At 42.3% G+C, this 144,179-nt stretch overlaps 5 protein-coding genes across 8 annotated transcripts in view; 1 reads left to right on the forward strand and 4 right to left on the reverse strand.

Moving 5' to 3' along the window:
- The window catches only part of LOC118782812 (rho guanine nucleotide exchange factor 17-like), an 85,509-nt gene extending 79,234 nt beyond the window's left edge, over window positions 1-6,275 (reverse strand). The window contains exon 1 of the mRNA XM_036536388.1: window positions 1,417-6,275. Coding sequence (XP_036392281.1) covers window positions 1,417-5,787 — 4,371 coding nt within the window. The 5' untranslated portion in view covers window positions 5,788-6,275. The remainder of the gene's footprint in view (window positions 1-1,416) is intronic.
- A 3,811-nt stretch (window positions 6,276-10,086) lies between these two features.
- Window positions 10,087-21,106, reverse strand: LOC118783413 (P2Y purinoceptor 3). 2 transcript variants are annotated; one of them, XM_036537279.1, is made up of 2 exons: window positions 21,041-21,106; window positions 10,087-11,143 (listed from the first exon to the last, which is right to left on the reverse strand). In XM_036537279.1, exon 2 carries the CDS (start codon window positions 11,118-11,120, stop codon window positions 10,107-10,109), a length of 1,014 nt encoding a protein of 337 aa, XP_036393172.1. In that variant the 5' UTR covers window positions 11,121-11,143; window positions 21,041-21,106; the 3' UTR covers window positions 10,087-10,106. The 2 variants fall into 2 exon arrangements, with proteins under 2 accessions (XP_036393172.1, XP_036393171.1); XM_036537278.1 differs by lacking the exon at window positions 21,041-21,106 and adding an exon at window positions 19,859-20,139.
- Window positions 21,107-29,810: 8,704 nt separating this feature from the next.
- fam168a (family with sequence similarity 168 member A) lies at window positions 29,811-81,484 on the reverse strand. 3 transcript variants are annotated; one of them, XM_036537073.1, is made up of 9 exons: window positions 81,299-81,484; window positions 65,786-65,894; window positions 60,184-60,275; window positions 41,694-41,774; window positions 38,554-38,676; window positions 34,323-34,465; window positions 33,276-33,450; window positions 32,940-33,069; window positions 29,811-32,610 (listed from the first exon to the last, which is right to left on the reverse strand). In XM_036537073.1, exons 2-8 carry the CDS (start codon window positions 65,854-65,856, stop codon window positions 32,957-32,959), a joined length of 798 nt encoding a protein of 265 aa, XP_036392966.1. In that variant the 5' UTR covers window positions 65,857-65,894; window positions 81,299-81,484; the 3' UTR covers window positions 29,811-32,610; window positions 32,940-32,956. The 3 variants fall into 3 exon arrangements, with proteins under 3 accessions (XP_036392966.1, XP_036392968.1, XP_036392967.1); XM_036537075.1 differs by lacking the exon at window positions 38,554-38,676; XM_036537074.1 differs by lacking the exon at window positions 65,786-65,894 and having other exon boundaries at window positions 29,812-32,610.
- A 6,317-nt stretch (window positions 81,485-87,801) lies between these two features.
- LOC118783650 (coiled-coil domain-containing protein 173-like) lies at window positions 87,802-88,905 on the reverse strand. Its single transcript, XM_036537602.1, has one exon. The coding sequence runs from the start codon at window positions 88,903-88,905 to the stop codon at window positions 87,802-87,804; it is 1,104 nt and encodes a 367-aa protein (XP_036393495.1).
- Window positions 88,906-95,764: 6,859 nt separating this feature from the next.
- Window positions 95,765-97,099, forward strand: LOC118783651 (coiled-coil domain-containing protein 173-like). The gene has a single exon (XM_036537603.1). It carries the CDS (start codon window positions 95,765-95,767, stop codon window positions 97,097-97,099), a length of 1,335 nt encoding a protein of 444 aa, XP_036393496.1.
- The last annotated feature ends 47,080 nt before the right edge of the window (window positions 97,100-144,179 follow it).

The raw sequence follows: 144,179 nt of genomic DNA on the forward strand, positions 1-144,179 counted from the left end.
TCAGACCCTTTGTTTTTTTTACCATGGTTCATTCCCTCTCGTTCATTGCATTAAAGTTTGATAACCTTGCTGTTCCACTGACATCCGCATTTAATCCACACATAGTACATAATGCAGAACAGGCCAGGCCGCTCACTGCTGGGCATTCATGCTCTGAATCACAGCACTAATGGTGACACAATACAGTATGAGGGGAATACACCCAGTGCTTTGCTTGGGAGAGCAGCAAGGCAAATATTAAACACGAATAAACAAATATTACAGGGACTATTAGTTACTGGAGTCAAGCCTGCAGCTAATAGCCAGAGAGCCTTTTCTTCTGACGACACTTTGACCTGGCAGAATACAGTTAAGACTGAATAGCCAGAGCTGAAACTTCAGGCAGGATGAGTGTTCTCCCCGAAGTCTTTTCAGAATGACATAAAAAGAAGAAAAAAATTCAATAACTGCCCCCTCACCGCCAACAAGCTGTCAATCGGAGCCGACCATCTCCATGGTGTGTTTACAGAACCCTCAGCAAGACGGCTCTGAAATGTAAGAGGGAGAAGGGAGTCTGGCCCGGCCTCCATATCCTCCCAGTCGCTGACACGACTGCGCCGTCAGTGCAGACAAAATTTCACTGCCCTTTTTTCCCCCTCAGTCCGCTTTAGGCTAAACTAAACTGTAGCCCTTGCAGCTGGGCCAAAAACGGCCCTTTCATGTGGTCACAAGAGATCCGCTTCCTCTCTGAACTCTGAACTTCAGACAAGAGAGCCGGTTTCTCACACGCTTTTCCTTGAGCGCTGGCATCACGAAAATCAACAAAACGTCAATTTATTACACTGCACAGAAAAAATACTACTACTAAAAACAGGTCTCTGAAAGTAGTTGGCACAGCCAGGTAACAGACAGACCGTCAGACAGAAAGATAGCACAACACAGCGTGAATGAATGAATAACAGCTGCCGCGCAAATTACAGTCCCTCGTTTTTCTGAGAAGCCATGAAAAACAGCTTGTTCTCCATCCTGCCACCATGTGAAGTTAAGACAAAAACAAAATATCACGATAATAAATTCTCCTCTCAGGAATCCGAGGCTGGGCGCCTCTCAGTTCATAGATGGACCTGAAAACCATCCTGTCCTGGGTTTGCTCTTTAAACACTATTTATATCCCATAATTTAACAAAATCTCTTTCAGTATAAATCTGCTCAACAAATAACAAAAATGAGACACATCTGCCTCAATACATTACATGCTTCTTTTTTCAGTTTTCTGACTTCAAGGCTTAAAATAGAAACCTCAAATAGACATAAATGGCTGGTTCCATTCAAACCACTCCCAAGAAGTCTTTTTTTCTTCTTCCCTCACAGCCCTGAAAGACTGAAACATGCAAACTTTGCAAACACACACACACACACAGACACTGTCTCACTCACCACGACAGGCTTGGTCCGGGTTGGCGCCGGAGCCAGGATTTTGGGCTCCCCCGTGGTCGGGGTGGCGGGCGTGGACCTGGGGGGCTCGGAGACGACGGAGGCAGGTGTGTCGGCGGTGTTCAAAGCCAGTATGTACTGCTTGGTGACGTCCTCCAGCGAGGGGGCCTGGTCGGCCTGGTAGGGCTTGTGCGTGGCGGGTCGGGAGGGCTCGGGGGCGCTGATGCCGGCCGGCTGGCTCTCGGACAGCTGGCCCTCAGGCTGCGCGATGGGCACGAACGTGGCCGGCTCGCTGGCGTGGCGCACGTGCTTGGGCCGGGGCCGGAGCAGGTGCGCAGGGGGCTGCGACTGCTGCGGCGGCGCAGGCGGTTCAGCCGGCTGCTCCGGGTCCGACAGCTGCTGCTGCTGCTGCTGCGTGGCCCGGTTGGTGCGCTTCTTGGAGCTCCGGCGGGCCATGCGGGGCGACAGGACCTCGGCCAGCTTGGGGTCGAAGGGGAAGCAGGGCGCGCCCTCGGCGGCGTCCAGCTCCAGCTGCGAGGGCAGCGCCCGCTCCGATTGCGAGCGCGGCTTCCCGCCGGGCCGCCGCCGTCGTTCCTCCAGCTCGCCCAGCTCGTCCCGCTGCTCCGACAGGATGGGCTCGCTGCTGGACGGCGGGATGGGCTGCTCCAGCTCGCTGATGGGCTCGCCCGGGCCCGCGAAGACCGGCCCGTCCGAGGACTCGCCACGCCGGCTGGGGTCGCTGAAGGACTTCTTCTTCACCGCCTTGCCGTTGGCCTTCTCGTCGATCAGCTTGTCCATGGCGCCGGGCTCCCGCACGATGCTCTGGATGACGGTGCTGTAGTCCCGCAGCCCATCGCTGCACACGGACAGGTCACTGGCCGCGCTGCCTGTGCACTCCGACAGCTCGGCCCCGGAAGGTTCCGGGATGCCGCCCTTGGAGCCAAGGGAGAGGGAGCCCAGGAGGTTGCTGTCCACGGAGAAGCTCTTGCTGTCCTCTGTGACGGAGCGCTGCCGGTGCGGCATGGGGTCGCTGAGGGACCTGTAGGTCTCCCCGTTGGACTCCCCATTGCTGCCATTGCTGGAGTCTGAGCCGTTGTTTCCAGCAGAGGAGAATTTTCTCCTTCGGCGAATGGCGCTGGGTGTGGAAGGGGCTTCCAGGGGACCCTGGTTTACACTTTTACCGTTACTTGTCTCTCCCCCTATGGCAACGCCCTCGTACTCTGTCCTCACAGCTGGGACAGAGGGAAGGGAACCTTTCTCATCCCGCTTCATGTCTGCTCCCCCCTCCTCATACAGACCTGACTGCTTCCACACAGTCAGAGTTTGACCCAAAATATCTTTGTTCAGCGAACCCCCGCAAGACCCGCTCTCTGGCTCTGTAACTATTCCTTCATCAGTCAAACTCGACTCATGTCCAGACAGTTCGTCCACCGATTTATCGTAAGACACATTCTCGTCAGATTCACCTTTCCTTAAACACCTCTCACTTTCTCTCACTTCCCCCAGAGAGGGGGCATCAATTTCCTTCCGAGGCAGCCTGCCAGTCCTCTTGTTCTCTTCTTTTTCCTCTTCCTCACCTGCTGCTTTCCCCTCATCCTCTTTCCTTCTGAAGCATTCGTCTTCCTCATAATCCATCCCGAAGGAGTCATCGTCCTGGGCGCCCATCTGGCAAATGTCCCTGATCACCTGCCTGGCCTCCTGCACGTAACGGTCCTGCAGTGGCGTGGGCATCAGCTCCTCATAGTCGTAGCCCCTCTGACAGTCGTCGCTCTCCACCTCTCTGTCAGACACTGCCGCCTCCCCTTCCCCGGGCTGGTCGAGACGCAGCTCAGAGGAGCTCCTCTTCGCCACGCTGCTGGATGAGTGTCGCTGCCCTTGCGGTTTCTCTGAGTAAGTGAAGGACTTGGCGCGTCTCAGAGTGGCTGTGAGGTCCTTGAGAGACAGGCGTCCGTGGGGGGAGCCCTGGGACCTGGAGCCCATCCTGTACACGGAGGGGGTGCCCGCAGCGCCATGGTAGCCGGAATTCAAGCCGCAGCCGTCCTCGTTCTGATCCGCCCCGGCGGCCCCTTTCTTCCGAACCCTGAGCTCGGACAGGTCCGTCTTGAGGAAGCTGAGCAGCGTGAGCGTCTCCGAGGCAATGTCCGGGTTGGACATGGACATCCTGTGCTTGTCCTTCTCGCTGCTGAGCGAGCGGCGGTACCCCCTGCCTTCGAGAGCAGCGCCCTCCCCAGGCCCCGCACCAAACGGCAGCCTGGGACGGACGCGGACTGGGGCCCTCGAAAAGTTGTCCCCGTGGCCGAAACTGGGCGAGCGGTACATGGTGAAGTTGCCGTGGTAGGTTTTGCTCATCACAGAGGAGGTGGCGGCAGACGACCCGGCCCCAGGGGAGGGCTGGTCCTCCTCTTTTAGTGTCTCTGTACTCGAGTACCTGCTGCTGCTCCTTGACCCGCACGGGCTGGAAATGAACGAGGATATGTTGACCTTTGACACCCTCGACACCACGGGGACAGGTGTGGAGCCAGCAGGTGCGGGGCCGTCTGACACCCCTCTGTAATGCCGCCTGTACCCCTCCTGTCCCGCGGGGCCCTGTGAGGAGTAACCACGCTCCCAGGGCTGACCTCCGAAAGACTGCCTGGACCTTTGCCCCTCGGACCTACGGCCGGGCTGCTCGGCGTCACCGGCCTGCTGGTGTCGCTCGAGGTGCTCCATCACGCTGTCGCTGTCATCCGAATCGCCGTCATCTCTCCCCACTGCAGCGGTGCTCTTCTTCTTCTTCCTCAGGGACCTGCGCCTCACGTTGTCACGGCTGTGGACTAGTGGCACGGGGCTGTCTTCCTCGCTTCCAGACGACCTCCCAGGGGGTTTGGCCCAGGACCCATTCTTGCTGTTTCGGGAGAAAGAGGCGCCGCTGCCGGTGCGCCCGAAAGGGAGGCCACTCCTTGCTCCCCTGCTGCGCCTTCCCAAGTCGTCCTCCTCCTCACCGGAGCTGAATCTCACACTGGCTGGTGCAGCGGAGGGGGCAGCCTGCGGTTTGGAACAGCTATGCCAGGAATGTAAACTATCTGATGGCTGTCTTGCCTCTTGTTTGTGCTGCTGCCGACCAGAGGCAAAGGAGTGCGCCCTCAGAGGCAGGGCGACCGAGCTGCTGCGGGGCGGGGGTACCGGGGGAGGGGGCTTGGGGTCGCTGTTTAACTTCGCCGTCCACTTTTCAACACTCTCACTGCCGACGGGGCTCCGCGCTCTGCAAACACCAGGCAGCTGCTCTCTGTGCAGATGGCTGCTGCCGCTGGTCAATGTATCTTCATCTGGCTGCTGCTCAGCGCTAAAAGCAATGTCCATATCCTGGTCTCTACTCTCTCTGCCGCTCAGAATAGCCCCTTGTCTCTCCACAGAGAGCACATTGATATCATGGTCAGTGCTGTTGACGTCCTGCCAAGCAGCTCTTGGCTGCAGAGGCGAGTGTCTTTCCCTTGTATCTGAGTGAGCAGTCTCTTTCACGGCGGCAATTTGATGACATGCAGATTTCAAATCGTCAGCGTCAGAAGTTGACCTGTGCTGTTTTCTATTACCGTCCCCGAATAATTCTCTAATTTTTGTGACACTTGGCCAGTGCGTTAAGTCAACATGAAGGGAGTCTCCATGGGACGTAAAATAGCCACGCTGTGACTTGCAAACCGGAGCACAAGTAACAAATACGTCATCCTCTGCGGTTCCAACCTTATTGCAATCGGAATGAGGTGAAGTGATTTGTGAATAATCTCTCTTACCTGCACTAGTGGCAGCTGAACCCAGAGTTGTGCGAGTTATCCGTCCTTGACTTTTCTCCGTGTCCGAGCCTGAAACTGACTCACACGCTGAAAACCTCTGTTCCTCAACTTTATCTGTGGAAGGCTCTAATAAATCTTTGTCAGGTGCTGGCAAATAACCGCTGTCTTCCTGCAGCAGCTTCTGTGAAGGTAGCCCTTCATCTTCAAATTTACTCCGCGCCTGAGTTATGCTTTTAAAGACCCCAGTATTGACAGAAGTTGAGGCGTGCGTCCGCCCCGAGTTAGTGCTAAACTTTTCTGAGAGCTGGCGTATGGAGGGTGAAATAGCATGAGGAGTGCCTTTCTTTAGCTCTGCGGTCGGCAGGCTGGCTGCCGAAATTTTGGAAACTTTTCTTGAGACACGAACATAACGCGTAGCCGAGGGCTGCACTTTCTCTGCTGCTGCCTCTGTTACCGGAGGGGGAAGGGCGCTGCTCTCCAAATCTTTTGATTTGTGTTGTTGATCCTCGGCTCCCGAACGAGTTTTATTTGCACTCCAGCTTTCAAGCTTTTTGAAAGAAACGCTTCTGTACACCGCTGCCTTCTTCTCCGTCCCCTTCTCTGCCATTGTGCATGTCCGTCTTTTGTTTCTCCCTACCTTTTATTTAATTGATAAAGTGGCAGTTTTTCTTCCGTGGTAATCTAGAAAACTGCCTCAGCCCCCCATTTACCCACAACTTGCTGGCAGGACTTCCAAAAAGAAAGACAGAGGCGACACTGTTTACACGAAAACAGATGAATTAAAGGCTAATCCATGCGAGAAAACGCTGCATTCTGACCTTTCAGCACTTTTTTCCCTCTTCGATTCCGCTTGAGTCTCATCCATGCACAGAGAAGGGCTCAGAGTTTGGCCAAACTTGTCCCTCAGCTTGTTCAACTCTGCAGCCCCACCATCGACTTTCAAAAAATGCCCATTTTCCACACGAAATCCCATTTCCAATCCTGCGCGGCGTGTCCAAAATGCATCACCTCTCTCATACTGTAATCCTGACTAGTTATTGTATTTTTATTTTGACATAATTAAGTTTTCCGTGACTTATGTCTTTTTACATGCAAATACTGGCTTCCAATGTGGGCGGGATTAACATGGTAAGGGTAGTCTTAGCCCCTCATGTATGGGAAAAAAGCTTTTCCTTTTTGATGTGAGAGCTGATATTGCGGACCAGATAGTTATAGCTAGCTCGTGAATAACCTCTTCAGTGCCGACATGCATTCATTTTTAAACCATTTTAAACCTTATTTTAATGTATTTGTTCATTTTTAATGTTTTTATACGGCTTAGTCATATAATCATAATTTATGTACATTACGTGTTATTTCAGTCATTGAATACTTAAAACTTCTGAATGATCTAACATTTTTTTTTTTAAAAAATTGTGCAAACAATGACTCTTTTGTGGGCTTCCTTTAACAGTCTGGTTTTTAAGTAGCTCTTTGTTCTCAGGATATTGCACTGTCCTCCGCATTGTGGAACGCTAGCTCGAGTTCCCCTTGTGGACAAATGGTAGAAGTGCCGCGTCCCCTCTGCAAGTTGTGTATCATTTTTTTTTCTCATAATTAATATGTTGCAAGGACATCAGTGCACTATGATTCAGAGTTCTGTTTTTGTATTCATTCGGTTTACAACACAGGTTTAAAAATTCAGATCTGAGAAGTAGAAAATTGGCTTTTTACCCAGATGGATAATTAATGTATTTATTAAGTACTTTGATTACAAACATTTGCAAATTCGTTACAGACAACAAAACAACAGTTTACAACCGCTTGTAACCGAAAGACCAGTAAAACAAATAAAAACATGAAAAATATCTACAACGTAAGGCATAATAAATATCAGAACGTAAACCTAGGATAGTCTAATTTATTACCTCTATAAAACAAAAATAGCTCTGTTCTTTAATGTAGTCTCAACATGACATTAGAGAAAAAAACATAACTTTCCGAAAAACCTTCCAGAAGAAAATAATACTGGTACGCATATACAGTACATTCATGTTTCGAAGCTGACATCCTTATGGAGCTATGGTTAATTGTTTTGTATAATGAAAAAGTATTTTAACCTGTTAACCAACTCACATGTTACAAACGGTTACATAAGATGATGTAACCGTTTGAGATAACCTGCAGAGCAGACAGTCACCGAGTTTGCGTATAAGCGTCACGTTCCAACGTGGCTGGCGAAGAAGTCATCTAGCAGGCGTGCGACAAGAACAGACAAGAGCCTTGAACAATTAAGGTGTCGTCACTGCTATAATCTCTTAAATTACATGCAAAATTTATCTTAGGCAGAGCGCAGACAATATACTAATTTACTATTTGCAGTTCATGTTTTCCAGCGTATACTATGGTATAATTCGGTAAAATAGTGAAACTGACTGGAATAACAGCAGATCAAAACTGACGACTTCCGTTAGGAATGGAACGTTTCAGTTACTTGACTCCCTTTTCACAAGCCTTTTAAAGTTCCAAAGGTTATACAGTGTACATATATTAGGGATATTTTTAATATATGTACTATTTGTAACCTATTACAAAATCATTACATAAATAACATCAAAAATCATTATTACCTTCCCATCTAGGCTGTTTCATGCATTGAATTGACATTATACGTATTCCTGCAATACATGCTACTATATGTATGCAGTCTGACATATCAATTGCAATGACACAGTAACTAATTATACATGCTTATTTAAGACATTGTTTAAATAATTACATTATTTCTATGTAATATTCTATCATGTGTGACTTGTATCCATTTATAAAGTTGGGCATTTATTCAGTGGGGTATATGGCTGTAGGACTCAACAACAATGCCACATCCTGGATTAGAATTTGCAGTCTGCTGGACCTGCAATCTGTTGGAAATGTAGTTTGCTGGTTGCAGCTTTCAGTCCCTTACATCTGTATCACACAACTTACCATCTGATGTTTTCAAAGGTTTTATAAAGGTTTTAATGGAATTTAAAATGTTTTGATTTACTCACTTGTTGACAAGAACATCTAAAACACACATGATTGGTTTTATTAGTCTCTGACTAAAATAACATTTTCTCTTAATAAGGACTTAATAAAATCTCAGATGTTTTCGTTTCACGGAAGTGTGTTCTGTGGACCTTCTGGCTCTACCACTAAAGACTCCACGCTTGACAGGACTGGAAGGCAACTGCTTCAAATTATTATTTACTAATCATTTAAAGTGACTTTTTTGTCATCAAAATGTTGCCCTCAGACATCTCAGCCTTGTATTTCAGTTGCAAGGGCATAAATAGCATTAAAGGAGTGTACAGTTTCTATTAAAATGCATGCCTTTCAAAACACCAAGACCAGATAGTTTACAATGCAGGCCACCTGTTGGTGAAGGTGCAGAATTACAAGTGCTCTCCATCATTGCAGAATACATGTATACATGTGATGCATTCAAATGATGACATTGTGAAACACAGATATGGGGAAAACATTGAACACAATTATATACATGACATCTATTCATATACACAAATAAAACACATTTTTTTGTCAATTTCATAATCTTCCCCAAATGGTGTTTCCATTACATTACATTAACATGCATTTAGGAGACGCTCTTATCCAGAGCGACTTCCAGCACAATAGAACATAAGTATATCCACTAAATTTAACGAGCAACAGTGTCAGACCAGGCTAACAACACTCCCAGGTCAGTGAGTGTGAGCATAACACTATTCGAGCCCTACCACAAGTTAACTTGTGCAATCTAACAGGAGCCAAGTATACTACAGTACAACAGTCCCTAGAACACAGAATCCAAAATACGATACTACACTTAAAATAAGCATCACATACTAGAGGTATCAGGTGTTAGGGGCTGGGATTGAAGCGGAACCGAGATGCAGCCGGAAGAGGTGGGTCTTCAGTCTGCGTCAGAAGATGGCCAGCGATTCTGCTGTCCTAACCCCCATGGGGAGTTCATTCCACCACTGAGGGGCCAGTACAGACAGGAAGCCAATGAAGTGACATGGGGAGGGGAGAGGAGGGGAGTAACTTGACTACATTTAGGGAGACCACCACAAAACAGTACAGTAGGGCCTCTAGCCAACATACATCTCTCTACTGCAGAAGGATGTGTGTGATTGGAGTTGTTGTTTTAATTACATTGGGTGCCAAATAAGATTGTATCAGCCTACTATTTTCTTTTTTGAAACCCTTGCCATTCCCTCAGCTGAATCACTGTGGAAGATTCAGATCATGATTATACCAATTTAATGGAAAAATGTATATAGTTCATCATCGAGTGCTACGTCATGCTGAAGACAACACAGCTTCACCTCAACAGTATTTTGAACTAATCTGTGGTGAACAACACACATATACTCATAATCACCTGCACAAATAACATTCACTAATGCAAATAAAGTGTGCATGTATTTGGTAACTGAAATCTTCATTATTTATCATGGTGTGTATTAATGAATACACATTATTATATGTACTTTACATATATGAAACCTTCTCCATTCATCATTCTGCTGACAGTGATGTGAGTAATCTCACTTTTACCACTACCTTGATCACAAGACCAAGAGGCACCCAATCCGTGTCCTGGACAGAGTCTGACACTCTCACATTCTCCATACACTCTCAGAAATGAAAGTAATAATCATTTGATTCAAACGAGGTGCTGAATTTAGTGAATAATGCAATGTGAACAAGCGGCATAAAGACATCCCTGGGAAGGGCCCTGTAAAGTCTATGCAATTATTTTAAACAGTAACCAGATACAGAACCCTACACCGCTTACAATGATATTTTTGTCTCCAGAAATCTCCACCAGAGCCTAACAGCTCCTCAGCAGGACCCCCCCCCCCCCGACAATCTCCCCTGCTGGTCCTCAGAGAGGCTCTGTCACACTCTTGAACCCTTGTCTCGGAGGGTGGTGATCCTGAGCACCAGTGTCCTAGTGCTCTTGCGAAACTTGGTCTGGGTGAAGTAGAAGAGGATGGGGTCGAGGACACTGTTCATGCTGGCAAAGGGCCTGGTGCTCTTGTAGATGACGGAGTATGCGTTGCGCACCTCACACGGTGCCCCCGGCAACGTGCGCACCAGCAGGTACGCGGTCTTAGTCAGGTGGAAGGGGAGGAAGCTGAGGGCGAACACCGTCACCACGATGAAGATCATGCGCACTGCTTTGTCCTTCTTGTCCTGCGCCGCCGCTCCGACCCCCGCCCCCGCCCCGGCCGCGCCCCTGCCCCGGCACAGAACCCACGCCATGCGGCAGTAGCAGGCCACGATGGCCAGGAAGGGCACCAGGAAGCCCAGGCAGGTGAGCGCCATGCCGTAGGGGAAGTACTGCTTGGAGCGCTTCGGCTCGCTCAGGTCGTAGCACACCGTCCGGTTCCGCTGCGTCCCCGTGGCGGCGAACATGAAGGTGGGGCCGCAGAGGACGAGGACGACCGCCCACACCGCCGCGCACACCGCCCAGGCGAACTTCCTGCCGCCGGTCTTGTGCCAGGTGGCCAGCGGGTGGCAGATGCCCAGGTAGCGCTGGAGGCTGATGCAGGTGAGGAACATGATGCTGCCGTGCAGGTTGCTGTAGAACTGGAAGCGCACCAACTTGCAGGCAAGCTCGCCGAAGGGCCAGTAGTCATGGCTGGCGTAGTTGTAGATGAGCAGGGGCAGCGAGCAGACGTACAGGAAGTCGGCCAGGGCCAGGTTCAGCATGTAGACGGTGTTGCGGGTCAGCGCCTTGCGGGACCTCCAGATGCGGAGGATCACGGTGAAGTTGAGGGGCAGGCCAAAGAGGAAGACCACGCTGTACACTGTCGGGAGCAGGTAGCGCTTGAAGTCCTCACTGTAGGTGCAGGAGGGGAGTGGGCTTGATGTGGCATTGACCACAAAGGGCTCTTCTAGAAAGGCCATCTGTATCCTTACAACATCATGATCTGAAAGACACAGACAACATTTATTTTCATCACGTGCCATAATGCAATTCCACCAAATGCTGTGTCAACCACTTACAACAATATGCATCTAATAAAACCTGAAACCTTTATTTAAAATTTATGCAGGTCCCAACAGGCACAAAGTGTACAGGCACCATAATGAATGTACATAAATAAATGCAGTCAATTCAAAAGTTGCATATATTTTGTTAAAACCCTGCAGCTAATTGCTATAAGTGCTTCTTGAACTTCAGTTAGACTTGTATTTCAGGTTTATTTTCCCAGTGCCACCTTGCATCTTTGCAAAAATAAATCCTGGAGCAGCAGTACCATCTATGGCATTGAAGAAAAGTATCGGAACATGCAAGAGGAAACTCGATAAGCCTCAAAAACTCATATAAGGAAACTGCGAAGGGTGTCAGGAAGTGTAAAAACTCTATTGCTTCCCGTAAAGATTCCAAGAGCAAAAAGCAGGAAATAATCCTGGCGGAGAGCCAGCAGTGTTTCTAAATGGCTGAGCGAGGCATGGGAAAAGGCAGCTGGCTCCGAAGCACCCAACGCAGATGAAAAGCAACATCTTAAACCCTCCACAACACCCCCTTTTCAAACTTCTCACAACCACCAGGGGGCAGTATGGGCACACAAAGAGTTTCCGGAGATAAGGTGAAGCAGTGGAAAACTGCCCGGTTTTTTACTGAGGTGCTGGTGGGAGGTGAAGTTCAAGGGTAGATTTCCATTAACTTCGTACGCTCCAGCTATGGATGTCAACTCTCATCAGCAGCTTTGTGAACCATGCAATGCTGAGCATCATGATGCCAACTGAACTCACCCCTGGCATCTGGCACTGATCTTCTCCGACTCTACTCTGAAAGTGTCTATTATTTCAGATAATCCTTTCTACAAACAAATGATTCATTGTTTTTTTTCCAAAGCAGTCATTTCCTGAAAATAACGGTCAAACCTGTTATGCATAACCATTTGAAAAAAAAAATTGCCAAACAAAACATAATTAAACCACCTTGAGACCAACATTTGTTAAAACCTGGAATGAAAGGACATTATCTCCCCAAGACAATGCCCCATCCTTAGGGAGACAGACATCTAACTGAGCCCCATCTCAAGCCAGAACGACAGAAATGCACATGGAGAATTTATTTACGCTCTCCTTGACCCTGACATGTCTGTCTGCTGAGCTGCTCATCCCGCTTCCCGAATGTCAGACCCGTTGTCCGATGACGCAGAACTATGTAATTCAAAGGCCTTCCTGCTATGTTGCCTCATTCACAGGACCCGTCATCGCCCATCACTCGTCTTGCACACAGCATGTTTTCTCATTCGACATGTGGGAAGAAGTCCTATTGCTTCAGCTCCTATTATTTTTCCGTGACACACAAACATCTCTCCTCCGCGTGGACACACCTCCATTCATATCATTCGTGAAAAAAGCGTCAGCCCGTGTGCGTTTCGTTTTCAGACCAAAGGGGGAACTTTCCAAACGACATGCTTCTCTTGTCCAGGCACATTCCACAAACGGAGGGGGTGAACAAACAGACAAGCCTCAGCTAGACCGGGATAGGATAAAGTAAGCCTGTTGATGTATGGACACACATGCGGTAAAATGAAGCACCCTGCAAAGGAGAAGCCTTACACACCACTCTATATTCTGCTTATCCCATTGTCTAATATTAGAAAACAGGGAAGAACTATGATGACAGTCTTAAATGAGTGTTCTTTACAGAGCAGACATAGCCAGTGAGAACACTGTTAAGGGAAATATGATGCTCAGATAAAAACGTCCCTCCTGCCAGTGAATTCATAGTTACTTGTTAGACATAATACTTGGGTATAGAACAAATACTGTCAAACAGCAACTCCTGGAGGGCTATGTATATGCGTACGGTTTGCTCCAGCTATGGCGAGGCTGAAGACGACCCTGTCACTGCCCTCCACACCATAACTGTGTCATCAGAGTCTACATTGGAGAATGCATATCAGCATTGAGGCCAGGTGAACTTACCTTCATTCGATAATTACACTGGATAGGCCTATTCTTTATTTTTTATTTTTTGTTTTGCTGGATTAGCAAGCATGTCAGTTTATAAAAGCCTTAACCACTACCAAGTCAGGAAATAAAATATTGATCTTGTTTGAAGTATCCATGAAGATAAAACCCTCATCTGGAAAATTGCTAGACCTACCACACTTTAAAGAATATTAAAATATTATTTGATATCCGGAAGAACCTGAGATGCTTGCACAGCTATTTGCAATGATTGACAGTGGGTAGGTTTGATCTCAAAAGGTCTGGGATGTGAGACAGAAATGTATTAATTCACCAGACTGCTTCAGCATGCCATCCCCTGCAAAATCATACAGAGGCATTATATGGAATAGATTATTAAACTACTGTTATGGTAGTATTGAGAAAGATGTGCAATGCAAAACTGGCATACCAGACAACGACAGACTTAAATGTATCGCCACATGCAATTGGTGATAAAATAATCCAATTCTTATGTATTACCATGTAATATAATAGCATTAGATCGTTCAACTTACTTCCCAGAATTTTGACCTGTCATTTGGCTAATACCCTCCCTGGAGAGAATTATGATATACTGTACTCACTGTAACCCTTTCAGTTCATTATTAGCCACTATGTGTATAATGGTATGATCCAAGTTAATGTTTGCTTTTGGGGATCATTGTCTGGTACCATAATATACTATGATTCATCATATGGATCATCATTAGGCTTGATGTTCACTTAAGTATGATGTCAGTGTGTTGCTCTTAAGGGTAACTGCTAGGCACTGTGTGCTAACAGTTGTTTTCAGCACTGTTTTTCATCTTGATGCCTATTTACCGTATCTGTTCAATAATTATTATGCTGCCTGTATAACTGCTGTGGCATTTTTACTCCTGTCATTCTAATTTACTGTTAGCCTTGCAAGTCATTCTGAATAAGAGTGTCTTTTCAAATAAATAAATCATGCCAATATGTGCCTACATTTACTTTTTACACCTCCACATTGTATCACTTTAGCTGTAATGAAGAAACAACTTGTTTTAATGTTTAACCAAAATTGATCTCTGATATCTTAGTTCCAAACTACGTGTCTTCGTGATAATTATTAAATTAAATAATTGCATGCCTCAGTGTGAAGCACACTGGTTACTGTAATACTACATTTGACACAACTGAATATTGCAGAATCAGCTGCTGATGGACTTACTTAAATTGGCTTTCTAATGACAAAAAAGAGTCAAAACTTGACATTTGTCCCTTCAAAGGTCAGTTCTCTGCCTCTCCTCCTGCTCACAGGTCATCAGTGCAAATAGGTACCTGTAAATGGCTAATTAACCAATTGGACCACAGAGTCTAGGGTAAAGAACAAAAAATAACAAACATGCAACCCTCTGAGTGTTCATTTTGAAACGACATGGAACACACTGAAGGAGGGAGCAACATCAAAAGCAACACATTCCTGCTGTGTATATTAGCTGCACTGAGCTGACATGGTCATCAGCCTCTAAACAGTACTCAGTAGCTGCAAGCCACAGACATTTAAGCAATCACTTGTACTCATCAACACAAATGATTCACAACATGCATCATACCATTTTGGCTACATTTAGTGTTGAGTCAGGTCATGTCCTTAATGATAAGAACAATATCAGCATATTCAAAACAAAACAACAAAACAAAAAATAACTTTAATTTGTGACAGACTTGCTTCCTCCTTGGAGAAAGGCAGACAAAGTATAAAAGACAGTAAAATAACAGAAAAGAACTACAAATAATATATTTAAAAACACCTCAAAGGCACAAAGACATGACATGACTAGAATGCAGATCAGTCATGTGTGTGTCAACCTTGCCACAAATGGGGTGTACCAAGTGCTCGTCCAGTAGCGCATGCCCAGTTCTCTTGAAACATGAACTATGTCCACAGGGATGTATTATCACAGTTGCTCTATAATCTGAATCAACATGAGTTTGGTGTTCAAATATTCTATGGTTTCTGAAATTAAACATTCAAATAATCAGGCCTTGGTTTTTTCTGGTTATTTCACTGTAAATACTGACTCACTGCAAGAAACTGCGTTCGCTCACACTTTCAGCCAGGAAAATGAATACAGTTAATGAAATTTTTACTTCATGCAGGGCTTTCTAGCTTCTTGACCATTGATGAGAAATATTCCTTGTTGTTAATTAACATACATTGGATAATGTTCCAGTTAATTGATTAGAGATTTCATGGTTGAATGTTTAATATCAGCCCTATTAGGTATACCAATAACTGCTGAAGCATGCACCCAAGAAGACATCTGATCAAATTTACAGGTGGTGGGGAGGGGAGAACCAGTCCAGGAAATGAGTTAGCAGTCCTTCCTGGCTTTGAATTAATCAAAAATAAAAAGGTAATGACTGACATCAGGTGCAATCCATGCTCACCCCACCGACAAATAAACTATTCTATTCTGCTGTACCTGACAGAACATACCTGGGAGCACCATGGAAAAACACAGACAAAACAAAGCTTACCATAACCATATCTGCAGGGTTTTTGTCATGGTCTTTGTGTAAAGGGCCTGCATCACTGTTCCTGGCTTCGGAAAAACAGCCCAACCGTCACCATATTATAACAGCCCACCTGAGGGGCGGGGCCAGCTGGGATACAATGAAAGAGCATTCGTTTGTAGACCAGTGCATCTACAGATGGGAGAGAGTGAATAGAAAGTATAATGTTCACAAAAGAGGAAGAAGAACTGAGTGTACAGATGCAATATCAGACCTAGGCTTCCCCTTCTTGCACACTGTGTCATTTCCTTCCTCTGAAAACTACTTTAGGACTGAGCATCAAGCGTAAAACTCCCTCCATTGTGAAACTCAGCTTTCTTCTTTCACCATGTCCACGAATGCACAGATATCAAGCTCCTCAAAAAAAAAAATGATGTACAATTTTATTCCACGATCCAAATTCTGCTAAATTAAACAAAATTAATGCTCCGTCTAGCTTTGCCTCTGAATGGTTATTTGCTGACGGCAGGGAAAAACCTCATACATCACACTGATTAAATTAAAGAGCTCTTAATTCATCTTCCTTCTGACTCTGAGACTGGACTCATTTAGACATGTGCCAAGTCAAGCATGGGGCAGGTTTCTGCACTACAAAGCAGTGGATAAAAAATCAATAGTCCCCCCCCCCCCGGGTAGCTCAGTAGTTAAAGTGCTTGCCTCGAGAGCAAGCTGAGGTGTTGGTTAGATCCCAGCCGTGCCATCATCAAACAACGACGGGGAGCCCACAGCAGTAAAATACACTCGCTTCATTGCACCAGGGAAAGAGGTGGATCAATCGGCCAGAGTCCCCTCACCTCACTGCTCTTGGTCACCTTGCAATTTGTCAGGGACCTGTACGTTGCTTGGATGACATCAGCGGAGCAGCGCCTGTCCTCCAATGAACACCTACTCCTCTGTAGTGCGCTGTGTGACATGCAGCGTGAAAAATAGCCAGTGGTTGCGTTTTTGAACATACTGGATGGATTGCGTTCATCTCGCCTCAGTGCTCAAGCATGAGAGCAGAGGTTGTCGTGGTGGTGCGATCCTATCAGGGTTACATAAAGCGGGAAAGGCATTAAAGAAAATAGTCCGTGCCTTTCCTTCCCCTGATATATTGCAGGGCTGTATTTTATATCCTATCATTTCTTTTGTTCAGTGGTCAGGGAAAACGAGAGATTACTGCTTTAAACACCAAATAATTCATTTAATCAAGGGGTGACTGCATGTCCTCAGGGGGAGAGAAAATCAGACACCATCTGCCCCTCATGCAACTCGTGATACATAAATAAATGCCGAGCCAGAGCTAGGCGTCAACCCAAGGTAGCGGTGACGTTGCAGTAACACGATGACCCTCCAACAACATTACAGAAGCATTCTGACGATGTTAACTGTTAGCTGAGTGTCTATTTATAACTTAATGCTTCAGTGTCAGATTAGCAGTAGCAAGTGTGAATAGAGGAGATATGAAAGGAGCTAACCGCTTTAGTCACTGCCATTTGTAAAATGAATATGCAGTGAATCAAAAATCATATTTAAAGCTCATTGAAGAGCTTAGAGGGTGTCTAAGCTAAGAATTAAGTATACTTAGGTGTTGGCAAAGCAAATAACTGCTCTAAGGAGTTCTTTAAATAATCACACTTAGGACCATATTGAGTATCATTCATGTGCTTTGGAGAGACCTTCACCCCAGTGTGTCCACTGGGAAGCAAATATGCAACATTCTAGGATTGAACCCTGGCTAACACCAAGAATGTTTAAAAATATTGTGACTGAATCTACAGCACGATTTGTGCATGGTGACCACTTTGTTGAGCAAATACTGAGCAAAAAGCTTAAATAGTAAAACAAACTATCATGAGACTACTGCAGATACACCACTCTACATCCAAATAATTTGGTCATAAGCATTGACCACACATTGACCACACTGACCAGACGTTTCGTACATGAGTCTTGCCATCTGTCGGCGATTAAATCTGCATGAGCAGCCTCCCACTCGGCTGGCCTCATTTCTTCTAGACCTCTCTGTGGCCTGCAATACAGCATACCCTTACATTCATCAAACTATCCCACTAACATATGGCCATCCCAAGTACTGTTGTTTTGGCTGGATCTCACCCTGCCTCTCTAGACATTCCCTCCAGGGGGCCATGGGAGGGGCCGTACAATCCGTTGTAAACTGCAACAACAGGAGTCCCACAAGGCTCTGTGCCTGGCCCCTTCATTCCTCACTGTACACACAATCACATGGCTCTTTAATTTCTTCTCAAGGTCTCTCAATATCAATCAATCGATCGATGTTACACTGATAACACTCAGCTATTTCTCTGTTCCCCCCCTCTCTCAATCAGGTCTCAACATGCTATAAACATCTCAGCTTGCCTGGCGTGGATGCCTGAGGCTAAATTTTAATAAGTTTCTCCACATCCCATCTAAGGTTCTTCCTATGCAACATCAAAGGAATCTGCTCCTTCCTCACCACCTATTTAACCCAGCCCCTGGTCCAGGACCTGGTTCACCACCACCTGGACACTCCCCTCGTGTTGGCATCCCTGCATATATGATCAGATCCCTGCAGCTCATCCAGAATGCTGCTGCTTGGCTTGTCCAAAATGTCACCAGAGTCATCCATGTCCCGCGCTACTCACTCTTTGTAAGTCAATCTCGATAAGAGCATCTCCTCAAAGACAAAATTCATGTAAATCAGAGAGCTATCCACAGGAACACCAGCTTTACTTCAATAGAGTTTTGTAATTCTACATTTACTTTAAAGAAAAGCTCTGGCTGGAAGTAAAACCATTTTGGATCATCCACTGCAACATGAGGGTCTGATTCTAGGCTTACAGCATGCAGTTCAGAGCGCTGATTTGTATGTGAATTGAAGTACTTGAATATACCACGTACCACAACAAATTTAAATTTTCTGTTCTTGAGGTCCTGGACCACTACTCCACACTACTGTAATACAATTCTCTCCAGACTGTCTCCTGGTTGGCCTACATTTACATTTGGTTTGATTTAACTGAAGACGTGAAACTGAAATTATCTGGAACTGAAATAAGTTATGATCAAAATTTATGGGAAACATTACCTTTTTCTACACAGGCTTTTCCATCTGCTTCGTCTGTTTTGACCACTTAGTCACCTCATACTTTGTGCCACTTTTCACCTCAAGCTTCATATTGGTTTTGGATTTTTCTGTCTTTATTATAATCTGAAAACTATTTCAGTCACCATGGTAAAAATCACCATGGTTTTACAAAGCAAATACTAACTGAATTACACCACAGGAAAAGTACATCATACAGAGGGGCAATTTTGATATTGTATTACTCCACTAAAGATGCGCTGAAAGTACCTGACTTTTACATTAGGAAGAGTTAAGAGTTATGTCATGTTATTTTCTTACCATACCCTGTTTATTTTGCCCTCCATAACAATCCCAAATTCACCGCAACCACAGAAAGGATGTGTAGAGGCGTTACTAATCCAATGGAATCCTTAATGAAAACACTAAAGCTTTTGCCAGTGTTCTCGGAAGTCTGTAATTCGATGAAACTCATCCCTGCACAAAGCTAAATACTTTTCATTCCACAGATGGTGATTATGATAGTCTATTTCATGCGAGAAAGCCAAAAGAACAAGAGACAGGGATATCTGACACAGGTGGCCATGCCTCAAGGTAACATTTGTGAAAGTCTGTTCAAATGTTTGTTACACTTTGCAGTGCGCATACTGAGTCATCTCCAGCAGGCAACATAACACGTCTGATTGTACAAGTTCGAGGAAATTGTACTTAACCTGGCAGTATGCAAACTAGAAAGTTTAACAAACTAAATCATTCAATGCGCCATCTATCACCCTCAGCATCTTTAGATAGACATCTTTCGAATAAAACTGATATCTACGGGCTGCAGTCGCACTTCATTGCGATAACTGAAACACTAAACTGCGCCAAGTTAGACTGGTAGTTTTCGTTGGTATGAGGGAGTATTTCATAATTACTTCACAATAATACAAATGAACAAACAAGTTGTTTTTACAAATAAAATCCCAGTGCACGTTATATGACACTCAATTCAGCGTAAACTATTATAAAACGTCCGTGCCATATGATAAACTCAAGCGAATAATAAAATCTGTCCACTTACCTCTAAAGTCGATAGAAAAATAACGATGGTTTAACCCTTAACACTCTACTCTCAATAACTTATTGTCCTACTCAAAACAGGTGCCACGCTTGTAGAACTACAACAATACAAACCAACCATGTGTGTTCAAAAATGGCCGAAACCGATTTGGAATATCCAGTTATATGAATCTGATGAGGTCTTGCACAGGTTGAAGACACATAACGTATCGGAGTCTACTCGTATCGTTGTATGTGCCCCATTGCTGAAATGCGGACGACTGCTGATCGTAAACGCTGGTGTTTTGCACTCCAGACTGGCGCGCCTGCGGAATAACAAGGCGACAATTGGAGGAGAGAATTGTACAGCCGTCGCCGTCATAAACCACCTTCTCCTGACAGGCTGACAGGAGCATAGAACAAGTTTTATGTGACCGGGTCGAGCTCCTGGGAACTGAATGGAGGAGGAGGTGGCGCAGATCATTTGACAAATACCTGACTGTCCTTGGCTTAAACCATTAATTTCAGCTGTCAATATCTTCCCTCTAAAATAGCTGGATCGAAGGAGTGGTATAGTTTTTCAGGCTGTGCTGTGCTCTGCTTACTGTGGAAAGTGCAAAGAGTAGCCTATGGTTCCTACTTTAGCCACATTTACCACGCACGAATTGATTATATAAGATACAACCTGTCTTTGAAGTCAAGGTGGATTACAATATGTCTTCTGTTTATGTTGTTTAGTGCATTTACTGAGGAAGCATGCCCGCTCTCCGTGCAAAATAAGTTTTTACTTATTTTGACCATAAATTGGTGCGCTGGGTGGGGGTTGTCTTGACCCATTTTTGTTTCTCACAATAATCTATGGACCTCTTGAAAACTAATCTCTCAGGCATAACTAAAAGGACAAACACATAAATTCTCGTTTCCCCCTTTTTCTTTTACCATCAATGTCAAATGTTTAGAGTAATTAAACGGAATAACACCTTTTAATGAATGGCGCAAATACACAAAGAAATTTTCATATAAGATGTGACGCGTCGCCTAGGATGTTAGCGCCTACGATTCTAGAATTTTGGGGAAATGTTGGCGCGCTCACGAGTCAAAATTTGGACTGCAATTTTGTACAAGCCAAACAAACAACAGCCATAGTCTGTACATGTGTCAAAATAGTTATTTATCAACTAGGAGTAACAGCAGGCGTACTGACCTCTTTTTGCTGGCGACTGCTGACAGCAACACTCGCAATTCAATGCAGTTATATACCCAAGTACTCTATGGTGTACGTCCTGTCATATGTAATACTAACGAAAACCCAAGACTTTACCAAGAAATTGTCGCATAAACCAGTTCCCCCTGACTCAGCAGGGTCACATGTTCTGTCACAATTGAGAAACGTGTTACTATATGACGAATTTGTAAAAGTGCCCTGTAGTAAAAAATGAATATGCATAACTGATGTAGGTACCAAAATGATCTAAAATTGTTTTGGAGGAAAATTAGATTTTAATTAAAAATATATTTCAATCCTTGTAGTTTATGGGGATGTAAAAATATTTTACGAACACTGGGCAAATTTGTTTTCACATTTCTAGACATTTTCATGAAACGTAAAGTCAGTTCCCCTTAGCAAACGCTGACGACACAATCAGCCGGTTCAACAAGCTAGCTGGACAGATTGCCAGCTTGCTGTCTGACGTTTTGATTGCGAGAGAGGTCGTGCATCGGCAGACGACAGGTTGCAGACAGAATGATTTTCTGAAACACAGACGCTTCAACTGCATTGAGCTAATACTTTTGAACAGCCAAGCTTTTACTGCAGATAAATATGAGCCCAGCAATGTGCCAGTCCTTAATTATGCATTGGCATTTTGCCTGGTATGTGCAGTCATTGTAAATAAACAAGTCCATTAAATGGATGGCTTTTATCCAGCAGATTTCAATGGATCGTTGTTCCACTGAATTCTGAGAATCTGGAACCTTTGGCACGATGACCTCACAATGTTTGGTCTTCCTCTCGCCCGTCTTCCCCTGCAATTGATGTAATGGATTGAAAAAGGGAAAGTTGAATTTCTTCAGATTGTTGAAAATGGCGGCTGTTCCTGATGAAAGCTGGAAAAAGTAGGCATGACACTCATTGCCTGCAGTTGTTATAATTTGTAATTTGTCAGAAATGTTGTGCAGAAGGAATATGATTTAACCTCCAAGTATTATAAGGTGGCAATGGGTAATTTACTTTTAGGTATAGCAGAGTAGAGAGTTTGTAAGCCAACTGGAAAACCTTTGATAGTTAGATGGCTAGCTTTCCTGCCTATAAGTAAACCACTATAGAATACTTCGGTAGCTAACCACTCTATATGTGACCTACCTTTAATTGCAGAGTATCATGGTAGCCAAATTGTATTCTGTAGCTTGTATTTTTGTATAAGTGAGAGAGTGAGAGAGAGATGTTGGACATGCATGACATCAATATCAGTTTTATCACAGCTTCACAGAACTGACAGGATTCATGTACCGCATGCTGTCAACTCCTCTAATTATTCATAAATTCCAGTTCTGTGTGAGGCATGCCATGCAACATTACTGGTCTGTCTAGATGATGTGTCAAACATCCATTCCAAAAGCACTGGAGCGAAATGGAACCATAACTGATCAAACAACTGACTTCTGTGTAAACATGCTCCTATTTGAACATTGGAGTCAGCGTGAAACGACACATGAAGTTGTGTCATGTTTTCTTAGACTTTCCCTCAGTGTCTAATATAAAGGAACCCGTTTTACCAAGATAAAATGACAAGTAACCCTTTGACGTACAACCAACCAGTAGTTAAAAAAAATATGAAAAATGTGTTTTGATAACATTATTAGCAAATGGTCAAACTGTTTAAAGGAGTCACTGTATTGCTAGCTATTAGCTAATAAAAACGTCTTTTATCAGCTAATGCTGTCTATATATCACTCCCTCTTTCTGTTCCTCTTTCTGTCATTGTGCAGGCCACACCAGGATGTAAAAAGCCAGCATACACAGGAAATTTCTGTCTAGAGAAGCTGCGGTCATTGCTAGTTTCATTAGGATGTTTAATTTTCGGTCATGGTTCAGTTTCGCTGTTTGCACTGAAGCACCATCTGGACATGAAATACATCATATATCTTTTATACTGGATTAACACAAAAGAACCGTGCAGCAATTGAAATATGACATTGAGAGCTCATTGGGGATGACCTTCTGAACTTGCGCAAAGACTAGAATGAAATGAATGCTAGGTGTTCTCCCAAAAATGATAAAAGTATTGCACACACTGCCCAATCCCTTGACATGATTCTCAGGCTCATGCATGACACCAAGGACAGAAACTTTCATGCCGTTTCCCATCCACTCTATTGTCTGTACATGGCAAATATGCAGTCCACTGTGCCAAAAGACCCAAGACCACAGAGGCTTCTGGCAGTCCCCAGGAGGGACACCAGTGCAAACTGCTCTAATGTACAAGAGATGTGCTGCACACGTTCATTCATCCTGTTGCCAACCAGCATAATTAGATTTCGGGGCCATGTGGCCAGTGGAATTGCACAGATCCTGAGGTGAATTTTAGGAAGTGGTAAATGGAAGAGTGACAGGCTATTGCTGAGGCCAGCAGATGAGGACGCTGATCATTTTCCCAGAAAGGCCTGATTCTTGTTGTATGTCACTCAGCCTTCGGCAATTTTGAACGTGAATGCATCTCAGAAAGTAATTTGTGTCCTCCTGATAATGGGCTGAAACTTCAGTGAGTATCACCTAGAGAGGATATGTTTCCATGTAAAGCAAGAGCTGTGCTTTTATAACAACAATTGAATATTAATTTGTCTAAATATATGTAAAATTAGTTAAAATGTTCCTATTTCCATATATACAATATATTTGTATGCCACACAGCTTTTTATCTTTCAAGTAAGGTTAATTTAAACTCTTGATAAAAATAGGGCAGTGTTTCAGTTTCCCCCACTGTCATGTCTTTGCAGTGACCACAGCAAATAGAGAACTGAGGAGATGTCATGGGTGCTCCAATTGTGTTGCGCTGTTGACTGCTCTTGACGAATATAGTGGCCTGTCTGTCTATACAAAATCGTCTTGACAGACAGGCCACTATGTCACGTATAGGGTCATGCATACTTCCTGCATGATACAGTACATGACCAGTGCACAGTGAAGACCCTCCTCAACTAGAGCCTAGAGTCTTCAACTCTAGAGGATATAGCTCTGTAGTGTCATACAAAAACCAATTCATTTGAAATCATTTTCAAAATTATCATGTAGAACTTTTTCCATGTAAAAAAAAAAAAAAGCAGTGGTTGAGTTTGTGAGAGCAGACAATGTCCCTGTGACCATGGACTCTTCAGAGCACCCCATCACCTTCCTATGGCTTTGTGATGTCATGAGCTGGAGGTTTCTTGGCATGTTCATGTAGTACCAGCTTTTCTTCTCAATCCAAACGGGACTCAGGAGCAGTGAGTGAGCAGATTGAATTATGACAGCCATCTGGAGGCATACATGTTATAACTATTGATGGACGGAGGTTGCTCGGGGACTGAATGGATGTCTGCATTTTCATCTCAGGAAGGTTAGAGAAGGAAGTGAAAACTGCTGCTATTTGTGAACCTAAATTTCATCAACTCAAGGACTTTACAGGAAATCTTGTGTTTCTGAATGCCCATTTCCTAAAGTGCCAGTTGTGGAATTGAAACCAGCACAAAACCATTTAAACAGTCTAAATCATATGCAAAAATTGACGGTATTGCTATTAAAAGGTCTTTTCCCACAGGAATGCTACTGCAAAAATGCTGTGAGCAGGAGCAGTGAACTTCCGGCTGCTGTTTATTTCTCGTTCCCACAAGCTTATCTGCACACCCTGGCCAAGACAACCTTTTATTACTAAATTAGGGAAAAAGACTGTATGGGAATAATTGCTGCCAATTTGTAAGTGATCACACATTTCAGTCTCCTTCTCTTCTTCCAAAGGAATGAAGCAGTTCTTAGTATTTGTTACATCTTAGATTAAATGTGTGTGATAAAATAATGTTCTGTTATGGAGAAAAGGCAAGTGCTATGTTTAGGGTAAGGTATGGGCTTACCCTACTCCTTGCTGCTGTTGGCGCACTCCCATCGTCAGCAGTTGAGCAGCTGGGTTGGTTTCACATCTGTTGGTGAGACAGTTAGAGCAGGTGCATTTTGGGGGGAGGTTCCCCTCAGTACTCATTCTCTTAGTTGAGTGACAACACAACTAAGAGACTAGGAGTCATACAACATCTCTCATATATTTAAGTTGTATATAGAATTCCTGAGCCTAATGGTCTGAAAATAAAATGCACTGCCGGAAAGGAAATGATAATGGGGGGGCTGCTGACCATTTTGTCATTAAACTTTCCAAACCAGCGCCGTCCCCATCACTTGCTTCTGGTCATTTTAATTTTGAGACCCTGATGCTAGTTGGCCCTTATTTCTGAAAAAACCTACCTTACTACCAAATACTTGGTCTACATAAAATTTGACAATGTTTGGTATGTTTTGATATTGTTGATAATGTTTGAAATCATCTTCACCAGTATTATAAAATCCTCCAATGTGCAATTTCAGTATTATACATTCTCTAGAAAATGGCAAAGCTTTTCAGAGCAATGTCTTCATATGCAGCAGAAAATCGTTTTAGTCCTACTTTGCATCTTTCTACTCAGTAGCACTTAAATTGGATGTGCATATGTACCATTGCCCTATACATTGAAATGTAAATTTAATACAATGATAAAAAAAATCCCAAGTGTTTACTCATACCTCATCAAAGTACCAGTCAAAAGTTTGGACACACCTACTCAAAGAAGGGTTTTTTCTTTATTTTTACTATTTTCCACAGTTTAGAATAATAACACAAATGAATTATGCAGTGACCAAAAAGTGTTAAACAAATCCAAACTATCTTCTTTAAAGTATCCAAAAAATATTTTTAAATGCCTAATTTAAAATTTTTGATGCTTACGAACCAAATTTCAAGCATTTAAGTGTAAGTCTTTAGATCAAAATGTCTCTGAAGGCATGTTTCTGATTATCTTAATAAGGTATGTCCAAACCTTTGACTGATACTGCATATCATGTATTTATATATAACATAAATCATTTCTCATTCAACACTTGACACCTTGCGACAAGTGATAGCACTGGTATTTCTTAATGTGTGTACTCCTTGATGATGGTGCTCTTCAGTGTGAGACAGCTCACTGGTGTCACCCTGACCGAAATAACTTCACCCTCTCTGCTATGCTTTACCAAAGCTCTGCTCTTTCACCAAGGGGAGATCTGATGAGGTCAAAACAGAACCACAAAGCATGCTGCCAGAGTCACGATTGTGCGCGTGTAAGCGGGAGACAATACAGATGCTACTTTTAATATGCCAGTAGATGACTGCAGTCAGAACAGTTTTCGCCATCATGAAACGGCAAGCCAACCTGTATCCAAACTCTTAACGTCGCTGCTTCAAACTGTACCCACCTATAAAAATTTATCCACAACATTCACACAACATAGACTTCAGGTGCTACTGCCATAAAGGAGTAGTGTACAGCAGATTAAATAAGAAAGGGGGAGGGAGGAGTAATGGAAAAATCACTTTTTTTGGGAAAGATTTTAATAGTTATTGAATGTTCTACATCTTACAGTAAATATTATACAATTACAAACTTGGCTTAATTCTGTCACTGAGATCACTAACTGATATTCAAAAAACAACAAAAACAAAATAATAATAATAAAAAAACAGATTTACACTTCATATCCACAAGCCTGACGTGGGTCTCTCTGCTTCACCAGACGCCAAGCTAACCCATAGCAAAACGTTGCTGCACCGCAGCTGTAACCTCATGACAAGTCAGCCTGTTGCTGCAACGTTAACGAAATGCTGCAAGCCTGCCATGTGTCAGCTTGGTACTGGACCTCCAGGTGCTATTCCTGCACACTCTCTGGAAAATGCATTTGGAAGACATGGAATTTCTACTTTTTGCGTTAAAATTCATGTTCAAATCATAGTTTACATTTTTTAAAATGAAACTTCAAGCTGCATTTCATTAAAAAAAAATTCGCCATTCCTTAAAAAAATAGGAGTTTGACACTTTGGGGGTGTATTTTCAATCCTGAACATTGGAACATCTGAAGCAACAGAACCTTCAAGCTGTGTGCAGGGGCCTGCATGTTTAGGTATCACACTCATCACTTATCTCAGTAGCTACACGGACAGCAAAACAGATGGACACATGACAGGGGGAAAAGACCTTATGTGTGTCATGTTTTGCACTCCCTTAAATCTTATTGCAAGTTTCACATTTTTCTCTTATGTCTGATGTGATTTGGGGGGGGGGGGGGGGGGGGGGTGGTATGGCTACTGAAGGAAAATGACATACTGATACCACATTAAAATAATTCATAAAATAATTTTGCAAAACAAATATGTGAGTAATAGCACTCAACTTTGTGCATGGGGTCCTTTTCTACAATGTCTAACCTTTGATCTATGAAATGACATGACATAAGATGAACTGTCTACTGCTGTTCAATGTGAACACTGGCAATAAAATATGAGAGATGGAAAAGGTATGTTGCTCGGAATGTGGTTTCAATAACCAAGGTCAATTAAGAAAGGGGGGGGGGGGCAAAGCAGAGTCAATTAGAATGCATCAAGTAGAATTAGAACTACTGAATGGACACTTGGAATCCTGAGCTTTTCACCCCCATTTGGTTTGATTCCCATAAGCTGTGACAAGGTTATGCTCCTGCGACATTTCAGAAACGTTTATAGAGGGATGAACTGATTTTGGGACAGTGCCACGCACTGCTAAGTTTGTCCTGATAGAACATTACTGAAGCAGTGCAACCTTCTGAATGGATGAAAACAATTTGGTTGAAGTGCCAAAGCAGTCTTAAGGAGAAAGTGCTAAATGCTTCAACCACTGTGACCAGTCCATCTAAACCCCCAGCACTTTTGTCCACTGCAGTTTCTGTCAATCCTTTTGAAATGTCTAATAACATACCACTTCCTGCTCCCCATCTGAATGCAAAAAATACAGTTCTTCCTTCTTACTAGTTCAGCGTCTACAGATGGATATAGTGTTTACTGTACGCTGCTGAAGTTTTGGTGATCCAGCTTGACTGGACCATGTACAAAGAATGGACAGATTTAACATCCTGTTTGTGCACCTTCAGCAAGCCTCTTTGGGTTAACATTTCCAGAAAGCTGGTTGAAGTGTGCTTCCCCCATCCCAATCAAAAGTCTCGGACCCAAAGGAAATCAATATTGACATGATGACAGTCTGCTATCAGCAAGAAGCCATTATCCGAGAATATGCCTGTCAAGGGGGTGGAGTGACAAAGTGTTGATGAACTGATCTGAGGATGAATGAACTGGAGCCTGTTAAGAGCTGGAGCTGGAACTCAGAAGTGCAGTATCCATCAACAACAATTACAGAATGAAGGCCTACTACTTCTCTCCTGTCAGCCAATGCCAGTACAGTGCCATGTCCCAGGTCCACCTCCTACGAAATTCCAGTTCGTTTATCCTTAGGCAAACTGATTCACCCCAGTGTCCATGAGGTGCTAGTACTTCTTTGCCCCTCCCCGAGGGAACAGAAACATTTGAACGCTCTTATAAAACCACTTCCCACAGACTTGTGTTCTGAAATGCTCCCTGACAATTACAGAGGCACCCCACTTCAATTCAACCATAAAGTTCCTCTATTTAAGAATAATAAACATCAATCATCAATAAAACTTAAATAACACTTATGGTAAAAAGCGCTTAAATTACATAATCAGAACTGAATTTTTTTAAAACCTAGGTTATTTTCTTTTTTATTATTATTTTTTAAAAGTTTAAAATACCAGAGGCAATACTCATACACATGGTTGAATCTCTTTAAGGTAAAGCTCCAGCCCACCCATCCCACCCCATCAACAAAAAAAAAAATAAAAAAACAAAAAAACAAAAGAAACAAAAAACAAAAAAAAAACCCAAAAACAAAAACACCCCCTCATTTTGTACTCTTACTACCTTGCACATTGAATTGGGCCAGTACAACTATTAATATGCATTGTTCAAGTCTTGTCTTACATTATGATTTTAGCAAAGATATACAAAGAGCGCCTTAATGGTCTTGAGAGATTACACAGTTGTTTGTTTGCTCTCGGGGTCAGATCACAAAAAGTCATAAAGCCATGATTACTTTAAATTCTACTCCTTTTTGTTTTGCAAAATGCTACACAGTTAAGGGAGAGCAGGGCAGAGGTAAAGTTTCTCGGCAGTCTGCAGTTTCTATCCAATTTCAAGATTTGGAGCCATCAGAGCATAAAACATTACTGGTACTGAATAAGACTCATCTATAGAAAATGTTAAACTGACAGTGACATTCATTGTGTTACCTGTTGGAAAATGCATTCTTAACAGCTGCAAATAACAAAAAAGAAAGATTGAAAATGGTGTAAATAATTGTTGCAACAGGAGTGTTTGCAATTCCACAACAGATTATGACAGGGCAAATCAAATATTACTGAATATGCAATGTACAGCAAAGTTCAGGAGATATTCTGAAAGACTAATACTGTACTGCACTTATTAAGTCAGAGATGAGCAAACTGTCGCTAAAGCTCCTGACATTAGCAGCTGTTCCACAAAGACAGGCTAACTTGAACACAACCCTGCAGTGAAAGGCAGTAAAATGTGGACCTATCTGGAGGTTCAGTTAAGGTAAAAATGAGCAACAAATTGCATGGATTCACTTTGGAGGTGCCATGCCAACAATCTGCACCATTTATAAAAAAAAAAGCCTTAAAAAAATTCTTCAGTGAGTGCTTTCAGCACAGACCTCACCTCAGAACAAAGCTGCATTCAGCTCACAAACAGGAATGTTTTCACTCGGTATGAACTGATTTACCTAAATATTGTAGTGTGGTTTTTTTTTTTTTTTTTTTTTTTTGAAAGAATGAACGAAAGCAGGTGACTTTGATGGTGTGTCTGAAGGAAAGTGGAAAGAAGGCCAAGACTGCCCGTTTCTCATTCGGACAGCAGGGCGCTGCTGCGTCAAACCTTTGCCACTGCACAGCTGCTCTTACGTTAAACATCTGGGATGCAGGGGATGTGGTCATTCAGAGGAATCTGGGCTTCAGTGCACAACCCAAAGCTGTAAATCCACCTGCAGCTCCCTTCGATGAAACCATGCTCTGAGAGAATTCATTCATTCTGCTCGATGCATATATAACGCATTCAGGTATATCATACATGCTATCAAACATATGAACGTGTTATTTTTTTGTATGCTCTAGTGATTTTGGGCAATACTTTGCCAAATAAATATCTTTTTGAGTTTCCAATTTAATCAGTGCTTAACTAATATTAATGCAAAAAAGGAAATGTTCCTAAGAATTCACTTTGAAGTGATCATAGACTACAGGGTACCGTACTGAACAAGTATTGAAAAGGGACTCCTCTTTACTGAGCCTATTGTGAAGTACCTGCTTATTAGCATAGATTATTATTCGTAGATGTTTGTGCAATACTTCTCAGCACGCTCGTTTCAATAGAATGCTGATATGTGGTCACATGACCTCTGTGTGTTTAGAGTGCAGAGCAACATGAAGGCCGTGTGAAACGTCCACTTCAGCTGATTCTAGATAGTTCTGACCTGTATGCTCTTTGACCTTTAACTCATGAACTGGAGAGGACACAGACAAAATCATAACCTTAGCTGGCTTAAAAACTGTAAAGGCTTTTCAAGAGAAAACATTCTGGTTGACTGTGTGTGTGCTGTGGGAGACAGTGTTTCTACAGGTCCTGATTAGAGGTAACGCACCAGATTGGACAGGGAAAGCCATGTTGGGAAGATTTAAATGTGTTTTCAATTTTCTTACTTAAGTAAAATCCAAATAAAACATTTCCTCCTTCTTCTTTCACCTTTTCTCCTCTCCTTCCTAACAACTACCACTGTGTCATTCCCAGCCTCCTTTGCATCTCTCTACCAACAGTCATGGGGCCAATCAGGGAACCACAACAAAGCCCTGTCACTATGGATGAAAGAAAACTACTATTCCTTCAGCCAAAACAGGGCTAAACAGCAGATTCTCTCACCAAAGAAACTCCAATGCAAAGGTGAAACCACCCCTCAATAAAAAAACAAACCTTTCCTTTTACCTTACTCCATTATGTAAGTTCTGAACTCAGTACTGATTATCAGAGTCCAGAACTTTGGCAATCTGGTACCCTTCTCCAAGAGGCAAAGAGACCGTGTGACCCGTCCTCCCTTCCTCTGCATTTACACATTCCACATCCCTTTCACCACTGTCATTCCCTCAGTGCCTACTACTGCCATCCTCAGGCTAACTTTGGAATAACTAATACTATTCACCCATGCCTAGCGTGAGTTGTGGAGCAATAAGGTGGTCTTAATTCAGAATTCAATCTCCATTGTAATTTAGTGGCTTGAGAGTCATTAGATATACACAGGTCATTTGTATCTGTACAAGTCAGAATCATTTATTTCTTTCATTAATTAAAAATGTAGTGCGTACATGTATATGATTCCCCTCTACACCTATGTCAGTGTGGGTTGTAGGTGGGGCTATGACAGGGTCAGGATGACATAATCTCTTCTTTACTCCTCCATTACCTGTCCTCCCCCAGTTCCCCTCCCCAAAATTAAACTTCCGTTCTAAGATCCTGAAATTTTCTTTTATGCTATGTTTGTCTGAAGCATATATCACTGATTATAAATCCCTTTAAATCCTTGACATGTTCCTGAATAAGTCTAATCCTGCCTCTAACCCCTCCCCTCCATGTGTTGGCACATGACTAAGACTCCATTCACACCAGAGCCTGAATTCCCAGCTAAGTGATGCAGCTAAATCCTGGTCAACGTGCAATACAACACACTCTATGCAGTCTATATGCTTGAGAGTGTGTGTGTATGAGTGCATATGTGTGCGCACATATATATGCGTGAAAACACACACGCACATAATTATAAAATATATATTTATATATATGCAAAAAAATTGCTTACTATATCCTGACATACGAGCTAATTAAATCACCGACTTACTTAAATGTCTTCTACGTAGTGTATAACTAAGATTACTGAATTTTTTTTTTTTCCTAGTGAAGGGATTACCGCTCTTACATGGTCATACAGTGGCTATATTTATAACACGTCTACCTAATATTTGCTACAAGCTGGAAGACGACCCTTGTTCTCAGTACTGGAAGATGAAATCAAAGCCAAAGGAAATTTGAAAGGAAGGAAACAATAAATCTCCCATCAGCCCTTCCCAGGAGGAACTGGGAAATGAACATAAAAAAGACCCTGTGCTAACATCTAATCCTTAGAAAATTTGGCAGCATAAGATGATGATGATGGCGATGATGATGACAACAAAGATGCATTCTGCACATTCCTATCACTGGTATCAGCCCGGAGATGTGACCAGCGTAAACACGAAAGAAAAAAAAAAATCCTCAACTACTGTGTTCGGTCTGTGCCAGTCTGGAGTTTCTGTGAAGGAAATTATGGAAAAAAAAAACAAATAATACAACAGAGAGGCGCAAAAAAAAAAAAAAAATTATAAAGCAGCTTTTACAAAAACACTAAAGAATGCATAAAGTGACCTTTGCACTTTTTTTTTTTGTTCTTGCAAACAGACACGGTGCTCCAATGCTGAAGACAGTGCACCCATGTAAGACTTGAGTAGTTGCATACAATGTTTTGACTCCAGATCTGGGGAAAAAAAAAAAGTTGAGAGGCTGGTGTTACTAGATGCATGAAGCAGCGTTACATCATACACATTTCATCATGGGCAATAAAGATGCCGGAGGTGCTGGACAGCAACACTGCATTACACAAGCAAATGAATTTGAAGGACTTCCTGCATTATACTTGAATTGAGTGGCTTTGCTTATGCCTACTTGAACACCGCCACCGCCAAAAACATTGCTATGATGGGATAAGGCTTAACAGGTAGCATGTGCTGGTGGAAATGAAGTCAGGTTGTGTGATTGATTAGTTATCCCTGCCGGTGGTGTGTGGCCAAACGCAGAGCGACTTACATGAATTGGCTGATGGTTTACCAGTGAGGAGGCACATAGCTGTACCCAGGCGTCCCTTGAGGCCTGTATGTTGGCACGGTAACAGGATGAGCTCCAATGGGAGTGTGCTGGGGTGTGGTAAGCAGGGTTCCTGTGAGAAGAGGGAAGATTTGAATGCAATGTAATGTAATGTAATGTCATGGTACACACATCCACATATCCTCGTCCTAAGAAGCAAATTTGTATCAAAGGTGCCAGATAAATTTTATTAAAAACTGAATCTGTCATTTCTCAGGCTGAGCGCACAGAGAGGGCTGACACGGTGCCACAACCAGGTGTAATGTGGCGACCTCTCACCTGCTGACATGGCCATAGTGGTCCCTGCCACCATGCCCATTGCCATGCCATTGGAGCGAGGGGCGGGGACGGGGGCGGGGTAGATGGCAGAGGGGATGCTGTTGGGCTGGACCACCGTGGTGTGGTGAATCACGTGAGGCTGAGCCGCATACACAGGCTGTGTGTAGTAAGCACCCTGAGACGGAGAGACAGACAGAAGGATGGAGGGAGTATGGAGAGAGAGGGAGGGAGAAAGGGAGGAACGGGAACAGGGAGAAAAATAACAATGACGACTGGATACCTTAAATAACCTCCTTTTAATACAGTTCAAAAGCAAACTGCGAACCGAGGCAAGAGAGAAGCTATTTCAATGACTTCAAACCTTCATGGAGTTTGGCACAGCGTATGCTCACGATATCTGATACCAAAGTACACAGTCCATTAACAGAGAAAAACAATTACGCTGTGTTTAGCACTTGATGTGAGCAGTGTTTCTGAAGTGTGCTTGAAGCCTAACTGCAACGCTGAGATAACCCCCAACAATTCATTATGTCTCCCATCGAAAATGCTGGGACAGAATCACAACGGAGGTGACATCTGTAACCTACACAGTGGAAATAATCACAAAGACTTAAAAATAATCATCAGGGTCACGCTCTTCTTTAATTAATTTAATGAATTTAAATAGTGTTTAAAAAGACTGTATATCCAGATAATCTTTGTTACATGTTTAAAGAATTTAGATGAGGGCATATCTCATTTTTTTTTTTTTTTTTTTTTAGAAAATACTGACATTATAAATGTCAATTTTATACATTAGTTGGTAACTGTACATTTAAGAATGAAATCATCCTGGATGGATGGGATTGTTACAGGTGGCCTGAACTATACAAAGTCAGGTACCATATTGGCACAGTACTTTCTGTTTCCATTCTGCAGAATTTCTTAAAGTTCCTTTGGCTGGCTTCATTATGGCAATCAATAAATTACAGACATTGAGCTGACACACAGAGGTGAGTCACTGACCTGGATTTTCAGGTTTTTCCCCGGATGAGTGGGAGTACTTACCTGAGGATAGAGGTTCTGCTGGGGGTAGGCACTTCTGATTGGATACATGGCCGTCTGGTAGGGGTTAGGGGATGGGGAATAGGGTGGGGGGGCTCCGTTGGTCTGGGTGGGGGGTACCTTGTAGGGGGTTCCAGCGGTGTATCCTGAAGAACAGAAGAGATTCATGGCGTCAGACACGAACCTTCTTCTCTAACTGTTTCATAAAGGTGCAGACTGGGGGTGAACATGGACATGGAAGCAGAGCAGTCAGGGTTATCAAAGCTGCTGGCATGTTCTTTAGCTCTCTCTGTCTGTTGCAGCATCTGCTAGGTCTAGGGCTTCAACTGCATCTCACTATGAGAGCACCTCCAAGGATTTTCTGGCAAAGCATGCTTTCCATAGGGTCCTTCACACTGGGTAATGTTGCCATCCAATTACTATTTCCAGACATTTTTTAAAGGCAAATGTGCATGGAAGGGCAAGTCTGCACAATATGTATTTTGGCCTCTTGATTTGGCAATCATTCTTCAGTACTCATGAATTTACTCTATCTACTGCATGCCAGTGACAGTCATAATGAGACGTTGCATGTCTACATCATAGCCGTTCTGCTGAAAAGCACCTATTGAGGTGTTTTGTTGAGACACACAAACTTAAAATCTGATAAGGCATCAACATATTGCCACACCACTAAATGTTTTTTTATTCAGTAATAAAACTACACTGGACCACAACCAGAAGGTTACTGTATAAGCACCATGGGTGTGAAGGGAACCTGTTGTTTTGGTTAGTATTGTTTTTAAGGCAAAAGAACAGTAGCTATAGCAGCTCGGAACTTCGGATGAGACTTGGCACACTCCCAGTACAAGGGTCAGATGGTACAGTGCCCATGTTGAAGCTTGGTGGACAATTTATACGATTGATAAAATTTCACCAAAAATTAATCGTTTGAAGAAGCAGTCTGGCACCTCACATCATTACTAGCACCTTTCCCCATTCAGATTAGCTGGTTCTGTCCTACTGGATTTTCCACCATTTTGAATAAAAGTTTTAATCTAAAATGTATGATCCCCGAGCAACTTTTCAGGAATCTTACATGTGGTCTCTTCTACAGGTGTACCATTGTTTCTGAAGCACTAAATTGTGTACATCACAAAACATGGCAGCCACAGGTTAATCACTCTGTACATTTTTAGCATACGTTCTCAAAGCTGTTTGCTGATATTTTCCGTAGAGCAATTTCTCACAACTTAGTTGGAGAATGTCATAAGGGTCACACATACAAACTTTCATGCAAAAATGTGCAGTGGTTCATTAGCAAATTAAATTGTCTGTAATAATGTGTAAACGTCAGTCACTGTGCTGACATGTTAGCCACTCCTGCATGCTGTTCCAGACTGAAACAATGGCTCCAGACGTCACATTCCGGTATAATTGTCAGAGACTACACTTTGGAAGTGGAACAATCCTTCATTAAGCACATTCTGCAATTTAAAAAATGCTTTCTTTACCTGAAATTGAAAGAGTGAAAACAGTGTGAAACAGAAACAGAGCTTACCCTTCTCCCACAATTATTGCAGTTTTCTGGTAAACACACTTAAAACTAGTTGAAAATATGACAATGCCTCCCTCTGGTGACACTATGAGAACACTACAAATGTAATGTACACTACTGCATGGTCACAAATAGAAATTTGTCACACTTCTTTTCACTGCTTTGTAGAACAGCACCATTTTTAACTGACACCAGGCAATGCACAATCTAAACAGTTTTAGCAAAAGCTCTACAGTGACATGTATCTTTCTGACACGGTAAGCATACTCCACAACGAGTTGAGCTCCAACGGTAAAAGCCCTTCATCACAGCGAGGCAAATACAGCCACTGAATAGCAGGGTCTCCTGACCTGCTGACCTGGACATCTTCGTCAAGGACAAAATTTAGGCGGTAATGGCTGATCCTCAAATATCATATTCCCAAGACAGCATTTTATTTACAATGCCCACTGGCACTTACTAAAGTGAGAACTGCCATCATAAGCAATCTGGCTTCCTTCATTTTAGATTTAGAACTATCACAGCGTCACAAGACAAAGCAAAGACAACACTCTGAAGAAACCTCGATCAAGCGAATATCCCCATTTGTAAGTATAATTAGCTGAGAACAACATATGGAATGAAAGGATATTACACATTTAAACATCAAAACCTCTGCAAGCGTGACAACCACAAATAATAAAAAAAAAATGCTAATGATAGTATTTTAATGAGCAACGTGTAAAAAATAAAGGAATAAAAGTTTCCTTTCCTGAAGGAGAGAAACCCTGTCTGTATTGTTTAGCCATGGAGTCACCATTATTTTAATCAATGATCACATCCAGAATTTTAAGAGTCCTGAGTCTGAATGGCTCAGTCTTGATTATTTCTTTCATCACACAAATAGTTGTTTATATAGAAAGCATCTGCATTCAGTCCTGGACACATTGAAGAAATTCTGCCATGTTTTGAGATGCCAGGTTATCTAACACTTTTGTTATATCGTGAACTACTGTATGAATCGTGCTGTTCTGGTTCACATGCCCGTTTTCTGATTAATGCTGCAAGAGACCAACCTGCTGCACGCTGTCTTGTGTTGGTGCAAGTCACTCATTTACAGGGCACTTAATCGAGTGGACAAGTGGTTTTGCGCTGAGACTCGCTGCACTCTCATGAGTTACTGTGTTATGAAGCTAGCTGACTTGTTACGTGTCGCGTGTGGGCTGTTGCCTTGTTATGCAGTGTTCATGGCTTTGCTGTGGGGAGGCAAGTCTACACATGGGGAGAGCAAAGGGCCTCTCCTAGCAGCCCACTGAAGCGCGAAAAGAAAATCCACTTCTAATCGTCTTTTTCTGTCTGGTTTTACACAGGGCCGCAGGCAAAACACAGGCAGGGGAGGCAGCGTAGCCTTGCAGGACACCGCTGCTTTTGAACCAGGCTGGGAGACGTGTGATAACCGTGCACTGAACTCAGATACGTATGCACAGGCCATTCCAGGGAACTAGACTTGCGCTCACCCACTTGTTACTTATGTGATGCAAAATGCCTACTGTGCATGGACTGACCAGGCAAAATGCCTGCCGCTTTTGATTCATCAAGCTCAGTTTTGAGCACAGTTATTTATTAGGTGTATTCACTATGCTAAGTTACTGAGTATATTATTGTTATTGTTGTATATTATTATTACGCTGTCACAAATTTTAGATGACTGACTTCCTACTACTAACACCCAGCATTTATTTCAGATGCAAAAAAGAAAGAGCACAATCTGAGTGGTAATGCATCAAGAGCTTCCCTATAGCTGCTGCTGTCCTTTCAGTGGTCAGATTGCAATTAATTATGCAGTAGACATCACTTTGAGGAAAAAAGGGACCAGCACCAATGAGAAAATATTCATTACTAATAAACACATACCTCTTGCAGGGTGCATATTGCCCACATATAATGTACATGATTATACTTCCTGCATGTCTCAATTAACAGCTTTTGGAGGTGTCACAGAAACAGTGATCATAAATGTGCACCATCAACAAGGACATTTCAGAATGCTGCAAACCTGTGATGGCTTGAGGCTGTGCTTTTACCCAATATGTGCCTCTCCCTAAATGGAAAACATATGATACTAGACATCAAAAATGTGATTTAACTAAGCACTATCTGGAACTGGAAAGCAAAAGCCAAGCGGATCTTTCATTCTACAGCCCCCGCAGTCACCCTCTCCTACAGCCCCCACAGTCACCCTCTCCTGCAGCCCCCTGCAGTTGCCATATCCTACGGCCCCCTGCAGTCACCCTCTTCTGCAGCCCCCTGCAGTCGCCCTCTCTTAAAGCCCTCAGCATGGAAGCCCTGGCTTTTCAAGTAATGTGTAACTCTATCTGACAGCCCCTTCAAAAAAATCCTGACAGCCCTGAAGCCAGCCCCAGTGTGGCTGCTCCTGAAAGCCAGTCCCATTGCGACACCCCCCCCCCCCCAAAGTCAGTCCCAATGCAGCTGCACCCTAAAGCCTGTCCCCATGCAGTCTCGCCCTCAAGCCAGTTCCAGTGTAACTGCAACCTGTTCTCATCCTGCATCTCTTCTGTTCCTTGTCCTTCCTCCAACATCACCCTATCATGGACCTGCCCACATCATCCCTGACCACAGCCTCCCAGCTCCCCCCCCGCAGTGCGTGAGCTCTGTCAATGATGGGGTGAATATCCAGAGAAAAAGAAGCATATTTACTGAATGCTGCAGACGAGGCCTGGTAAGATCTGCTCTCTGAGCCCGCGTCCACTGCCAGGTCATAGGAACCCTCAGTGGGCCCTGTGGTGGAGGTCTGTGCCCAGCCCTGCTTCACCAGCAGCACTGTCCCGGCAGACACAACAGAAGAAGGGGGAGGTTACACACACACAGCACAGCAAAGTACACACACCCCTACCCGGAGCACGGTACACCTACAAGCCTTCTATCCTACCCTCACTGTCACTAGCAACTTCCACAACATGTTACTATTCTCACTGGCTCCTCACATACCCCGGCAATGCTTTCAGAAGCTCCTCCTATATCCTGATGCTGTCGTCACAGGCTCCAACTATATCCTCAAACTGCTCTCACTAGCCACACCCACATATAATGCTGTAGTTAGCCCCTCCCATGTGCTAACACTTCTACCTAACTCCTCCCATCACCTCACACTGTTCTCATTGGCACCTCAAACATTTGTGATATTTCTTTCATTCGCTGCCTCCACACCATCTTACTGTTCTTGTTAGTTCCTCTGTCCTCTCATGGGCACTTCCCATAGCCTGGCAAGGTTCACATTAGCTGTGCCTACATGCTGACTCCATGACTCCAACCAGCTCTTATACCCTGCAGCCAGTGCATGTCTCCACAACCTAACACAACTTTCAGCATCAAATAGAATATTTCCACCAAGGAATAAGCCCTCCCTCTCTCACAGTATGTAGCATCTCCCTACATACCTACACACTGCCCTATCCCTGCTCACATTACACTCCTCTCTGGCTTCATTCACATTCAGTTATACACACTTGCAGGTTTTTTAGTGGGACAGGGCAAATGTAAGGAGGACAAGTATATATGTGACAAAAATTTGAGTTGAAAACAGGAGCACAACAGGTTTTCATGTATTTTTAGAGATTTTCTTTATCAACAGTAAGGGAGCCATGCATATCTTCAGTTCAGTTGAGTCTTGAAGAGTTCCTGAGAAAGGAGGAAGCACTCTGTGGTTTCTGCTAGAGGAACAGGGGAACGCCCACAGAGTTACAACGCCAGAAAAGACAGCTGTCCCACAATGCATCCTCTGAACAGCGGACTTTGTCTATGGGAGCATCGGCCTTCATTGGTACATATGATGACACTTATGGAGTGGAGTGTGGGGGTCCTTTTACATGTCTTGGGCCTTTCTTGTTTCAGCAGTAGATTCGGGATGCCATGGGTTAGCCAGCTAACTTTAAAAGCAGAAACCAATATGATGTATGATGTGTTAAAAAGTATGAGATCTGTGCCTCTTAAATGAGGTACTGCTTTTGAATTAAGAGTTGTTCTGAGGCAAATATAAGTTTAGAGAAAGATATCCCACTCGAAGAGGAAATGAACCTGTTCTTCTGTTCTCCTTCTTTTCCTCAATCTTTTCCCACCAAGCACAGTTTCTCTCAGCTGTATTCTCAACCCTATCCTAGCAATTTAACCAAAAATGCAGTGTCCTCCTCCTTTTGAAAACTGTACTCTCTCCAACCACCACATGGGGGCACCCTTGTCTACTGGTACACTTACAGTTAAGGTGAAACATGATGAATATGAATCAGAAAGAGAAAAACAGAAATGCCTCATCATAAACAGACTAATAACATGACCACACTGCAATAGTGCACTGTGCCATGTTAAAGTACACTCAGTTTTCAACCACTACTGCAATTAAATTCATTGCATAATAAGATTGCATTGATGTGGCTAATAATTACAGTTACAACAATACCACAGAACACAAATTGTACAGTAACTAACCACACTGGAGCCTGTGTCTGACAGAGCAGTGGGCCAATGCAAAAATCTGTCAAAGAATTCTCTCCTGGTGTTTCTGAGATTGCCGACCAAACCACAAACCAACCATTCCCTCTTTCCAAACCACTGGACAGGAGAGGTCAGCGAGGTCGTCATTTGGCTTTCATGGTTGGCTTACGAGAGTCTGAACACACACTGTAATTATCTGAAGATGAGGCTGAGCGGGCGCTGCCCAGTGAAGAGGAACAGAAACACGTGGCATTTAAAAAAAAATAATGATTAAAAAACAGGGGAATAGCCGTTGCTGCTCACGACAAAATAAATACCCGTGACTCACACAAAGAGGTTGTTAAGGGGAATCGAGGGAGTGTACCTAAAGGGTCACTTTCAAGCCTTCAGGAGCACAAGAGGAGGAGGGGGAGCTGAGAATTTGCCGGAACAATCATTTGCTGCTATGATCCCAGGCAAAATCCCAAATTCAACAAGTACGCTAACAAACATGAAGCACTCCCCTTTTCCAGCCTTCCCCACTCCCGTTCTTGGAAATTTTTCAGATGAGTGATTTTGTGAATGTTTTCCTGCAGGAGAGTTGAAATGAATGTGTTCATCTTTGTCTGGCATCTGCGCCTGGTCTAATTTCATGAACTTCTTGCTAAGCAATCACAGAGACAACCTTATATTTGCCAGCTGCACGTCTAAGGATTCAGGCCTGTGCTGTTCAACTAAACTGAGACAGATGTGGTAGATACGCAAAATAAGACTGTTTGGTGCCGCTAAACTGACAAGTTCTTGTTATCCTAATGATGCTCTGATGTTTGTTGGTCCTTCCGCTGTAAGATCCACCAACACAAGCCCTGAGGCAGTGTGAACAGAGGAGCGTACCCCACCCCCACCCCCCCACCGCCCCTACACACACACACACACACACACACACACACACACACACACACACTCCCTTCCAGAATCAAAAGCTGTGTCTTCCTGCATGTGCAGTGGAACATGGCCCTGATCCCCCCCCTGAATTTAATTACCCCCGGACAGCATTGACCAAACAATGTGTCTTCTGAGTCCACTTCCTTTTTGTCCTCCACAGCAATCAATTAATCAAGGTGGCAGATGCAGAGCAGAGTAGATGTGTCTGTGTGAGATACTCCCAGCACTGGCTGACGCACTCCGCGCTCCCCTGTGAAGGACTCCAACACTTGTTTTCACCGCGCGGTTATCCAGAGACACGTTCCAGACAGGGTACAGAGATGTGGCCGGAGTGGCGGGTGATAAGACAGAACCGCAGACGTGCCCGATGAAGAAAGCGTGTGGGTGCAGCTTCTGGCTGTGATGAGGGAGGAGGGAGGTCTTACCTGGGGGGTAGCCTGGGCTTCCGGTCTGGTAGAGGTTGGGTGTGTAGGTGGGAGCTGTGGTGGGATAACCTCCAGGATAGCCTAGGGAAAAGACAGGAGAGATTTAGAAAGTGGACCCCCTGGAACTGCTTGCAGCCATGGCTGCATTCAGAACCTCAGTGATGAAACACTGACCCCTAGTGACCCGGAGGGAAAGTACCTCTCCTTGCACTGGTGGATGGTTCACAATATAAACCTGAGGGGTAAAGGCCTTTGAAGAAGGCATTTCAGGTACCAGAGTCAAATGCAGATCAATAGCAGGTTAAAATCCAGAGGCACTGCATTCACTAGTCAAACACTGTTCAGATAAGAACTAAAGCAAAGTTCAGAACTAATGCAAAAATGTAGCCTCCTTCTCTTAAACAGCAACACAGTGAAATGCTATGACATCTGTTCCCTTTGATGGTGATACAAGCTCTCACCTTTTCTTTCCTGGCCACCCAGTTCTGCCCTGATCTCACCTGATTCTATCCTCAAGAACTGACCCAGTAACAACCATGCCACCCTGATCCTAACCCCAAAATGTTCCGCACCAGTCTGAAATCCAACTGTCAAAATATCTTGTACTGATCTGACAAAACTGTTTCAAAAGCAGACTGTTCCCGCCCACCACTTTCTCTGCAGCCAATAGACATTCAGTAAGACAGAGCCCTCAAACTGAAGATAAATCACAGGTGAAAAGCTTCTTTTAAGAGGCTTATTCACCAGTAGAGACAAAAATAAGTTTTTTTTTTTCCATGAAAATCTCAATGAGATTTCATTTTACATAAGCTGAATGGAATGTAACCTTATTAATCTTCAGGGAGCTTTCATTCATTTACATTGTACTTGTACTTCCCTTTTCTTCGATAGTAGTGGAGTACTTATATCATTAGACTTTGGACCAGACGTGTTGTAGCTCTGAATTAAGGCTACTGCAGTGTCCTTTGCCTGAATTGTCCCAGTCAATATCCCACCTTTTAAAGAATAATGTGTATAACAAGTGATGGAGGTCACCCCAGATAAGACGGTCAGCAAATGATAAAGGACTTTTTTTCCTTCAAGACTTGACATTTTTATACATCACTTGAAACTGGGTTTTAAACCATTTAAACTACCTGAAGGATACAACGGCAGTGTCTCACCTGAGAACAAACAGTCTTTTGGGAAACAGGCCCCTTCCCATAAGCATTGCTCCATACTGCCAGCCCAGTATAACACAATGCAGGGCTTTCAGAAACAATGGAATAAGAGCACAAGTGTGCAAGGGTCAACAGGTTCAAACATCCCTTTCTTCCAGTTCTCATCTGACTTTGATTCCCACAACCACACAAACAAACATACACACACACGTACAAACACACACACACACGCATGCGCACAAAGGCACACATGCAGGTACAAACACACACACACACACACACACACACGCAGTAGCTACAGCTCCAAAGCAACTCCATGTAAAAGCATCCCCTGCACAGCCCCTGCTGCTGTGACGTGATGCAGTGAGAGGTCACCTGAGTAAGCACCTGCTCCTACTGCTGCTGACTAAGGAAGTGCTGGGATATTTGCTGGGCGGCAGTGTAGCATAGTGGTACGCAGCAGGGCCTGTAACCAAAAGGTTGCTGGTTTGATTCCCTGCTGGGGCACTGCTGTTGCACCTTTGGACAAGGTACTTTACACAGAATTGCCTCAGTAAAAATATGCAGTGATCTCAAGGCCACTGCTACCCACCAACAGGGTGATTTCAGTGGCACTGCAACACACCAATGCAGTGAAAACCACACTAACGGTGGGCAGATTACATGAAGGAGAAGAAACACATAGATACCAAAGCCACTTTCACAGTTAATGAACAAAAGAAAAAAGAAACCTCAGCCCAGGTCTGGTGTTTAATGCCTCCTATGCACTCCCTCATCTCCCACTCTCACCCTGAGCCATAAAGAAACCAAGTAGCTGGAAGAATTGCCTCTTCACAGGACTGCCTCCTTCAGCAGAACCTGCTCACCTTGAGGCTATCATAGAGGAAGGTGGCGCGATGATGTGATTGTGTGCATGTGTACACAGCTAAACTCTACAGGTGAGGCCAACGCTACTGGGCCAAGACAGGCAAAGGTGGCACAGTCAATGAGGCCATTCACTGGGAATGAGAACAAATACTTTGATGACTCATCGAAGAGGTTATTTGAATCATTATGCGAATACTTATACAAAAACAAAGAGCAAAAAATTCAGAATGCCATCCTCTTGTCCATATTCATGAAGGAAAGCCCCAGAGCCTCAAATAAGGCAACTTACTGATATTATTTATGCTTCTGTCTGAAAGAGTGAGTGAGTGGAGATCCCTTCACAGTGACTCATTATTTATACAAAATAAACAGGAATTTCTTACAGCGTTTGGGGAAAGGAAAAAAAAAAAAAACAGCACTTGGCTATTAAAATATTCCAGCTTGAGAATTCTAGAAGATTTCAGCCATCACACAAATTTAAATGCATACCATCGACATCATTACACTTCCTGAATGAGATCCCTACTCAGGAGACACGTCCAACTTAAGGTAATCCCAAGGGATGTCAATCAATCAGTGTGAGCTGTGTGACATAGGAGGGGCCTAACCCTGAGATGGAAGCAGCCAAATCCTCCTCCGAGGACTTGGGCGTTTAGTAAGTTATTGATATTTATGAATTAATGTATTAGCCGTAAATGCTTTTATGAACAACAATTACATCTTCAAATTCACTGCAAGTTGCTCTGGGTACGGGAAATAACAACTATTATTATTATAATCATTATTATTATTAAGACCGCAAGCTACTCACCCAATCTTACTGCCTTGTAATACAGGCAGTGAATAAGATACATGACCAAACAGACCCTCTTTCTCATTTGTATTAGGTGATATTTCTCATTTTCAGCAACATATTAAGACAATCAAGACAAACTTGCGTGCTAAACCGACAGCAGTAACCTTGAGATTGTGAAATTGCAGCTGAAGTCAAGAGGATGATGCCTTGAATGTGAACGGGCTGAGGCGAAGCGGATATTCTCAGCTTTCACCACCTCATCTTCTCCAGCATAATGCACTCGCCTTCCAGATCTCTCCCGTTTACCAGAACGAGGGTGATACTGCTCTTCTGCTTACAAGCACCATGAAATATTTAAGTTCTTTCCCTGAGGCCCTGAGAGTGGGGGAGGAGACTCAGGGAAACGGGTTTATTAAAATACGGAGCCTTGTGGGACCGTGTTTAATTACGCTGCAGAAGTGCCACTGTAATTAATTAGCATTTTAACCGACACCAGGAGAGCCCCTGCACAGGTTATGATGGAAAATATCATTAAGAATCAAATCTGCTCTAATCCCAGGCCCGGTGTGAAAGACAGACCTTGCACCCGAGGCATGGGGCCTTGGTGCAAACACAGAAGAGTGGTGCTGAAGCAGGGCTCTGCTTGCAGAACTAAAAAAGCCAATAAGATGCACAGTATTCCAGACACTAGAGGCACCTAAAACACAGGACTACGGCAGGATATCCTCAGGCTAGGCTGTATGCTTAACCCACGATGCTGTAGTCAAATCCCAGCTACCCATTGTAAACAGCCTCCAGAATATTTGTATAATGGTGCAATATGAACAGGGGCCATCAGCGAAGCAAGCAAATAATGAGCAATAATGATATGGTTCATGGCTAAACCATTAAAACTAGTGTCTCCGTGACTCTGCGCTGGTAACGAACAGTGGGCGGGCTCATCAGTTATTAATGTACTTAATGAAGCCGTTATACCCCCCCCCCCCCAAACACACACACACACACACACACACACACACACACACACACACACACACACACACACACAGAAAAGGGGTGCAGTTGGATGGAGGGATTTAACACAGCAGCATGCAGTGCAGGGCCAGATGGTGTTCATTACAAATCGTCTGTCTCAGTAAGACACACTCCAGTAAACTCACCGCACACTGACAGCAGCACAGAACTGAGGACAAACAAACCTACTGTTGCAGACACCGCTATGGGAGTCTGAAGCTGGAGCTAGGCAGAGGCTCTGACTGGACCACAGCATCAGCACGCACAGCTCAGTGAGAGAAACTGATCATCCAGGCCCCTGCTGCAAAATGTTTTGGTAACTGTCCTCTGTGACAGGTTTTCAATCAGAAAAAGACTGATGTCAGCAGTACACTGAAGCAGCATTTAACACCGGGAGCAGGTCTAGGGGGACTCACACACACACACACACACACACACAGGATTGAGAAGAAATACTAATGGGGGTGATGCCTGGCGCACACCCGAACTTGACATATGCAGAAAGTTGGCTGATTACATGACAGCTGGCAAAAGGTCATGACCCATGCACAAGTGACCACTTCAGATCATGTGATCAGCTCACTCTACATCATTGCAAATGTGGTAAATGGTCAATACAGAGATCAATATTCATTTGAGAGTAGCTGCCAGACTCAAAAAAGTGCTCTCCAGTATCTGTATTCATAATTTATTTCTTACTGGCAGTGATGATTTTTTTTCCTCAGGAAGATGATGACGAAATCCGGGTCATTTCGTAGTACAAATGATTGAAATTAAACTGGTGATTGATATGTAAATAGGGCATCTTCAGTCTCTCACAAGAGCTTTAACGACCTCCCCAACCCCCTGTTCAAACTGCGTCACTGAGACACACATATCCCCTCCCAGCAGGTTAAATATTCATGCCATCTCTCCTCTCTCTTCAGTGAGCAGACACGTAAAAGCACCAAAACATTCAGCTCTCTTATGGACCCTGCGGCATGACGCACACATCCAGAGTTTCTAACAACAACTTCTCTCACAAACTTTACTTCATCTTGCAATGGTCTTGTAACGTTTCGAGCCTGACAACGACGTGTTTACGCTATTCGAGTCAGGGCTTCACAACGGGTTGGTACTATATCACAGTCAACTGGCCTGGGAAGCACTTATTTAAGGCCCTTCCTGGTTGGCAAATGAACTCATTTCCTGTTTGTCATGCAGCCAGGTCTGTAATTGAGGTCCCAGGTGGAGGGAAGCGTCTTCAACAGACGGAGACACGGAGGCGTGAACTGGGCATGAGCGGGGCAGGCCGGGCTCTGCTGCCGTGGTGGCTTGGGGCCATCTCTTTGTGAATGAGACAACCTGCCTGCTCCCCGATTCAGCTCAGCGTTGGCCCTGAGGATTTCTGCGGCCATGAAATCACAGCGCTTTAGCCACGCTGCCACGCACAGCAGAACATTCAAGGCTGTCTGTGGTCAGCAGGCCTTAAGGGATGCCTCAGGGTATTGTGGGTACGGTCTGACCATGGAGGCCACCTGTCTGTGCTCCAAGAGGCTCCCCTACTGCTGTGACACAAAAGTAACCTGTGGAGAACAGCTCCAGACAGCCAGGAGAGACAGCAAGCACAGAGAAGCCATAAAAGGAACGTGCTCACTCACTCTTTTCAACCCTGTTTCTCAAGCTTCATGTCACACTGCTCTAACATCCCAGAGCCTGGGCGAAAATCGCGCAGAAACATCTCTGTACAGCAGGGGTGAAAGGTCACTGTTCCCCTGTTCAGACAGGAAGTGACATGAGGGAGAATACTAAGGGCATAAATACTACCTCTTGCCAAGCGGCGATGTACATAACAGGAGGACGACAGGTGTCCTCTTTGTGAACAGCCTGGACAAATCACATTCACCGACAGACCCATATGATATCTTTTGGAGGTGACATTTTCCAGATTAATTACTCCAAAAGATCGTAAATGACATGCAATTTGCTATGTGCATTTTTTTCTGATACTGAAAAAAAAAAGCCGGAACCTGGTCACATACTGTACATTCAGGAGCCCTTTTCTAAGTGTTTACATGTGAAGGAGAGGGGGTGGGGGGTGCCAAGATGTTTAATTTCCAGTTCCACACTTAATCCATCTTCATTAAAAAGTGTTTAACATGAATTACCCAAGTGGGATGTATATACATATACGTATATAAGTTTTCTTTCTTTTTAACATGATTGCCACGCTAATTAGTATGGAATTACAGTCGTGTCTGTAACCGAGATAAACTGCCAGCTTTTTCCCGCTAATTAGCTTGCGCAAGGTGCAAATGAGAGAGTGGAGATAGGTGTCCCGGTGCTGCGTTAATGATGTAATGATGCGAGTCTCAGTTACAATGAATTATTGTCTCTTCTGAGACAGGAATGCAGGCACTGTGCGATGGGTGCTGTCAAGGAGATGGACAAGAACTGACACACGTCTCTATAATTTTAAAATTATGGATTTGTACATCTGGCTTTTTACTGGAGCATTTGGCGCAGCTTTATGGGGGGGAGGATTTTATTACCCATCTCCCCCTTAACGTACCCTTTCCCCTCATTAGAAACTTGTGAAAATTTGAGGGCAGGGAGTGACACTTCAGCGCTGTTGGAGAGTTGTGTGAAAAGTGAGGGTAGATGCACCAGCTGTCAGGACCCTCCTCCAGGGCTGTGATGCTGTGCCACCGTGTCACCATGCCACTGTGGCTGCTAAGCAGCGAGATCACAACCGCACGTCACCTTTCTGATCTGACATTTAAATATTCTTCGGCATCCAAGGTTGGATACTCAATAATCAAACCTTGCCATTTTGCCTTCAGTGTATGAGTCTTTCTTTGTGTTTCCTCTGGTAATGACTCACTGCAAAGGTCTTTCGAAAACATGGACTTACACTTTGAGACGGAAGGTAAATATGAATGAATCAATTAATTCAATTAATTAAAGCCCGAAGGGCTCCATAATTTGCACTCACACGGTGATCAGGTCCTAATGGACCAGTGGAGAGTAGGCGTGTTGAGATAGGTGAAAGGGTAGTGTGCTTTGCTGGTGTTCTGCAAGACCCATGTCGAAGGAGAGGGCTATTTTTAGGGGAGAGTGTGAACCAAATACAGTCTGCCCCCATCACAAAATATGGAGCAGTCCATGCTGATACCCACTTTTGCAGAAACAAAAACCCCATTCCCCCCCCCCCCCCCCCCCCCCCCTTCTGCTTAGAGCTATGACACGATCCCATCTGTCTCTGGCCACTTCCTGCACATGGCAAGGGGTGATGCAGTGGAGGAGAGTAGGCAGAGAGGGGTATGGGGGGGGCTCGGTCACAGTGTGGTTAGGGAGGCCTTGGACCTGACTCATGTGCCGCTTGGTGCATGGCTCTTCCTGAGGGAGTGTGCGTGGGGAACCACACTGGGCACAGAGTATTAGCCCTCCTGCAGCCCTGCTCTTGCCTGGCTGGAAACCTGACTCCGCTGGAAGCCGCAGCTGGACGGGTAAGCTCCACTGAGGTAGGCACAAAAAGTAACACTTGCACTACAAGTGGAACCCTTAATAAACACATAGATGGAAGACTTAAAAGTGGGTGTGTGGGAGTGCTTTGCTCACCTTGATCTCTGTACCCCCAATGTCAATCTTCGCACAGAACTGGAACAAATACATGGGTGTTGTTTTTTTTTTTTGCCCTCAATGGAGTAAAAGTAGAGAATCCCAGAGGCTTGAGGCACCTGTCTGCAGGTCAAGAGACCTCCTGACTATCCTATCTCAGAGGTACGAAGCCAATGCCAATTCCGCCTCACCACCAACATTGCTCTAACACTCCTACAGGCCTAACAGTGCTCAGCACTAAAAACTAAACTTAAAACTAAAGTGAATTTAGCGCAATAAACATTTCTGCCATTCTTTCTTACAAACCACTCGAAGGAATAACAATACAGCAGCCTTTGGCCTTGCCACATTGAGACCTCCATAATAAGGATCACATGATGCCCACACTCGTCGCAAAATGTGACCTCCCACGCAGCGCTAATTGGCATCCGTGTTCCTCGAACTGGGAGCCGCACCGGGGAGTGGGCGAAAGTGACACCAAGTAACAAATGAGAGTGAGCATTTTTAATTCATCTTTCTCGCACAATTACTCCTCTTCATTGATCTCCACTGGCCGGATCAACGGGAGGCCCAGACACAGAACATCTGAAGCAATGCAATTATTAAACCCCAAACTCAGCTCTCTGACAACGCCCTTATAGGCTCAAGCATAATAAGTATCAATACAGTATCAAACATAATAACGCAGCTGTCTTCTGTGTCTGTTTAAACCTGGCTCCATTAACTAGGCTCCCAGTCCCACCACCTCGAGCTCCTTGTCCAAAACAGGAGTAGTGACCAATTCAGCCTTGGGTAGAACTGGCTGTCATATCGTACAGCAGGACAAGGAAGCAATACAGCTGCCCTGAGGCATTCTGGGAGTACACATCTCCCCACAGACACAGGGATTTCTGTCAATCAGGGCGGAACAGTAATCTCTGAGAAGACACTGCATGTGTGTGGGTGTACGTACAGAATATGTGTTTGTGCTTGTACGTGGCATGTGCAATCTTCATTGACACACGAAATGCAACATTACAATGTTTAATTTTACTAGTTCTAAAACTCGCAGAGAGATGAAGAAAATGGCCTGGGGAAGCTTGCTTTTCAGTAAAGCTTTCAGTAAATTTCATCAGTAGGAAAGACACCGCACACACATTTCTAAAGCTTTGTTTCAATGTTCTTTTATATATTGTAAGACTACAATGCAGGGCTTATGATGTATAAAATAGTGTGAAAACAAGTACAAACAGGAATGACTTATACATTTGTACAAAGTCTGCTGCATACCACTGTCATTTGTGTGGCATTATTTAAGATTCTTTTTACTGTTTTCTTTTTTGAATTTGAGAACTGTCTAACTGTCTTCCCAGGATTTTTTTTTTTCCTCCAATCAGGTTGAGGATCATGCCAGGTAGAACCAAAAACACACGCACACTCAGACACACTTAAAAAGAATTTTCCAACAAAAGCAGCAGTCTAATTTTTTTCCATGCTTTGTATTCCTGTCTCCTTCAAAGAACGAAGAGACACATCTCTCCTTCAGAGGAAAAAGCAGGATTTTAAACTGAAGACAGTGAGACAGCAGCAGGGGGAGAGAAAGGAAGACACCTTCCTTCCGCTGTCACAGAAAGCTACACTGTCACTCATCCGAAGAAAAGGCACGTCACCTTTCCTGCCAAACCCTTCAAACTCTTACCCCCTTGGGTCTAAATTACACTGCTTTTTACCCTGTAAAGCGAGATAGGTTTCACTCATATTTAAGAATTCTTTTTTTTTTTTATTTGAATTGTCTGTTATGCTGAGATGCTCTCTCGCTCTCTCTCCATCCCAATTCCTTTATCTCTCCCTCATTCTCTTCCCTTTTTTCCTTCAATCCTGGAAAAATATTGCCCTGGGCATCTTCAAATGAATTCTCTAGCATCCAACGCGCCCCATCAATACCCTGCGCTACAATGGCTCTCCGCTGGAATGCTAATTACCAGCGCTGCCTCCAGCCACGAGGCAATCAGAGCGGCAGAAATCCCTTCTCTTCCTCTCGCCTGTTCCTTCCCTCTCTCTCTCGCTCTGGCCCTTTCCCCTTTCTGTCTATCTTCTTCTTTCGACCAGCGGCTGCACTCCGCACCCGATGCCGTTCCACACACCTGCAGACAGACCAGTCACTCAGAGGCCTGAGGTATGCGTCCCCTGGAGGTGTATTTATCCCCCTCCTTCCCCATGTGTTTCAGGAAATGCGAGACTTAAGCGCCAGAGCAGAAGAGAGGAGAGGAGGAGTGAGGTTACGACAAAGCCTTTGTACATATTTACAAAGCCAACGCTGAACAAACCTGCTTGACACAACACTGTCTTTTCAGTAACTTTAATCCCACTTTATGATTCATGGGCTTCTCTTTTATGTTTTTTTTTTTGCATTTGCAGCCTAACTGACGCACCTTGCACCGTTTTTCCACTTTTGCGCTTGGGTGGCAGAACAGTGGCAGTATGGGTTAGCAGTTTATTTATGAGTTACGATGCATGCAGACAGAATAATACTCAAACTTCCTGTGGACCAAGCAGGTCAACATACTGGAGACCTCCCAGGGTGGAGTTTCTCTACTGAACGGTGACCGTTTTCAGGGCTACACATTTAGAGGACGCTTGTGATCAGCATGCGGGGGTGGGGGTTCTGCGCCTCGTTCAGCCTCAGGAAACAGTCCCCGCTGCTTTCACTGCGAGATGAAATGTAAAGCAAATGACAGAAGGATATGAATTATTAATGGGGGCTTTCAGAAATTCTTTCAGTGTTTGTACACTGCTGATTTGTCTTATCGTACAGACCAGTTCTGAGCCGGCGTCTGCAGTGACTGGGGGGAGACATGTTCTTTTACACTTGACCCTCTTTGTGAGCGTCATGTGGGAAACAAAAGCAAAAATCCGCAGACACTTTCTCCAGCAATGACTTGCTGGTGTTATAGGGGAGGGGGGTAGTGTTTGTGGGAGCCAGATTAGGTAAAATACCCCAGGTGGTGTTTAAGTAGTGTCCCACACGACCCTCACGCCCCATCAACCCCCCCAAACTCCCAGCCTGTACAATACACAGACTCCTGCACGCAATCATACACAGCCTCCATCACAGCACAAACAAGACAGGCCCTGCCACCGCCACACTTTACAGCTGTGTGTAACCAGGAATGGCTCCCTCCCTCCCCCTAACAGAAAGAATGCATTTTTCCAGAGGATGATGGGCTCCTACAGACAGATGGCATGCACACTCAGCTGACTTGCCCCCACACACTGACAGAATCAATACTGTCAGTGTCTTTCTTCGTATGCACTGTTATCCAGGGGGACACAGAAAAGCCTGTGGCCTAACTCACTGACATCAGCACACAGGCCCCTCTTCCCCCATAAGCCGAGACCAATTCCCTGAACCCACACGCCGGGGATGCCACCAGGACCCTACAAACTGCAATCCATTTTATTATAAGTGAAGGGTTTTAGTGACGTCTGTGTGCCCCTCTTCCACAGTGAAGCTGGAAGCAGGCAAGGAGGAAATGGAAACAAAGCTCCCTGGCCAGGTACAGTACTATTTCTTATTGACAGAATTAGCCAGAGCTTTACCACACAATGTGGCACTGAACACCGGTGCCTAAACAGAGAGAAAGAGGAACGCCTGAACCTTGTGTGCGGTCCAAGGCTAAGCTTTTCCGTACAAAAAAAAGGACTCCATATCGCTTCCATCTCCTGCAGACTTTGCTGTGATTTTCAACGCCAGGGAGCTCCCGTCTTTCTTCTGCTACCTTTCTTTGCCTGTTTTTCAGCACAAACACCAATCAAAGTAACGCAACTGGCACACAACTGGTAGTCTGTGACCAGAGGAGCGTGCAGGCTGAGCCAACTCAGGTCAGCACAGCAGAAAGGAAATGGGAAAACCATCCTGACCCCAGAATAAGTTGCCGAGCACTAAAGTGGGAAAAAGGGTAACAGGGACTGAGAGAAGAGGGAGTCCAACAGTGTCGCTCCAGGAAACACTACAGGCCACTGCCATGCTTTTAAATATGTAACTCAAGAAAGTTTTTCATACTAAAAGTGTGGGAAAAGCCACTATTCTCTCAGAGCACGCAGACACACGAGGCGAGGTGGTCCCTGCCATTCCGGCAGATTCCTGTGATCTGAGAGCACGCAGACACATAAGAGGAGGCAGTCCCGCCTTTTTGGCACATTAAGACGCTGTGACACAATGGGTTTTATTCATGGTGACCGCGTCTTGACCTAGCCCCACAGAACTCATTCAGGCTTGTCACGTGACATGCGCCTTCTCTGGCAGTGTCACAGCAACAGCCAAAGAGAGTGGGGGAGACAGAGTTATGGAGTAGGGATGGGAAGACACCATCACTTCGCAATTTATCAAACCGTGACTCAAGTGATGCAATTAATAATATATCTGCACAAATGGATCCAGCTGAGGCAGTAGAACCATGCGTAACCAGAATACACACTCCAAATTCAGTGGCCAGAAAGAGTGTGGTCTATATGCAAACCAGATGGGAGGTTGGGCTGCTTCTTCAAGGCACAGAGAAATGCAGCATTAACAAATTAACATCAAATACGCGGTCTGGGTCAGGTCAATTTGTTCACACCACACAAAACAATTACAGTAACTTCCACAGCAAAGTAATCCATTAAGCAACTGTATCTGGTGCTTCGGTACAACTAGGTAGCCAGACACAGCTTAATCTAGCTAGCAAGCCAACTTTGTCTAAGAATGAATATAAAAATAACACTCCTGAATGGAAAATTACATTTTGCTTCTGCTGTAGTACACTGGGTAAAATAATACCATCCTGGTGGTAAAAAGCTCCTAATTAACCTTTCAGATGAGAAATACACAGATACCTTTTACATGAAGTACACTGTGAGGAATTTTGACAATGCCTTTTCAGCATACAATGCACTGTAGAAAAAATAATAAATAATACAACGTGTCAGATCAAAGAACACTGAGAGACAGAAATATACACACACTATACCCAAAAGAGCTGGCAAGCAATTGTATCTGTGATGATGAAAATGGTAAATACTAAAAGAAAACCCAAAAAGAACATGATTCAGATCATGATTCAGGATGTAAGAAACCTAAAAATGTGAAATTAAATGACTAAATTACATAATTTGTGTATAACATGTGCAACATCAATCTAATACATTTTGTAACTGACACCACTCTCCTGTCTTGAAACAGTTACAAAAAAATACAGACCAAATTGACCCTTTAGCCAGATGTGCAAAAACATGAAAAAATATAAAGCAAAGCACAGCACAGTGTGTGACTTTCCTGTTTCTCTCTCTTAACTATTGAGTCTGCACCTCGTTAGCACTGGTCCTGCATCTCCCGTTTTGTTAGTTTGCCGTTTAAATGTAGCAACACTGAGGTTACTGGAGCAATATTGTGGTGTTATTTCAAGTAATTTAAAAACTTATTTAACACGTTCGCAAAATAGCCACATACTTCCCAAGAACCGCTAACACAACCATAATTTGTATCAGTTTTTTTGCTCACTAATTCCCCTCCCAATATTGGGAGGGAGAGCGATACTATATTCTAGTGTTTAGTGTTCTTTGTTTAGTTTTCTGCCCAACCCCCCATTAGGGAGAAAGCTGTTATTTACATATGCTCACCGAGTCCTCATGCTCAGCTAGAAGTCTGCCCGTATCATTGCAAAGCATAATGAGTGACACTTTTTGCATACAGAAACGGCTGAAGGTGAGCTTTGTAATAACAGCCCCGGATTCAGGCATCAGCGGGGCTGTCGTACTGCCAGACACAGACTCCTCTAATAAAGGGACGGATGAAGGATCGCCTGCCAGAGGGCAGCACTAACAGGAGGAGAGAGAGCCTACCGGAGCCCTAATGAACAGACGCTGGCGAGAGCAGAGTGACTGAGAGGCAGAGCGACTGCTCATTGGCCCAGCGGCTGGCCGGGAGCCCCTCTGACTGGTTGATTGAGGTCTGAGGGGGAAAGGATGGGGGCTGCGGAGCCCAGGGAGATGTAAGAAAGAGCTAATGAGCTACTACTCCACCAGCAGGCAGGCGGAAGCCACACAACAACAACAGGGAGACAAAGCAGGTTGCTGAACTCACCATGTGATACACGGGGAAGGGGGGGGGGGGGGGGGGGGGAGAAGAGAGAGGGGATCAGAGGAAGACAGAGGGAGATGGGAGTGGGGGGGGCAGAGAGTAAGGAGAGGGAGAGGCAGAGAGCTGAGCAATACAGAGAGAGAGTGAAGGAGACGGTTGAGAGTGGAGGACAGAGAGAGGCAGAGGGTGGAACATCCATCTTACTGTGGATCTCAGAGAAATCTCTAAACCTCCTTCCCAGGAGCAGTGGAGGAAAGTGCGCCCTATCAAGAAGAGCGTGAATCGGAAAACATCCACCTGTCTGCAAGAACAGAGATGGAGATTTGAGAGGTGGGGTAACAACCACCCAGAAGCCCCAGGTGGAACTGGATTAAGTGCCTGAATGGGAGACCGCTGTACACCTGTGTCCACCAATATACCATCAGCACCAGCAGCACAGTGACGACAGTGAGAGCCAGATGGAAGCAGGCAGAAACATGCTGATTGTGCTTATTAATATACATTTGCTTGGCATATCGACTTACACAGCTCACACAGATTTTTACATATGATCCATTTATACAGCAGAGAATTTCAATGTGGAAATTCAGTTTACCATTTTTCAAACGGTTCGAACGGCAGCATCCCACATGGGAATCGAACCTGCAACCATCTGCTTACAAGCCCAGACTCTCCTTTAATCCAAATTACCACAAAAAAAAAAAACCCCCACAGCACTTCACACCTCGATTCAGCAATGCATCCAGCAGTCTCTACAGGCAAATGTAAAAACAACTTGATTTGAATGGCACCAGCAGAGATGTGAAACATTAAAGTTTACATGAAGGCTGTGGACAAGAGCAAAGCAAATGGATGAAGGCACCAAGGAAGTGCCCGGAAGTGCTGGTGGGGGGGGGAAAGGGGGGGGGCACTGACCCAGCGCCTCTCTCTCACTCCATTCCCTTACTCTCTCTGGAAGTCCCAGAGCTCATTAATCATTGACGGCCTGCAGCACATTAACATACCAGGCTAGCCTCCGCTTTGACCTCCATGCGCTGCCGTCCAAGACGGGGGAGGGGTGTGTGTGTGTGTGTGTACAGAAAACTAGAGAAAAGAGGGAGGGAGAACACAAGACAGAGAGACAGAGACAGAGGTAAAGGCAGGTGAAACAGATGATGAAGGAGAGGGAGGGGGGAGACAAATGGGAATACGGTAGAGAGAAATGGATACAAAGACCGGACAGCAAAGGAGGGAGGGAGAGAGAGCGATAGAGAGAGAGAGAGGAACAGCGAGCGATCAAAGCGAGCAGAATGCCGATGTCAGAGTTGTGCGGGGCCAGACAGACGGACTGAGACAGATTGAAGGGTGTGGCACAAAACATCCTTCCCTCTGCTGTCACAGGAACACACCGTTTGCCACCGAGTTCAACTACAGACCCAGAAGGACATGAAACCAGCAGGTTTCACTTTCAACATCTCAGGCCTCACAAATGCAGTGAACGCCTGAGGGGACCAATCTAGCAACAAAGTGAAAGCAGAGAGTGATTTGATCAATAAAGCAAACACTAGATCCAAAATATGTATGAGCACAAACAGCAGCAGCAAAACAGAAACAACGTCTTAGCATTTGACAGTAAAGAATTCCTGGACCATGTTCTTAATCTGTCCCCATAGATGACAGCATGCGTCCCCACCATACTGTAAAGAGTGAGAGACGCTCTCCCAGGCTGCCCCGCCTCACAACTCCTTATTGTCCCATGGGCCACTGTGTAAAGCAGCTGAGAGACCTACTGTTCCCATGTTATAGTGCGTGGAGGGTTAAGTGACGCGTTGCTGCCGTCTGCTCAGGGTCTCCTTCAGTAGCGTACACCGAGCTGCACGCCTCGGCCACATTCTTCTCATACCAGACCGCGGCACTCACCTTCAAATCAGTTGCAGCTGGCTTCCCATCTTTGCCCAATTAAAACACTCTGGCTACAGGGATCAAGTGCTTAGGAGAATTAACATCACACTGGACGTGTGTAAATCTTACAGCACTAAAAATTGTAAATCTCTTATCTTTTAATTGGATAAGTTGCTTTCCAACCTGCTGTGTACCAATCACCCCCCATGAAAAGCAAGGTGAGGCATATCATCGAAGCTACCAACACAGCACTCAGCTTCCTCACCATGGGTTGTGGAGTTAAAAATTAAACTTCACAGCTGGATGCAGACACACACCATCAGCAGAATTACCCCAATGCTGCGCCAAACATCGACTAACCATCGCTCCATGTACTGACTTGCTCCAAGTTGTGTAATCACATTTTCACTAGTGCCTTATTCCAGGGAACATGTTCCCTACCACCAGCACTGTGACGGCCATTGTATTCTGTGGTTCTGGTCAAGGAAAGAATGTTTAGTTGTGTGGAACTCACAAATGGAGAGCAGGATCCATTCCAACAACCATACAGCCATTAGTAATTAGTTGTTGGGCTAAAGAAGGAACACAGTGCAGTTACTCCTCAAGGGTTACCTTTTATTGCACCATGAAACTAAAAGATATTTAATTTCCTGAACACACAAGCATTTCAACCCCAGGACTTTGTCAGGTGAATACTGTGCTGAAATGCTTCCTTTGTTTATTTCACAATGCAATAAAAAGCAGCCTTTTGGGACCTGCAAAAGTGTGTGGGTACTTATCATTTCCAGAGGAAAAACTATGCATTTCACTTACAGTGCATCAGAGAATGTTCAAGGGCAGATACTGGACACATCAAGGGGGATGCTCATCCTGACCGCAATGGTGATTCAACCATAACAACAGACAAGTACAACAATTTTCCTTTCTTACGCAGTATTTCTGGAATATATCTGTGGCAGCTGAACATGTGCATGCACTAAAGTAATGGCTTAAATTCTGTTATGATAACCCATCACGGTATTTACACTGGTGAGTACACAATTATAATGAGAGCTGCTGAAAACTCCCTCTGATCAGCTCCACTTAGGGTCTATTACATGTGCCTCTTTCCTGTCCCGGAACTGGCAGCTCTGTGCACCCATACTGGCCAAAGTGAGCACATCTCGCCATCAGCCACACACACACACATACACACACACAGCCTTCAGGGAAACAGGCCCCTGGGTTAGCATTGATATGTGTTTGTTTCCTAATTGTGTTTGACGACAATGCTCCAGGACTATGCCTGCAATCCATTTCCAGCATGGGCTGAGTCCTCTCCCCTCTGCCCTACCGCCCCTGGCTCTGACCTGTGATGAATGCAGTGTAGGGCCCTTTCCCCCCGCAGGGCTGGTTTCTCTATGGTTAGGCTGTATGTTTCTCAGGCTGCATGCAGCTCTGTTTGGTTGACAGAGAAGCTGTACCATTCAGCTCACCCCTTCCCTGCACAAAGACATGTCATCGGTGGTTCATTTTAACAATGTAAATCTGTCTTTCGCATGAATGGCTCACCTATTACAGAGCCCCTAAACATGAAAATTTGATAGAAAGAAATGACAGCAATTTACGCTCTGCTCTTAAATCTCAACGTAGCGACAGAAAAATGTTTATTCTTTTCAAGAAAAGAGTTTAATTTCATAGTGCTTATTAGAGAATTTGATCAAATTTCAACTGCAAATTTTAACTCCTTCCACTCTTACCTCCTAAAATGTAACACACACGCATGCACACACAAACAGACACACCTGCTCAGTGCCTTCCTGTGGTGACGAGCTGGTGTCCAGATTTTGATGAAAAGCGATAAGCAGAAATGACGCTAATCTTGCCTCGGATATTCATACATGCTGAGATTTGACAGGCAGGATGTCACTTTGAGTCACGTCAAGCTGCGACATTCAGTGGGAGTCACGCAACGGCAATGCTAAACCGGATTTGGAAAACAGAAGTCTGTCTCAAAAAAAAAAAAAAAAAAGCCAAGCACACGCACAATGCCAGGGATGGTAGCTTGTCTTCCTTTCCTGGTAATGAATAATGTTTTGCCTGGGATGAATAATGTTTTTCATCTCGGCAAGACTCTACCACAGCCCGGACTCCATCATCTTATCTGTATCTTAAGCACCATCTATAGCTGTGCTCTGTCCTCTGCTTGTAATCTGTGCCCTATTTGACTTCACTCAATATCTGTCTGTGTTCATTGCAGGAAGACTGCCGTGGCAAAAGTAACTTCCTGTCTAAGCACACAGTACGTGGAATGCAGAACAGACTGAATACAAAGGGCAGAACCACCAAACTTCGGCGCATGTATCAGTGGGTGCACTTTTAACGCTGCACAGCACTCGCAAAGTCAACTGTTAATCAGCATTACCAACACAGTCATGGGGTGACAGGAAATAAAGGGAACAAAGCATAAAACAACTGAACTGGAAAAAAAAATAAGAGAAGAATAAGACGGGCCAAACACATACAATAAAGAAGAGAAACATGGGAAAAGATGAGTAAAATCAAAAAAAAAAAAAAGAATGAAGTTATAAATAAAAAGACTAAAGAAGAGGATTAACGAGAGTGCTTCTGGAAAGTACAGGACTGATGGGACACAAAAAGCTCATCAGCTTGTACAGTAGCTGGATCTACACCAAAAAGACAAGGCAGCAGAGCATTAAACACTAAAGAAATATACATCAACATTTCCAACCTACCTACAGTCAGAGTATAAAGAATACTACCCTTTACACCCATAAATCATCCGAACCCAGCACTATATGGCATCACCACATAGTGATATGGCCAAAAACTGAATTAAAAACTGGCCTTTTATGGTACTCTTTCCTTTTGATTGATGACAGATCATCATCACGGTTATCATTTGGCAAATCGGAATCTGGTATCTGTCACTAGGTGATACCTGTCAGCTGGGTTGGCATGGGGAACAACCATTCTCCTCAGTCGTACCCCCGCTGCATCTGTGCAGGTATAGTGCAGCGTTCCAACAGCTCCCCCCCCTCCCCGCACCCCAGAGAAAACATATGGGTGGCTCACCTGTGTACGCCATGTTCTTGGGGTTTCCATAGGGAGTCCCGGGCTGAACGGGACTATAAACCGGGTTCATGGTGGAAGACAGTCTACCCTTGCTGAAAGACAAAGAGAAAAGCCAAACCAAGAGGGGAAGAGAGGGGGAGGGAAGGAGAGAGAAAGTTAGAGAAAAGAAAAACAGATTTTAAATGATGCCTCCAAACAAGAAACCAAACAACCAGTCATGACAAGAGGAATAGAAACGCAAGTCATGACAGGTCATGACAAGTTAGTGAAGGAGTTCCGAGCAGTTTGCCTGTCAACAAACATCCGTGCAAGGAGTAAGCTTTGCTAGTGAGAGTTTATTCATGTATTATTAAAATTTTCATCAGAAAAGAACAAACCTTAAGAAAATGTGCACAAGTACAGAGACGTTTAGCTTTAGCCCCCTGTGCTACAGTTAAACACAATACTAACATTTTTAACACTTTACGATGCCTGTGGTTTCTCGTAAGCTGGAGGCTGGGGTGGGGTAGAGTGGTGCTGTAAACAGCTGTTAAGTTAATTACGTCAGTAAACACTCTGTGAAATACCGCCCCCTGGTTTGGTGGCTTGTTATTCCCTCTCCTGTGCGCCTTGAGGCAGACTACAGCACAGAGCCACAGAGCACACAGCTTATTCTAGGCAGCAGAGCTATTCAGATAGCCTCCCTCAGCCCTGCACTGTATAGAAATGATTCCTTTCTAATAAACTGCCTCTAGCTGCAGGCCAGGTATATCTGTGATAAGCTCAGGGTGTTTCTAATACAAACTGACCTTGGACAACAGTATTTGGTCAATACCCATTTAATCTTTGGAAAAACACAACACATGTATCATTGATAATTCATGCCAGAATCCATATGATCCTCATATAATTACCACATAATAAGGCATCTCCATGTAATTATCATTATTCATATCAATATTCAAATCTTTTTGCTGTGGTCTTGCTCCAAATATAGGACACCATGAGGGTCTGAAGAGTGTGAGGCTGCACAACACTCAACCATCATCCTGAAAAAGTTAGACAGACACATGGATTCCATGGCTGCCAATTTTTTTTTAAATAAATGCAACACTCAGTTGTGAAATCAATGAATGTGTGGCATGTGAAACTATTGGTTCCAACAGACGTGCCCCAGCATTTGGTGTTGTGAAACCTGTGGAGATGGGTTTTTGACCAAAAATGACGTGTCCGTGTGGGGGTTTTCTCGGTCTCGCTCGGCTTTGTGAATATAGTGCAGTTACCAGATGCAGAAGGCCCTGGTGGACTAGATCATTACTGTAATTTGATACTTGATCTGAGCAGGAATACATTAAATCTACTTAGATACCATCATGAGTGTGTATGATTCTTTATTAAAGAGCAAAGGGATGTGAGAAGCACATATTTCATCCAATAAAAATGTGCTGTGTATGAAGCCTTGTTGACCTCATGTAGATTGGAGAACTGAGCCATTTTCATGGGATTACACTAGTCTTCTATACTCAAAACCTTCATTTTCCAAAATCTACTTTTAGATCTACTGTGTGCTTATGTCTCTAGAACACAGACATATTACTAATATTCAACTGGTTATTTTTAAGACTGCACAAATAAAACAGACCAGTCCTCTCACAAACAGACACACAGCTCAGTCACTCATGGATGAAAACATGTGCACACACATACACTCAGAAACGGATACACTCACACAGACAGGTGCACATGGACACTCCACCCTAAATGAAAGCAGTACGGAGTTCTCAGAACTCAAGAGATTGGACAGTTCGACAGTTATGAAGAAACCTCTGCTGTTTGACGGGGGGGGTTGGGTGTAGGGACAGACCGCCCAGGTGATAAAGAAAAACATCATCCTACTTCTGGGGAGATGGTGATGTACAAGCAGCCTCCCACTGATTTAAGGCAGTCAGTGGAGGTAAAGGAAACATAAATTTAAATGCCAACATATGTACTGCAGCAACATATGTCTATGGCCTGTGGGGACACCAACACTGAACACTTATGATTACCATCGACAACCCCCCTCTAAAATCAAACAGACTAGGAATTTTTCCTGGTCTTGCTCATTAAAGAAACAACTAAATATTAACATAAATAAACTGGCAGCGAAATTGTTCACTGATGATTACCAAACTGCAGGCTAGATGAAGCAAAATGCTAATGTGGCGTTAATTTAACAGGCAAGCACAATGCTGCTGCCACCTCCTCCAAACTCACAGTAAATACCTTTTGGGAATACCTTGATTCCCCAATCACTTTGTGTGTGAGGTCTCCTGTCTACCTCAAAATGAGGACGACTTTCAATGACTATAGCTATGGGTCCCTTTACAACCCCACAGAAAAATGTCTACACTGAGTGAAAAATATCAATTTATTGTAAAAATTAAAAAAAAAAAAAACAAAACAGGTAATATGCTATCGACTAAAGCACATTACCTGGGCACATAACACAATCAGACTGAGAAAGAGATTATACCAGATTATACCAATGGTATACAATGACATGCAGAAAAAGACAAAAGAGCCTCAAACATACACTTCCCCCTCTGCTCACCTGCCTACCTCTGTATCAGCACCCCCCTGTGGTGAGTAACAGTGTCTACATTATAGCCCAGATGTCCTGTTCACAGCTGCTTGTCACTGGCAACTATCCAAAATCTTTCTCCACCTAGGGCCCCCTCCCCTCTGTATTTAAAGCGTAACTTTAATGAAAATCACATTTTAATAGACTGTTCCTTCCCTTTGTAACAATGGGTATAGCATCCATAAAAAGCTCATTTGCTTCAGTAACTAAGAACACAAGCTCCTTGTGCAGTGTACTAAACTATTCCTGGCTGTCTAACCTTCACACACAATCCATGCTCCACATCTCCTTGTATCCAAACATTGCATTGCAGTTACATCCTTTAGCACTTAAACCCATAAAATGGTCTGCAAACTAAGTTGTAAGCATAGTTTACAGTACATCATGTTTATGTAGCTTGTTAGGGCGTTATTCTGCAACATCGCAGCTTATATCCTTTTCTGGCACTGCACCATCCTTGTACTAACAAGCAGTCACGACAAGTTTGACAGTACTTGCTGGGGCCCAGAGGTAGAATGGATCAAAGTTAAGACCCCGTTTAATTGCCAATAACTGGTTTAGTAGTAACTGTTTCACTGGTATACCTAGCCATTTGTATTACTCATATTGTGTCCAAAATTCACAACTGAGATAAAATGTTGGTGTTTGGTTTGTCAACTTTTGTAAGTCTTGAATGCTTCCACTTATGTGGAACTACTACAGCTATTTAAAAATAACTAGTCCAAAAGAAAAATACATCAAATTCTTGATCATTAAGGGTTTAATTAATTCGTACAATGATTCTACAAAAAGGTAGCACCAACACAAAAAGAAAAAGGTAAACACTGAACAAACAATAAACTTCCCAGCAGCCTCTGCTTTGAGAGAAGAGACAGAGAGTGGCACCATGGTAACAGGTTCCCTGGCTGTGCCCTGTGAGGGTATTTTCCAGGGGGGAATGCCACTGGGGATGGACTAAAGAAAAAAAGAAAGAAACAAGGGCAAAAAACCCGCACTGCTGGGTAAATACTGGAAAAGGTCAGTGGAGAAGGAGTGTTGTCTTGTGTGGCTGAAGGGGGTCAGAGCTCTGCTGCTGATGATGCACTGGAGTCTGGCTGGGGTTATGGGAACTTGCAGATGTTGCATTGGGGCACATGCACCACATACACTGATGCAAGATGAGCACATGATGTCTGGCACCAATGTCCACTCATGCATTCAATCACAGAAATAGTGGTTGTGGGTGGGCTCTAAGAATTATACCACTGAAGTGCCGCTGCAGCTGAGACCAGTCAGAAAAAGTGTAAAAGGAGGGGGCACAGAAAATGGGGGAGGGGGCACAGAAAATGGGGGAGGGGGCACAGAAAATGGGGGAGGGTGCTTTGAAAAGACTGCATAGATAGGAGCATTAGGTGTCAATTCCATATGAACATCCGTCACTGAGTTTCTGCACAAATCTTTCACACAGAGTCACCTGAGGAATTACAAAGGTATCACCAATGATGCCAAGATGAGTGGATGGAGTTAAGGGTGGCCCTGTCAGTCAGGGCCTGCACCTATCATGTTCCTCTTCAAGAACAGGGGACGAGAGAGCTTCCAGCAATGTGGAGTGATCTCAAACTACATAATGATTGCAGCAACTCAGTCAGTGAATATTTGCAACCCTGTGTGGTAGTTTGAGGGAAAAAAACCACAAGCTTTGTATGTGCAGAGAGAGAAGTGTGCCTCGCCACCTCGAAAGGGCTGGTTCAAGTGTTATCCTTCACCATCTTCTTTTGGCATCTTCCCACCTCACCTAAATTAATGTGAATTACTCAGCATTCAGAGCACTGTTGGCTGGTGCTGGTGCTGTAGAACAAAGCACTTTAAAAGATCGCCTTGCAAGGTAAGAGAGTAAGAGAGACACACTCAGGACTCAGGAGGTGTTGTTTGCAGACACCTTCATGAGCCTCCTTTTGTAAAAATCTTCAAAAGAGTATAAATAAAACAGGACCATGTCATTTGGTGCTGACACAAAAGCATAAATATGGGGAACTCAAGTGATTATTGGTTTAAACAATGTTACTCCAGCAGATATAAGTAGTGGACACAGTTGGAGCCCATCTGGCTTTTGAGTACCTTGTAACTGGTCTCTACAGCCAAAAAAAACTTGGGAGTTGAAAAGTTATTTGACAAGCGCAACAACTGTGCTTTTCCCCCTTCTTCGTTTATCAGAAACAGGCACAGAAACTGGACCTCCAGCATGCCTGTGAAGGACATTTAGAGGGCCTCACCACAAGTGCACCATAAAACACGAGACAAGTCCTGGATTATTACAGGGAAGTTGCATGTTACTGCCCTAAAAAGGAAAAGAAAAATTGCTATAGTGTAATGCAGAGTTCCTGATCCCAACAGGTATGTGTATATGCCCTGGGTCATGCAATCTCACTCACTCACATGCTCAGGAAAACAAATATCCACAGACAGACAGAAACACAGACACACACACACACACACACAAACAAACCGACACATGGAATTACACACAGAAACAGAAAGCTGCCACACAAACAGCCTGTGACACAAATACGCACAATACAAAGCAAATGACATGAGCCTTGGTAACTGAAAGGAAGGTTAGCAGGTTTAAAAAGTTCAAGCATCTGTCTCATATGAACTGCACAGGCGTAAACAGGAAGGACATGGGGAGAGGAAGATCACACAGTAGCTGAGAAAAGAAAATTTAAACCAGAAAAATATTCAGTTTGTTCAGTACCAACACGTTATTTTCTTTTCAGAACAAAAATCGACCAATAATCATATTCATAACATTGCATATTTCAGTTCAAGTCAATACAGAAAATGTCCTCATCTTGATTTTGAGTGTTTACGGTGAACCGTTAAACACTGGCAGGGCTGAGGGCTGGGCGTGGTCGGGAAAGGCACAGGATCCTCTACCGGTCCACCTGAACTTCAGGTCACCCCAGTGCCCTCACAAACAAGACTGAACATGAAAGCAATTCAAGCAGTTTCTACACTGACCTCTTCAAGTTTTGACAGCTTTCGGGTTGGTACAAGAAACTGAATTTGTCAGTGGGATGCCCGCTTGCCATTCTTGGGAAAAGCTAATGTAGGGGAATGGATATGCAATCTGAAAAATACAGCAAGAGGTCATTGTTACAACAGGCGTCAGGGAGCAGAACAAGCAAGCAAACAAGCAGAGCATAACAATGAAGCGCAGAGCAGGGCAAGACTCCATCAGACTCGCTCACCCACACGCAGCACTGTGGACAGATACATTATGAACGTCAGGACATTAAAAGGTACAGCACTCTCCACGGTCTCAAAATCCACTTTACCACAGCTGATATGCTGAAATGATTACCCTGCGTGTGTGTGTGTCTGTCTGTGTCTGTATGTGAGTGTGACAGGAAAGAGAGCACAACACACACGTGTGTGTGTGTTTGTGTGTGTGTGAGACAGAGAGAGAAAGAGAGAGTGTTTTTACTGGTAGCTTCCTGAAGCTTGCTGTGCTGTGGTCTCACTGCAATTAATCAAGACCTGACAGGATCACCTTGTGTTCTCTGTAGCGGACAAACCTGTCTGTCCTCCCTTGTTATTTCACTCCCCCCTCTCTCTCTCTCACACATCCTCTGCCGCTCTTCATTTTACTGTGCCGCAAAACAAGGAGCAGACTTCCAGTGACTCGTTGTCACTGGAAAACAATAGATCTAATTGTCCAGGGAGAGGTTCTCCCTGGTGGGCTGACGGGTAGTAACTGATGGAGGCTCCACCCAGTACATGGCAAGTCTGGAGAGAGAGGTTCTGCCCACTTGAGGACAGAAAGATGCTAGGCTCTGCCCACCTGGAAGTAATGTGGACGAGAGAGGTTCCGTTTTCAAGGGCGTTGTTGTGTTATCACAATGTCGCTGTTCTCTGCTGTTTGGAAATTAACAATAGCTCTCCCATGGGAAAAATCCTCAAGTCTTTGTACTGATATGAAGAGACAGGTGTTAAAATGTTTGAATCTAGGCTATTCAGTGTGTGTGTGCCTGCGTTTGGGTGGCTAGAAATTTGAGGTTCAGTGCGTCCTTTTAAAACCTTGGCTCCAGCATTATCTTAAGCACACAGTTTGAATAAAAATACCTGGGCAAATGCTCATACTCACCCCATGATTCACCACCATATTTTGTTGTTGCAGAATCGTACCAAAATCACAGAGGAATTTTAGCCTCTGTTACCCTTGGAAATGCCCATCTTTTATTATTAATGTCCACCCCACATAACACTGACTACTGAAGAGACCTGCACAGAATTGACCTGAGGGAAAAAAGATAAGGCCTAATACATGAAAAAGGAGCCCGCCGATTAATAACATTCAGCTTCTCTGTATTTGTTTATCAACCCACGAATCAATGAGATTCAATCTATAGGGAAATAAATCATCAGTCAGACAGCACACAACACACCCCCCCAAGGCAAAAAATCCACTACAATACCATCCCTCCTCCATCCTTTCCCCCATTCTGTCCTCATCAGACCTTTTAGAAGCATGTTCCCTTATCTGCTTCATTTGATCGCTGCTTTTGTTTAAGGTTTCACGAGAGCTATTTATCTCAATTAGACATTGAGTGCTTTATGGCCTCCATTATCAAATGCTGAAATAATCGAACCCTGGTTTTCCCTCCCTAAAGGACTGTGGAACTGCATTTCTGTCTGTGTAAAACGAGATTTACTTCAAAGAGATCTGTATTCACTTCGTGTATGTACAGACAAAAATACTCATATCATGAACAAACGATTTCTTAATTAATTCACGTTACTCCACCAAAATGACTGATTACTAACGCAAGTAAAGGATGAGTGACCTTGTGGCAAAATGTTTTTCTATGATTTAAGTATATACGTGTTACATATATAGTACAATTTTTTTTTACAAAATGGCTGCATAATATTAGGTTGACTTTGGATCCGAAGACAATTGGGATCGAAAAGAAAATGGCTGCCCATCATTGGTCCTTAACGTGACTGGTAACAACTCTAATGAAAGCAGAAATATCAGCAGACTTATTGAGGTCACATAACCCTCTGAGAAGCTGTGGAAAATAGACATCAGCGCCATTGCCCTCCACACAGAGCTGTGCAAGTGTGGGAGCACAAATCTACAGTCGCCTCCTCTCAGACCTTTCTGGAAAACCACACAGAACAGATCAGCTGCATGAACAATTGGGAGCAAATATTTGCTTATAAATTCAAGTTCTACACTGATTCCCTGGATAAGTGCTTCAATGTCTGGTTTTAATTTTCATGGACTGCCCAATAACCTTAAGTAAAATAATAGGTGATTCATGAGTATTCATGCCCTGCTTTAAAGTGAGAGTGAATACTGCTCCGTTTGAGAATTATTTACACAGAAGAAACAATGGACTTTCATGCCGTACTTGGGGAAAAAGCTGGCTTAACTTGCTCAAATATTTTAAACTGCAGAACATCCAAATATCAAATTATTCAAAATTTATATCCTTAATAACACCTACATACATGTCTTATGTATACCAGAAAGCCCAATAGCCCAACAATAAATTATTGTTTTACACTGTGGCCTACAGCTCACTGTGTGTTTTAGTGGGAGTGGCAGTTATGTCAACTCTGGTACATTCTTCAGTGAGGTGCTCTGCGTTTCTTCCAATGAGAAATGAGCCCCATGGCAAGAACATACAGAAACCCCTACCCTAAATCTTCTACCCTAAACCTCTATCTGCGCGTGCTGGTAAATCAAAATAAATGTACACACTGAGCAAATGGAGCAGAGGATTTAGGTGTTATGGACCAAGAATTCTCAAGTAGGCTATTTCAGCCTTAGAGGCCAAAGATTGTTCCAATATGTGGGGTCCAACTTGGCTGTGATCAGTGACATACTGGTATGTGGCAAGAATGATATTCTACTTATGGCTGGAAAGAGTGATATTCCAGCATTTTGCCAGAAAGAAAGATATTCTCACATGTAGCTGAGGAGAGGGACATTCTACTATCTGGAGAGGAAGAGTTATATTCTACTATGAGAGTGGGGAGAGTGACATTCTAACAAGTGACTGGGATGAGTGATATTCTGATATGTGGTTGGGAAGAGTGATATTTTAGTACCTGGCTGGTATTGAAGTCTGGAGAGAGAGCAAGACAGGGCTGCCTTCTCCCTTACAGCTGTGAACACATCAACACAGACTTGACTATGGCCAAAAAATGTATTGCCTGGTTTTGTATTGGGATGTTTTTGCTCACAGTTGGTGCATATGGGTCTGTGTATATGCGTGTGTGGGCCTGTGTATGAAAGAGGATGCTTAACTGCCATAGTTCCCCATTCTCAAAGCATGGACACACACACAGCTTGTTCTCTCTCTCTCACACTCTCTCTGCTTCTATGGGAGAGATGCTGCCCTCTCTCTCTCCCTCTCGCTCTCTCTGCCACCCGCTCCCTCTCTATTTGTGCAATTCTGCAGTACAGGAGAGAACAATGCTGCAGTGCCCTTGAGCTCCGCTCTGTAGGAGCAGCAACGTTGCGGTTACGTTGTGGTTACGTAACTCACTCCCTATTTTTACAACATATTTCTACAAGGTTCTGTTAGTGTGCTTACTGCAGGCTCAGACAAATTCCCTTTCACTCCCCCTGAACTCACTCACTCTATACAAACACAAACACACACACACACACACACACGCGCACACACACGCGCACACACACGCGCACACACACGCGCACACACAGAAAAACACACAAACACACATACAAGCACACACATCTCACACAATCATCCCACGAAAATCACACACGTATCCTCTTAAACATTTACACAAATACGTTCTGTGTAAAAAAACACACACACTAAAAGCAAACACTGTAAAAACACACACAGTTACAAACATAACCTGTGAAACACACCAACCACACAAAAACTCTCCCTCAACCAAAAGACAAACAACTACACACAGGAAACATAAATGGACACACTGTAAACGCACACACATACATACACTTACACACAAAAAACACACAGCCTGTAAAAACACAAGCACACACACATGCTCGCATACAAGCGCACACACAAACTAACATACATGTACACACGCAGGAAACAAATACACGCAGGCTGTAAAAACACACACACGCATGCACGCACTGACCCTGCTGTACCTGCCGCTGCCTCTCTGTCACAGGCTTCTGTTCTGGGCTCATCTTCAGCAGATGGCAACAGGAGGCTCGGGGACACGGCGCGCCACTAGCGCCCCACCCAGCCCTGACCCATTAGTGAACCCTTCAGCGCATGAGCTGCTCGGGGCTGATTGGGCCTGACAGGATTCACCTACAGGGGGCGCAAAGAGGCCAGAGCCAGAGCCGGAACACCAGCCACATGTCACCGAGACAAAGACGCTGGTGTCATTCATGCCAGCGGCCTGGCCAAGCGGGTAAGGAACTCTGCTTGGAAGGTTGCAGGTTTTACTCCTGGATGGGGCACAGCTGCTGTTGGGCCCTTGAGCAAGGCATGCTGCCTGAATTGTATCTGTACATATACAGCTGTATAACAGGTAACATGGCCTAGAATATATCACTCAGTGTTTGCATTTTCAGGAACAAACGCGCAATAATTTATGGGTCAAGCACGGCCACAGACTACTTTACAGTTCATTAGTGCTTCTAACATAGCGTACCTAAATGTCAATCAATATGTACCCCCTTATTTTATCGGTCACAACAACTGAGCAGTGCTCTTGATTTACCTCATGTTATGCTCACTGCAGCCCAATAAATCACATATCAGTAAAGGAAGCAAACGATTCCATTTTGAAATTCTAAGTCTGTTTGAAATGCTGTTCTTGGGCAACTCTGCAATTCTGTCTGTGATTGCGTGATAGCAGAAAAGTAGGGCTCTAAATATTTTCATTACAATGTATTATTTATTGGTCTGGCAGACTCCCTTATGCAAAATAACTAAGATGGCTTTTTAAAAAATATTTTTCATTTATACAGCAGAATATTTACTGAGGCGACCAAAGGCAAGACAAGCACCTTGCCCAAGGGTACAAGGTCAATGTCTTGCTTGGGATTGGAACATGCAACCCTCTGGATGCAGTCTCACCTCCCTTAATGACTACACCAACTTCCATTCTCAAGGTCAAACACCTATTCAGCACACAGGGCAGGTCAAAAGGGGTGCATTATGGGCATGTGGAATACAGCAAAGGGGCACATGCTGAGGACTATTCTGTCATCTCAATGGAACATGCAGCTCTTTAACCCCCCCCAGACAAAATCACCCAAATCATTCCATCACATAGGACATTCCTGCCAGGATTTCAGTTCAAAAAAACCCTTTAGCAACATGTTCCTCCAAAAAAACATAACAGCCTGACATCCCTGAAGCCTTAAAAAATGACTTTATGAGAGAGCATCAACATGCACTGATCATGGAGACACTACAACCCGTGGCCAGCACCACAGGCCTTTTCATACAGTGGCAACATCTTGTAAAACACCTGCCTGATATCACCCCTTTCATTTCTGATCCACTCTCACTTTGCCTCCTGCTACCTGTGCACACACCCATACACACACACACCTACACAGTCTCAAGAGGAGGCTCACACGAAAATGTCTTCTCAAAAACGGCCTCAAAATCTCAGTCTAAGATCGGAGATCATGCTGGTGAGCGGTATGTAAGCACACCTTCCCCCGCCCCTCCGAGCGCCCCAGCTCGTGCGAGCAGGCGCAGCGCACAGCGCTGTCTCTCAGGCTCACCGCAGGATCCGGAGAATGCGCACAAACGCAGCTCCCCCGTGGAGCCCAATCCCCCCAGGCACGAGCCTCTGCGTACAGCTTCCGACTGCTCCGCTACTGCGGTAAAACAAACACCATAAATAAATCACCGGGCACTAAAACAACACAGGAAAAAGCCAAGCATTTCATATCACATCATGAGCGCACGCACGCCCATAGCAACTCTACATGCTGAGACAATGGCAAGGACGACAATATAGCCATGAACGTGCAATTAATCAAACACGGTTAGTTTTCAGTATAAAGGTTAGTCTAAGTGTTGCTGCCTTCATGACAACAATTGATATAAAAAGAGAAAACATGCATCGGTTAAGTGGCAAATCGTACGCTTGTGCCCTCCCCCCACCTGCCGTTCTCACTCAACCTGGCCCATTACTCATCCTTTCTCTTGCACCGCAGAGTATTTACTGACACGCTGTGCAGTTCATCTCAGATAGATTCAATCAGGCGTGCGCGGGAGCGAACATGCCACAACAACTCTTCCATTCTTCACTCTTCACCTCCCTCTTTCTCCCTCACTCCTTTCTGACAGGAAGACAATGAGCTCCTCCCTGCCCACACGGAATTCAACAAACTGCTGCATGTGGCCAGGGGGGCTCATTCAAACAGTGACCAGGTCTGCGCGCAGGCAATTCTGCCTAACACTCTGGAATCGCGAATATAAACATTCATATGAACACAATGATTACATGCTTTATTAATAGTGCATTAATAACATCTGTTTAAGAGCAGTTGGTTATTTCCTTGAAATATTAATATGTTTTCTGGTTTTGACATCCATGTCCTGTGTGTGTGACTACTGTCTTTGATTATGAGGAAGGAAGTAGAGGGGCAAAAGAGCCTTGTCTACTGGTTGATGCTAACACAAGTGGTAAGTATCCATACCCAGTGATTCACTGGGTGTTTCACTGACAGAACCACAGCAACAACTCAAGGAGCTGTGCTTCCTTTCCCCTCCCCTGCTCCTTTTCATTCACAATTACACCTGCCAGTCTTAATATCTTTACTTGACTGACTACTTACTTCTAAATACCTGAAATGCACATTAGCAAGGGTTTGATGTGTTAAACAACAGCAGTTATGCCAGTGGCCCTGATGGCAAAAAAATCTAATCACAAATAAAAGACACCTAATGAGGTACACTGAAAAACGGGCTGCTGCGCTCACAACCCGCAGAAGAAAGTCAATTTTCCGTGTTTTCTGCCCTGCCTGGGGTAAGGAACGAGGGAGTGGAAGCAGAGGACGACTCGGAACAAACGGTGCGCTTCCCCTGCGGCGCGCCAAAGAACAGCGGCTGCCATCCCTACCTCTGTACCTGGGCTCTGCCACAGGCGGGGCGGCGTTAAATTATTCAGGTGTGAAGAGGTGCTGGGGCACGCGCCGTCTCTCTCTCTCTCTCAGAGCTGCAGGAGATGTGATCAAAGCCAGGAAGGATCTCGCTGCGAGTGCGTGTCTGCGCGTGTGACGAACACCGCGGCGGGAGACAGAGCGAGCAAGCGGGCTCGGCGGGAGCCGCGATGCCGACAAACACACAACACCGCTGCAGATCCTGTCCGCGCAGCGAGCGCCAGCGGGGACCGCTACACAACTCCGCCGTACAACAACCTGTCCGTGCGGAACCGACCGGCACCGACGGTCACGCAACACTACCACACGACCTGTCCACAATGCGCGCGGCAACAGCAACAGCGCGCACCCACGCTGCGGTTACACACTGTTACACAAAGTGCCTATGCCGAGAGGACTAGCACTAACAATTACACAACACTGCTGTCTTACTGATGCAACTTGAGTGAAGTGCAGAGCCACGCAATCGACACCTACAAAAGAAAGCGAGGCTGCTAACACAGATCAAGGGGACAGAGCCTTTCTGTGCAGTGGAATTTCAGTCCCATTGCCACTCCCCTTTGTTTAGACTTAACATGCTAATTCACTGCTGCGGTGCTTAATATGACCAAGAGTCTATCTCTGGCCCTAACTGCTTGTTTCTTAATGATATTACACCACCTCTCCCTTGGAGGCGTCCATGGCAATGGGTAAATCTCGCCTAACAAATGGGGCCCTCCACAAAACCTAATTTCTCAAGTTCTAATTCAATAAACCGGACAATCAAATGCACCTTGAATCAAATCACTTCTGGCAGACTGAGCCCCCCCCCCCCCCCCCCCCCCCCAAATGGGTAGCAGGTCTGACAAAGGTATCACATTAATGGAAGTTGATTTGGGAGTAGTTTAAGCACAGGAATGTTGCTGGACTTCGGGGTGCTTTGTGGCATGCTAGGGTTTGGGTAAACACTGATAGTGTCACTCCAAAGCTAGAGCTCAGGGACAGACATCGCTGTTGACCAGCTTGCAGGTGTGGACTTCATTACAGGAATCTGTGCTCCGTGATCACTGTGATCCCTTGAAGAAGCAGGGCAAAATTTAGAGAGCTCCTGACATCCTTTGAGGTCATCCCTCAATTTCATTACAAATGTGTTTGGGATTCCTGATAGCTGATCGCATTGACCACATTCACTCAGGAATAATGTCAAGATGCTGATGGGCTAATCTGAGGAATTTCAAAACCCAAACTAACCTTCTCTAAATCTGATCACTTAATTACGCCCTGCCCTGATGAAGGCGAAGACATTGCATTTAACCTAGGCACACTTTCCCCAGCTTGCCTGCTCTGTTTATAACTTCAGCTGAAACCGAAGCCCTCTTCTGTTCATACACATGCTGACCCTGAATAACCTCTGACCCCTCCAATGCCACCGGCACTGGAGCTGGACTCAACTCTAGGCCCTGGGGCTTCTCCCCTTACTGGGGGAGGAAAGAACCAAAGCATCTGCAATCTCCGAAATCATGATCAGTCTCAAAGGCCTTTCTTGTTCACATATAAGGCCTTCATGACCTATGTGGAGGGTCACTGAGAAAGAAAGAAGCCGAAATGGATGGAGACACAGCGATTCTTCACAGCTTGGCCTGACAATTCCCCTCCTCAAGTAGAGTAGTTTGATGGAGGCTATGAGAGAGTGGTAGGGGAGGTCTGTCTGCAACCCCTGGATATCAGGTGCTATATAGGGTAACTTATCAAAAAGACCACATGCCATTTCACACAACTAAGAGACAGAACTGGCAAGGCCTGAGAGACAACTACTGAAACGACAGCCATCACTTTAACAGTGCTTATCCATTTAAGTTGGTAGTGATATTAACTTATTTATGATCCTACCTTTCCAAGTTACACGTGGGTGTTAAATAATAGGCAAATGTATGTCTTCATATTTTTTTTACATGAAGTATTACCAGTATTCAAACACAGGACAAAACAGCAGCTGCAACAGAGAGGTTAAACCATCTCACTAGTTCTGGAAATGCCAGCAGCTTCAAGTAAGAGAGCAGCAGTAAGCGTGAGGAAAACATAATAAACGACAGGAAAGCACAATGTGAAAGCACACTGAGCACGTTCATCAGATCAACAGCAACGCAAGGGAAGCGGAGAAGGCCTTATCACAGAAAGCTTTACCCATCAGGAACGACAACAACAGCCACACTGCGGCTTTTCATAGCAGAAAACCTTCTCTGATGAAATAGCATCTGATCCGAATACGGAGAACAAGTGATGAATATGTGCATGAAACAAATACTTTATGTCACAAGCACTCATATATGTACCCCTACAGACTGAGCTATTTTAGTGTTTTTCATTTTGATGTATTGAAATTGACATAAGAGTGGATTAGATCATGCAAAAAACATTGAAGGATCACTGTGTGTGCGTGGGTGTGTGTGTGAGAGAGAGAAAGAGAGAGCACTCATAACATTGTAATTATGACTGCAATTATCTTAAAGCTGTGAGAGAGTAAATTGATCACAACTCACAGAAACAATGATACATATGACTCCTCTAAAAAAGAAAATCATGTTAATTAAAAAAACATGCTTATTACCATGTCAATTGTAAGGAACTGTGCCGCTCCACCTCGCCCTTCCTCACGAAAACACGCACACAGACACATACAGACACTATTATCACAACAGGAATTTCAGGAGGGGGGGGGAGGGTATCGTTCTTGAAAAATAAAGTAATTGTTTTAACAAAGAAACGAGTGCTCTTTCCAGAGTTATAAAAAGCCTTTTCTAATTAAATGCCTGGCATTAATACAACCATTACTTCTGTTTTGTAAAAGCCATTATCTCCCTAACAATTGAGCAAAACCAACATTTTAGCAGACAGCCCAAATCCCCACGCCGCATTTAGGCCCCATGTCCTTAAATTCCTGAGAAGACTATGAGTGGTCGTTCTCTGCTTATCGCCTGTTCCTTTGTGTCATCATTCTTCTATGCTTTCAGAATGGCACCTTTTTCTAAAAGGGGATAATGCGGGTTTCATTCATAAGGAGCTCCTAGCCTGCGTCACTGCCACCCCTCCCCCACTTTCTTCCCTCTGTTCCCATAGCATGCTGGGTTCACCCTCTGAGGCCCTTCTGCATCTTTTTCGCTTTGATACCATCCGCGATTTGGCCACAAACACCAACGGACAGCTAGGCCCAGGACACTCACGCTTACACTCATCCATGTTAAAACAAACCGAATCCTCTACGAGTGTATTTGTTGAAAAACGTCCAGTCCCTCCGTTGAGCCAAGAGCTTTGCTGTCTTCTGTTGTTGCTTTGTGCGCGTGTTACTATATGTGTGTCACATAATGGTAATAAATGACGAACATACAATATGGGTAATAGGAGTGTGGTAGTGTAGAGGTAGTGTAGAGGTAGCTATCCTGACAGGTTTAGACATCTATAGGAGTTCAGACAGCTTGAAGAGAATGATATGAGATTATCACTGAACCCTTAACTGCTGTCCGCCATAAACCTTAAATGGGATAAATTCACAAGCTCCTCTCTGCAGAACATCAATTACTTTTATATCAACAATTAGCACAAACAACTCTGGCTTTTGTTGATAACAGCAGACGTCAACTTTACTACAGTAACACTACTGTTTTACAAATATCTTACATGCGCACTTGCAGCATGCATGTTTAGCACCAAAATTAAAAGTGACCCACAAATTAGGCCCTGAGGCCAAATCCAGCTACACAACACAAGGAGGGGTGGGGGAACACGCACCTAAGGCAAAAGAGGAATTACTTACAGAAGATTAACATGCAATACTTTCAACTCCCCTGCTTCTGCACCTGTGTTCCTGCATGACAGTAATATATGAGGTATATATGAGTGAGGGAGAAGGAGGGCGCCATGCTAACCATTCATAAAATCATTTGCTTGGGACACCGAATCCTGCAGGGGCCTTATGTTTTTGCATTTTAGATATAACCTTTTTATTTAGACAGCTGAACATTAAGTATTGGGGCCTTGCCCACAGAAACAGTGGCAGTGTCCAGGCTGGCCATTCGTCCAGTTTACATCACCGTCACACACAGGCCTTTCCAAAGAAAACTCCAAAAAGGGCTTGAAGAACATCTCAAACCAAGAGGCCTGTAATATTCTTCAGAATGAATATGACCTCCACCTCTGCTCCCAAAACAACCAGAATAAAACACAAGCCTATGTGAAAGGAAGATAAAGATAAAGTTGTAGGTTGATGCCACTTTAAAGACAATGTCCCTGTTTTTTCACACTGAAAATGTGCCGGGTTTTGCAAACACCAAGATGCAGAGCCATCTTCTGCAATGATGCGTTGCAATAACTACTCAATAATTAGAGAATCCTCATCACACAAGCACATCCATCATCAGAATCAAAATCAGAATCAGACTTTGGCCAAGTATTCTTTTACACATACAAGGAATTTGTGCCTGGCAACCAATGACCAATGTGACATCTCAACAGTGTCACCTCATTTCTGATAAAGGTCAAAGCTCCTAGTCCATGGATGCGATGAAAGAATGGCAGATGAAGATGCTGCTGAAAGTCATCTTTCTAAGGTTATCAGCAACTCATGAACGACTCATGAACAAAGCTCATGAACTTTTTCCCTAGCAATTCCCCAAACATTCAACAGCCACAAACAAGCACAGAAATTTGTCTCAAAGTGCTCAGTCGTCAATTTCAAGGAACTCACTGGCAAAAGAGCCTGACCTATCATTTTTTGCATAAAATTTGATCTGAAAAATGACAGCCTCATCTGTGAAGCACTTGAGAGCCAGTGAGAAACAGTCATCAATAATGAATCTATGACATTCAAATCAGCACTTACACTCCCAGAATGCAACTGCCGCTTTTGAGAACTCTTTGGCACTCCAAACAAAATGCAAAAAGTCCGCATGGGCCAGAGAGTTCCTGTTTATTTGGCTGTGACGAGCTTGGCCTAATTCAAGCTCTGGAGTCTCCTGGTGTCAAAAAAATGACAAAGTCAGCCTGATTAACACACAATATGCCTGCCACAGTCAATAACAATAACATATCAGACCACAAACCCAGTTGAAAAATTTGTGTCATCTGTCACTCACTCCCCATGTTCACCATAATCTTCTTTGAGCACTTCCCAACCATTGTATACTGTTCAAAGTAGGCTTAAGTTCTTTTATAGGTTATCACCTTATATAGGAAAATATTTGAACTTGCTACCTTGCCACTGATCATTCAGAAATGGTAGCTTTGTCTAAAAAAACCGAATAAATAAATAAAACACTAAATATAACCCTGACTATTACACTGTAATTAATGGCTAACACAACGCACTCAAACCCAAGTGCAGGCAGAACAGAGGCTGAGTCTGAATTGTCTTACTTGCCTTGACTAATAAACTGAAGCAGTTTGGACACCATTGTACAACTAATTGTCCATGTAAAAATACAAAATGATAACTGGCTGACATTTTTTGAAAATTAATGTTTCTGTTCATGACAGGTATACTGAATTATCACATATTCTTTTAACAGGTGGAAAACAGGATTATATGAGATTCTCCACAGGACTCCATACTGACAGCTGCCATCATACCAGAAAACAAATTTGAAAGCTTACCAGAATGAGCATATTGAGTTTGAAGCAGAACAAAACCCAATCTACTAGCCTAAATTCTGTCATGTGAATTTCATATGACTTCCAGAACAATTAGTGGAGGACCCGTCTTTTAGACAAACAAAAGCAGCATCTCCCCCAGAAGACTTATGCAAGCCGCCTTTCCCAAGGAGAGAAACTCTCATCAGCTTCTGCTGCTGATCTGAAGGGATGGATGAGCCACTCTGTATCAACCACACAGTGGTGGTGGCTGAGGTGAATCCCCACACACACTCACACACCTTTTGACAGTGAAATGCTTTGATCGTTCAAAGGTGCTACATGAACACAATCTGTTAAACATGAACGCAGAAGCTCAAACACAAACTTCACCTCATAGCCACCTTGCTATGCCTCACAGCAGCAACAAAGAAACAGCTAACAGCATCCACAAGTCTGCTTTTAAATTTCACTTTGATCAAAAAAAAAAAATATATATATATAGAGTGGCTTATAGAGAATGAGAAAATGTGTTTTCCCAACAAAAAAGGCATGTCTACTGCATTCAAGTAAATAGCCTGCCTGCAAGAAACTTGTGGAAACCTGCTACTGCCATATCATCTCTTTCTTGCTTTGAATATTCCCTCAACAATGCCTCTGACCAGATTAAGCAGTGTCAAATACAAAAATCAAAAGTGGATCACCTACATTTCCAGGATTTCTACCTAATTTAGAAGACACAGAATTATGACCTACTCGCTAATATCCCTAAGTCGCAAACAAACGGCTCCCCATCCTGCTAAACCGACCATAATATAACAGAAGACAAGTGAACACAATCTTTTTCACAAAATCAGTCTTCACAACTAGTAAATTTGTTATCGTATTCCCGACCACTGCTCTCAAAAGCCTGTGCCTATTTCAGAAACAAGAATTAATATCACGTTTAAGTCACTCTTGAAGTCATCACCTCACAATAAACTTATGGACTAATGACAATATTGTGATATCTAATTACTTCATTTCCAGGGTTTTAATCACTGCATTAACCACAAATCATTTAGTTAGTGTCTGAATTGAATTCGACGAAGAACGATGCCAGTATTCCCCCAAATTACTCAGAGGACAAAGAGATTGTATTGTTATATCGGAAAGTCAATCATTTATAGTTTGAAATGGAAAATATCCAAAGGACCAATTTATGAAAGACCTTGTGGGTCTTGCCCCCTTGCTGACAGTTTTAAAAGGCCATTGTTTAAACTGCCAGAGCAGTAAATAAATTAGCTAGCTAGCCACAAGATAAAAGAACACGTGGTTTTACACTTTAGCTAGTTAAGTCATTGTTATTTTGGTGTTGTGCTCTTCCAGGCTGGTTGTTGATATTTGACGTTTTAGAACACATTAACATTACAAACCATGTTATAACCAATGTGTGGGTTAAACAATTACACACCCTTTAAATTGCTTCTAGTACAAGGATTTGCGTTCATACACTAATAAAATTGTAAGGTGTGCTTATCCTAACATTAATGTATTTACATCGGCTGACTATCGCCAGTCCAAATATGAAGATTGGGTGAGATTACAGTTGATAATATTGATTACCTAATCTATGTCATCACAGTTCAAAATGTGAAATAACAAAACGCTCGAAAGTGAAACTGTCTAGCGTTTGCTAAGTTACGTAGTTAGCTAGTAATACTGCAATGATGGCTCGCCTGGCACCGTAACCAAAGTGGAATTATTTAACGAAATCAAATCCCATAACATTACTCGTATTGATAAGGCGTTTTACAAAACATGGCTAACTAGGTAGCTAGTGATCGTTTTGTTTTTCTGAACAGATTTGATAGGATAACTAGCTAGTTAGCTGGCCTCATAGGTTGTAAGTCAACAACAATTTTGCTATATAATTACTTTTTTGAGGTCTCGATAAAAAGAAAATGTATCTAGCTAACTAGCTGCATTCGTGGTCACTTTGAGAATTAGACAGGCAACTAGACTAGCTGACAAATTATATATAGTCGTAATATTAAATATATAGTGATACACATCTAATTAATTTCAGGTATTAATTCTGAGTGCTGAACTAGTCAGCTGAGAAATATCCCTGTCATATTCTATTTTACTGGCTACATGTCCAGCAAGCTAAGCTACTGACAGACTACGAATGACATGTTTGTTGAGCTGGTGTTTAGACGTGCGCACGTCCGTATTTCCAAATAATTGCCGCACTTCCAAAAATTCACGGATTTAAAATGGTTACAGTCGCACGCAAACTCCCGACACCATTTTGAGAAGCCTCTCCACTACGCTACATGCTCCATTGGAAAGAAAATTTCTAACGTTAGCAATAGCTAGACTATCTACCTAACGTCGCTAGCTAACTAACTGGAAGAACTCGACAGGAGAGACAATTCCTCCGCATTCATACACACACAGATCCAGTCGCGTTTAACAATTTCTATCACCGTGTATGGGTCGACGCAGAGTCTCTAGACTGTTAGTTGGCGTTAAAACATTACATATCTTGTCATAAATATGACGGAGGAGGACAGAAACACTACGATTCTTATTGTTTTTTTTCCTGTTTTGTTTCCCCATCTACAGCAGCGTGCTAGCAAGCTAGCTTGGTAGCTAGCTAGGTTTCTTTATTCTACTATTCACCATCTGTAATATCTTCTAGCTTGCATAATGACATTTTGCGTTTACACAGTTGCAAGAAAATGCATCATCAAGAAATATACAAACACGAAGAAATCACGACTTCGACTTACCGATATGATCCAGTTGAATGATTTTATTTTGCTATTCCTTGTTTTCTCTGACCGTCTCTCTTGCTCTCGCTCTCCTTGCGTTCAGTGAATTCTATTTTTCTCTATGTAAACGCTGGCGGTTTCCTCCTCCGGCTTGCTTTGCTCCAGCGATTTCAAGCTTGCAAGCGGCGTTGGTAACACAGGCACACACATACACAGAGTGGGGGATGGGGATGCCAGAGAGGGAGGGAGAGAGGGACAGAGAGGGGCCACAGCCAGCAAACATAGAGGGAGGACCTTCTCTGACGCGATACTGTGCAGGCAGGGCCGCTTTTTCTCACTGAACATATGACTTAAACAGGGCAAGACCACACGAGAAAGGTCCAATGAGGAGTCCAAACAATCAGATTTTGGTTATCTGTGGTTGCAAGAGGTTAAGCGGAGAAATCATTTGTCAGTGAACAGGGACCATGCCCACCCCCCTCCCCAATTCAACTTCAACTCCAAGTCCCATCAACATCACCGCTCACACCGCGCTCACTAATGACGTTCCGTTTACGACAGCGGAATTCAGTAAAATCTGGATGAGTATCCGTTATTTGCTCAAAAATTATTGAACCTGGGATCTGGAGTGAGTTAGACATCTGATACAAGATAAGAATGTGTGAAACAATAGAGACCGCATTTTAAGCTTTTATCACGCACGTTTTATTGAGCTAGTTAACTAGGTAGCGCTACCCTGTAGTTACTGAACATTTTTACGTCGTAGGAAGTTCCATATTTGCTAATGTATCATGAAACAGAGTAACAATGATAAGGAAGATTTTTTTTCTTTTCAAAGGCAATAATGGTATAGACCTGAATAAACTGTCACTATAGTACACGACGATACGTTCTATTGCTAGCTAAATGCCGATTTTTTTGTCTTTGAAAATTCTCTCTCTCTCAAAGGCTATATGTACGTATGTGTATGTACGTGTTGAGTTAGCCATGTGATTCAGAATCAAAAAATGTGATGTGAAAGAACAGAGACTATTTTTAAGCTTTATCATGCACGTGTTAATTATCTCCTTGAAAGGTTATCCCAGACAATACTTTTAATCTGTAAATCAACCTTGCATACTAAACAATACCAGTACTTAATATGTATATGATGTATTTCAACCCTCCTTTTCTACGCGGTTTAAATGAGAGTGAGTGGTTCTAAAAGAAGCTATCCATGGAGTCAGTTGTGAAGAACAATTTAGCGCCTTCTCCTCTGTCTTTCTGATAAGCAATATATAAGGCTTCACCACTGCAGAAAGGGGTCATCTTTCCCACATTTTAAAAGTCCTTACACCTTTACAGCAGTCCTGATTGCAAGTTCATATCCAGCTAAGTTTACTGTTGCACTGTTGAGCAAGGTACCCTGCACTGATTTAGTACATTTCATATTGTTCTAAATGGACAAGTTAATCTGGAAAGTGGTGTCTGCTGTGTAAATCAATATGAAGGCAAGTGTTAGTGTTTAATTTATGCAATACATATGTGGGGTAACAATGTTAATAGTTGTTGGAAACTGGTGTGTGTTAAAACCAGGATATGAAAACCTAACATGAATTTAATGCATTTGTCGTACCCCAATGCTCAGAGATACTGTTAACATCTGTCTACAACACTTTTTTTTTTTTTGAAGCAGAGCAGACTCTTGTCCTGTGGACCTGTCAAAACTGCGCTATATTGAAGCTGACCCACACTGGCTGATTCTTCATGGCAACCATAAGGAGAATCTGTCTCCTTCTTACCACTTACTATAATCAGCAATTGATTCATCCTCCCTGGACCAGTGCTGAACTACCAGCACAGCTCTACTATGTGATGACCGCTCTCTTTAATTTCCCCCACTGGCTGCCAGACCAAGCCTGTATCTGCCTCAAACACTTTGTTATGGCCCTCAACCACACCATTCTCACAGCCTGTCATCTCCCCCTATAGGCCACCTCCTGCACTACACTCTCTGTTTATCAAGTACTGCCTGATCTCACCTCATGAGACTCATTTTTTCAGATAACAGCAAGTGGGTTTACCCATAGCTGAAGTATGAGCAGTAGCTCTTTGGTGTGCAATATGTAACAATAGCCAAAACATTGTATTTTGTTTTATACGGGTATGTCACCCGCCAAAATACAGGCTGGCTGGGAACACCCCATACCTATATTAGATACACTTAGGTATCCTTTACTTTTTGCTTAGAAGATGCTTTTATCTGACCACTTTTTACAGGAATTGTGCTATTATGTGGATTTAACACTTTCACCCTGGAGTATGGCGGGGATAGTATTGAGCACAGAGAGAGAGAGTGTAAATATCAAATAATACACATATCAATAACATGTAAAACTAAAAACAGATAAATACAACAGCCATACATATATGTGCACTAATTTATGTACTATGCACTAGTATTTAGCTTACAGAGAGTGGACAGAATACAATGAACAACACAAAGTTTTATTTTAGTAGGTCAGCTGGAACCTCAATACCACCATATACCATATCCTCTACTATAGAGGATCTAGACAGAAGGTCAGATGCTTCAGGTGCTTTAAACTTTGCATGCAGTATATTGTTAGTTTTTCAAGGCTTAGAGTTCAACCCCCCCCCCCCCCCCCCAACACACACACACACACACACACAGAATTGTGTGTGCCATAGATTGGCACATTGCAGTAGCTCTCTCTTGTGGACTGTTGTGTTGTTCCAGGTTTCAATTATTGTTTTATTCAGGCCAAAGGGCAGGAACCATTTAGGGATATTATCAACTCATTAAAGGAGCTCTAAACCACAGGACAACTGTATGGCGATGTTGCTCCTTACCTTGCATTTTATTTGGCATATGAATGTAGTGAATCAAATTATCCCAGGAGAAGTCTGTCCCCTTGTGTTTTTTTTTCATGACAACTCCTACACACATTCTGTAAGAATCATCTCACTTCATTTCCTTACTAGTGAGTGGACACTTAAGTTCTGGCTCCTTGTAGCAAGTTTTCCTTATATGAGTGGATTCTGACCCCTCACAGCTTGTACAGGTTTTCCTGGTCCTCAGGGATGAACTTTCTTCTTGAAAAAATGCTTTTGGACTGATACACTGCAATGCTTTTGGAACCTAATCGACAATGGGAAATGCTCCTGTGAATTCCATGGCTGAGGTTGATGAGGACCATCTTTGCCAACAGAATTCACTCGAGGATGAAACCCAAACCTCAATATCTGAGGCCAGAATATACAGAGGAACACATACCTAAGTGAAAAGGAGAGGCAGAGAGAAATTCAATTACCTTCCTCAAGTGAAACAGAGGGCAGCATCCAAAACAAGGCATGAAACCACAAACACGTGGTAATTGGTGGTGTTTGTGCGAGGATTGTTACGGCCCCACAAAGAGAGTACCAGTGTTGCCTCTTTTTTGCTATGCACTTTCCAGCTATAGATAGAAATCTGCATTTAGGAGAGGCTACCTTGAAAACATTTTGCATTTATGTTCACCTTTCATACATCAGGCGAGCATGCTAGTGTTTCACTGGTTGCCTGGATCACAATACACAAATTCAAAGTTTGATCACCAGGTCTGCAATACACAAAAAGTCATCGGTACATTAATGATTTTTACCAAATTTAGAACAATTACTTCACATAGATACCATATTAAGATTCAGCATTAATGGATACAAAATTTTTAATGACTTAAACTGAATATCTACTTCTTAACCAACCAAATTATGAAATAATTTAATAAGATTACAGAAGAATCCCAGTTAAACTAGTCATAAGAAAGCCTGCTATGTTTGCGTAATGGATTCTACTGGCCAAACCACATGCTTATTCTGGCACACTGAGGGACAATGAGCTTAAAGACAGTGACTTGAAGAACACCTTATGAGCAATCATGTGTCCACCATTCAGCATTCCCACAAACATTTTCAATAACACATCATGAAACTAATAAATTAATAGCTCCAAAAAAAACAAAAAAACAAAGACTACTGTATTAATGGACATGTTTGACTTTCTCATACATTTTGAATATTATGAAGCTCTACTTATCTTCTCTCCAGTCTGTATAATGGGCCTATGTATCAGAGATGAGTGAACACAGGTTTTAGCTAAGAGGTATAGTTCCATTGGGACGTGGCTTGCCACCAGCAGCCTCTTACATCAACCCCCTTCCCCTCTGCTGGTGTTATACAGATGAACTCACTCACTGCGTTCAGCATGCCTCGGTGAATTGACATCATGCTCCTTTAAGATGAAGGCTGATGGGGAGCTGCAACCCAAGTCAGTCTGTCCAATGTTCTCAGTGACAGACTGCTTGCTCAGACTGGTTGTTTTCTCCACCAGCTTGATAGGGGTGGAGGGAATTCTGACTGTGATACACATGCAGTCACCCCTCTGCCACAGGAATTCACATTTCAGCATACATTTGGTTTCCTCCCCTGAGTTCCATAATAAACTCTTCAGATGAGTGAGTTACATGAGGTGACTTTGTAAAACACAGGTCTGTTATTTCCCACTCCTTCTCCTACCCACTTTTCTAAACTGGGACCATCTAATGAAGACTCTTGAATAAGAAAGTGTCCACTAGATGGCACTGAATTCAAATCTATGAATACTCTTAGTGCCATGGTGTGCTAAACACTGATGTTAGCAACTTGTGTTGTCTTTCTTATTGAAAGGAACCTGGACATAGTAAAATGCATTTCTCATTACAAAACTAAAGTAATAGCGCCTGCTGAAAAACATTTAGGAAATCCTTCAAAATTTCCGTGTGCATATGACTGCTTGATTGGTGTAAGTCCTAAAAGTTCTCTATACTGGAAAAATGGTAGGTAAGTTTGCTGTCACCTCTATATTACTGTTGGTGCTTCTGCTAATGTAGATCAACATTACTGTGCTATGCTCTTGGAATATTTCTGTAGTAGCAGAGAAAACTTCAATGTTCCTAAGATGGCATTTGAAGAATAAACACTTAATGAAAGAAACATATGTTTTATTTTTCCATTAAACAAGGTAAAACAAGACAAAGTACAAAAGAAAACATGAAGAAGTCTGTCAATCTCTGAACTCATGGTAATGATGGCTCCTTTAAAGATGAAGCATCGAACGCAAGCAATGGCTAAGAAGCTCTGCTCAGAGACAACTGTTTCCCAGGGGAAGACAAGTTTGAAACATTGATAAGACTCACTCCTCTGACCTTCCAAGATGACGGACATGAAAAGTAATCAGAAGAATGTACAGAAAGGATGCTGGCCATGTTCAGTTTCAGAACTGTATGAGACATAAGGGGAATGCGAACCAGATTTCTCTTGATGTTGTTTGGGCTTCAGGCATTAGGATTTGTAGCATTGGTAGTCAGCACTTTTCTGGGTGGATCCAAAAACAGGCTTTCATGGTTTCCGTAACAGTTTAAGTAGTTGAACTACATACCATACTTCACCCTGTTTGGCAATCCCATACTTTAGCTGCTTCCGTCTTCTACAACTACCTGTCGGTCTCTTTCTCTCCAGGTGGAGATTAGCCCACCTAGCTTCACCAGAGTCCTTTAAGCTACAGACATTTCTGGGTAAATCCAAAAACAGGCTTTCATGGCTACCGTAGCGGCCCGGGTAGCAAAACTACCCACCATACTTCACCCTGTTTGGAAATCCCATACTTTGCCTGTTCCCCCCTCCCAGGATGACAGTGAAGGGCTAAAACTTGTCAAATATCAGTTTCTCCACAAAGTGCTGGTCCTGAGGTATCGATAACTATGCCACAGTTTACAGCACATGAGTTCTTCAATATTACTTAACATTACATAATATTATTTTACTATACTAATTTACCCTACTGTACACAACAATACTACCTTATAATCCTCTATGATGTTTTTCACGATAACTATTAACGTATTGCTTACTGTTATTTTATCTTTTTCTTTAGCTATAGAATAATATTTACATGTTATTTTAAATTACAAGGGAATAGTCCTAATAATAGTAAATATAATATTCTTTGACTGATTTTCCAAATTACATAGTTATGTTGCTATTTTTTATGCTTCTATTTTGTTTTGTATAAAGTTTATCAGAACCTCATTGAAAATACTATGAAAATAATTTTAGTTTTAAAAAGGTTTTAGTATCATGGCCCAAGGTAAAATGTACGAGAACGTACAGTTTGTGCCACAATTTGATACTGTTTTTTTTTTTTAACAATAATAAATATTATTTATTGTGTCGATTTCATTATCTATTTGTTTTTTTTTTCACTATAGAGTAATATTTAGATTTATTATTTTACGTTAGGAGGGAATACCCCTATTCAATACTATTTTTACAGTTGTTCAAATTAAGCAGTATTTTTATGTTGGGTTATACTATATGATATTTTTTTATACTGCTATCTTGTTTGTATAAAATTTATAAGGACATAAGCCTATTTTCTTTAAATAATTTTTCACATTGCCATCAAAGCTGTCATGTGGCACTAAACCTTTTTTCTGATATATTCACCATATGAAGCCCAGCCTTGCCTTGGTTGGCTCATAGTTGCTGGTCCCATATAGCCTATTGATATCTTGGGATGTGGTCTTGAGGTATTTGGAAATGTCAGAGTAGTTGGCTCCAGGAGCCAAACAATTTGCCCTGAATCCTCCAGTAATGGGGCCCACTGCAGCGGCAATATCCTTCTCTGCAGCCTTGCGGAGTGAGAATGGATTCCTCTTTGCCTCTGAGGCTGCATTAATCACCTCACCAGCGTAACGTTGGAACTGCTCCTCTTCCTCCTCCAGTAGTTCCAAGTGCCTCCTCTCATATTCAAGTTTCTCTTGCTTCTCCCGCTCTTCCTTGAAGCATTTGTTGGCTATCTGCTGGCGAAGGGCATCGTCCATCATCAGGCGATCTGCCTTCTTCCTCTCAGCAATCAATCTCTGGTTTTCCCAGTAGATCCTGTCCTTCTCTTTCAGGGTATGGAGCTCATCCCTTCCTCTCTGCTTGTCGTCTCTTGCTTTTTCCTCGCGTTGCCTGTGCCTACTTTCTCGCTGGGCAGCCATAGCATTCCACAAGTCCTGGCTGCTTTCATTCTTGCGGTTCTGCTCCTGCACCAGCTTGGCTTCGTGCTCAAACGCAGCTCTGGCCAGAGCCCTGGCCCTTATCTCCTCCTCTTTGTTGGCCTTCTTCTGCTCCTGCACGAGCAGCTTATCCCCCACCATCTCACTGCGCCTCTGCCGTCGCCTGTATCGCTCTGTCTCCTTGTCTTTGGCCGTCTTTGTCCATTGCTCCTTTTCTGTGTCGAACTGCCTCCGACACTGTTCCTCCTTGGCTTCCTTTCGAGCCTCATCGGCTCTGCCGACATTCTTCTCTGATATTTGACGACGATAAGTGTTTCTCACACCCATCTTCTCCTCATGCTGTTTTTGTTTGAACATCATCTGATCCTTCTCATACTGCTTTCGCTTTTCGGCCCACTCCTCTATCTCTCTCTGTTTCTCCAGCTTTTGCTGTCTTCTCATGAGCTCTGTCTCCCACATCTGCTGCTTCACAAAGTCAGTGCAAGCCTGTCTGTCCATCTCTCGCCGCTGCTCTCTTTGTCTCTCACGCTCGATGTCCTCCATCTGTTGTCGTCTGATCCGAGCCATACATTTTTTGGTTTCCTCATTTTCAGCATTGGCAATTTTTTGTTTCTGCCTGATCTGCTCATCACGGCTCTTCACAGTCTCTGTCAGCAACAGGTCGTGATGGAATGACTTGACACGGTCACTCTGGTAAAATTGGCGGCGGACGGCATTTGCCAGAGCCGCTTCCCTGACAGGCCCAAGAGGGCCTTTTGCTCTGCCTTGCACTTCCATCTTCATCGGTTTGTTATCGGCAAGCAGAGATATTTATAGAACTGTTTTCCGTTACAGTACTATGATGTCACCAATACAGCTGACAATAGAATTTGTGGATTACATAGGAGGCGTGGCTTCTATAACTCCAACAACGGTTCTAACCGACGTCGCAATGTCGGAATCTCCTAGCCTGAGAATAGCGATATTAAAACTTCGTTGGCGAACTGTTTTATAAAATACTTTTAGTTTTAATGACAGCATTTTGTGATATACACTTGCTAAATTGCTAAAGGAGAGTCTTTTCAGCAATTTAAAAAGTTATTATTGAATATGTTATCGACAGACATTATTTCACGTCGAAATAAAATGGTCTGTGGGCTATGTAACCCAGAACAGAAAAAGACGATGTCGGTTTTGAACGACATAAATATCCGTAGCTATTTAATGAATAGTTAATGAATAAAAATTAAATGTATAAGTTACACTGTTAAAAAAATAACGATTTAAGTATTTTAAACAGTGAAGATGAAAAACTAAAATGGTAAATCGCTTTATTACTAACAGTGAAATGCCACAACACATCAAACGAGACAGTACGTTTATTTATTTATTTATTTTAAATTTACAAATCTGTTCAAATTGTTTTTGTCAGAAGTGTAAGTTATTTTATCATTAACGATAAAGTACAGTCAGATACTAAATAATACAATACATTTAACATCACAGACCTGTTTATTTATGTCAGTAAAAAGTACCGATCAGTTATACCTGTGAATTTAACAGCTGTAGATGGTAATTCAGATTACATTACAATAATGCATGTGTAGTTTTGTCTGCGTGGATGTTTGAATATTATTTAAACCCCATTAAATTCAGTTAATGTTTAACCTTTGAATTGCTAAAAAATGGTAATTTATCCAGACGCTACACGTTTCACGTATAGGTTTATAACGTATTCAAATTTGTGAGCGTCCGCATGTGTAACTCTACTTTGTTTCAACTTCACCAGTTTGTCGGTTGTTTCGCCTGCTACATCGATTCGTGTCGATATTAGCTTATAGCACATTACAGTATATCTTATTCTGAGTAGCGATCCATTAATGGAAGTAATTCATCACAGCTTTTCTCCATTGTTTGCCAACAGGAAGTGTTCAGAGCGGTGTGACATGGATAATTATATGCGTGTCATGCTAAACAGAAATAACTGTCTAGCTAACCTTAGCTAACTACCCAGCTAACACAGTCACGTTGCCGCAACGTAAATTTAATGACCAAACATACCTTGCTACAAGGTTAAGTCCACCCAAATCTCCTTTGGGCGGCTGTTTGAGAATGGCTCCATACAGATGAGGCAGAAGCACTCCTCTTCATCTGATGATGACTCTAGGATTTATCTGTTTTTAGCTGCCTTCTTGTTCTTTACAGATCCAGATTTTGACTCCCCCCTTTGCTTTCTTGTCTTCTGAAACAGACTTTTGCTAAATTGTGCCTTATTCTCTTCCATTTCTAGTGCCTGTTTCACTGGTGTGTCAGTTAGAATTGCTGTTTTGCGACACTTTCTTCCTTTGCAAGTTGTTTTTCAGGGGCCATCTTTTGGACAGGGCCAGATGTCCTCTGGAGTTGGTAGACTTGTGTCAGCACTGACTGAGCATGTTCTACATGCCTATTTATACTGTGACAACTTGCCCCAAATGGACATGTGTGCTAATTTTGGCTAAATCTCAAGGTTAGCTCAACATAGGACTGCAGCTAAAGTATCAAAAGATACGTTAATGTCTCCTTTACTCAGTGCAAAAATATAATTCTGAACATTCATACCTAACAAAGTTTTATTACATAAAATGTAAAGTGTCATTTTTTTACTTTTGAAGGTGAAAAATAAAACCTCAGAATAGAATGACTTTGACCACATGTGAACAGGAAGTTGACCATAGAACATGTTGTCACACAAAGTAGCTATTTGATTTTTGAGATAGTGTGTGTGTATAATTAATTAATATATAATATATAAAATATAATGTAATATACAGCCTTGATGTAGATCAGGGCAGTCAAACTCATTCCATTGTTGGCCGAATGTATGTAGGTTTTTGCTCCAACTCTACCTTAACACTGATTGAACTGATGAACAGCTGATTTCACAAATTAGCTCATCTCTTCAACCAGCTCACCTGTTATAAAGCATGGTTTAACCAGAAACCTGTATATACTCTGCCCATGATAGAATGAGTTTGAAACCCCTGGATAGATATTCCAACTGTGTCGTTATCTTTCTTTTTTATCAAGCAGAGTCCAATTAAATCAGACCTATTCAGAGTGTTAAGCATGACCTTAATTTCTTTTGTTTTTTGAGACCCTGATTACATAACTTACTGTTGCTCTTAGTTGTGTTGGCTCATTGCTGTTGGCAGGGGCAGCATTGGCACTGGTGATCCGCGCCATCTTAGTTTTTACAGCAGGCTCCACCAGTTGCCAAAAGGCCTGGAAATGCTTGTATGATGCAAATCTAAGAATGCAATGATAACCACTTTCGACTTTTTTAGATTATGGTTGTTAACTATAAATTACTGAGACTGACACACACACATACACACACACACACACAGAGGGAGAGACGGGTTAATTTAATACTATTCCAAAAAAGATGGACCAATCTTGTGTAAAAACGAATGTCTTCGTCTGATCCTGCAAGGCGTTGCAGCCCAAAACAGGACTGCAGCTGTAAAGTTTCAAGCTGGTTTTGTAGCTCCTGTATTTTTCTCTTCAATGCTTCGTTCTCATTTGTCAACTCATCTCCCATTACTGAGGTTGTTGGAGTAACACTGCAAGCATGATTAGGCGCTACTTGCACTTCCATCTTGGAGTTGGAGTCAGACACTGCTAAGTCCAGGGAAGAGTATCTTGGCTGACGTTCCCAAACATTAAGCCTTGGTGCGGGTATGGTATAATCGTTCCAGGCAAACAGAGAAGGTACAGCTCCTTTGTTGAGTCCTCTCTGTCCCATGGCCATCACAACAAAATCACCTGTCTGGAAATGCCTATGACAGAGGCGAGTATTTTGAGTGGGATTGAAGTTGTCTCTACGGATCTTAATGAGCCACTGAGCCCGTACCTCTGGATCGATTGGAAACTGATGAAAGCGAATCTCCGAGTTGTACCTCGACGAATTAGCACATTGAGGCACACAACAATGTAGAGATGTTTTCTTCTCTTGCCGTTGATATGTTAATTGTTTCTCCTTAATCTTAAAAACACTCATGATCGCTATTGCTATCCAGGTCTTCTCTCAGTTCTCCTCACAGCTACTACAACAAACTACAACCGGAAACAGCAATGCACACCATGCATAACCCGGAAGTTAACAGACGCCCTCTTGTGCATCGGGTGAATTAGGGTTCTGTCCAAACACAAGCTGGTATGGACTGAGTTTTTGTGCCATAAAGGCGCAGTCAAGAGCAGTTTCCCAGTCACATGCATGGTTCTGCTTAACATTAAGCCGAGTTTCAGTGAGTATTTCATTGTGCCTATGAAGCAGCCGATTGCTCCGGGGACTGGATACAGCTGTAGTTTTTATTTCAGTGTTGAAATTTTCAGCCATGTCTCTAACCTCAACATTATTGAATTCTCCTCCATTGTCACTATAGAGTCTCCTTGGTGGTCCATGAACACTTGTCCAGCAATGAATAAAGTGTTTCACAATATCTGAAGATTTCTTTGTTTTGAGGATACGTCCAGCATTGATACATATGAAATGATCAATTATGTGGCAATACCATAAGTTCTGTCCGAGGTTCATGCAGATGTACTGCAACTATTTCATCAAGATTTTGTGCTTTTCCTCTCTTGGCGTATTTTCTGTCACTGTGAGGATTTCATTTTCAAGTCTTGCCTGCGCACTCTTTTGTCTAGAATGTTAACACAATGTCTTGAGGTAGCCAGGTCAAGTGTGACTGGTTGTTTGAACATAACTGCTTGGTCATTTTCAATATCAAGTGCTCAGCAGCAAAGGAATATCTACTGATGCAACGTCTGTCTCAATGTGGCACTTAGTCTAAGCCAATTTTGGCAGGAATTTTGACTCTTGTTGTGGAGTGCACAATTCTTCCATCTCCAACTTTGAAAGCTTGTTTGCTTGGAACATTCAGCAATTTTTCACCCCACTTTGGTTTAGTTCACTCACATAATGGTCAAGCCACTTTTCTCCATAAACTGCGTTATGTCCATATAGTGTCAATGACTGCAGATACTAAAGCTTCAACAACAAAGATCTCTGTGCCAGAAAGCAATGTGATGTGGCACTCTTCAATTATATCATCTGCCTTTTGATTTTCCTTTGGGAGTTTTACTTGCTTGCATTTGTGTGAACAATGTTTTGCCCAATGAAAAGTACTTTGGCAAATAGCATATTTTGTTCCTCTCCCATATTTGTCCAAATGATTTGTGCCATTTTGTGAAGACTGTGCTTGACGGCTCTGAGATTGCATATTGCCCCTGTTTTGATCGGTGAAATACACTTCACCTTGCTTAAACTGAATTCCCTGCTGGGTGGGTGCAACCATATCTCCAAAAATCCATTTCAATGCAGATTTCATCAATGAAAAAGTAAGGCTGGGTCAAGCAGTTTAAACTAGCTGCTTATCCTTAACGTCCAGACAGGCTGAATCTAAAAGCTAGCATTGAATCCAGAAGAATCATGTTATACTTACGAATCTGATTGTATCTCTGTTCAAAATCATAATTGTTGTCTGAAGTTGGCATTCAGTAGGCATGGCCCTTGTCCTCTTTGAAAAACACATTACCATGCTGCTTAGTAAGGAGAGTGTCCATACCTATGTCATTATGCAAATCCACTGCTGAAATTTCTAGCTCTGTTTCTCTTACTCGTCCTGTGAGCAACAGTGCAACAGCAGGTCTTTGCTTCTTGTCTAGATCCATAACACGTCTCCAAACTTCAAGTACATTTTCCCAACTGTCATGTCCTTTTAGCCTATATATAGAAGAGGAGGGATCGCATGATGATGATGTGTGTGTGCGTGTGTCTGTGTGTGTGTGTGCATGCGCGCATGCGTATAAATAAAATCCTATAACAACCAACCTCGAAAATAAAATGGGGCAAAGAGTAGGCTGAGATAGAGACTGCTTTTCCAGAAAGGACAATGCAGCCAGATGCAAGCAGGTCTGCTGAAGTGGTTGAAAGTTTTTTCCACCAAGTGAGAGATAATCAGCATTGGTGGGGTATACACTAGGACCTCTAAGCCCAAATAATTTCTCCTAGGAGGGGGAAATTGGGGGAGCGGACACAAAGATAGCTAAAGACATGCCCATAAGACACTCTCCAGAATTCAGAACAGAAAGGAGAAATCAAATGAAACACACAAGCTCGACTGCTGATCTGGCTCGAACTGAAATGGCACGAATAAAAATGCCTTCTTCAGACGAAACCCCCTGCTTTCTTCAGTTTTACGACAGCCTTAAGACAACTGAAAGAAATGGACCTCAGAATTTGGGGGGTCCCACGAGGACACACTGTCCAAGACTGATGTTACGCGATGCAGTTAACACTTAAATAAAGTTGCATACTGTACGTAATCATTGCACGCAACTTTACTACTACATGATGCAATTCAAAAGCAATATAAATCGCGCTTGGTGTTCATTGACATTTATCGTAGGTAACTTCATTCGATATTGCTTCCATCAATTCCTGATCGTTACGTATTTTTTTAAAATCATTGATATTCACCGATTAAATTATTATTATTATCAATATTATTATTAATATGATTATTGTAGTTGTTGGTCGTTGTTGTTGTTATTTCTATTATTATTATTTCTGTAATTTCAGGCGAATAAAATAGATTTGGAAAAAAAGTTAAATTTCCTACCAATAGTGAACCAGCTACCGATCATTTCGAACACTGATCTAGCTTTCCGATACTCGTCTGATAGAAACCATGTTTTGCTGTAGCCTAACTGCCGTAACCGCTGACCGCTTGTTCAAACCTCCACGAAACTGTAAGTACAAATAAGTAAAATGGGCGAGGAAGTTCTGCAAGGGTAATTTTAGTAGTGGCATCAGAAGTAGATTAACATATTCAGCTATAAAACAGCTAACTATTTAGCTGTGTGACAATCAATCACTGCAAAGTTTATACATCAAAGTTTTATTCCTTAACTAGCTGCAAATATTTGTGCCGCTAAAGGGCGAGATCCGTTTTTTCTATTTCAGGATACATAGCCTACAAATCACTTTATTTTGACGTGTAACTACGATTGTTGATGGAATATTCACTCAGAACTTATAAAATCACCGAAAAAGTTTCCTTTAGCAATTTAGCAAGTGTGCATCATAACAATGCTGCCATTAAAACTAAACGTGTTTATAAGACAGTTCGTAAGATAAGTTAATATCGCTATTGTCAGTTGGAATGGCAAGTGCTACCCCAGCGCTCAGGCAGGGAGATTCCAATGCTTTGTGACGTCAGTTTAGAACTGTTTGGGTTCATGACAGAGCCACGCCTCCTATGTGGTCTACGAATTCTACTGGCGCGTAATTTGGTGACATCATAGTACTCTCACGGACAACAGTTCTATAAATTTATGTGAAATTTGTACGACTTCCATCTTCCATCTTTCGATGAAGATGGAACAGCGCAGAAGAAAAGGCCCTCTTGGGCCTGTCAGGGAAGTGGCTCTGGCAAATGCTGTCCGCCGCCAATTTTACCAGAGTGACCGTGTCAAGTCATTCCATCACGACCTGTTGCTGACAGAGACTGTGAAGAGCCGTGATGAGCAGATCAGGCAGAAACAAAAAATTGCCAATGCTGAAAATGAGGAAACCAAAAAATTTATGGCTCGGATCAGACGACAACAGATGGAGGACATCGAGCGTGAGAGACAAAGAGAGCAGCGGCGAGAGATGGACAGACAGGCTTGCACTGACTTTGTGAAGCAGCAGATGTGGGAGACGGAGCTCATGAGAAGACAGCAAAAGCTGGAGAAACAGAGAGAGATAGAGGAGTGGGCCGAAAAGCGAAAGCAGTATGAGAAGGATCAGATGATGTTCAAACAAAAACAGCATGAGGAGAAGATGGGTGTGAGAAACACTTATCGTCGTCAAATATCAGAGAAGAATGTCAGCAGAGCCAATGAGGCTCGACAGGAAGCCAAGGAGGAACAGTGTCGGAGGCAGTTCGACACAGAAAAGGAGCAATGGACAAAGACGGCCAAAGACAATGAAGCAGAGAAGTACAGGCGACGGCAGAGGCGCAGTGAGATGGTGGGGGATAAGCTGCTCGTGCAGGAGCAGAAGAAGGCCAACAAAGAGGAGGAGATAAGGGCCAGGGCTCTGGCCAGAGCTGCGTTTGAGCACGAAGCCAAGCTGGTGCAGGAGCAGAACCGCAAGAATGAAAGCAGCCAGGACTTGTGGAATGCTATGGCTGCTCAGCGAGAAAGTAGGCACAGGCAACGTGAGGAGAAGGCAAGAGACGACAAGCAGAGAGGAAGGGATGAGCTCCATACCCTGAAAGAGAAGGACAGGATCTACTGGGAAAACCAGAGATTGATTGCTGAGAGGAAGAAGGCAGATCGCCTGATGATGGACGATGCCCTTCGCCAGCAGATGGCTGAGAAACGCCTCAAAGAAGAGCGGGAGAAGCAAGAGAAGCTTGAATATGAGAGGAGGCACTTGGAACTACTGGAGGAGGAAGAGGAGCAGTTCCAACGTTACGCTGGTGAGGTGATTAATGCAGCCTCAGAGGCAAAGAGGAATCCATTCTCACTCCGCAAGGCTGCAGAGAAGGATATTGCCGCTGCAGTGGGCCCCATTACTGGAGGATTCAGGGCAAATTGTTTGGCTCCTGGAGCCAACTACTCTGACATTTCCAAATACCTCAAGACCACATCCCAAGATATCAATAGGCTATATGGGACCAGCAACTATGAGCCAACCAAGGCAAGGCTGGGCTTCATATGGTGAATATATCAGAAAAAGGTTTAGTGCCACATGACAGCTTTGGTGGCAACGCTAAAAATACTAAAACTAAAATTATTTTCATAGTATTTTCATAGTAAGCAAATAGGGTTATGCTCTGATAAACTTTATATAAAGAAAATAGCAATATAAAAATATCATATAGAATAACACAACGTAAAAATACTGCTTAATATGGACAATCATAAAAATAATATATTAATTTACTATTAGTAGGTCTATTCCCTCGTAACATAAAATAACATGTAAATATTACTATATTGTGGGAAAAAACCCCCAAAATGATTATAAAATAGACATAGCAATAAATAAGTTGAGGTATTGAAAAAATTTAGTACCAATTAGAAGCAAAACTGGCACAAGCTGCATGTTCTCGTTATACCCTTTAGCTTGGGCCACGATGATAAAATATGATTATTAAAAATTATTTTCATAGTATTTTAAGTGAACAAAAATAGGGTTAGGGTCTGATAACCTTTATACAAAACAAAATAGAAGAATAAAAAATATGGTAGTATAATACAACATAAAAACACTGCTTAATTTGAACAATCATAAAAAAGTTAATTTACTATTATTAGGGCTATTCTCTCGTAATGTAAAACAACATGTAAATATTACTCTATAGTGAAATAGATATAGCAATAAACAAGCTAATAGTTATCATAGAAAACAGTAAAGGATCGTAAGGTAGTATGTTGTATACAGTATGGTAAAGTAATATGGTAGGGTAATATTATGTAAAGTAATATTGGAGAACTCACTGTAAACTGTGGCAAAGATATCAATAGCTCAGGACCAGCACTTTGTGGAGAAACTGACATTTGACAAAGTTTAACCCTTCACTGTTATCCTGGGAGGCAAAGTATGGGATTTCCAAACAGGGTGAAGTATGGTGGGTAGTTTTGCTACCCGGGCCGCTACGGTAGCCATGAAAGCCTGTTTTTGGATTTACCCAGAAATGTCTGTAGCTTAAAGGACTCTGGTGAAGCTAGGTGGGCTAATCTCCACCTGGAGAGAAAGAGACCGACAGGTAGTTGTAGAAGACGGAAGCAGCTAAAGTATGGGATTGCCAAACAGGGTGAAGTATGGTATGTAGTTCAACTACTTAAACCTTTACGGAAACCATGAAAGCCTGTTTTTGGATCCACCCAGAAAAGTGCTGACTACCAATGCTACAATGCCTAATGTCTGAAGCCCAAACAGCATCTGGGCAGCATTCCTCTTTCATGTCTGATACAATTCTCCAAGTGAACATTGGCTGGCATCCTTTCTGTACATCCTTCAGATTGCTTTTCATATTCATCCTCTTTGAAGATCAGAAAGGCAAATCTTATCAACCTTACCCCAGGGGGGACTCGACTGTCATTGACTGGTGTTTCTTTAAGTGTTCAGACCAGCCATTGCTTGCCTTGGATGCTTCATCTTTAGAGGAGCCGCCATCGTCATCACTTTTTGGCCACACTTTCACCTTTTCTTGGGCCATCCATTTCAGCGGAACATTCTGATGGGTTTTTAACTTTCAGTCCTGAAGCTTAAGAACATCTCCATGTTTTCTATTGTACTTTACATTAATTTCTTTTGTATTGTTCCACTTTTTGATTGCTGCTTTGCCTTGTTTAATGGAAACAAAAATATATAATTTTTTTACATGAGAATTCATGTACTATTCTTCAAATGCAATCTTAACAATTAAATATTCCAACAGTAGTGGACACATTCTTCCTGTTTTCTATTTCTACTTTTGTGATTACTGCTTTGCCTTGTTTAATGGAAACAAAAATAAAATACATTTTTCAAAATGTTAGTGTGCTGGGTTAATATATTTAAGGTAAACTAGAAGTTTGCAAGATCTCTCCTAAATGCATCTTTAATTATAAAGCTAAAAAAAAAACCCTGGTTGTCACACACAGTAATGAAGCTCCAAATTACAATGTCCAGTGGTCCTGTCAGTAAAAAGCAGCAACTGTTGGGATATTTTTAGGCATTCATTCCATTACATTTTGCCTCGCAGACGCTTTTATCCATAGCGTTTTACATCGTTTGTGTAAATTTTATGCATTTATACAAGAGATTTACCATGGGAGTTGGGATTATATACTTTACCCAAGGCTAAAACAGGAGTGCCTTTGTTTGCACAGCAGATTACAATGTACTTGGTTTGTTTATTTGCTTTGTGTATCCCGTACTGTACTGTCGATGGCTTTGCGCCGGATAAAAACAACTTTATCAAAGCAGAAGAAATGGGGACAAACTGACTTTAAAGGACCCTTAATGTGACAGTCAACACATATCAAGGTGTTAGGTAATAATAAAGCCTAATTGTTTTAACATCAATTATACCCATTTGGAGATACCCCGTGCCCCTGGTCCAACAACACCTCTCTTTCCCACTTCTTCTAATATAAATTAAATACGTGGGATGACGACGCTGATCAGACTGCGTGCAGGGGTAGGATGCTGCCATCTAGTGGTTGTATTGAGGAATGAACGCTAGTACTTGACTACTCAGCTGTAGTAGCCCCACAACTGAAATGTGATTGCTCTCAACTATTTTTGTCAATTAAAATAAATGATGCATGTTTTTAAAAATGGCCACTCTCTGTCTAATATTATTCTCAATCAACATACTCTGAACTGCATTCAGTACTGACATCTAAAACTGGTTAACTGATAAAAAGCCTCTGCTAAATGAATAAACGTAAATTATTAATGCACCTATATGTACAGTAATTTAAATTTTCCCGATGTTGTAGACATGTTTAGTTTTTTGTATTTAGATAAAGAAAGTAGAATGAATACAGCAAACAACTTCAACCAATTTCTGAGCCAACAGGTTTCATCATTATTGGTTGGCCGGACAATTCCTAACTGTTTTGTGTAGCTAAATAGTACCATATGCTAGACACTTCAGGACCGTCGAAGGAAGTCAAAACTCACTCAGCATACATTTCTTAATCTGTATCAGATTTTAAAAAATTATTAAAAGTATGTTGTAAAACAAAAACTAGTAAAAACAAAAACTAAGTGGGAAAAACATAGGTCTGGTGATTGGCACACTACAATAGCTCCCTCTTGTGGACAGTTATGTTACAAGCTGCCTCGAAGATTGATTTATTCTGTTATATTCAGATTAAAGGGTTTAAAACGTTTTGGGATTTAATCAATCCATTAAACCGAACGTCAGAACAGCTCTGTTACTCTTAACCTTTTTACAGCATTAAGTAAACTAAGCAGTTCCAGAAGAAGCCTCGCAATGGTTTATAATGACAATTTCTACACCAGAAGCATCATCTTGCCTCGTTTCACCAATCATGGAAAACGATGAGTGATTGAATACTTACGTTTTGGTTCCCTACAGCAAGTCTTTCCTTATATATTTGGAATCAGAGCCCTCACAGCTTGTACAGGTGGCTGTCCTGGAGAAAATGACCTATTTACATTTAAGTTTGATGTTCCTATTATTTTTTTCAAAATGCTGGTTTGAACCCTCATTGAAGTTCTGCTTCTCGCTTCCTCATGTTCCCATGATGCACACTGAGACACTCCCCAGTACCCATCCACAAGATTCAGTGAGGGCCAGTTATCCTGGCGGGGATCCACTGTGTTGTAGAAAAACACTTTGCACTGCAACACTACTTGACAATGGGAGCTGCTTTTGTGAATTCCATGGCTGAAGTTGATAAACCTTTTCCAACAGAATTTACAGAAATACAACCTTGTGGCCAAAGTCCAGAGAGGAACACATAGCTAAAAGAAAGGGAGAAGAAGAGAGAAATTACATTTCTCAAGAGAAGCTGAGAACAGCATCCAAAGCTAGGCGTTCAACCTCCAACAAGTAATAATTAGTGGTGTTTGTGTGACAGTTGTTATCTCCACACAAAAAAAAGCTGCAGCGAATACTACCAAGATCATAATGTGTTGACTAATAGATATGATAGATAATTAACACAGTCAAGCTTTCTTTCAATAGGGTATGCTAGATCACTTATTTCAGTAGCTGATGGCTATTTTTACTTTTCAGAAAGCACACAAGATATAGTCATGGTTACTGCCATCACACATCTTAAATGTATGACACAGATGTTGAACTAGGTGCACAGGTGATAAAGAATATAGTGTTGCTTTTCATATCTGAACCAATTTACATTCAGCTATTACATGGCCAAGAATGTATGTTAGGTAACCCTTGAGGGCTTTCAAATCGCAATAATTAGACGGTGTGAATAGCAAATAGCCCTACCTTTTCATTCTCTGATGTGATATACAAACCAAATAACCAAAATGATATACAAACTAAATAATAAAGAAATAACAGTCTGTCATGTGAATGTAAGAATAAAACACACACTAGGAAGTATACTTTACAATATTGGTGGCAGTGTAGCATAGTGGTTAGGGGGCAGGACTGGTAATGGAAAGATTGCCAGTTCAATTCCCCACTGGGGCACTGCTGATGTACCCTTGGGCAAGGTATTTAACCCATAATGACCTCAGTAAATATCCAGCTGTATAAATGGATAGCGTTGTAAGAAAAACTGTAATTGATGTATGTCGCTCTGGATAAGAGTGTCTGATAAATGCCAGTAATGTAATGCAAATAGATGGGTGTTTGCCAAGTTGCACATGTAGAGGAAATTACTTGTGTTCAGCAGGTCTGTCATGAAGTTGCTGGGTGCCTCTCATGGGGCTTGTCCTCTGCTTCTGTGTTCTTGGTTGTTTCTCTTATTATCTAGTTTATCTGTTGAGAGGAAGACAGTGCCTGTTACTGGGATTTTAGTGCAGTTAACGGACTCCTGAATCTTTTAAAAACCACAACAAAAACTACATCAATGGATCAAACTGTGACAACATATCCAACTTAAATATCTGACCAGAGATCTCCTTTAAGAAATAACATTCCGAGTCAAGTTTGCACAATGTCCTCTGAATGTAGTTCTGGTATGTGTGTAATGTTCCGGTGAACATTCCCAGAATACTCCCAGCTTAGAATTTACAGCTGTGTAGGTGAAGGGAAACTCTCGAGGGTATTATGTGGTTAACATTGTCTGTCATGTGAATGTAAGAATGAAACGCACACTGGAAAGAATACTTTACAATATTGTGACATCAAATAAGAACAGTCTTTAGGTATATTGGAGAGAAGGAACGCCTTGTGCTTCTCATGTTCTCTGCTCAGAATCAATAGAGATAAAAGTCTTACGTTGGTAAATTAGTTCCAGTCACCTGGCTGACATTTTGAGGGATTGCAGTAAATAGTCCAGGCACACACAGTACAAATCTCACAGATTTTCAAGCACCCTCCATATTCATTGTGCACAGGTGCAGTAACCTCTTACACAACTTTCAAATTTAATCTGATACAAGAAGCGGCCTTCTGACAGATGTGACAGACACAATTACAAAGATGCGCCATGTTTATGGGCACATATTGCATATTTGATTGCTTTTTCAGGCTGATGCATTTCTCTGCACTCAAAAGACAATCTTTTCACAGGTGGGCTGTTGGCATACATGCACAAGCAACTCTACAGGATAAAAGGGTAGGCTCTCTAAGCCACACGTATCATGAAATATCATTATGGAACTTCACAGTTCTTTGTAAACAGCCAATGACATTTTCAGGTGCGTTCACATAGATCAAGGGAATCAATTATTTTCAAAGAAGAGCATGTTACAGATGATGAAGTTTAGTTAAAACAAACATGAGAGCCATACAACAGGAGCAGGTCTGAACCATGTATATGTATATGAGTATGTTTCCTTTCCCCCATGCAAACACTGCTGATTGTCATTGGCTGTTCACTAACAGCTGCGAACTGTCATAATGATAGTTTCTAATCAGAAAATATCATTACGGCAAAACTACTAGAACTAAACTATGGATATTGCCCTCATGTATAATACATTACTATATATGTACAGTATATTTATAACACACACACACACACACATTACATGTATGTATATATGTATGCTAGAGATGCTAGGTCAGGACTAATATAAAAACTGAGAGTAAGCTCATTATCTACTCAGGGCAGGTACCTGAGGTACTCTTAATTTCCAGTACTGTTGTGTATACATTCATAGTTTCTAGAGGCCTCCGGATAGAACGTTCCCCCAAACACTGATTCAGAGTTAGCTTACTGATCCTCATCTACCGTACAAACGAGAATGTAAACTAGTCCAGGGTCAGTGCTTGGGAGCACCATATATCTGTATCTGATTTGGTTCTGGGCTAGCTGTGCTTTGGAAGCATTGCTCTCAGCCATCAAGATAATGTTGCATGAAAATACAACATTGCGAATGGCAGGTTTTGACCTTGCCCCCCCCCCCCCCCCACCACTGCATAGCGGTTGACTCAAAGCATTCTACTGATTGAATTAGTCAGCCACCTTTTGTCCTGTTGCTGGAAAAAGATCGGAGGCTCACCACTGCTGCGGTGCATTTAAACCTAATTTGCCTCTGTATTTAACACTGGTGTATAAATAGGTAGCATGTAATATGCAAACTGTTGGTCAACCCAGATAAGGGCATCAATTAAACAAAGAATTCACACATTTTACTGTTTACTGTTTACTTTTACTATTGTTTTCCTTGGCCATGGGTTTGAGGGGAGGCCTGTGCCCAGACTTATGAGTAGGGTTCAATATCAGCCGATATTTGCAGCTTCACACTGCATTCTCTATGCATTCAGTGTACGTTATATTGTTTGTCTTCTCCTGCAAGAATATTGTTGTTGTATGTATTTCCAAGTGGCACACTGTGGCCAAAGGAGCAGGAACACATAAAAACAGAGGGACATTTTTATGGCAGCAGAAGTGCCACCAGAGGGCGATGTACCTCCACAGTGACGGAGGCAGCGGCACGAAGGACTGCATCAGTGAGGGGAGAGGGGAATAAAGAAACAGGAATTGTATTCTTTCTCAGGTCTGTAGGGGAATTACAGCTTGAGATAACTACTCTGTGGTTGTACTTGTGTGTCAACAGCCCATTAAGAGAGCTGGAAACCCGAGAGAGGCTGCAACAGAAGTACTCTGACTGCCATGATACAACAGCAGGGGGGGGTGGGAACGACTGCTCTCCTGGAGGGCACAGGTGACAGAGGCGTAAATCGGGTGCACACAACCTTAGTTGCCCTGGGTCTTCTGGTACCACAGGTGTGTCAGGCTTTCTTCTCTGCTCAAACCCTTTAATTATGCAATTGGAGAGAGAGAGAGCAATTATTACGCTGAATTTAATCCATTTTCGCCTGGGTGTGAGAAAGTGATCTATGATCTCCAGTCACCATGCTCACTTGTCCCCTCTCTCACCCCTATCCTTTCATCTCCCACCTCCCCTCTCCAACACCCTCACCGCCTTCCTGTCCCGCGAGGGAGACCGAGAGTGTAGCACCTGGCCACATGGAGAGTCTTACAGACCTAATCAGACGAGCAGTGAACAGGATTCCACGATAATGTTATATGGCTGCACATAAATTTCATGGAGTGGACCACAGGGATAAGACACTTTTTTGACTGTTATTTGAAGCTGCATGTGGCTCCAGGAAGAAGAAGAGTAGGGAAAAGAAACAAGAATATTGTCGCAGAGAAAAAGTTGAGCCCTACTCATTATTGTTGTGGGGGACCGCACCCCCATTTCTCTTCCTCTCTCTCTGTGCTCTCAAAACTCCCTCTGTTCTCTCTGTCTCTCCTTTTTTTTTCTTTCATGAAAGGAGGAGTACAACCTGAAACTTTTGCAGCCCTTGCTTGGAGAGGAAATAATTTCAATAAAGTTAGTCCTTAAGTCTGGAACAATCAAAGACACGCTGATTGATGCTGAAAAGGGAGCATCTGAAATATTAAGAGACTTCATTAAAATCTTACCGTCCTCTTAAGGTCTGTAAAAATGGATAAAATCTGTCTCACACTGGACACAAAAGTGTGTGTGTGTATTTATGGCTGAGATGCCAAGTTTGATAGAAGCCTCATCTTTCTAAGTGGATTCTGTCTGTGAGATAGTTTGTCTACTTTACATCACCCATAGGATAGATGTATTCAGCTGACACTTTTTATAATAATGATTGGTGAACAGTGTGGCAAGGTGAAGTGCCTGAATATTGGATTTGGATACAAGTCACACTAATGATGTCAAACAGGACTCAAAATCTTCGGTAAATGAAAACAATGAGATTGGTTTTACATATCTGACAAAGACATATTCCGAGAACCGTCAGCAGTGACATCTTCCAGATTCCCTCAGAGCTGAAGGCTTAAATTTAAAAAGCAAAACAAAGAAATTAAGAGTGATTTTCAAAAGAAGATACGTCTTTCGATCTCATCATTTTCTCCTCACACGTCCTCCTTGTCCCTCTCTTTTGACACACCACATTCTTTGATCACTTTTTTTTGTTTATACTTTCCTGTAGAGATGAAAAAAGCGATGAGTTGGAATTTTCCCTTTGTTTCTTTTCCCCCCTCTGGTCTCCTCTAGAGACTAGGAGAGCACTTTGAGCAGGAATGCAGCTGGCTTAAGGCTGCTTCTCTGGATCCTCGAGGCCCAGCGGTCTCGCATTGACTTCTAAAAGTACCCTCCGTTCTGTGATGCAGTGATTTGTGAGCTGTTTCGACCAACGGGGGAAAAAAAGAATAAAGACACACTCACGCACAGGGAAGCGCAAGGACGACACAGACGTCGTCAAGGTGACAAGAGGATGTGTCAGCCTGTTTCCCTACAGAGAACTATTGAGGCGTTATTCACCGTATGGGTTTAAAATCTGGTTAAACGCGATGTAACACAAAGCCGGCGGCAGGCCCACAGCTGTAATGGGAATCTGCCAAGCAGTCATCCTGTTAAGACCGCTTACATAGGTAATATTTTTGACACATTAGCAGTTCATTAGTTCATATGGCTCAAGATGTTACTGAAACAATTCAGGTGATTTACTGTGATCAGGGGACAAGCCCTAGATTACATACCTGCATTCTGGATAAATGCTGATGAATGTAAGAAACACAGACATGACAAAAGAAGCTTCATTTTTAGAGTGAGCAAGCAAGGTTTGTCCATGGTGAAAACCTGTCAAAGTATGTGCAAACACTTCTGTAAATGGAGGAGATAAATCAGCTAGGAGTACTCTGAAAAATAATCACTACTTTACCTTCTGGTTTCCTGTGTATTTCACCTTGCATTACTTTTATCCTGTATATCCACTAGGAGATTGAAAGAAATGTTCAGCTCTCTGAAAGAAGTCAGTAGCATGTTTAGGACTGAACCTCAGGTAAAGTGTTTACTCAAACACGGCAGTCGCACATCGTGCCAGGGACTTGTAAACATCAAAGGCGCGAAGAGAGCAGAAGAGCGAAGGTTGGAGGTATGGGGCAGAGACTGGAGGGACTGTGCAGCTCTCGCATGGCGAGCCATGCAGACTTTGAGGTCAGACCAATGGGTCGGACGCTGTTTACACACCGGGCGGGCAGACGACCTCGTTCAGAAAACAAACAGGCGAGGAACTCCGCGCCATTCCTCAGGGAACCCGACGGTGCCGCGGTCCCGCCGGCTGAGCTGCATCCTGGGTAAAGCGGTTTTGATGAATTTTTTTTTTCATCAGTCATCATAGGAATCCCTTGCAGAGCGGCTCTTCCGCGGTCCTCGGCTTGTGCTAATTAGAATGTTGATTTACAGGAGTAAAATGCATCTTGTTGGAGATTCTGCTCCTGCCTTTTAATTGGAACGCTTTCAGATCAAATAACAGCGTAGCCCTGTACGGTGAGGACACCCAAAACTGGAGTGTGGGTGATGAGCCTTCTTCTTTGCTTCTTTTTTTCTTTCTTGAAAGGACACTGATTGGCGCAGCAGCAGTTTGATAATGAATGGAGGACCACGCTGATGCTCCAGCCTGACTTCTGAAATCAGGCTTACAGCCCATTAGTGCCCCATTATACAAGAGAGAGAGAGGGATGCTTGGTTAACTTGTTTGTTCAATGGCTGTCAGTGCACCCGTGTTCCTTTAGCAAAAACTTCAAGACTATTACTTATATTTTATCGGATTGATTGCAGGACGCAGAGAACAATGTGTTGAGTTTATGCCTGTAGTGAAAGTGAAATTGTCATTACTTTATGTTATTATGTTTCAATTTTCCCTGTATTTCTAAAACTATGCACTGTTTTTGCTGCACTCTGAATTGTAGACTATTATTTAAGTCTGACCTATTAGAAAACAACATGCAGAAATGACCTATTTGATATGCTTGAAATATATGGGACATAGATATTTCAGAAAGAAGTACAAAGATCGAACCTGGCAAGTTCAACCTGGATGTAGATGCGCTTTTCCCCTAAGCACTGACCCAGGGCCTATTTTACATTATACACATAATGGTTAGAATCAAAATATGCGTCAAGTTTGTTGATTCCAGTAAAGTGCTTACTGGCAGAATATACCCAGGGATTTGTTGGTCCTCCTTAAGATTGACTATGACAGCAGTGTGCTCAGTCCAACAAAAAATGATGTCACTCACATGGTAAAACTGAGGCAAACAGACAGTGTTTGTGTTTTAGCTCCAGAGACTTAAGCCTGAAGGATCAGAAACATGTTCTGACCAAGAGAGTATAGGTTCTTTGCATTGCTGTTTTCTTGCTGTCCATGAAAGGGACTGCAGCCATCGGCCATATGGACAAAGCTCACCTCTGGAAAATAAAATCTTTCATTATTGTGTTTATGGTATCAGAATTTTCCCTTCCTATTTCATGAAGAGGCAGTAGAATTGACAATCAATATAAGAGCGTGGGACAGGTGTAAGCAGTTTGTTTATTGATTTTTTTCCCTCCTGACGTATTCGCCTGCATGTCTTATCTCACCTCTCCTCTCGCTCTTGATTCACAAAAGGGACCAGAAGCAGTGAAAGAGGCAGGGCGAAGCTTGATCTGCCTTTGAAACGGGCTCCGCGGAGGACCGATCCCTCGAGTCTCCGACGCGCGGAGACATTTCATTTGTATTCAGGGGGTAACGGGCGATGACTACAGCAGCCTAATGTAGAGACGGTCCCGCACTTCTGTGGAGTTTCTGTGTCTTTTCTTTCCCTCTCTTTCTCTCCTCCTTCCTTTTGGCGGAGCCGGAGTTTGAGCTGGGAACACGCCACAAAACACGTCTTTTCACCTCTCTCTATGCCCTACATTAGTTTCAAATAAGAAAAATCTAATTGCCTTTTTTCTTTCTGAGGGGTAAAACTGGGACTCATGGGATTTCATGTTTTATTGAGAGAAAAGCGCGCTTACACTTTTTGTCAAAAGGAAAATGGTCACATAATCCTATTAAGGAGATTCTAATAAGAATAATTTGATGCATTGTGTAACATCAAGGTAATTTAATAGCCTTTAAAAATACAAGCTAGGATTACAAAATGCTCTGCTGGACTTATTGTTATAAATGTATCCTCATAACACCTCTAGAGGCCAAATGTATTTAAATTCTCAGATGAGAGACCATGTGATTCACAAGGAGATTTACAGATGAACCCAAATTCTGGGAAGAAGCACAGTAACAATCACAACGTACGCGGTCCTTGCCTTTCTCCACACGTCACAATTTATTTATTTATTTCGGATTTCGAAGCGGAGGATATTAAAAAGCTGAAATTTCGCTTTATTTTGAGATTAGGAGAGGGGAAAGAGCCTCAGTGGCATGCAATGCACTGGCGATGTGATAATAATAATAAAAGAAAAAAGTAATTTGCTCCCTGAGGTGTAAACGTCCTAGCGATTTGGTGCAAGCGGTTTTACGGCGTCGCGCCGAAAAGCACCTTAAATCAGTGAACTGTGGGGATCTCTTCTCCCGGCTTATTACAGCAGCAACCCTGAGCCAAAGCCCCTCTGAAGCCAGCGCTATGCATCGCATAAGGAACGAAACCAATGACACAGGCTTTGAATACACACACATAAGCGCACAAACCCAGTAGCTGCAGAGCAAAGAGAAAAATACCATCTTTTAAACATCGCTAAGCCTCTATAGTTATAGTGCCATGGCCCTGTTGAGGTTCACTTTGAAGTTATTTTGATGATAAACCAGGTTAGGTAATGTCTAGCAGCTTCACTGTGTTATGAGCACAAGCAGCCTTATGACAATGAATGCAGTATTCCTCACATTGTGCCTTGTGGCAACTGAAATGTTGCATCAGCTGTACTGAATCTGCCATCCAACTGATGGGAACTTGACATTATATATGTAAAATATGAATCATATACTGCTATGTTGAATGTCCGAACAACCAGACAAATGAAAACCAAAACAAAAATCAGGGGTATCTTTTTACAATTTGGTAAAGAAACACGACTTTAAGAGTCACTAACTCTACCAAGAGAGCCATCAAGATTAAACAGTGAATCTAGTTTTCTGTGCCACTACCAAGAAGTCACCACCCATCAAAGCTTGAGAACATGGAACTCAACAGTAAACACAGAAAAAAAAACACAATTAAAATTGCACATGATGGTACCAATTGAACAAATGTAAATGTATTATGTTTGTGAATATTGTCTGTCTATTGACGAAGACGTCAGTCAATATTTGAGTGCATCAAATACTGTATGTCAAGGAAGGGTTGTCTGTGTTTTGGGGAATGACTTAAATAAAAAAGTGGGGGTCTATGTCCAGCTGCCCGGGAAAGAGGGGTATTGCTCACCTCATCCGCAGTGGTGACGTAACAGTTGGGCATTATACATCAGTAGTGGATGACCTGTAGTCCATTCATTGTAGAGCATTTCAGGGTTTTTGACAAAAGTTGCTTTAAAATCTCAGATATCTATTATTGCCCATAATAGTGAGGATCGGGCAGTTCAAATGGTGCTTCAAAGCTACAGTACAGTTCATGAAGCAGTTGCATAGAAACATGCTATTCCGCTCATTAATTTAGCCTCAGAAGTTAGACAGAACAAAGCTTCATACTCATGGCACATGACACATATGTTGGAACTCTCTGGAATACTTTGGAATCAACCCTCAGAGCTCAGTTTTACTGTTTTTATTTTCAACTTTCTTATTCCATTTCTTATTTTCCTAATTTCATTCATTTAATCTCATTTGTTAATGCAGTCCCAATTTTCAAGACCAAATTGATGCTCTGTGGAGTTTTCTTTTGAAGCTGTAAATGAACGTAAAACATCAAAGGAACACAGGAAAAAAACCATGCCTGATAAACATGACATTTAATACCATTCAGCCACTTCATTTTGAAATTGTACAAATTGTTCACACAACTCTCTAATCATCCTCACTATCAGTACATGAAATCAACAAGTTATTGGAATAATACCTCTTAAACATCATTATGAATGGTCCAGGCTGATTGAGCTGCATTCATATTCACAAAGGGTGAATAATGAATTATAAAGACATTAAAAAACACTCACTCACAGGACTGGACCTTATTCTGAGCTTCATTACAACAACAACTACTACTACTGCTACTACAGCTGTAGCCTGCAGCTTTCAGAAATGCAGAATCACTCAATAACTAAAAACATGCCTATTCAGATATCAAGTTGGTTCCCAAACCTTGACCTGTTTCATCTCTAGTACCCAGAATTTGAAATAGTTTGAGGTCATTAAATGAACTGTGATGTACTGTAATATAACTTTTTCAGAGCACTGTTTGTTTGGTATCATAATTCCTCTTTTATATATCACGTTGCTTATATAGGAAAATGTAGAAACTGTCATTACTGTCTCAGTATATATATGTATTTTAGTAATGTTTGTCAGTTTGATGCTTATTTACAGTAACTTTGACTGTTCTGTAATTATGCTGAAGTCAATTTGATATGCATTTTGCTAGGGTTGGGGCACAGACACGTCATATACAAAGTGTCTGTTTTGTTTCTTTTATTAGGCATGTGCTATTGATGTCATGGCACAGCATGGCACAGCTTGAGGAAGCCTCCCTTCCAGTTATACATAAAAAGGTGAACTGCTGAACTGCTGGTGGCAAGCTTGAAAGTAAAGGAGACAGTATAGGAGACATTGGTGACCAGTACCTGAATGGAGTTTGTTTTTGAAATACTTTTGGAGTGTGGAAATTGTTAAGTGAAGCCAGCAGACTGCATTATTTGGACCCTCAATGACCCATACTACTAGGTCATCACATCTGGTTGCTTCTGGTTTTCCATTAGGACTCACAGCCTGCATCTTTTGAATCACCGGTCCCCCCCAATTCCCTGAAGCTAGACTGTTGCCTTTGTGACATCGTTTTAAATAAAAATAACCTAAACTAAACATCTAAACCCATCGTTGTGGGACCAGTGGCTGTGGGAGCCAGGCAGACAGAGCTGGCCCTAGCAGGAGATCCCTAAATCTGACATGTCCATCTTTGCTTCCTTGGACTGGGAGGTCTGCCTCATGCCATGTTTTGAGTAGTTTGTTGTTTTTGTGTACTCCCTCACCATCACTCACTTAGGTTAGGAACTACTTTCCCTTTACAGCCAGTTATATTTGGTTTAATTTCCAGTCATGGAAAAATAGGCCATAACACATTTACTGTATCATGCAATATTTTTCTCGTAAGGGACTCTGAATCAGATCTGTCAAATAAACTGACATAAATACATAATAATGTTATTATTATTATAAACAAAGCTGCAAGCAGTTATTACAGGCTGCTTGCAGACTAAAAATATGTTGCTGCAGAAACATTTCCTTTTCTATGATTATATGCAAAGGTTAATGGCTTTATGCTATATCTCAAAACATTTAAAAATGACCTTTCCCCTGAGCAGGACTTGCAATGACAGTTATAGTGTCCTATAACCTAATGCTTAGAACTTTTACATAGTTGTAGAATATGTAATCATATATCTTCTTGTTTCACTTAAAATCTATGTTCTGTAACTAAGAAGAAGAAGAAGAACAACAACAACAACAAAATTAACTATAACAATAGGGTGCCTGCCTTCCATCAAAGGCACTAGGCCCACTAATTATCATCTCATTGGAAAGAAGCATTCAGACTACACATTCATCACTGAGCCACTGTATGTCGTCTTATTTTGGGAAATAAAACCACAGGTATTAGGCTTTGCACCCTTAACAGAAACCTCACTTACCAGGTATGTGTTAGGTCCATCTATATGCAGGAGCCTTACTGTTCAGTTAGAATCGCATGGCTACCCTAACAATAAACACTAGGTCACACCCTGTGTCCACTAAAGCAATATTACAGCCCAGAACTGCATTTTCTTATGTGTCATGCATATTATGTACCTGTATACAGGTGCTCCTGCTTTTAGGGCATAGTCTGTTCCAGGGAATCTGATTTTCCCATATAAACAGTCTCATAAGCTGAAAGCCGATTTTGTTTTATGTGGCTAAATGAATATCGAATTAAATCAAATATTTTAAGGTATTAATACAATAGAGATATTTGTACATTTAAACATAGCTACATGTGATGTATAACATAAATATTCAGTATTGACACAAATTATGCTATGTTTGGGAGTGCCAGGACACAGCAGCATGATTCAAATCGTGGTCCTTGGACAGGTGTGCAGTTAGTGACAGGTGAGACAGCATGCACACTCAAAGGATAAAATAAATACATTCTCAGCTTCCACTCATAAGATCACATGACAAAAACAGATAAACTAAAAACAAGACTAAAATGCAGACTTATAATTTTTTAATTCACCACAGCTTGATCTTGCTCTCGTTCTCACTCCCAAGTCTCTTTTTGTTGTAAATTTGGATTTTCTGCTGTGACACAATTAGTGGTGGAACTTCATCGTTCCTTTGGGGTCTTAAAGTATCTCTCTACCTCTCTGGGTTTTAATATTCACTGTGGTTTTTCAGTTAGGATGTAAATGTGGAAAGGATATTCTTGCACACTGAGACTTGCAAAACAGTCACAAATTTTTGTTTGTATGCCACTAAGCTTCCAGTGTCACAGGGCCTTCATCAGAAGGTTTTCAGCTATGACCAGAAATGCACCTCTTGTCCTTTTGTCTTTGCTGTGCAAACTCATGAGGTGATTGAGGTGACACTTGTTTGGGAGCTATTCTGTTTGATCCCTGAGAAAGCCTGAATGTTTTAGATTTATTTTTTCTTTCAATCAGAAGGAAAAGACTTGCCGGCGTCTCCATGGTAGCTAATGAAAACAATTTATTTTTAGGTCACTGTGTATTCCAGATTGACCTTTATAAAGAGAAATCAAAATATTTTAGGTTATTGGAGTAGTCTTTGACAGCATTTAAGTATTACTGCAGTTATAATGTTAGGTCTGATTTATGAAAACAGTAATAACATAATTATTAAGACTTTTCTTTTTATTGTGTTAATGCTGAGATGGAAAGGTGTTAAGTTTGGTGTATAACACAATATCTTGATATCTGCTCAGTTTATAACAAGGCTCTGTGAGGGGTAGGGGTCTTAATAAAGTGTAATAGTGTAATAATAATGTTGTAATAAAGCCAAATGAATGAAAATATGCTTTGTAGTTGAATGTGACTTCCTAAAGAAAAAAAAAAAAAAAAAATGACACAAGTGGCAGCCTGTGCCTCACAAACCAGATTTTGTTAAAATTATCATTAATATTTAAACATTTCCAATCTAATGAATTCAGATGAAATCAAGTTTGACATTTGTGGTGTTGGATTTCAACCCAAAATTTATCAAACAGTTTTGACGGCCAGGTTGTTCAGTGATGTTAAAAAAATAGCACAACTGATTATTAGCTTTGTCACCAGCAGTGGTGTAGTTGTAAAAAAAACTATATAACTATAATGTCAATAGAGGCCAATACTTATGCTTGCACAAATCAATAGGGCTTTTTTCTAGGGGCAGTTGGAGTACAGGAATAATATACTATCATTTATGTTATGCTACGTCATTAGCCAGTTAATTGCATGGTATTTCTAGTTGGCTAATGGATATTTCTTACAAACAAGTACTCAGCAATCCATGTTAAAAAAACCCCAAGGCCATTGTTGGATTTGTATCCCACCACTTTGAATGGCATACACTATAACTGTAGTATTATGTAAGCAATCCATCCTACCTTCTGCATGCTCTGCTGGGCATGGAGTTTTGCAAGAGGGATTTGAATCTTTTCAGCAAAGAACAGACCATTCCAGATTCCAGAATGGATTACTTGAAAAGTTTCCTGAATCTTCAATCAGAAGAGACAAACAGACCTGCATCCGTTAGGTGAGGGTCTCTGGTTTATTTTCTCAATTGTCAATCTACTGCAGCTTAGCATTAGCAAGCTAGCCAGCCAGGTAGCTTGTTGTCTAGGAGGCATATTTTCAAAACTTTCCTAGCGGAGAGAAATTTAGAACAATATGTGACTCAAAATACATGTAATGTAATGCAATTTCAAACATATACCATACAGCACAAACAATGAATCTGCTATCTAGTGTTTAGGATGTGATAAAGGGCAGTATAATCAGTCACTCATAGAGGTCACTCAAGCAGCCATTATCAGTTCACTGCACACAGCTGGCCAGCTACAAGTGAATGTTGGTGTATGATGCAGCTACTATAGCAATAATGCTGTCAGCCGCTAGATGGGACCTGTGTCCTGGCTTAGCTATGGGGACACGGGTCAATGGCCGATCATAGCTGCAAGTGTCATTAGCTAACATACAGTAAATGCTTATTTTCCTCTGACCAATCAGTGTAGCAGGTTAGCTAGATTTGCCTGAGGTTAGAAACACTTTGGATTCATACTTTTTATCCTCTTTCACCCTTATGCAACCTTCTTTGGAATTGCCAGTTGTACATTAGGCTTGTCTCACTGTGATACCCTCTGCAGTTTTGTAGGGGTGAAACTAATGTTATCTTCCGCTAAAGTCAAATGTGGCAAACAACAGTTTTTTACACTACAAGTACAGGTCACATCACTTATGTCATTGGAGAGACCTGAAGGTGTTTTAGAGTCATGCAACAATGAAACCCTGGCTGATCTACCCATCCATATCCCCAGTGGAAAGAAAACCAAAATGTTCTGCCACACACAGCTGGGATCGAAGACAGGCCGCAGGGCTCAGCCTGCATTCAAGATGCAACTGCCCTAGCAACTGAGCCGCTCGAGAGATCATGCATAACATCTTTGTTCATTTTAATGTCTTTTCCAAGAATCTATCATCTGCTTGTTTTGCAAGGAAACTAGAAGGATATGTGAGTAACTTAACACAAACAAACAAAAATGTGTGAGAACAGAGTTACCAGGACTACAATGCTGGTTACCATAGAAAGGCAGGAGAGTGAAGAGGGCATCTATTACTGAGTCTGGAAAGACAGCTCAAAGACACAAGGACTGAAGAATTCTGTCTAGAGCCAAACAAGTAATTTGTGTAAAGAGTGTCACTTTTATGTCTCCAATCTGAAATGTGTTTTTTTATATCTATGTCCCAAAAAGGCAGCCAGAGAATCTTTGACTTTTCTGGCAACTCTGAAAGGTTTCTTTCATCCTCAGTACAGTTTGCACTGTCTGCATTCAGATGTTTTTAAGGAAACCAGTCTCACTCAGCCCACATCTTTTGATGAATTTGGATGTGCCTTACCAAAGGACCGTTTGAAAACATTGTTGGGGTTGTGTGGAAGCTAACTTCTAACTTCAGTTCGAGTCGTGAGACAGAGCCTCTGCTGCGTCACATCCCACCTTCGCACGCACACAGGCCACAGCAAGGTTGGGAAAATTAGGAATTCAGCAGGGTAATCAGAAGGAGAGAGCAGAGGTGTGTAGTGGGTGCTGCTGCCCTGAATTAATAATTTTGGGTTCCTCTGTCAGTCACAGAGCCAGCGAAGGCTGGGGCCTTGTCAGAGAGTCGCTCAGGGTGGATGCAGACAAGCTCGGCTAAGACAGCCTAAACCCATCTGGGTGACAAAAAAATCAATTGAAAACAACACAGTATTTTTTAAAAAAGAGTGAGAGCTCTGAGGTGAAGTTAAGACAGGTATATGCAGGGCTGATGGTCTTTGTCGGACCCTGGTTTTGAAACACATTTATTTGTTGGACAATTAACAAAACCTTGCTGCAATCAAGCAATCAATGTGGATACTTCAAACTGCTGTGTGCTGTGATCTGTTTTCTCACAATGAATCACCTTCTTAATCTGCATTGTTTTCATCTTATAATCAGGTGGGTAGAGTCTCCCTTGAATATAAACAGCCATGCAGCATTAATTCCATGCAGAGGAGGCCTATATTTCTGGTGCCAGAATGTAGAATGCAAACGCTTCTGTCATTTGTTTATCTTTGACCCCCCTCACCTCCCCCAATCTCCCCCTTTTTCTGGTTGAAATCAAAGAACAGATGAAAAAGACAGGTCTTATTTCATGGCAAGGAATAAATCTTTGCAATTCTTCACAGTTACCGAGATCAAAAAAATGAATTGTCCAACCACATCATCCATCACTGTCCGCCTCTCTGTCCACCACACCCAGATATACCCAATGGTGGTTTATCATGAGTGTTTAGTGGACATCCTCATCTGGGATGTCCTGCAGTTATATCAAATTTCCCTGAAGGGAGTATCTTGCACTTTGTAGTTCCTTGTGCTTCTGTAAAATAGCAGAGTCTCTCCTCTCTCTCTCTCTACCCCTTTTTCACCTAGACTTTGGAATCACCAATGGAGCGTACCCTGCTTGTTTCACTACTATGCCACCTGAACCTACATTCACACGTTGAATCAAGAAATGTGCATTCCTTCGATATATATTCACCTGCATTCCCATTGGTTCTTATTAATGCTGCAAGCCAGACAGTATGACACAGGACAGGTTGTGATAATTTGAGGAACAGCACATCTCTCATTCAACCTTGTCAACCATGTCAACCTTGTGATTTGCAAGCACCTGGCAAGTAGCTAGAAGGTGCTGGCACAGTGATTACCCCCCAGCAGATGTAAATCCACCCCAGCGTGGTGGGAGAAACCTGATTATGTCCTACCACGGTGGATTCCCAGTCATAGTACTCACATACTGCTGATTAGAACTACAAGCTCCTTCTGCCCTGCTCTACCTGGAGTTGCCATGACAGTCATAGTGAGGAACTGGAATCATAAAAAAACTGTGCCCTTTGGATGGTTGAGTCTGAGCCCTGCTCTCGTTGTCCTGATATTCCATCAGTTTTGGTACAGCGAGTGCTGTACTTGAGACTGCAGTACAGGATCCTTTTGAATATTCATTTTCAGCCTCCCCCTGACTTCTCATTGATTGCTGTGTCTCAGAATATAGACGGTGGGTCTCATAAAACATTCTCTCTGATCAAGAATAATGAATTCTGAACTTGGCATTAAATAAGCAAAGTTGAGAGAGAGGATCCATTTGGGTAACAGGGACAGCATGAAGAGTGCCAATTGGGACAATGAACCAACAATGTTGAAACTCAAGTGTGTCATCAGTTTGAGGCTCAAAGCCTCTTGAGTCAAGGATTCTGTCAAGCTACACCTTTTAGGAGGCTTGTTTCTCAAAATGGGAGCAGGAGCAAAAACTGTCATTTTTATTTGTTTGCTTGACACATACATAGCTCACGTATGATCTGTTATCAGTCTAATCGGGTGAATATTTGCCGCAATAAATCAAGGTAAATACCTAGCTCATACGTGCAGCTGCTGGGAATCAGTTCTGTACGGGGAAAAGTGATGGGTGGGATAACTATGGTGTGGAGGGGGAAGGAATAAATTTATGGAAGGAGATCAAGAACGTGTCCTTGCAGCGCTGTGAATGGAGCTTAATGGAAGGGTTTTAAGAGATGTTGCCCAATGAATTTCATGCAGAGATGCAGACCCCTACAGAGATCAGTTTTAGCCAGTGGGAGTGTGGCCTACAGAAAAAAGAGAGAAGGAGATGAAGAAGAGGAAGAAAATGAAAACTGGATTCCTGCTGGTGTATTCTATACCCTTACCCTGACCCAGAGATGTCTGATTTAGATGCTCAATAATTAAAATTTGTGTCTATCTTGTTCCAGTCAATGTTTCGGTCAATGTCCTGATCATTGTTGATAAATGACACAGCCAGTTTCAAACCTTCAAACTGAATGCTTTGCCAAGTGACCCTGACAGGACCCTTCAGATTATGCAAATTCTAAAACATTGAAAGGTAAATTAGAATAACATTAATAAATTAATCAAATTTTTGAGGTGGGGAGCTATAACAAAATAATCATAATCTGGCCTACAGTCAGAACAACCAGGAAGAAAGCCAAGTCTCACCTCAGCCAACCCTGAACCATTTTAAATACACACCTCAGCAAATGGACTGAATGACAGAAATACATGCCCACGGAACGCCTCAGACAAATTTCACACTCGAGCTCCTTCCTCGGTTTGTCAGTTTCCTTCTTGGTGGTCACAACCTTTTAAGAAAACGTCCAAACAGCAAAACCACACAGCAGCTCGAGCCGAAAAGCTTGGAGGGGACAGACAGGTGGGGTGGAAGGAAGTGACGGAGCAGAAGTCGTACATCAGTAAGAGGGAAAGGGTTTAATCATGCACACATCAAAATGCATTTGTTGGCCTCGACTTCATGTTGGGGGAGAGATGATGCGTCAATTTGAAGGGAAGGATTTGTGACTGAGCTTGTCAAGAGACCTGTGAAACTACACCACACCCAGCACAGACTCCAACTCCTCATTCACCCTGTCTCTCCTTATTTTTGTCTCGGTAACTTTCTAAAATGGAGTGTGATTAAAATTCAGCACAAGGAACCTTTTCATTTTACAGAAAATGTTCTTATCCTGACTTTCTGTTCAGTGGAGACTCCATACAGGCTCAGGAAAAGTTTGGAATGTCAAGGAGTTCTACATGAGCACAAAGGTGCTGTCACCAAGGTAACTTTTGGTTTTTGGTGATAATGCTGAGGCAGGTACCTCAACAAGAACACCAGGATGAAAAAGAGGGGGGAAGAACCATGTTTCCATCACACACACAATAAGCTCTTCATACCAGGTGCCAGCCATGGAAATGGTGAGAAAATCAAGTCTCAGCAATCTGCTGATTGATCAAGGCCCACTGCCTGTTAACTTTAGAATAAAATTGGAGATGTGACTGACAGAGGAAGAGAATGAGTGAGATTATGACCATGCGAGAATGTTTGGGTAAAAGAGAGGGAGAGAGGAAGGGAAGAAGAGAGAGTGACTTCAGTTGTAGAACATCTCACCAACATGTGCCCATTTGTTCCTCTGTAAAAGACTGAGGGTCTTTAGAAGAGGCAAAACTGCAGGCAGATATCATATACATAAAAAGGCAACACTATGACAAATATCGCAATTACTCTGACCAGGAAGTGAGCCCACAACTATATGTTTTCCAACAGACAACACTTGAACCCCCCAATCCGAAAGAACCAGGAGCCTGTCCCATACGACTGTGATGTCATCCTTGGGCTCATTACCGCAAACAATGTACTCCATTACGCCAGGTTACCTTATCTCACTTCAACAGACATGCATGTGCTCAGTTCATATGAACACAGCACATTAATTACATGAAACTGAAGCATTATTCAGAGTGACATCCACTGCACACATTTTCACTAACCATCTGTTTACAAGACATGTTTACTCTGAAACACTTTAATCAAAGCTGCAGAGCCCCTGACCATGTCCTGAGTGTAATGACCTTGCCTGATTCTTCGTTCTAATGTGGTAGCATGGAACCCCACATACACTGAAGCATTTTGTTTAACAGATTTTTCTACTAATATTGTCACAAATAAACTCAATTTTATTTCGTTGAATTTGTTCATAATATTACTTAATTTAGCATTTGTATTTTATAATCATTAACACCATTTTGAACTTGCTCTGATGTTGTTTTTTCTTTTTGATGTGGAGTTAAATCAGTTAGCTAGTTTTATTATTGTGTTTTGAATGGATAGCAGCACAGAGTAAACCTCACCCCGTGGGGCTCCATTACATTTTACCTAAATTTTGAGGTGGAGGTTATCTTTCTTGCCAAGATAATTTGGCATAGGTTATTTTAAATGCCTCTGTCACCATGGGGTATGACCTCACAACCCTACTTCAGAGTCCGGAGGGAACAAGTGTCAAAACCCCTCTGACAGATTCAAGTAGTCACAAGTAAGAGGTCAAACAGTGAAGACAGGGGCAACATTTCATCCCAAACGATTAGATTCAAAACCCTGTTCTAAAGTAATCTCTGTCTTGTCAGTATTTTTTAAATATACTTTTTTAATATATTCATCCTGGGTAATAACTGAGTCAAAATGCATAATGCATGCTATTAAAAGTAAATATTTCATGTAATTGTTGCTGAAAAGTGAAAATGGTCTAGTTAGTATTCTACTCCTGACAGCTTGAGATTTTTTGAAAGTAAAGTTTATTTTCTGGAGAGGTACGGTAAATAATATATGTTTTTGAAAACACATTAAGAGAAAATGACAAACCCATTTACATCTGGCTGTCATTACTGTCACTTTCATATGGGGAGAATAGGAAATCAACCATCGGAGATGCTAAATTTGAGTTGACTTCATTGGCTGCTTGAATAAAAACAAACTTACATGAGTGAACCTTTGTCCTCATTTGTGGCTTCCCTGACAGATGAGATAAAGCTGATTGAGGGGATATTTGGCAACATAAATAAATTCCCCGCATTTCTGTTTGGCTTTGAGTTTCTTCCCATCCCCCACACAGTCCTCCTGTTTATTGCTTTGTAAACAGGCATATGATTAGACGTCATAAGTAACAAAGGGAGACATGCTTAAATCGCTGTTGACACGCTCTTAGGCGACGATAACAGAACGAGTGGGAGTTGCGTGGGGGTTTGTTCAGAGGTGGCAGGGAGATTATGGAAATGCAGCATTTTTCAGCTATTAGAAGGTAATCTTAGCCGTACACTGTTTACAAACCATGCTGTCTCCCTGATGGGGTTAGACAGCAGTATGACATGTTACATGTTATATGTGCGTGTTCATGAATTCAGACTGAATGACATTACATTCATGTTGTGGTAGGTGCCTTGGAAGAGCTGGCCCCAATTTTGCAAAGCTAGTTGGAAACAAATTGAGAAACATCCCTGCCAATAAAAACCTAAACAATTACCTCAATATGAGAATAAAGTTTGCTTTCTCAGCCACAATTCATCCGGTCCTTCTCTCTTCAACACATAATAACCGTTTCTTTTTAGCCATATTGTACACCTTGTCAGACTAGACACAATATAATCCTTGTCACATTTTAGCCTAGCAGTCATACCTACAGTAGAATATAAAATTCTCATGAAAAGTGCAATTTCAGTAGTTCAGTCACATTACAACCTTTAAGTCATAATGGCAATGTAACCTTTATTTCAGTCATATTGACACTTATAACCTCATTATTAACCTATTTGTCACCATCACAGGGCAGCCAGTGCATAATGCATTCCATTACCGCAAGCTGCAAACATGTATAGACCTGTATGGAAAATACACATCATAAAAAAACCTGCCTATTTTTCTGGACCTCTTTTTGCCATGCTCAGTTGCAGTGGCTTTATTGGCAGGTCACTCGATCTTTCCCTTATGCAATGTCATTACATAATTTTATTATGATATTATATAATATTACAGAATGTAATCTTCCATTTTACAACTGGAAATGAATGGAGCTCATCAGGTCAATTTTTAAAAACATGTTCCAATCATTAAAAACCACATCCTGAATGTTCTCATCTGTCAGGAATTTTTAAAAATTCAGGTTGCGTGTAATGCCATCTTTGTGTTGTCTCTGGCAGCTAGTCTCCCCTTCACATTAGATGCAATGAGAGACATTAGTCATGCGCCGAGTTTTTAGAGGAGCAACGTTCTGAGTTTGAAGTCAAACACACTGAACATGTGTCTTCTGTCTTTTATTGTGTTTGGGATCAGTGCACTGGTAATCCACTTTTAGTTCTGTTGAAATGTTCCCTCGGGTTCTGACAGGAATTTCAATCCAATCTCCGCTGTTCTTCAATGGGCCTAACAGCAAAGGAAACTCTACTGCCAATTAAAAGGATGTTGTCAAAATGTACAAAAACTGTAACAAGCAGACTGCACAATTTGCATTTCCCTTTTGGTTGTTGTTGACTGTAACAGTGCTCTGTTTCCACTGACAGCACTCTGTCAGATTTGCTGCCTAAGCTCTCTACATTTAGGATTTGAAACTAATATAAACACACTGATATAACCAGATAATGTTGGTATCAGATGGAAGTCACAAAAAATAACAGACATAAGTTGTTAAAATGGCAGGAAAATGTTGCTGGTAAAGAAATAAAACAAAAAAAAAAAAAAAACATTTTCGAGGTGGGGTGGTGGTGGACCCTGACCCTATCAGGCTAACAGCTGATCCAGGGTCAGGATCACCATGGAATTCCAGAGAAATGGTCTCAGTTTGATTGTCCTGCAGCACGTGTGGAGGGTGAGAGAAATGAGGAAAAGGGGGCCACTTTGTCATAGCTGATGGAAGAGGGTGCATGCCATGACCTGGCAGTTGTGAGGGCAGAATTTCCCTCAATGACCACTAGTGTAAGAGACTACAGCTTAAAGACCACAGTTTCACAATTACTCCCTCTCCAAAGATGAAATAAGATGTAAGATGAATAAAATGAAATAAGGCCTGAGCAAAGTCACCTGCTTCATATTTCCTCTTGTGAGGAGTGTCAAAGACATAAATTCATGTTTGCCGGACAAGAGGTGGGAGGCATTGTCTGACGTCATTCAGTTTTCACTGTATTATTATTACTGCGTTGTTCTTAATTTGTTTCTCAGTGTCTCACAAGGCAGTTAGTGTAACAATACACGCTGTAATTATTTCTCCTTGTTACTTCTCGTGTTCCCCCGTAATTTAAATCATCCATATTTGAGGAATAGTAATTGCAAATGCAGTTGCTTATTGCGGTGCAGAGTGCTCTCCCTGCTCTATGAAAGCAACAGTGCAGTTTAATTAATCCGGAGTCCCTTTTGGGGGTGTGACAGAATGTGATGCCATGTGGCAGTTACGCAACGGCTCGCTCTTTCCTTCCGCGCTCCCTTCACATTCATTAAGCCCCACGAATATTTATGCAGGATGTGCTTCGCTTGAAAAGTGGCAAAATGTGTGTGAGGAAGAAAACAAGGAGGGGAAAGTTGGAGCGCAGCATCAAAATCCTCTGCGCTCCTTCTCTCACCCCACGCATTCCCAAGTACCAGAATGTTTAAACAGGGGTGTTTAAATAGGAGAGGAGAGCGGGAGAGACACAAAGAAAATCAAAGCGCAGGTTCTGCCAGCTCGTTTGTGAAAGAGATGGAGAGCAGGTGAAGGAGAGGAAGAAAAAAGAAACGGAGCGAGGTGTTTTCCCTCGGCGGTTCCCCCCTTGCTCAAGGTTTCAGCCTGCCTCTCTCTTCCAGGCAGGCCTCCAGATCTGTCTGCTCAAAGAAGGAGAAGTGTGTGCCTTGATAAAAGGCCTTATTTACCACTTCACTGCCACACTTCCTCCAGCTACAAGCCAGCCTGTTTAATTACGGTGCACTATTCATATTTCTTACCCCTGTTGTGAGTTTAGGTTGCTGCCTCATTATTTTTTTCATTGTCAAACATGTGAAAGGCCCCGGGCCATGAGTGGAACACGGTCTAATTAATCTTCATGAGGTTATTCAGTAATTCTGTTACTGTGGCACCCCCCTACCCACAGGAGTGTTTCTCGAACACCCTCTCACGTACACACACACGCCTCACACAAACACAACCACACACACGCATATGCGCGGGGTATGATAAACAATCTGTCCGACTTCATCAGGCCCTTCCTTGTTGAAGGGCGAGCGCTGCACCTGTGGCAGTCCCGTGGCTGTTGATATCAGTGCCGGTCTTTCTAAGTGTCATCAGCCTGGTTGAGGGTGAGCCACTCATCCGTCTACTGCCTTAATGGAAAAGGATGACTCACGACGGGCAGGCGGGACGGCCGGCGGCGCCGCGGGACGCAGCAGCGGTGTCCCACCTGGGAGGAGCGCGGGATGCCCTCCAGCCATGGACCCGCAGACCTAGCGACACCTGCATCACAGCTGGGGATGGGCTGTGTTGCCTTTACACGCTCCGTGCACATCAGCGTGGCCTGGGGGCACATGGAAGTCTGCACACAGAAAGTGAAAGCCCTGCTTGCACACAACAAACTCAGGGAGAAAAAAGGATTTTGGTCTTGTGGCGCCAAGTTATCGGAACAGTTTGCCAGCCTGTCTGAAAGCCTTCAGAAATGTGACATGGAATAACATGCATTAAAGTTTAATGTGATGCTAAATTTGGTGGAAATGTGGGTATTGTCATTTAGCCATGCATGACATGACATGCATGCGAGAGGGCTTTCCTTTTCCTTTCCTTTGCTCAGATGTCAAAGGCGGTAATACTGACCACTATGCGCCCCTGTTTATAATTTGCATATAATTAAGGTGACATGCAAAAGGACATCACCCGATAACATCAGAGTGTTGCCATTAAACTATAACACCTGGGCATGAGGTCTTACACAATAAGAGAACAACTGCTTATCTGAGGCATGTAAACATGGTACCGTGTTACCGATTATAGATTTTCAAGAGAAATTAGTCATTTGAATTTGCACTGCACGAAGATGATGAAAAATGAATTTAAAAAATCGTGTTTCTGTGAATTCTCAAGTGGAGCATGAAGAGCAGTGCACCCACATCACTTTGTAGCACTTCTGCCTTGTTAGCTGGGTCAATGGTTTCACTTATTATGTCATTTACAGCCAGCTATGCCATTTAATCACCTAGGTTAATTGGAAAGATTGTTGGTCTCCCTTCTGTCTGTGGTTAGACTAAGGATATATACAGATTGTTCTCTAATAAGGTAATGACAAATAATGTATTAGATGGCTACATACTGGGTTGTTTCATGCAAATATTGTACCTCATTATTGCAACCGAATGTCATAATTAATATTAATGTGCATATTTTGTTTTGTCAGTGGGTTTGATGTTCTTTTGGTTTGTTTTTCTGTGTTACATTGCTACCCCACAGGACTCCCTCAGAATCTAGATATTACATTTCAAAGGATTTTGTCATGAAAACCAAAATTTCCACATAAATAAAATCTGGAAAAAAGGAGTAAAAGATTGTGGAGACCTTAAACAAAATAGAAAGACTGGAGGTCTTACTAGCCATGCAGTAGCCTCTGATTTCAGTAGGTGATAGAAAGCTTTGAGATCTGTGTGTGCATATATGTGCATGGCTACATGTACAGGTATGTCTTTACAGGATATCACCTTGTTCTTGGGCACTGTGCTGTTTAAATGTGTTGAACTGACAGCTCTAAATGGATGACATGTTTTTCCTTCCCTCTATGCAAAATCGTTTTGAGCAATGCCCATACCCTCCAAACCCTGGGAAATCTTGAGACAGATCAAATAACACTACATTCCATTTCTCCTGCTTCCAGTGTCCCTGGATGAAGTCATTCTATTACTTCAAAAGTTGGCAAAATCTGTAGCAAACAACAGTCTTACATGTGCTCACCCTTACAAAATACACAAGGCAGCTTGAGGCAAGATATTACCTGTGCCAACACTTGTTTGTTTTAGGTTACTGACTACAAGTGTACTTGTGTGCTTGTTTAGTTAACCAGTGTGTGACCCACCTCTAAACTATTACAGACACCTTAATCTCCCAACTAAATGCTTCTATGTCACATTCAATATATTCAGGATTGACTCAGCAAAGGACCTTGCCCTGCAGCATGGAGCTTACATGATGATTGACTTTCACCCATTTGATCATCTGGGTTGAGTGCCATGCTTTAACACACACTAAGAGTCTTCTACCTGCAATTCAGACCCACAACCCCTCTGGTCATAGGTGTACTGCTCTGTAGACCTTCTCCACTAGTGCATTGGTTCAGACCCAGTTGTGCTGGTCTCTGATCTCTACCATAATTCATGGGAAGCAGTGTAAAATTGGCTGAAAATGAAACATTAGGGAACAGTTCATGTGGCAGTGTCAGGATTGAACATACAGTATGCATCAGACAGAGAGAATGAGAAATGTGACCTTACACATGTAGGCAACAGTCTTTGGGTTAGAACGTTGACATAAACCTATATGGCATCTATATGGCATGAAGGTAGGCCTATATTGCATGTTTTGTTTGTGTGTTCTTATTGGAGTGATTAAGGTGGTGCTGAAAGCAATGGGATTAACACAGTATTCTGAAATTTGTGATTTAATTAACCAAATAGATTCACATACTGTATATCAGACACTTGCAATGACTACAATAACAATGCCAATAGAGAAGGTGAAAGGAGAAAAAACTTTGGTGTGGAAGAAAAACATTCCATTGAGCAAGGGCATGCACTGCATCAGCTTCCTATCAACATCAATGCCCTTGAGCCTGCACTGTAAATATCAGCTACTGTTTGCCAGTAGTAACTTCACTGATACCTATTGCTACCTGAGAAGAGGTTTCTTCCATTTCCACTCCAGAACAGACACAAGAAACTGGAACTGAGAGTGGAATCACAGCAGGAAGTGATCGATGACCACAGTGTCCTGAAATGTTAATGCAGGACACTGAGAAGCACAGCATTGTGTTGACACATGTAGTCTTCCCCACTATGCCCCTGTATTATACGCAAGATGTTTGATTGGTTTTTGTCCTGTCAGTCACACACACCACTGGAAAAGGGGATGGACAGGCAGAAATACAAGGAAATGCAAAAACTGGATTAGATTACAGCTCAGAAAGGTTATCCTATCACAAATAAGCAAAGCCTGGAATCTGAAGCATTATGGCACAGTATCCCAAGATGAAATATGCAACCCTGACTGAGAGCTGAGTATCCCTTATTACGTATTAGTTTGCATGGCAGGCTGATCAATAACATGCCCATAATGATACCATATTGTTGGATCAACTACATCACAGCAACGTGGGAAACTGGGAAAAAATGATAAAACTAACAAAGGAAGATTTACTCTTCCCCTTTTCACACAAATATTATGCTGGCAACACTGTTCCACAGTTAGGAGTTTCCTTGAATGCAATAAAAATCAGTTTTTATTGGAGAGTGTGGTTTATAATAAATTACAGCTAGAGTATTTAATGGAAGTGCTTCTCTTTCAGTTCTACTTCTGTCCACGAATTCACTGACATCAATGGGCTCCATTCAGAGACCACAGTGTTATTCAAATGCACAGCTCAACGACTAAACAATGGAATCCTGTCCTGGAACTATTCATGGAGTAAAGCTTAGCTTTTCTAATTTCTCTTGTATTGATCTGTGAAATGAGGTTACCCAATGTGATTTCTCTGAATCTTTGAGCAGATAGAGAATTCTAAGCAGCATAAACACAATTTTTACACATAACCTAGAATGCAAGAAGCTTTTTTTATATCAAAGGCTGCCTGCCTCAAGCTTATTTCACTCCAACATGAGAACACAGTGCAGTACAGGTGAAGTACTTCACTTTTATTTATCTCTCACCCTCTCTCTCTCCGAGGTTCTGATGCTAACCCTCAAAAGGAGGGTTCACACATACAGTCTACTTCTATATGAGAGAAGCTCCTGCTGAATCTTCTTCTGAGGAAAACCAGAGATGCCTAAAAAACCACCAAGTACCTTTGTGTTTTTAGGAAAAAGCCCTCAAGTTAAGTATATTCTTAGATCTTTGGAGGTCACTGCAACATGGTGTGTGTGTGTGTGTGTGTGTGCGTGTGTGTGTGCGTGTGTGTGTGTGTGTGTGTGTGCGCATGTGTATGCATTAGGCCAGGAACATGTACAATTCCAGGGAGGGGGAGGGAAGTGTGGGAGGCCTTGGAAAAAATCACCCTCACACTCGCAATGGTATTACAAGATCTGAAATGTTGTCTAATAAAGAGAAAAAATGTTTATCTGCTTTGATAGAAGTGCACTGCTAGGTTACCTAAACAAGATGAAATCTATTGATTTCCCCCGCCTGTTCACTTTTAATATCAGAGCTTAACCTTTAAAAGCTGTTTTAGCTTTATGTGTTTTTCTTCTTTTTTATTTTCAAGGTGCCCTCCTATTGTACGCAGATGCATACACAAACACAAAGCGCATACAAATTCAGAGAAAATGCCTCAGTCTTTATTGGTTAAGTGCCTTGACATTTGTTTGACTCCTTCCTGTGTTTCCTCCCTCTTAGCATAAATGATTTATCTGCTTCTCTGACCTGACCAAGTGGCTCTACAAAAGACTTTCTGTTTACAGAAACACAATGGGCTTGATCAAAACAGAGCTCATCCAGGTAATGTTTTATGGTGCAGAAACATTTTGAGAATGCAGTTGTGTCAGTGTGTCATTGTGCTTGTGTTGCATGTTAGAAGGGAGAAAAGGGATGGCAGGGAGGCTGGAGTTCATATAAGTGAGGGGTGGAGAGTGGATCTGAAGAGAAAACAGCAGCTGAACTACACGCACCCACAAAAGCTGATGACAGCATTGCCAAACTCGTTTCATTGCCTTTTTATGGGAAAAAAACCTTTCAGAAATAAAATCACCCCCTCAAACATGGAGGTTAAGAGAAGAATTTTGGTCAGGCACAAAAGAAAGGGTAAAGGGTACGTCATTGCAGAATCTATTTAATTTGTGGAAAGTAATGCTCCTGGGTCCATGGCCTTCTGTATCTGAGCTATCTGTGCGGAGAGAAATGTTCTCCTCAGGGAATCTCAGATGTAGCGTTTCATCTCGGTTGCTGTGTTTCTGGAGCTCTGGATCTTAATGATATCTTATGCAACTCAATGCAATCGGTCTTTCCTTCTCTAAATATTGGTGGCAATTGCCGAGCAAAGACTCTGGTAATTCAAAAAGACTCTGGTAAGTCAATCAATCTATCAATAAAGCAGGACCAAGCCAGCAATTGATCGACTGATCGTTCCATCAACCTACTAATAAATCACTCAAATTTTGCCTAACACTGTGCTCTTACAGAAACTGCTAGAGGACTTCAGAGAACAAACAATGAAAATGAACTGTAAAATGAAAACATCACAACAGATGTGTATTTGATAGATGTTCAATGACCCCTAAAAAGGTGTCTTTACTGATATTCCCCATGGTGTCTCCTCAAGTATGCCCCCTGTGGCTAAGCCTGAAACCACATCTTGTTGATTTTAGTCATCAGCCTGCAGAATTGATCCTCTCCCAGAACTGAGTGTTCCATCCTCTAGAGCTCCAGGTGCTTTCTGCCCTCTAAAAATCATTCCATGACCAGTTTACCCACCCCTTATGTAAATATTATGTTTGAAAGGCAGGTGCTGACCAAAGGTCAAATCTAATTTGTCTGATCTCCACAGACAGGTGAATTGACTGTCAAACTGTGCTTCTCTCTTTTACATGGTAAACAAGTCAAGTAAATATGTGTTAAGCAGGTCTGTTCATGCTCTTAAATGAATATGCATTCTTTAGGGATTGGATTACTTCTGACGGAATAATTGACACAGACTCGCTGTTAAGGCAGATGTTTTTGGCGCAACATAAAGACACTCTTACATTTGAGCTATTGAGTACTTACAAATTCAGCAACCTTTTGGTTCCTAGTCCTGTTCCCTAGCCATGACACTACACTTCTGCCATGCAATATCTGTGCTGGTACACACTACAAGCTTGTATTCAACATGAGTTATTTTCATGAATTACTTAATGTACTTACACTGTACATTAGTTACACATTAATTCTGTGTCACTTAGAAAGTAATTGAATTTAATATGTGTGCTACTTCCATGACCAATTAGCCACATTATTTGGCACAGGCAGATGACATGACTAACAAAGACCTTGCTTCCTTTGTCTCCCTACCTGAAATTTCAAGATTCATAGCCTAAATGAGCACACCAGATTCAGACCATGTTATCAGATACTACTGTACATGTATGCGTATTGCAATGTGATTGAATGTAATAGAAAATCAACACCAAGGTCAAAGCAATAGATAAATTGCCAAGAAAGGTGAAAAAAATGCTGAAAGCTTTTAAAAAGAAGAGAAATGAAAAAAAAAAAACAAAAAACAAAACGGGAGATGGAGGCAGACCGAGTAGTGAGGTTAAAAAAGGAAAAAAAAAACATTCAAATATCAAAGTTTAATTATGCAGTGTATCTCTGCAGCATGCTCTGCTGGCCTGAGGTTCGAGTGGGTGAGTCTCGCGCCTGGGAACATCTCTCCACCTTCAAATACCACTAATCAAAGCATGCCGTTTCTGTAATGGGGAAAGTTTTAATGACAGCATCTATTTAAACAAAAGCATTAAACTTTACAGGGTAACCTTTAACCGCAAAAGCTAATAGGGTCTTAAAATGATATTGATCCATCAGACTAATTAGAACCTGACAAAATCCTTTGATGATGGAAACGCTGAAGTTTCCCGTTTTAACAACTAATTGATTTGGTCTTCTGGTGAGATCTAAACTTTTTAATAGTCCAATTACAGTTGATTTTGAACTACTCCACAGAGCTTTTCTGACACGCATACATATATTTTTTCCTCTACACTTTGGTACCCCCTCAAAGCTTCAAAGTAGTCTCATAATTATGAGCCTCAACTTTTGCATCAATATACTGAGGAAACACAGCACATGTAGAGAAGGTATGGAACAAACTACTTCATGAACTGAAGATGTTCCTGGAATGGAATTCCCTCTAAATCTAATTAGTGCTTGGTTTTGTTGTTTTCACCATGACATTTGAGGGGATTTACATCTTATACCATTCCTCCTAAGAAACTGCATTTAAAAGGCTGTGACCTTTCTCTTTAAAACTGAGACCACACACACACACACACTACTGCTGACATACAGCATCATAAAGACTCAAAAAGGGGAACACTTCCCTATATACATATAAAGGTGCTTTTTTTAGGGTAAGACTATTCTCTCTCACAACAAGCTTTGCACCAGCTGAATTGCTTTCTCCTGCCTTAGCTCAGCTTTTAACAGCCACCCGCTCCACTCACATGCAGGTGTGCCCAATTAAAATGCACCAGGTGGCGATTATTGGCTCCACCTGTCCCTGCCCCCTGCCCCCTGGGAGGCCCATTCCACCATCTGACATATACTCACAAATGGAAATAATGGACAAAGCATCTACTCTGGTTGTTCAGTGGAAAACATAGTCATGTATTTTGTTTGTCTGTAACAAATTCAACTTGTCCAAATGAGTCAACAACAGTAAATCGCAATGAGCTGTAATTTTCTTGAAACATATTTAATTACAAAGAAATGGCTTGAGAATCATTTAGTGAATTAACCACACCAAATTCCAGTCTAAGGAACTGATAAATGAATACAGCTACAGATACCACAATGCCAAGTTGCAAAATTCATGCAGTTTTATACACACTTATGTCATTTTGTGTCAATTTGCATGGAGAATGGAACACATTTCAATGTAAATGTAACTCTTGTTAAAAGAAAAAAAAAACAAGGTCATTTGATGTATTAGATGGTTACGATGAGATGTTAGATAGGAATTTTTTTAAAATACTTTGGTACTATGCCTCTATGCGACTGCATACAATAACAAACTGACAGCAAGCTAAGAGCAGTCAATGAGCTTCACTTTAGGTTGCATTCTTAGCTAGAACATGAACCAAAGGACATGTCCTCCCTCTTTCATCATTGCCCCCCACAAGGAAGGAATGCAACATCTATAGATATATGTAGTTGGAATAGCAATACATTAACCTGGAACTTTGCTGTAGGTAAACACATGACAGAGTACCTTAACACATAGCTAGTTAGCGAGTTAGACACCTCAGGGAAATTGCAAAAATCTGATTTAGCATGCTGCTATTGAAATGATTTGCTTGGGATCAAGGCAGGATTCCTTAAACCACAACAACAATCAAACAATCTTGTATTGATTCTGTTCTCCTGGAACAGTTTGGAAAGACCTTCAGAGACGGTTGCATCTTGCGGTTTACCTAAAACATTCCTATAAGACAAGTAAGTTCAGAGTATAAAGTCATATAAAAGGAACAATTCCGTGATTCCATCAATGAGAGTGTTATTATTTCAAACATATACACTGTGTATACTGCACACCATTAATTAAGTAATTCTACAATGCGATCCACCATCAAAAAATAATGATTGATAACAATGTAATGATTTAAGTCTCACTTGTACCATGATTATTTCCCAGGAAATATACTGTCTATGAACAAGTCTGAAAGTTGGTTTGCAGGTTGTATTTGTTGTACCAGAATGTTAAGACATACATTCACTTAAGCCAAAACCATGAAATGTACTATAATTATGCTATACTATAATATACTTTATAATATAGAATACACTATGAGTACAATCTGCTTAAGTGTCTTGTTTTTCTGTTTGCCAACCCCCTACCCTCACAACACTCACATATTAACATGTACATGGACATACACATAGACTCACACACAAACATCTGATTTGATCTGGGCAAATGAATGATTGATTATTACTCTTCCAAAATTCTTTCCCTTGGTGTCTTTTCACATGAGAGCTTCACATGAAAAAGGCCCTCCATGAAATATTGAACGATTGAGTGAAGCTATATTCCCTGTAGTAGCAGCTTAATTTGGGTGCAGGGGAAAGGGGAAATTTTTTATCTCCAATAATGATAAAGCCCTTGCTGATTTGCCTCACTTTTTTGGGACTCTCTCTGACTCTAGCTCTTAATTGTCTTTCCCTTTTCACAGAAAAAATAATTTTCAAACACTTTTCAAAAAAGATTCATTCCAACACTCCATGTTTTGTCTCAAAGCTAAAAAACTAAGCATAGGGCTAAAATTCTCTCAGATTTGAGCACTGAACAGTCATGAAAACCTGCAGGCCAAGTTTCAACTTCTCCTCCTTTTTCAAAAGCTTGAGTGCATCTCAACCACTGATTTTTTTTTTTTATCCAGTTGTATTTAGCTTAAAATTTTATTTTTAGCTCTAAAAAAATTACTGAGGTTTGGACCTTGGTGACCTCATAGCTGGTTACAGGCATGACTGTTCTATAAATGGCACAGTGTTATTTTGCCAGTTAGGTTTCAGATAATGTTTGTTTATAGAGCTACTTTGATGTCTTTTGAATTAGAAAAGTTATGTTTGTCAATTTGATCTGATTACTGATAGGGTGATGATACCACCCTTTCATTACATTACATTATTGTTAATTAGCAGACATTCTTCTCCAAGGACGCCTTATAAGGTGCGAGTACAAAGTGCATCTAATTAAGTGGCATGAAAAGTTGTGCAAGGAGTACACAGCTAACCTTATTGGAATGTTAACACATATTTTTCAATTAGTTTCTTTCTGTACAAAGATGCAGGTTGATTTTTGTGGTTTCTTCTAACTGTCAAACAGATGTTAACATAATTGACAACGTGATTAACAGCTACAGGGAGCTGTATTTTTCTGTACTCCTAGTTTTGTTTTCCTGTTAACAGATTTGACTGTTGGATATTACTACATTTGTCAGCTTTTCACAAGCAGTCAGAGTTGAATATGGCTGAATACAATTTTTTGATTCCATGATATTCTCCCTGATAGGCATCTGTCAGAATGGAACTGGACGAATAAATTATTTGCGTGGCAGGCACTGTGATGTCAATTTCATCCATTTAAGCAGCTGGGTATTCACTTCATCAATTCAGGTTTATTACCTTGCTTAAGGCTACAATGATAGTGCTCCGCGGGGGGAACTGAACCAGCAATGTTGTGGACATGAGCCAGTTTCATAATTACACCACAGTGTTGTATTGCATTGATCATTGAGTGCTTTTGAGAAATATGTAGTCTCATACAGTTAAAGAATAGCGAGGCCCTAGGTGAATGTTTTTTACCCTCTAATATTCCTGAATAATGTGAAGCAGAACCTTGTTTGTGTGGCTCTGAAATGCATTGCTGCGGTCGCACCTTTAAGCAGGCTCTACTTAAATCCAGCTTTGTCAATGGATTACTGAGTGTGCAAGGTATTATAATATAATTTGCTCTGGATAAAGGTAATGCTGAGCACATTAAACATGTAAAAAGCTTGTGAAAATGCAGGTAGCTGTAGTACTGCAAAGTGTGCTGTGTGAGGTGCATTAGATGAGGCTGTACATTTCAGTCCAGTTACTGACTTCATGTACCTGTTGTCAAGGAAAATAACAATAACACTTCAAATAAAAGCTACTAATCACAACTCTGTATCACAGCGAAAGTATTCCAGCCTTGTCCTTGTCATTTTTTTAACATCTGTGATTTTGACTGCAGTTTTTTAAAGATTGATTATGAATTTTTAAAGCTATTCTCAGAGGCACATCTTGGCTGTTTCATTAAGTTTCCTTTTCATACTTGACTGAAAGAGAGTCGGTGCACAAAAAAAAGTAAATAACATGTACAAGCCCATACCTGGTGTTTGGAAGTGTCTTTGGAGTGACAGACTGATAGCTCAGTTCAGCATCACTCTCAGTACCAGCATTTACATTAAGACAAATGTGCCTCAGTGTCTAATTCAGAGTGAAATTGGAGCACCTTTGCTTGAGCCCATGGGCTTAGTTTTCTCTTCAAAGATGCAAAGAAATAAAACTGCCATTGTAACACAGTGTGATGCATCTGAAGCTTTTCAAGGTCCGCTGTTAAACAGGGCATGTAATTCTAATCTTGTAGATGTTTTCAATGGAAATAGAAAAATGGTGAAAGGGTGTGAGTCATCCGAGTACATTGTAAGAAAATAATAGCACAGAAAATACCCACAGACAAAACTCTTTAGCATAGTGTTATTTCCTCTTATGGATTCTTGAAGAGATTGCTACCAACATGGAAATCAAAGGTATAACAATGTATTGTACACAGATAATGACAAACTTCCAAAATCCTCAGTGTATTCTGTCATCTTTAGTGCTCAAAATCAAAGAACTGAATGTATTTGCACTTGTTGACAGCTCTGTGGACAGTGTAAAGAGTTGTGTAGGGCGCTGTTAATCTAACAACATCTCAGATGAAAAATACCATCCTGGTCTGTCTAAGTACCAGTCATCTCAAGGTGACTGCATGAAAACCTCCAACCACCTTGAGATGTGGCTGGTACAGAACATGTGCGCTTGATTAATTCTTACAACATCCATGTTTCTACTGTGTTTACAGAGGCAGTGGAGGGTGCAGGACACCCAGGCGTAGTAAATGTGATGAATTTCACAAAGGCTGGATGGCTAGAGTCTACATTGTGGAGGGAAAAGGTTATGCATTCACAATAAAGTAGTGTAGAGTGGAACACAGCTTAGATACACTTCTTATGCTCCTTTTCCACTGTGAAGCTAGACCTAGGTTCATGTTCCTGGTGGCTTGCCTTTTGTTTATCTAGGTCAGCTCAGCCAGCTTAATGGTACTAGCCTAACTACGTACGTCCGTGTTGGTGTTTAAGCTTGGGACATAGCTACAAGGAAGGGAGAAAGGAGCATGCTGCCATCACTCTCCACAGCAGACAACCTGAACAATGGAAGTGATTCATGAACTCTCAGCACCAACAGTATTGGACTGCTCATGCCCAGTACACATCTAAAGACTGTTGGCAGTTGATCAAAAATTAATTTCTTGGTTTCTTGCTTTTGGATCTCTCTGTCAAGGTCAATCAGAGACTTTGTGGACATTTTTAGAAAGTGGGCAGGCAAAAAACACCTTTCTGAGCTGACATTTAACTCTTTGTAAAACATCTTGAAATGTAATGTGTAAATGCACATTGAACAGTACATTAATAGCAAAGCCAATGCCTTTTTGCATAATAATGCTGTTGCTTGAAGTTTTTGTAGTTTAGTCCTCTCATCTTGTGTGTATTATAATAATTTTTGTTCTTAGAGAACACTTGAGAATACTCACAACACTAAAAATGAAGGCTTACCGACAGCTAAACCAATAACTTTACTATTGTACACGATAAAGAAATAAATGGCAAATGAATATATGTATCATGCAGTTGTGTATATTTGTGTGACCGGTGAAAGTCAGCATTTAATTTCTTGTACAATCCTGTACAATCCTGATAACAGGGTCATGCCTCTGTGTGCACCAAGCAGTGTTTTGTATTTAATGTGAATTTTGATGATGGTCTTCACTCCTCTGCTAATATTTCCAGTGTAATGTTTTAATAGAACCTCTGAGCCCACTAAATCACCCTTGGAGCACAGTAAATTATGAGCTTTGCCTCTGTTAACAAGTCTCAGTTGCTCGAAAAATGTAACAGTTGAGTTCAAGTTTAGCGATATCATCTCTCTTGAACATCATCACAAAAATGTTGTCTAATTCCAAATTCAAGTGGCAAAGTGTTGTATGCCTTAGGTAAGAATAGCGCCACACCTTCAGCATAACTATGCGTACCATTATAAACACAAAGCCATTTTATGTCAGTTGTGTAAATCTGCCCTGCCAAGCTCTGTAATAACTTCCCTCCATTGAACAAAATTTAGTCTCCCCAGCTGTAATGTGCTTTATCACGTGATAAATCTCCACAAATGCATTGTCAGTACATCAGTGCTGTAATTACTGTGTGAAAAAAGTCCAGCAGCGAACCCAACAAACACTGATAAACCGGCCGCCCTGGCATGGGTAGGAGGAGGTTCAATCTGCTGAATCGCTTTAAATGTCATCAAATATCAGCAGAGTTGAAATCTTTCAAGGTTGGCCTCTCCGAGTGTGCACAGACTTCCTCCTTGACTCCGTTTGTCTTGTACTTCTCTGATACAGCTGTCACTCTTCATTGCTCTTTCTAATTCAATCATTCATGCTCCGTTTCCACCTTTCTTCATGGCAAAATGATCTGCCGCATGTCCTCCAAAAGCCGACAGGGAGATTCAGAAAGATAAATCCCAGTACAACTGAAAGGGATTTCTAAAACTTGTGCCCAATTGAACTTGTGCAAACTTTCGTCCATTCAGGAACACTGCAGCACGTGTGGCCATTGTTCTTCACCGCAGGGCTCAGACGGAACATGGAGGGAGAGGATGACAGTGGCTGGTTGGCTGAATTCACCTGGGATTCTGCTAATGAAAAGTGAGCTCTCCTCTGTTTAATTAAAATGGTTTCGTTCAAGCGCTTCCGCAATACTGTCACCATTACCCACAGTGCTGGCCCCCATAAATCTGCCAGCAGTCTGTGCCAGCAGGTCAAACAAGACAACAGTGAGTTTCTATAAAACACACACACACAAACACACACACAAGCACACACACACACACACACACACACACACAAGCACACGCACACACACAGGCACACAAACAAGACAACAAACCAAAACTGAGGATACACCACATCACCCTTTGCAGAGAGACAGACCTGTCCTTACTTTAAAGGAGTGTTTTCCTGAGAGCTCAGAGCCTTCCGATTTCAACCAAGATGAATTCATTTTAATTGGTTCAGTTGTGCTTTTGCAGTAAGTGGACATTAATTTTGGTCTCATTCTGTACTAATGTAAAGTTAAAAGTGAAGGTTTATGGTTAAAGGTTTTAAGCGAAGGATTCCATAGTCACTGCTTTGTTCATTTTTGGAAGAATGAACTTTGGTTTGCGCTGTATTTTTTCGTTACAGCCCCTGCTAGTCGCTGCTTTGCAAACAGCTTGATCGCCTGACCTAAACTGAAGTTTCATCAGAGTTACATCCACAAACTGCTTAGGATCACTACAAAGGACTGTCTGCAAGAATTTACTACTTTGTAAGCCACTGAGCTCAATTTGCAGCCTTCCACAAACAAGCAAGTTTCAAATGACCACTATCCTTAACAAGGCACCAATGGCCTACTTTGCCCCTCCAGTCTCTCCTATTCACTCCATCTGTCTGTGCAACACGTATAGTTACTCCTCCTCTATCATTAACAATAATTTAACTTGTGATAAGTGCACGTTAAATGCCCACTTGACAGAGAGGATTGTTGAATTGGAGGCATGCATCCATACCTTACATGAAATCTAAGAGACTGAGATATTTTTATAGTCTTTTAAAAATATCTGCATCTGGCTGCATCAACTAGTGACACAGCCTTTGCAGTTATGGTTTGGGAGTGTAGTTGAAAACATAAACCCCTGGTACACCACCAACTCCCACCATCCACGTTTCCAATAGTTTCTCGTCCCTCTTGCTTGGAAAGACTGTCTTATAAGATATAAATATGCTATCTCCATGGTTATGTGAAAATATTTCTCTACATTAATGGAAGAAAATCAGCATAACCACAGATAATAGGCCAACACTGCTCCCAGACTAACAGAGTCATGCATCTCTTGACCCCAGTATTCCAGTGAAATGTCAGAGACAAACTCTAGAATTTTCCCAAAGCCTACAATACAAGTTTGTTCCCACCAATCTCAAAACAAATGGGTACTGAAGCATCTCCAACACTGGCTTCAGGTCTAAAGTTCTTTGCCTCAGTTGAATTTAATGAATTTACTACTTTAATGACTTCTAAATTGTCTACTTATTGCACTCTTTTGAAGGAAGTGCTGCCAGTGATTGGCACACCACAATTAAACCGTATCATGGCCTTCATAACATCAAGACAGATACCTCAGTCTTTTATATTAGCACTTCTCAAAAAGCCCAGCCTCGATTCCAATGAATTATCAACACTGCAGGCCCATGTCAAACCTCTCATTCCTCTCAAACGTATTGGAGAAAGCTGTTAGTCAGCAACTTTGCTCATTCCCAAACTGCAGCAACTTCCATCTCAGCATCACAGCACTTAACTCTTAGAAATTTTTCAGTCAGGCTTGGGACTGCATCACAGTACTGAAACAGTCCTGGCCAAAGGGCTTAATGGCCTGCTGCTTGATGACAATGGTTATGTCTCTACACTTGTGCAATTACACTAATGCACAGCCTTTGACACTGTTGATCATCCTATCCTCATATTTAGACCTGAACACCTTATTGGTCTGCTTCTCAGATTGATACCAATTTGTCCACATTAACAATCACTCTTCTAAACACTTAAGGGTAAGATATGGAATACCTCAAGCATCAGTGCTTGGACCTCTACTTTTCTTCCTACATATGCTAGCTCTTGGCAATGCCATTCATGTTATTAACTTTTACTACTCAGATGACACTCAATTATAAAGATAAAAAGAAATGGATGACTCAGAATTTCCTAGTTTTTCACACCATTTTCACAATTTGGAATTAGCTTTTTACATCACATTTGGAACATTGCTAAAATACGGAAAAATCTGTTGCTGCATGACACAGAAGAGCTAGCTCATGCTTTCTAGATTAAACTGTTGTAATGCTTTACTATCTAGATATGCAAACACCTCTCTGAAGGGTCTCCAATTATTTCAAAATCCCACTGCTTGCATTCTAACCAGAATGAGGAGATCTGAACACATAAACCAAGTGTTAGCTTTTCTTCACTGGTTACATATTAAATTTCAAATTTATTACAAGATACCTCTTACTTTATACTTAACATGCACTTTATTCACAAAGTGTTGGCTATCATGTCATTCAAAGAGTAGCAAAAGGCACTGCAGTTGGTCAAGCCTTCTGTGTAGCTCCTCTCCTCTCTTCCTGTTCATGTTTAGGATGCAGACACTCTCTCAGTCTTCAAGTCTAAGCTTCAAGTCTAAGCTTAAAAGTTACCTTTTCAGCACCCTTTCCTTGAGGTGAGGGATTGGTCTGGTGGACTGACACAAGCCATAGAGTCTCTGGTGGACTGAGCTGTCAGTGCTGTTTCTATATCACGGCATGGTATCTCCTCATTTAGACATTCCAGCTGAGACCTGGTGGTGATGACCTTGGGTCTGCCCTCATGAGTGTGCTGATCCTCTTCCTTCCTTCCCTTAGTTATGCCACCATAGCCTTTTTCTGTCAGGGTTTTCCATAATGCACACAGGCTACTGCTCTCTACTCTCTTGCTCACCTTGTATGTGTTATCTTGATGTTAACATTTCCACTATTTTCAAGGAGTCTCTCAACCAGCCTTTCCCTGGCCTGGGCCTGGGTGTTTTTTTTATTCCCTCTAGAAAATCTCCAGTACTATTTGTATAGCTCTTTGTGACACTCAGTTGTGAAAAGTGCGATAACAAATGAGTTTGAGTTGATCTAATCTGATACATGTTTTTGCAGAGAGGACCTTAACTAAGAAAAATATAGGAGCAAAAGTTTTTTTTTTCTTTATTGTTGTATTTGATTGGCAGTTAAGCTACTGAAAAGTGAGATAAATCATGGTCTTTGTAACAAGACAGGTAACAAAAATGTCTTGCATTTCATAGAACTGAAAACAATTTCAAGGTAGTCAAGTTCCATTCAAAAAAGTAAATCTATTCAGACTCTATTCACCAACATCATGTTTAGAAAAACAATCCAATAAACTGTAATACACTCCAATAAACTGCATCCAATAAATGCAATTATAAATGTATTTTTAAAAACAAAACCAATTAAAAAGTATTTATCCAACAGCAGTTCAAAATATAGGCCAGCTGTACTGAACATTTATCCACTGGATACTCCCTAGGGCTGACTATACCCCATAACTGACAACATATTTATTATTAATAACAATATATTAGTAAAATTACAGAAATTTTCTTTTGCCACTCCTTACATATTGCTCACACACTGTGAGCAAGCATTACTTCAATAGGCAATGGGAAGGCATTTATTCAGACATAATTATGTAAATCTTGGTCCAAGATGGGGTTTGATGGGGGTTAGCAGGTCACCGTTTGAACCATTATGAGCATGCCAACTCTATTAAACTGGGGGTGTTTATTTCCTCAGCTGGGACATACTGAATGGTTGGAGTGTGTAGTATGCTATATGTCCTTTATGCAAACACCTGTTGACTTTAGCTCTGATCAAAATATAACCAACCAGAGTGAGTGAAACAAAAAAATCATTCAGGAAAAACAAGTCACCTGAGCTACAGTTTTTTTCTTGATTGCTAAATCAGTGTTACTGACATGTGGTCAACGGCAGCACTGCGGAAACCTTCAAAACCAAGCCTTGTACCTCATCTTTGCAAATAGTAAATTCATTTTTTATACCTCTGTTCATACAAACTGGAGAAATAAAACGCACATTTGCAGAACATCACTCACTTGAGTTTTTATACCTTTTGACAACATCACAAGTGCAAGTGCAAATCTGTCAGGCTGTCAGCCATCCGCCAGACCTTGATCATGAGTAAGGGGAGCTGTAGGTGAACTCCTGGCAAAGGGAAGGAGGAGGAGTGGGTAAGAAGACAGGATGGAGCTCAGACAGGAAGGATGTGTATGAATGTGTGTGTGTGTGAATTCAAAATGGTAGACAGAGATGATTGAATTGAATACATTTAATTGACTGAGTGAGACATGCAGGAATAGATAATCATGTGATGACTGTGAAGTGACTGTTATTGGTTGGTGAATCCCCTTCAGGAATGGTAATAGGTGTTATTGTTTTTAATGGTGCCCTTAGCCAGGGTGACTCACAGACAAACACACATGCACTGAAACACTCAAACACAGAAAAGTGATACCAGTTATTTTGTTCTTTGTGCTTTCTGCAACACATTCAGTTTTGTAGGCATAGTTTTCTTCATTCTTACCTGTAAGATTCTATGAATTTCTGCTGAAAAAAAAAAACCTGAGAGTGAAGAAGGACTCCTAAAAAATGTGCAATAGACTGAAACCTTGGATATACTTACTTCAAAGAATGACATCTGCCTAAATTCAACTCAAAATATGGCCACGCATGAAAAAAGATATCTTCATAGCTTAAGCAGTGTTGGTTTGTCAACTATTGGCCATTCTAAAAGAGAAAGCACGTGATAGTTACACAGGAATCCCTCATAATGGATACAAAAACTGATATATCTTAGTACATACCAGCTGGTATGTCAACAAATCACCAGGTTTTGCACCGAAGTGACCTGTGTAAAGTACGGTCCTAGTTTTATGATCCTTTGTTTGAGCACACAGAAAATGGAGGGAGAATTCCTCTCCAAAGTGGTGCAGAGAGAGAAATGGTGTAGCCTAGACATTAAAAATTTAACCTTTGCTACAGGATTATGCCAGTATTGCATATTTTTGGATGAAATGTCTATTTCACTGAAAAGAAGAAACATTGAAGAAATGTCAGTGATAGGTACATGGAACCCATTCATGTCTGAGTGTGTGTGTGTGTGTGCGTGTGCGTGTGTGAATGTGCTCCTGTCTGTGTTTTTTTGCATGTGTGTATATGTATGTGTGTGTGTATTTGTTTGTAAACATGTGTGTCTGTGTATGCTAGCTTGTCACTGATGCACAGCAATGTGTGCCTTGCCTCAGTTTAGGCAGCTCATTAGTCTCCAGTTATAGGGATTTTATTGTCTTTTCCTCCACAGTAAAAAAGGAGCCCTTTCGAGGCTGTTGACATCCACCAACTTATCTGAGGACAAGCCGCACAAAACAAAGATGTTGCAAAAAGAGGGAGATGGCAAAAAAAGAGGCAGGTGGAACACCTCCTACTGAGGGGCTGCCATTTCATAACACAACGGAGGATTATTTAGTCTTTCTTGCCCCGGCCCCTGTCTCACGGTCGTCCTTGTTTGGGTTCACAGAATCAGGCCTCTGACCTCGCCCGCATTGCTTTCACCACGGGCCTCTAATGAAGCATAACTGACCACCACACGAGTGGAATATGCGCAGACAGGTACACCTAGTGAGAAAAGAGCAGAGAGAGAGACCGTTAAGGCATCATTACCCACAGATTATTTGAACGAGGTCTGAGGCGGAATATTTCGTCCGGCTTCACGCTGTGCCTTTGCTGCGGCAGGATATGGAGAGAATCTATTTGCTCCAAACCTGAGAATTTCATTTTCAGGGATTACACAGGAATTTTTGCAGGTTGTTAAGTAAATGCTATCTATTTAGAGTGCCGCCCGAAAGGATTTGAAGTCCATAATATGATAATTAAACTTTGCTTTTCAATTTTACAGGGAGTGTGCGTTCCCTTTTTTGCCTAAGGAGAGAATAGTTTGAGCTAGTAAAAAAAAAAAAAGATTAAAAGAGATCAGAATAATTTCTTAATGGCGCTTCAATGAGGCAGAGCATTTCACACTTGGGAGGACCAGAATAATGCAGTAGTACAGTCTAAACACAGATGTGCCATGCTCTTTGCCCTGCTTGACCAAATCAGAACATCTTTGCCACTTCTTCTCACGGCAAGAGCAGTAATATAATTGGTAAGAAAGGGAAGGCAATTTGATTGAGTGTGACACCTTAAATAATTTAAAACGCCATGTTTCAAAATCCTTAAGGCAGCAAGAAGCATGTCCTCATGCTGCCTATAGGTGTCACTGTTGGACTATGAAGCGCAGCAGGAGATGTCATTCCTCTCAGCAATGTTGTATGTCGCTGTCTTATCAGAAACCAAAACAAACAGAGCAAGAACTTGTTGAAGCGGAGGAATGAGAGAAGCCTCCAAGACCAGGGGTGTTTCTCTCTTGTGGTCTTTCAGCTTGTATCATATTGATTGGTTTTGAGAGGCTTGTCCAACTGTTTCAAAAAGATACCTTAGTGTGAGCATCTTCTGACATGATGTGGATATTTGTTCCGCTCTCCTGCACAGACAGCAGACACACGCAACAGACACATGGACATGCGTGCACACACACACACACACACACACACACACACACACACACACACACGTATGCACACAAATGTCTAGAAAGTAAACAGTAAGCATGATGTTGGAAAATCATTTTTTTTTAAAGAATTGTATGATTTATATTTTATTATACTATTACAACACAATTGTGTTTTTTCCTTCAGAAATGCACAGGAGAGACACGGCAAAAAGAGGTCTGGGTCCTGCTATTCTCTTTGTCTCTGTGGACTTGTGGTTGTGGTGTCTCACACACTCGTCTCTTTGTCTGCCTGCAAATCTGAGCTTTGTAGGGGGATGCATCAGACATGAGGTGAGTCCAACATCAATGAGAGGCAGATGAAAGGAGATCCAACGCACACACACAAACAACTAAATGGCCCGCATCTAAACAACTGCACAAAGCAGTCTCTTATTGTGCTGACCTTTCTCACTAGAGAGACTTCTGTTCTTATTGGCTCCTCTCTGATGGATTTGTGCCGTGTTTCCTTTGTGTGGAATGATGGAGATGAGAGAGACAGTGAGCCACC

The sequence above is a fragment of the Megalops cyprinoides genome, chromosome 9 (assembly GCF_013368585.1).
Source record: "Megalops cyprinoides isolate fMegCyp1 chromosome 9, fMegCyp1.pri, whole genome shotgun sequence".
Taxonomy (NCBI): domain Eukaryota; kingdom Metazoa; phylum Chordata; class Actinopteri; order Elopiformes; family Megalopidae; genus Megalops; species Megalops cyprinoides.

What these genes read in the sequence shown, in the direction of transcription:
- LOC118783650 (XM_036537602.1), bottom strand. Translation starts at nt 88,905, where the DNA reads ATGGAGGACATCGAGCGTGAGAGACAAAGAGAGCAGCGGCGAGAGATG.
- LOC118783413 (XM_036537279.1), bottom strand. Translation starts at nt 11,120, where the DNA reads ATGGCCTTTCTAGAAGAGCCCTTTGTGGTCAATGCCACATCAAGCCCA.
- LOC118783651 (XM_036537603.1), top strand. Translation starts at nt 95,765, where the DNA reads ATGGAACAGCGCAGAAGAAAAGGCCCTCTTGGGCCTGTCAGGGAAGTG.
- fam168a (XM_036537073.1), bottom strand. Translation starts at nt 65,856, where the DNA reads ATGGCAAGCGGGCATCCCACTGACAAATTCAGTTTCTTGTACCAACCC. An exon ending in AGCTGTCAAAACTTGAAGAG is followed by an intron (nt 60,276 to 65,785) that starts GTCAGTGTAGAA and finishes TTTGTCTTTCAG; the next exon opens with CAAGGGTAGACTGTCTTCCA. An exon ending in AGCAGAACCTCTATCCTCAG is followed by an intron (nt 33,451 to 34,322) that starts GTAAGTACTCCC and finishes TCTCCGTCTCAG; the next exon opens with GGTGCTTACTACACACAGCC.